Genomic DNA, 144,179 nt, shown 5'->3' with positions numbered 1-144,179 from the left:
AGAACAAGGATCAGGAAGAAACGTTGAAGGCAAAGAGAGTTGCAGTGCCACAGAATCCAGAGATGTATTATGGCACCTCCACTACTTCATCTGCAAAAGCTGGATCACATGCTCCACTTCAAACGGCGTTTGTCACAAGCACGGATATGTATGGCAATCCAGTGCAAGTTCCTGTAAAGCCGCCTCCAACCACAGATCTGTATGGAAATCCAATACAACCACCTCATCCTCCTCCTGCTCAACAACCTCAATATGCATGTTATGGAGGAACATCATCTGCTGCAGGTCAACAATCAAAGTCAAGTACAGTACAGCTCGACACGTCAAGCTTCTCTAAAATCAGTGTAGAAGTAGCTAAGGAACACATGGAGCTGCTTAACACTGTAGTGAGCGCGTACTGTGGGTTGATAGAAGGTCAGATTGGAAACATTAATCTGACACAAGAAGATTACAGGCAGATTGATAAGGAGGAGATGGACTTGATGGACATCAAGTGGGCCTTTGCGAGTGCTGTGAGAAGAGCAAAGGATTGGATGGAAAGTACTGGAAGAACCAGCTTGGAAAGTAAGCGAGACACCAAGTATGGGTTCGATAAGCAAGCTGTTAAGTGCTTCAACTGTGGTGAACGGGGCCACTTTAAACGGGAATGTACAAAGCCAGCCCAGCACGGGAATCAAAACCCCTTCAGGAACCAAGGCAACCAGCAGAACAGAAACAATGATCGTACATTGGTGCCTGTCAACAACCAAACCAACCGAGCACTTGCAGTTCAGGTGGATGAAGGTTGTGACTGGTCAATCCAGTTGGGTGGTGATGCTCCTGATGGAACAGCATGTTTTGCTCAGATTGTGAAGGAGCTAGTTCACACCAGTGGTGGAGAATCTTCTGCCAGTGGTGATGAATCGTCTGAAGATGAAGACTCCTCTGGATACAGCAGGAGTGTTGATGAAGAATCATCCAACTCTGGTGATGATCATGTGGGTGAGACATCTAATGTTTCGGATGATATTGACATTGATGAACTCTTGGGGGAAGCTGTAGCAGAAACTCAAAGAAGATCTATTCTGGTGGATCAAGCTGCTTACTCTTCGTCTTCTCTCCATTCAGCCTTTATGGCTAATGTCGACGGTTCATCAAGTCAGGTATGTGTCGATGAACCCACTGCTGTTAATTGTGATGAATGTGCTAGGTTGCATGCTAGATGTGCTGATCTTGAGAAAAGTATGTCTGAGTTGCAAGGCAAACATGATGCTTTACAAGCTAGCTTGTTTGACTTGCAAGACAAACATACTACTGTGAATGAGAATTGGAGTGACTTGCAAAGCAAGCATGAGGCTTTGCAAGAGAAATATGATGTGACATTCATCCACAATCAGAAATTGACTGTGGATCTCTCAAAATGCACAGAAGCCAACATGTTTTATGAAAACCATGAAAAAGAATTTAAGTCAGTAATTGAAACATTAAAGAAGGATAAAACAGAACTGACTAAAATGGTTTCAAGAAAACAAACTGATATTAATTTGTATATATCTCGCCTTGAGAGTATGCAAAAAGAGATGGCTTGTGTGAAAACCGAAAGTGATGCGATCCAACTCAAGCTAGACAGTTATTTGAGTTCTAGCTATGTGTTAGATCACATCATTGACGTTCAGAAGGAAAAGAGAGATGTCACATGCATTGGCTACAAGAAGTGTCCACCACCAGTGAGACATAATTATGATGCCATGCCTGATGAAGAGGACAGGGTTTTCTTTGAACCTTCTGTGCCTCTAGATGTTAAGGAGTTTGCTGCAGGACTCGGATACCAAAAGGAAGTATCCTCAGATTCAGATGTGTCAGCAGATACATTTGTGAGTGCTGAACAGAATCAAGATCCTCCAGTTGTGATTGAGGATGCTGATTCGTCTGATGATGAATCTGACGATACTGTCCCAGCAAAGTCTGATGCGGTAGTCAAAAATGAGGACATACCTCTTGAGAATCACATTCTATGTGATCCCCTGTTCAACCCGCTAAGACTGTTGCAACTGAGTCCTCATCTGCAGGAGAGCCGGAGAGTGTGAATTTGCTGTACACTCTAGTTGGTGATGATAAAATTTACTCAGACAAAGATTTTCCCATTAAGAATGTTAATCAATCCTTAATCTGCAAAGTCTTTGAGAATTCGACGAGTAAGTTCTTGGGAAAGGCAGGACCTAAAGTTACAGTCACACAGTGTCCTCCAATCCCAAAGGCTGAAGTTCGAAAGCAATTTGGCAACAAGAAATTGCCAACAGTGCCAACACAGCAAAATCACACCAAACCCAAAGGTAAAGCACCGGCTCCAGTGCAGAAGAAGCCGAATCAAAAGAAGAAGAAAAATGTTAACTTTGTGAAATCGACGGGAACAGACAAAATTGAGAAGTTTGAAAATCAATCTAACTTAGATTTTGTCAAGAAAGCTATTGTCGAGAAAAGAAATGAACCAAGCAGTTCAAAACCTAGTACCTCGGGTTCACAAAGTTCAACATCATCGGCTAGACGATCACATGATTCTTCGGGGTTTGTAGAACGAAGATCATGTTTTGAGTGTGGAACCATTGGGCACATTATTAGAAACTGCCCATATCTTCATAAACAAAAAGAAAAGGTTGATGATCCCCGTGGCAAAGCTGACCGTAAGCCAACTGTTTCCACAAAACAAGATCCCCGCCTTGTAAAAGAAAGGGAAAAGAAACAGAAACGCCAACAGGTCAAAAAGATTGAAAAGGCGATTAAAACCGATGTGGTTCAAAAACAATCTGTTGTTGTAAAACCAGAAAATTCTAAAACTTCAAATCATCAAGAAGTTAAAATTTTAAAGAAAAATACTGGTGAAACCAAACAGACTTGGAAACCTAAATCGGTTACTGAATCAGGGGGACCATCACAATTCACCAACCATCAAAGACAAGAAGTGATTGTCATTGATGAAAATGGAAGACCCAAGACCACAATGGCTTGGGTCCCCATCTCCAACTAATTCATTTGAGTTCATGTGCAGGGTGCTTCAGGAGGAACTATCAGTAGTCATTGGATTGTTGATAGTGGGGCATCCAGGCACATGACAGGCGACATGAAGCTTCTCTACGACGTTAAATCTATTAGAGGAGGTTATGTTGCTTTTGCTGGAGATAAAGGTGGATATATAACGGGTGAAGGAATGATATCTAACGGGATTGTCAGCTTTGACAAGATCAATTTTGTGCAACAACTTGATCACAATCTTCTCAGTGTTTCTCAAATTTGTGACAAGAAATTCTCAGTACACTTTGATGCTAATGGATGTTATGTGCTGAAACCCGGCTTCAAAATTCCAAAAGAATGGATTCTCTTGTCGGCTCCAAGGATAAATGATTTGTACGTCCTTGACATGAGCCAGGCTATTACTACGTCTGCACAAGCAACTTGTTTCGTTTCTAAAGCCACAGAAAAAGACACTATCTCTTGGCACAGACGAATGGGTCACATTCACTTACGCAAAATGAATCATTTGGTTTCAAATGAATTGGTGAATGGTGTTCCTCTCAAAAATTTCCATCTTCAAGACATCTGTGTTTCGTGCCAGAAAGGAAAGCAAACAAAGAAGAAGCACCCTACAAAGAAGATCAACACAGTGGCAGTTCCTCTTGAACGTTTGCACATGGATTTGTTCGGTCCTATCAAGCACAAGAGTATTCGGGGTGATCAATACTGCCTCGTGGTTACTGATGATTATTCAAGATTTTCTTGGGTTGCGTTCATGGCACACAAGAGTGAAACCTTTGGCATCATCAAAAACTTGATCATTCAGATTGAGAATTTGTATAAGTTGAAGGTTAGGCGGATACGTAGCGACAATGGTACTGAATTTAAAAATCATTCCATGACGGAGTTCTGCACTTCAAAGGGTATTCTTCATGAGTTTAGTGCAGCTTATACTCCTCAACAGAATGGTGTCGCTGAACGTAAGAACCGCACATTGATCGAGACTGCTAGGACAATGTTGGTAGAGTCGCAGCTACCCATTCCATTCTGGACTGAAGCTGTGGCCTCTGCATGTTACACATTGAACAGAGTCCTTACAGTCAAAAGACACAACAAGACCTGCTTTGAGCTTCTTCAGAAACGGAAACCAGATTTGTCTTATCTAGAACCGTTTGGAGCTCCATGCACAATCATCGATCCTAATGGAAAGTTTGGGGCAAGAGCAATTGATGGATACTTTCTTGGGTATGCCACCCCTAACCTACGAGTCTGGAATCTAGAGACTAAAAGGGTCGAGGAATGGTCTGAGGTCAGAGTACAAAGGCACACTTTGCCAGTCAAATGTCCTGGTCAACCTTGGATGTTTGAGTACGATGACTTTTTCAATTCGATCAATGTTGAAGCCGTTGAAGACAATGCTGCGGCTAGGATGTTTTTCGAGAGTGACAATGCAACAGTTTCACCGGTGGTTCGTCCAATTCTTGTTAATCAAGAACCATCTTCTTCGGTGAACAACAATACTCTCAACAATGAGGATTTTCATGATGCAAACGAATTGAACGAATCTTCAGAGGATGATGAATTTCTAGATGCAGATCAAGAAGCTCCTACAACAGCAGTTCATGGTACTTCAGAGGGTACTCCTCCAGTAGATGCTCATCGAACAGCTGAGGCTACTGCATCATCCTCTTCGTCAATTCCGGGTCTTGAATTGGTTGTTGATCTTAATCTTAACAACCTGGGTATAAATGTTCCAGTTCCAGACAATCCAGAAACAAGGATTCATAATACCCATCCTCAACAAAACATCATTGGAAATGTGCAAAGTGGCGTACAAACAAGAAACATGTTGCGAAACAACAACAATGCAGGCTTGTATGCAGCTATTCGAGAATCCGGGCAACAAAACGACTGGTCCTTCGCGTGTTATGTCTCACAAGAAGAACCAAGAACGTGGAAAGAAGCCTTGAAAGATAATGCTTGGGTTGAAGCAATGCAGGAAGAACTGCAACAATTCCAGAAGCTGGGTGTCTGGAAACTAGTAGAGAAACCTGCTGGATACAAGAAGATTGGTACCCGTTGGGTTTTCAAATGCAAAAAGGATGACCGCGGAGTTGTTATCCGAAACAAAGCTCGTTTAGTCGTTCAGGGTTTTCGTCAGATTGAAGGGATCGACTACAACGAAGTCTATGCACCAGTGGCACGTCTCGAAGCAATTCGAATCTTTCTAGCCTATGCGTCCTTCAAAGGATTCAAGGTTTATCAGATGGACGTGAAAAGTGCATTTTTACATGGTGTGGTTGAAGAAGAGGTGTACGTCGAACAGCCTCCAGGTTTTGAAGATCCTATCCATCCCGATCGGGTTTGGTTGCTCAACAAAGCTCTCTATGGTCTTCATCAAGCACCACGAGCTTGGTATGCAACCTTATCTCACTATCTGCTGGAGAACGGTTTTCGTAGAGGTCTTATCGACTGTACTCTCTTCATCAAAGAACAAGATGGAGATCTTCTTCTGGTACAGGTATACGTTGATGACATTATTTTTGGTTCTACTAATGATGTCTTGTGTAGGGAATTCGAGCGCATTATGCAGGATAAATTCGAGATGAGTGCTATGGGGGAAATGACCTTCTTCTTGGGCCTACAAGTACAACAAACGGAGTCTGGGATATTCATCCATCAGACTAAATATGTTGGTGACATCTTGAGCCGGTTCCAGATGTCTGATGCAACGCCCATTGGTACCCCATTGCCAACTAATCACGGAATTACTCCAGACTTGAAGGGAGAAGCTGTTAGCCCTTCTATCTATCGCGCCATGATCGGATCTCTCATGTACCTCACAGCATCAAGGCCAGACATAATGTACCCGACGTGCCTGCTTGCCAGATATCAAGTTAACCCGAAGGCCTCACATCTTGCTGCTGTCAAAAGGATTTTTCGTTATTTGAAGACGTACCCCGACACCGGTCTGTGGTACCCTAGGGATAATAACTTTGAATTGGTAGCTTTCAGTGATTCTGATTTTGGCGGATGCAAAATCGACGGTAAATCCACAACGGCTGGATGTCAGTTTTTAGGAAATCGCCTAGTCACATGGCAGTGCAAGAAGCAGACGTGTGTAGCTACATCAACATGCGAAGCTGAATACATTGCTGCCTCAAGTTGTTGCTCCCAAGTACTTTGGATTCAACAACAAATGCGGGACTACGGTTTTGAATTCCTAACTACTCCTATTTACGTTGATAATTCTGCTGCTTTAGATATCACTAGAAATCCTGTGCAGCATTCAAAGACCAAACACATCGAAATCAAATATCACTTCATACGTGATTGCTTTGAGAAAAGGCTAATCGATGTTGTTAAGGTCCACACCGATGACCAACGTGCCGACTTATTTACCAAAGCTTTTGACAAATCAAGATTTGACTTTTTATTATTGGTAAACGGCATTAAGGTCAAGCAAGAGTAAAACCAACATCGGAAAATCATTTTTGTAAATACCTTTGTGTTTTTAAATTTATCTTAGTTTGTTGATTTTAGGGGGAGTAAATCCAAAAATCGGAAAATCCAAAAACATCGAAAAATTCAAAAACACAAAAACAATAGAAAAACAAAAATGAGTTTCCTGGCGAGCAAAAGAGAAAATGATAGTACATCAGTGGTCTATCCAAACCTCTTTAAACCTTAAATGCAAAACGATAAGCAGCTCTATATAAGATGTATCGGTAGGCTCACAATCATTTTAAAGTGTGCAGGGTGATATAAATCTTAATCGACTGAAGATCAGGTGGGAACCATTCATTGGCATATGGTCTTAGTACCGAAATTTCGTTTGATAGATTGCCGAGGTTCTGAGATATTCGGTCTTTATGCTGCTTATCATCTGGGTATCATGGTTGTATCTTTTACCGAAAAATAACGGGGACGCAAGTCTAGATCTTCCATGATACTATACATACGTGTACATATTGCATACTGCATTCGACCTCAATAAGTGATAAACAATCACATGTCCATTTCAAATAAGTGATAAAATATCACATTTATCCGGGTGTCAAGTTCGTCTCTCTGCTGTACGGAAGTACTGACCTGTTCACGGACTTGCACCTGTGCCCTCATGCATACGAAAATCAAGTTCCTCATCAATAAGTGATTATATCACATAGGACTTGTTTTCAAATCAAAATAAGTGAGTATCTCACAATTTATACGGTCAAACAGATGATAATCGGTATACTCACTGGTAAGATGAACTCTCGTGCATACCTTGATACGGGAATGTGTCGTGATGTGGATGAACACCGGTCGGTAAGTATAAATCATACATTAACGTATCCTCTAAACATGATTACATCTGATAAGTTGAGCTTAAGTGGACAACAATACCGATAATTGTTATAGGATGCTTATCTTAATGTTAACTAACTGAACAACAAGAGTGTTTTGGCATGACCGTACACTGATATGATTCTCTTACCCTCGAAACTCGCAAAAAGAATGTTTGTATATATTTATTTACTGCTTAACCTTTATTAGTTCTTTTAAACAGTTTCATCGTTTGGTGCATATCAGCACGACATTAGCGGTGATGTCGTTTGATAACACTCAAAGGATTTTAAATTGTTGTCTTTTAATTTCAAAAATACCAAAAAGATTTTAGGCTTGTTTTAATATAAACTTTATAAAAGCCAAAAAGATTTTATTTCTGCTTTATTTTCGATCGTACGATGTTGGAGCTCAAGTCTTCGTTACCTGAAACCTGACTGAAAACCGAACTGACTAAATCTTCATAAACGGTCGAAATTTGCATGTTTTGAAAGTTAAAAACTAAAATTGACAAATTTTATTAAACTTTCAAACTGTCGGACGGTGTTTGATTATGACATGGTCATTCGTGTGTCATTTGTTTATACTATATTCCAAGCAATTGTTCTCATTACGCGTTTAGATTTCTTGCATGTGCAGATTCTAAAGGCTAGGAGAACATGGTCGTTGACGAGCTTTGGAATGAAGACACGAAGGCACTCAATGAATGAAGATGATCGAGTTGCCGCTGGCCATCATCATCACCTCGAAGGATCTTACTTCATAAAGTTAAAGTATTTCACGAGCATAACTCAAGGGGGAGCTTATGTTAAGGGGGAGTTTGTCAACACACTTCCTACATGATACGGGTAGTTTGTTGATACACTTTCTACTTTCAAGACGTGAAGACTTTGAAGACCCTCCGACATTGAAGACATGATAGGACATCAGAGTCTTGAAGACTTGAAGACCAAAGACCGTCGAAGTTCAAGACGAGTCTACACTTTTAGAAGAACAAGACAAAGCTTAGAGATCAAAGACAAAGCTACAGCCAAGGGGGAGTTTGTTGGTGCACTTGTGTCTGTACTTTGTCTGTATTCGGTCTGATATAAACGATGTCCTGATTTGTGTTGTAAGTTGACCAAGTCAACCATCCTCCGGTTTGACTTGGACAACAGTTGAAAGATGTTCTGATCGAAGGATAGCCTCGAAGGATACACCTGATCCTTCGAGGTGATCGAAAGATATGGTTCGACCATGGTTCGACCATTAGACCTCGAAGGATGATCCTTCGAGGTCCACGCTGATCTTTCGTGTAACATGTGGTCGACAGGTGATCCTTCGGACCATCTGTCGAATCCTTCGAGCAGACCTGCTGAGCTGGGTATATATACCCATGCATGTGTTGAGTGTTAGTGAGTTCTGCCATTTTCACACACCCGAGAGATAGAAGCTTAGAGAGCATTCTGCCCAGAACTCACACACACACTTAGAGAGTTTATAGAACACTTCTGTAAACATTGAGCTTGTAACCGAACCTTCATTTGCATTAATACGACTAGTGTTAATCGGTGAATCTTTGTGTGTTTGTTTCTCTACTTGCTACTAACTCGGTTTGCTTGCTAGCTTGGATTCCGCACTCGCTAGTAGGTTTGTATAACAAGGTTTAGGTTCGTAATCCTCCGCGAAACAGGGACCTACACCGGACTTGCCTAATCGGCGCGGCTAGCGTAAGTGGCGGATCATGGTGTTCTGTGGTTCAAAACAGAAGGTGGTTGACGTAGATGGTGGCAACAAGTGGATGACAATGGTTGTTCACAGAATGTAGGGTGGCGGCTGAGATAAGCATGCATGGGCCAGGGTTTGCTAGTTGCTTAACGATGGGCCTAATAATTGGGTTATCTTTGCTGAGCTGCACACATTGTTATTCCTTGGGCCCCATTTGTTTTATTTATCTTCAGGTATTACCACGTATGATGTCGAATGTGTATGGGACATTGGGTCAGTATGAGGAAGTGTCAGATGTGAGACTTAATATGAGACAACAAAATGTGAAGAAAACACCGGGGTGCAGTTGGATCGAGTTTGGAGACGGGGTGCATGTTTTCAGGACGGGTGACCGGGCCCATCCTGATGAACAAGTAAGGTTTTCAGTAAAATTTCTAGCAAACAACTATCCTCAAACAGTTTTCAAGAGCCTTTTTCCAGAAAAATACCATGTTTTAAGGACACTTTTCTGAGAAAAACACACAAACACTAGTTAAAACAACCGAACTATGTTTGATTTTAAACAACTCTGATACCACTTGTAGGTCCCGAAATCGGAGGATCGATTTTCACTACCAAAGCCTTGTTTATAACAAACAAAGTTAAGTGTGCGGAATCCACTTAACTATGCAAATCAAACATATAACACAATAACACACAATGGTTAACCAAAGAAACACACTCGTTTGATTAACTGGATGAGAATGACAAACTGATACAAACACAGCTTACAAACTTGAAGGGTATTCTCTCATCTCTAACCTTGAAACTGTGACAGTCTGTGCCTTATATAGCAGCTGGGCCTAAAACATTGACGAAACAACAGTTGGGCCGACGAAACAGAAGTTAGCCCAAAACCAAGCCCAACAGTCAACGAATCACATGTGATTCGTTGACCACTTTGACGAAACAGAAACAAATATGACCATGTCTGTTTCATCGACATGTATTCGACGAAACAGACTGTTTCGCCAAAGGCTGCAAAATGTTAACTGTTTCTGCATAACAGACAGCAGAAATAGAAGGCACAAACAACACAAACAAATGGACAGATATACCCTTAACATGCAACATGCATAGTTTTACGACCAATACATAAACAAGGAGACAAACAAGTCAGACACAAGCGGATAGGAGGATATCCGACTTGGTCGACTGTGAATACAGACTCGATAACTGATAAAGACCGTACAAAATACAACATAACATACAAGACTAGTGACAGACACAAAAAAAATGCATCAACAACAACCGTTCATAAAATAAAGAACATAAAATGAATAACTTGATTAAAAAAAAAACATATTACAAACGGTGAAATAGAAACAGAATCTGATTACAATATACAAAGACAGCATGCAAGAACAATTACACTAAACAAAAAACAAACTGAATTAAAACAGAGATGGTTGAGCATTTTTGTTTAACAGAAGTCCCTTAAAACTGATTTTGGGCCACCCAGGTGATTTCGTCTGTCTCTCACCGTAAAACAACCTAAGAAGATTGTATGCTGGGATTAGCCTAACAAGCGAAACAATACCTTAAACAAGAGCGCGCATGGCGGAGAAGTTATGGAAATCGTCTCAGTATGTGTGTGGTTTGCCAAACATGTAAATCAAAATTCAAATCGTAATTATTCTCAAATGAATTCGTGATTACTTGCTGAAGTATTCAAAAGAAATGAATTTATAATAATTGATGGAATTTGAATAGTCTTTTGTTGACCACACAAGTTATTGGAGCCACACCACAGACTCGAACAATACCAGTCCACACTAGATCAAAAATAGTAAAGGCGATTCTCAAGCGGTTCGCGGAAATGCAAAGTACAAAGTGCGCTATCAAAACGTCACATTACGCCCATTACTCTCATCCCGGGGCCGGACGCGAACGCGATGGGTGCTTCACACCCTCTTGACTGCCATTGGGTGTTCCAGCCACACAACTTAGAGCTTTGATGTCTCATTCATCTTGGTTCCATTTTGGACACGGTTTGGTTCGTTGTGATCTTCTCACATAGTAGAACACAAATGCCCTAGATAATAAGTATATTAATCTCAAATATAAATGATTATTTGTGTCCAAAGTTAAGTGGAAAGCATATTTTTCACCAAACTTCCAACAATCCCCCACATGAATGGAGATCGACCCATACACTCTAGTGTTAAGATACAATTTCAGTGGTCAAGTAATGCAGGAGAAGTAGGTGTTCTACGTAGACGTTATTACACATTTACACTTCACACACTTGTCTTCTTGGTCTGGTTAACCCTCATTTACGTGTCTGTTATGGTCGTGGAACACTATCCTGGTTCTGTGAGAGCGTTAGGAATTGTGCACCCCACAATTCCATTTAAAACGACCTCGCTTCTCTCCCACATATGATTTTACGTACGTAACGATCACATGGGTCTCGGTGGGGTTATGTTCTCCCAACTGTGCATGGGGTTTCCTCATATAATACTACCCATACGATCCGCCGGCTCCTCTTAAGTTAATGTTTGTGCCTAAAAACCAAATACCAACAACAACAAAAACAACAATAACAATAACAGTAACAGTAATAATGATATAAAAATGTATTAGCATAAAATATTTCATCATATCTTGTTTATTAGGGGGGAGGGGGTGGTGTTCACTCATCACTCACAACATCCAATCAAGCTCCGCCATGTCATCAACCATTATTCCATCACTCACAACCTTTTTTTAGTGGCAATGCCCATCACTCACAACACCCAACAGTAAACCCTCACGTTCCCTCACAATATTCCATTTTTCACGCGTGATATTCTCCACGAGTGATGAAGTGCACGAGTGATGAAAAAACAGTGGGGGTGGTGTTTGGCATTATCCACGCGTTATGAAATGTCCATCACGGAGAAAAAGTATCCCACCCCGCCTCCCCTTACTACATCATAAAGTTCAGTAAAAATCGCTATGGAGCATGTTTTTCCCCTAGAAAGGTTAAACAATACAATTGAATCCAAGTTACTGACACTCGTAAAAATAAAATAAAAATCTAGGGTTGTTGAATGGGTTGTGTTCGTTTGTTGAACCAAACATTGTAACATCCGTGATTTTCGAGTATGTAGTTGTTTCTGTTTGTTATTTGGTGAAATTCTTTCAAGTTCCATATCAAACGACTGAAGAAGATAAGAGACGCAAGTTGTATGTGTTTCAAAAAGTTTTTATAAACATGTCTTCCAAAAGGTAGGTATTGAGGCTTGTTATTGTTCAAAAAGCTTGTGCAGACCTGTTTTGCAGCATGTCCTACTATTTAAGCCATAACAACTAATTTTGGTTTTAGAGAAATGTTTATGATGACCAGGCCAATGTTGAGCCTTAATGGGCACTGTCATTTGTTAGTGGGTTAGTTTAATTCACACTATTTGGTCATAATAAGTCATTTTGATATTAAATACATGTGTATGATTGATAATACGCTTTTGCGACTTAACATGACCTGTAATGTTTTAGTGGGTTAATTTAGGTTACGCAAGACGACATTACACATAACACATCACTTGGTTATTAAAGACATAATGAGTCGTTTTGGTATTAGAGACATGCTAATGACGAGTAACGTGTTATTGAGTTAATTTAAGTTACACAAAGCCACATTAGATTATAACAAGTCATTTTAACATTAAAATACATACGTATGACTAATGACATGCTTTTGATCCTAAATGGGCCTTGTAATGTGTTAGCGGATTATTTATAGTTGCACGGAGAAAGGAAAATCCAAGTCGTTTTAGTTTAAAAAATACATGTGATGATTGATAACGTATTTTTGAGTCTTAATGGGCCTTGTAATGTGTTAGCGATTTTTTTTTAGTTGCATGGAGAAAGGAAAATCCCATTTCAAAATCTAATACCTTCTTTTTTTTCTTGGCCAAGCATTAATCTAGAGGGCATACTAGAACACTTTAGAATTCCTCTAGTACATTTAGAACACTTTAGACTACAATTATTTAACCAAACATCTTGTAGATAAAAGTTTCAACTTCTAACTTTCCATATCATTATGCTAATATGGATTGGTTTAGTAACTATTTTATTTAGAGCAATAACAATGCACTTGCTCTTTGTAAAATCTAATAGCTGTATCTTTGCATATTTTGATAATTGAACTCATGCTCGGGTTTAGGAAAACTACTTATAAAAGTCAACCTCATGTCATTTCGGAGACTCGGTGACCATATGGGAAGAACCATCAATGACTCCATCCACCAAGTAACGCGCACCACAACTTGATCCATGACCCATTTTAGCACAAACACGCCTGTGGGTCCCATCCTCCGGCTCTTTCCTCTTCTTTTTTGGGTCCATAAATCCGCTTTCAATAGCTTCCAATGCTTTTGTGGTCAACAAACGGTTTCTTCTACTCTGTCGTTGACCATGGGCAAGAGGAGTCAACGAGTCATTCTGGTTGGTGGTTGTTTCAGATAAAACCGATTGCTTAGCAGAAGATTCTTTTTCATCATCATCTGAACCTGGACCTGCTCGTGGGTTGTTCAAGTCGATCACTATTTTCATACGCTTCTTCTGAGAACATGCAGCATCTTCCATGTCTTCATGTGCACCACAGCTGTCTTCATTAACCAATTTAATTTAGATGATTAGCTCCTATAGAAAATCAAACTCAGATCTATAATGAACCCGAGAATCGAAACAATTTGGTAACTACTTGAACACATACAACAATACCAAATTGAACAGAAATTAACATAAAAAACAGTGAATGCCATGAACATATATGAAAGTATAAGCATCGATAACTAAAAGCATTCGCGATGAAAACATAAACAATTAGATCAAACCTATATAAGTTTAATGCTACAGCAACGAAAAAATATATCAAAAAAGCTTACTAAACTTGAATGTAACGAATCCCACGTGACGACGCAAAGATTAACAGATGGGTATTCATGTTTTGCATCAAATAGATACATTTTAATTATTGTCTTGAAGATTAATTTCTTTGATGAACACACAGCATGATGATGAAGAATGCAAGAAACAAAGACATAAAACAGTAGTTGATGATCATGAAACAAAGAATTCTACCTTTGAGAAATATTGCAAGTGAACAAGTTGTTGTTGTTGTTGCAGCCTGAGAGCGTTCCTGAGGAAACTGGGATTGCAGAAAGAGAAGAGTATGTGTTCGGGTATTTATAGAATAAAAAGAGACGACTAATCTGCTTTTCTTGGGGTGGATTTTACAAGTCACAAGACCAAACACGTCTGACCAACACCTTATAAACATTTTTATTTGTCTTATTTAAAGTTGGATTAATATATGTTGTTTGAAAATTTTATAATTATTGTAATCTCTCTATAAGCCCACAAGCTATTTACTTATATTTGAATGCATGTATTATCCATCCTGAATGGTTCATCCATGTCTATGGTCTCTCCATTTTTTATACTAATAAAATCACATATTGATAAATTTTATAGGGAAGTATCATGAGAAACTCCTTTTAACATCATCATCATACTCGGTGAATCCCACCAATAGCAAAGCTAACGTAAAGTCTGAGAAGGGTAAGATGTAGTTAGCCTTACCTCTACCCCATAAAAATAGAGATCTTGCTTCCAGTGAGAAACTCCTTTTAACGAGAAAACTAAAATTCTTCATCAGAAGTTGTACTACACGCATGTAATACATATATCCGGAACTAAAAAAACACGTTGTGGACCACAAGAAAAAGTCTTTGCGGTCCACAAGGCAAAAAACGATATGTAATAAATGTTATATTACACATGTGTAATAAATCGTTTTTTTTTTCCCAAAATTTTTGTTTTTCGTATAATGCATATATGCAGTATATCCATTTTTTTTAAAAGGCACTTTATCACATGTATAATATAAAAAACGCCCTTGCGGTCCTCATCATGTTTTTTCAGTTAGTTTTTTCATTCTCATTAAATTAAGTTTTCTCAAAATGCTTTTCCTTAACATGTATGGTTTTAAACTGTCCTATTTATAACAATCGGTTTAATTATTTGTGAATTAAAAATAAAAAAGAGATTAATAACTTTTACATTATATACTGATTCATCGGTACAGAATCGAACCATTCAGCCTGGGTTTGCGAACCAGATCGGGAAAAAAGTCGTACCCAATTATCAAAATACTCGTTCCGAATCACTGAAAAACGTATTTCCGATTGAAAAATTCGCCGTTTCGGAACGATTCGATTCGATTCGCGTACCGGTCAATAGATGCACGAATTGCAAACGTGTTTAGACACTTTTCCCGCCTTTTTAATGGATTATGCTATGAATTATGCTTATGAACTGCTTTTGTTTTATGAGTTTTCTGTTATGAACTTATGAATTATGATTATGGTTATGAAATGCTTTTGAATTTTGGATATGATTATCAAATTTTTTTTTTCAGATTGGATTTTTTTATAAGCTATATTGTAATAATTGTTTTATATATGATAGACGTACCAAACTATATGGTACGCCGTACCGCGTACCGAATTGGCGTTCCGAATGAACCTACCCCCCTCGTATCGAATTTTAAAATTTCACGAACTACGTACCCGTTTTGGTTCCGCGAACCGCGATCCATGTGACTATGTTACAATATACAAAGACGGCATGCAAGAACAATTACACTAAACAAAAAATAAACTGAATTAAAACGGAGATGGTTGAGCATTTTTGTTTAACAGATGTCCCTTAAAACTGATTTTGGGCCACCCAGGTGATTTCGTCTGTCTCTCACCGTACAACAACCTAAGAAGATTGTATGCTGGGATTAGCCTAACAACCGAAACAATACCTTAAAAAAGAGCGCGCATGGCGGAGAAGTTATGGAAATCGTCTCAGTATGTGTGTGGTTTGCCAAACATGTAAATCAAAATTCAAATCGTAATTATTCTCAAATGAATTCGTGATTACTTGCTGAATTCAAAGGATGAATTCAGTATTCAAAAGAAATGAATTTATAATAATTGATGGAATTTGAATAGTCTTATGTTGACCACACAAGTTATTGGAGCGCCACCACAGACTCGAACAACACCAGTCCACACTAGGTCAAAGATAGTAAAGGCGACTCTCAAACGGCTCGCGGCAATGCAAAGTACAAAGTGCGCTATCAAAACGTCACATTACGCCCATTACTCTCATCCCGGGGCCGGATGCGAACGCGATGGGTGCTTCACACCCTCTTGACTGCCACTGGGTGTGCCTTGCTATATAGGAATATTCCTATGAAAAAGCTTACTTATAAACCTGCTCAAAGTTTAATGTTCCAGCCACACAACTTAGAGCTTCGATGTCTTCATCTTGGTTCCATTTTGGACACGATTTGGTTCGTTGTGATCTTCTCACATAGTAGAACAAAAATGCCCTAAATAATAAGTATATTAGTCTCAAATATAAATGATTATTTGTGTCCAAAGTTAAGTGGAAAACATATTTTTCACCAAACTTCCAACAATCACCCGCATGAATAGAGATGGACCCATACACTCTAGTGTTAAGATACAATTTCAGTGGTCAAGTAATGCAGGAGAAGTAGGTGTTCTACGCAGATGTTATTACACATTTACACTTCACACACTACTCTTCTTGGTCTGGTTAACTCCTCATTTATGTGACAACTCGAGTTTCTGACTTTCGCTTTCGCATTAAATGCGCGTTGACTTTGACTGCTTAGTTGCTTGGGTTGTGAACTTGAATTGTACGCGTGGTGTTTTAATGAAACGTATTGTTGTTTTGCCTATATGTGATTACTTGTTGTGGTAGAAAATAATATTAGAATTAATATTAGAATTATCATTAAAACACTTAGTCTAGATCACGAAACCTGACATACAGTTCGAAGGATTCGAAGGACCACGAAAGATAACTTCCGATCCGAAGGATCAACCTTCGAATTAAAGATTCTCGAAACATATCATTCGACCAAGGACTTCATCCTTCGAGCACGAAACATATCCTTCGACATCTTTCGGCCCAGCCTTTTCTGATGGGCTTGGCCCATTTCTGTGATACGTTAAATATGGGAATGCATGTAAACTGATAAGGATTTCCTAAGAAAAACCCTAGCTCCTTTGTGTGTGTGTGCGTCGGCAAACCCTCAACATCCGAAGCCAAATCTCTTGTGCTGTTCATTCTTAACTTCGGTTAGTGATTTACGTGTTTTGTTCTTGATTTCATCATACATGATTAATTTATTATGTAACTGCATACGAAATACATGTTGATCTAGATTGATAGGATCGAATGCATAGTATTGAATGGGTTGAATGATATTGATTTGATTAGATTTCGAAAACAGATTAGCATGTCAATAGTGTTCGATTATGTAATACGTTATGCTAAGCAACTGGATGATATGCGTATAGATGTATGTTAGATTGTTGAACCAAATGATAATTATGTTTACATGACACATAGATGATGATTTGGATTGGTTGATGATTTGATCCTATGATTGCTGCATGATTGTTGTTTGATCGACAATGTTGTTGACGGCTGTTAGCATGTTTAGGGTTTCTGAAATTGTAACTGTTGTTGACGTAACTGATATGTGTCGAAAGATGCCATTTGGTCGAAAGATGACTGGTGGTTCGAAACATAACAACCAGTCCGAAAGGTAACTGTGATATTTAGTATGTGTCGAAGGATCACTAATGTGTCGAAAGATAAGGTTGGATTCGAAGGATGGTAGGTTATAAACATCTTTCGAAAGATAGTGGAATGTATGTTTGATTTACTTGACATGCCATGCTTGATGATGAATGTTTACATTTGCAATTGTGTGACACTCGATTTGCATACGTATCATTGCGAACATGAACTGATTTGTTATACATGCATACAATAGGACGTGATTAATTACTTGTGAGTACATAACCTAGCATACCGAGCAAACCAAGGTGAGTTCACACTCTTACTAAGGCATGGGATTCCCGGGTTGTGGGAATGGGTTAAAGGCTTGATGATAAACTAATAACGTACATACACTACGCTTTTCCTAGACTATCACCTATCATAGTCCTCGGATGTCAGGACGGTTCCGTAGGTTGGAAAACACCTACGTGGTTCCGTAGGTTGGGATAACACCTACGTGGTCAGATGCCAATTACTATCCTCGATACAAAGGATACGCACGTAAGACATACGTGTACGCATTACTTACTTCTTCCGTAGGTTGGGATAACACCTACGTGGTCATATGCAAATTACTATCCTCGATACAAAGGATACGCACGTAAGACATACGTGTACGCATTACTTACTTCTTCCGTAGGTTGGGATAACACCTACGTGGTCATAATACGAATAGTCTAGTGGTCACTTAACATGGGAAGCCCCCACCCGTATAACTTACTATTGGCCCGGTAGAGCCACCCGTTACTTACTATTACGCATTTACGTACTGTGAACTCGCTCAACTATTTTGTTGATCCTTTCCTTTACATGCCTCGCAGATCGTTAGGTACTGGGAGCTTGCACTGGAGGCGCGGTCGTTGTGGACTTGGATCGTGAACATCATATGGAACCCATATGATACTTGATACACTTTTACATTGGATATTTTTATATATACGCTTCCGCTAAACATTGATAACTGGCTTATGTTTTGGAAACACCTTTCATATGGATTTGTTCTGAATTATACTGCAATTACTTTTACTTTATACAATGTTCTATATGATTGGTGGCTTGGTCCTGGTCAGTCACGCTCCCAAGCGGTGATACTCCGCGTGTGGATTTTGGGGGTGTGACAGATTGGTATCAGAGCCATTGGTTATAGAGAACTTGGTTTTAATATGGAAAAACGTTTTTATTAAAACCAGACTATAACCAGAACAGTGCTCTCAACGGTCCACAACGACGCTTCGCTCCACGTGCAAGACTCAACTTCCTAGGTAATAAGGTTTATGTTTATTGCCTACATGCTAGAATTTGCATAGAACTTTGCTCGTAGTATGCTTACATTACCTTGCTCACAACTTGTTATTGCTTGAGAACACTTACGTGCCTACACTCTTCTGTCATCGCACTACTCGCGAACCCTTTTTCTTACTTACGTTGCCTTTGATTTGAAGATCAATGGCCGCACGAATTACCATGACTCAAGCCCAGCTAGAGGCTCTCGTTGCTGCGGCAGTTGCAGCCGCCCAAGCAGGTAGTATACCCTGCAGTATAGGCACTAGGATCTTTAGATCCTACATTAATTCTCGTATTTAACTTTGCCCTATTCGTACACAATAGGTCAACCCGCTCAGCAACAACCTGCCTGCACATTCAAGAACTTTATGGAATGCCGTCCCAGCACGTTTAGCGGCACAGAAGGAGCAGTTGGACTCCTTCACTGGTTCGAGAAGCTAGAATCAGTATTCGAAATGTGTGAATGCCCTGAGGAACGCAGGGTGAAATACGCTACCGGTACCCTAGAGGGAATCGCGTTAACTTGGTGGAACGCGCAAGTGCAGATATTCGGGTTGGCAGCTGCTAACGCCACACCCTGGAACGAATTCAAAGAACTTATTAAGAGAGAGTATTGTACACGTGAAGATATTCACAAGTTGGAAGACGAGCTGTATAATCTGAAAATGGTTGGATCAGAGATTGAAGCGTATACTAAACGGTCAAATGAGCTGGCCGTGCTGTGTCCAACTATGGTGGACCCTCCATACAAGCGTATCGAGTTGTATCTCAAAGGTTTGGCTCCAGAAATTCAGAGCCATGTTACCTCAGCTAACCTCGACAACATCCAGGAGATCCAGCGTCTCGCTCATCGCATCACAGATCAGGCCGTGGATCAGAATCGCCTGCCTAAGCGCATCAGCGCTACTGCTACTGCTACTACGTCTGCTACTACTGCTACTCCCAGTGACAATAAGCGAAAATGGGAGGGGGATTCAAGTAAAGCATCAGCGTCAGTCCAGTCCCAGGCTCAGCAACGAAAGACTGAAGGTTATCAAAGCCCCAGTCAGCACTCTTCGGGTAGTCACAAACAGGGAGGATATCGGGGAAATCTTCCGAAATGTAACAACTGCAACAGGCACCACAGCGGCCAGTGTAACAGAGGTCGTTGTCAAAGATGCCTCAAGATGGGTCATGAGGCCAAAGACTGCAGGAGCCCTCGTCCTGCGAACCAGAACCAGGGTCAGCAGCAGCCACACGCTCAGCAGAATCAGCAACAGGGCAACAAGGGGTGCTATAATTGTGGTGCTGAAGGTCACATCAAGAGACACTGCCCGCAGCTAAACAGGAACCAGAACAACAACAACAACAATCAGGGCAACGGGAACAATAACAACAACAACGGGGGAAACAACAATAACAATGGCAACGAGGCAAGAGGTCGAGTTTTCATGTTAGGAGGAGGAGACGCAATGAACGCTAATTGAACTCATAACTTGTCTTGGATTTTTATTATTATGTTTACGCTACTCAAACAAAGTTTGGTTTGAACATTAATCATGTTGGGTTTTATGAATTATTTTAACTGCTATACTTCATGTTTGATATGATGAATGGTTTGATATTATTGAGCGCACCTGCCGTATTTATGGACCTTATGAACAGGGTGTGCAAACCCTACCTGGACAAATTGTCCTTGTCTCCATCAACGACATTCTGATCTACTCCAAGAGTCAGGAAGAACATGAGCAACACTTACGTCTTATCTTGGAACTTTTCGGAAGGAGCAAACGTACGCCAAGTTTTCTAAATGCGACTTCTGGATACGTGAAGTCCACTCCTTAGGCCATGTAGTGAACAGGGATGCGATCCATGTCGATCCATCCAAGATAGATTCGATCAGGAACAGACCAGCACCGCGTACACCAACAGAGATACGCCAATTCTTGGGTTTGGCGGGTTACTACAGGTGATTTATCAAAGACTTCTTCAAGATCGCGCAGCCGCTTACAATGCTGACACAGGAAGGTGTCACCTACCGTTGGGGAGATTCTCAGGAAACCGCTTTTCAGTACTTAAAGGATAGGCTCTGCAGCGCACCTATTCTCTCATTGCCAGAGGGCACAGATGACTTCGTGGTATACTGTGATGCATCCATCCAGGGTCTTGGATGTGTGTTGATGCAACGTGATAAAGTGATAGCCTACGCTCCTCGGCAACTCAAGGTTCATGAACGGAACTATACGACGCACGATTTAGAGCTGGGAGCTGTTGTTTTCGCGTTTAAGATATGGCGACACTACCTGTACGGTACCAAGTGCACGATTTACACCGATCACAGGAGTCTCGAGCATATCCTTAAGCAGAAGGATTTGAACATGCGTCAACGAAGATGGGTTGAACTACTTAGCGACTACGAATACGCCATCATGTACCATCCAGACAAAGTCAATGTTGTGGCAGACGCCCTCAGTCGGAAGGACACTCTACCTAAGCGCGTGCGAGCGCTACAGCTTACGATTCAGTCTAGTCCTCCAGCACAGATACGAGCCGCTCAGATAGAAGCACTGAAGCCTGAAAACGTCAAGGCTGAAGCCTTACGCGACTCACGACAACAGATGGAACAGAAGGCAGACGGCGCCTACCATCTAACGGGGCGTATTTGGGTCCCACTTTACGACGGTCTACGCGAACTTGTAACGGATGAAGCTCACAAGTCTCGCTACTCGGTACATCTAGGGTCGGACAAGATGTATCACTACATCAGAACTACTTATTGCTGGCCTAGCATGAAGGCCCACATCGCTACGTACGTGGAAAATGCTTGACCGGTGCGAGAGTCAAGGTTGAATATCAGAAACCAGCTGGCTTACTTCAGCAGCCTAAGATACCTCAATGGAAATGGGAAGAAATTTCCATGGATTTCGTCACGGGTTTACCCAGATCTCAGCATGGAAACGATACAATATGGGTCATAGTTGATCGACTCACAAAGTCTGCTCACTTCTTGGCAATCAAAGAAACGGATAAGTTTTCTACCCTAGCAGACATCTACATGAAAGAAGTGTCAAATTCTATCATTTCGGATCGCGATGCACGATTCACGTCGGAACTATGGCAAGCAATGCATAAATCTTTTGGCTCACGGCTAGACATGAGCACAACCTATCACCCTCAGACGGATGGACAGTCTGAGCGTACGATCCAAACACTTGAAGACATGCTTCGGGCATGTGTCATTGATTTCGGCAACGGCTGGGAAAAACATCTCCCTTTGGTGGAGTTCTCGTACAATAACAGTTACCATACCAGCATTCAAGCCGCTCCATTTGAGGCATTGTACGGACGTAAATGCCGGTCACCTCTCTGTTGGGCAGAGGTGGGGGATAGTCAAATTACGGGTCCAGAGATTGTAGTGGACGCCACAGAAAAGATTGCACAGATACGACAACGCATGGCGGCAGCACGCGACCGTCAGAAAGCCTACGCGGACAAGCGTAGAAAGCCATTGGAATTTGAGGTCGGGGACCGGGTTTTATTGAAAGTTTCACCCTGGAAGGGTGTGGTACGTTTTGGCAAACGGGGCAAACTAAATCCGCGGTACGTCGGACCATTCGAAATTACAGAAAAGATTGGCAAGGTAGCCTACAAGTTGAACCTACCAGCTGAACTCGGTGCAGTTCACAACGTATTCCACGTGTCGAATCTGAAGAAGTGTCTGTCAGATGAGACCCTCATAGTTCCTTTTAAGGAACTCACTATCGACGAGCGGTTGCAGTTCGTCGAGGAACCACTTGAAATCACGGACCGGGATGTGAAGGTCCTCAAACACAAGAGAATCCCTCTTGTTCGAGTTCGTTGGAACTCCCGACGTGGCCCAGAGTACACCTGGGAACGCGAGGATTAGATGACAGAAAAGTACCCCAGTTATTCGAAACCAATACAACCACTACTGAGGCTGAAGCTACTACTACTGAATTTCGGGACGAAATTCCAAATCAACGGGGGGATGATGTGACACCCCAGGAAAACCAGTAAACGATACAGCTTACCTAGCTTCCTCAGTGAGTGCATACCAAATTTCGGGACGAAATTTCCAATTAGTTGGGGATAATGTGACAACTCGAGTTTCTGACTTTCGCTTTCGCATTAAATGCGCGTTGACTTTGACTGCTTAGTTGCTTGGGTTGTGAACTTGAATTGTACGCGTGGTGTTTTAATGAAACGTATTGTTGTTTTGCCTATATGTGATTACTTGTTGTGGTAGAAAATAATATTAGAATTAATATTAGAATTATCATTAAAACACTTAGTCTAGATCACGAAACCTGACATACAGTTCGAAGGATTCGAAGGACCACGAAAGATAACTTCCGATCCGAAGGATCAACCTTCGAATTAAAGATTCTCGAAACATATCATTCGACCAAGGACTTCATCCTTCGAGCACGAAACATATCCTTCGACATCTTTCGGCCCAGCCTTTTCTGATGGGCTTGGCCCATTTCTGTGATACGTTAAATATGGGAATGCATGTAAACTGATAAGGATTTCCTAAGAAAAACCCTAGCTCCTTTGTGTGTGTGTGCGTCGGCAAACCCTCAACATCCGAAGCCAAATCTCTTGTGCTGTTCATTCTTAACTTCGGTTAGTGATTTACGTGTTTTGTTCTTGATTTCATCATACATGATTAATTTATTATGTAACTGCATACGAAATACATGTTGATCTAGATTGATAGGATCGAATGCATAGTATTGAATGGGTTGAATGATATTGATTTGATTAGATTTCGAAAACAGATTAGCATGTCAATAGTGTTCGATTATGTAATACGTTATGCTAAGCAACTGGATGATATGCGTATAGATGTATGTTAGATTGTTGAACCAAATGATAATTATGTTTACATGACACATAGATGATGATTTGGATTGGTTGATGATTTGATCCTATGATTGCTGCATGATTGTTGTTTGATCGACAATGTTGTTGACGGCTGTTAGCATGTTTAGGGTTTCTGAAATTGTAACTGTTGTTGACGTAACTGATATGTGTCGAAAGATGCCATTTGGTCGAAAGATGACTGGTGGTTCGAAACATAACAACCAGTCCGAAAGGTAACTGTGATATTTAGTATGTGTCGAAGGATCACTAATGTGTCGAAAGATAAGGTTGGATTCGAAGGATGGTAGGTTATAAACATCTTTCGAAAGATAGTGGAATGTATGTTTGATTTACTTGACATGCCATGCTTGATGATGAATGTTTACATTTGCAATTGTGTGACACTCGATTTGCATACGTATCATTGCGAACATGAACTGATTTGTTATACATGCATACAATAGGACGTGATTAATTACTTGTGAGTACATAACCTAGCATACCGAGCAAACCAAGGTGAGTTCACACTCTTACTAAGGCATGGGATTCCCGGGTTGTGGGAATGGGTTAAAGGCTTGATGATAAACTAATAACGTACATACACTACGCTTTTCCTAGACTATCACCTATCATAGTCCTCGGATGTCAGGACGGTTCCGTAGGTTGGAAAACACCTACGTGGTTCCGTAGGTTGGGATAACACCTACGTGGTCAGATGCCAATTACTATCCTCGATACAAAGGATACGCACGTAAGACATACGTGTACGCATTACTTACTTCTTCCGTAGGTTGGGATAACACCTACGTGGTCATATGCAAATTACTATCCTCGATACAAAGGATACGCACGTAAGACATACGTGTACGCATTACTTACTTCTTCCGTAGGTTGGGATAACACCTACGTGGTCATAATACGAATAGTCTAGTGGTCACTTAACATGGGAAGCCCCCACCCGTATAACTTACTATTGGCCCGGTAGAGCCACCCGTTACTTACTATTACGCATTTACGTACTGTGAACTCGCTCAACTATTTTGTTGATCCTTTCCTTTACATGCCTCGCAGATCGTTAGGTACTGGGAGCTTGCACTGGAGGCGCGGTCGTTGTGGACTTGGATCGTGAACATCATATGGAACCCATATGATACTTGATACACTTTTACATTGGATATTTTTATATATACGCTTCCGCTAAACATTGATAACTGGCTTATGTTTTGGAAACACCTTTCATATGGATTTGTTCTGAATTATACTGCAATTACTTTTACTTTATACAATGTTCTATATGATTGGTGGCTTGGTCCTGGTCAGTCACGCTCCCAAGCGGTGATACTCCGCGTGTGGATTTTGGGGGTGTGACAATTTACGTGTCTGTTATGGTCGTGGAACACTATCCTGGTTCTGCGAGAGCGCTAGGAATTGTGCACCCCACAAATCCATTTAAAACGACCTCACTTCTCTCCCACATAGGTGATTTTACGTACGTAACGATCACATGGGTCTCGGTGGGGTTATGTTCTCCCAACTGTGCATGGGGGTTTTCTCATATAGTACTACCCATACGATTTCCCGGCTCCTCTTAAGTTAACGTTTGTGCCTAAAAACAAATACCAACAACAACAAGAACAATAACAATAATAATGATAGGGGTAAAAATGTATTAGCATAAAATATTTCATCATAGCTTGTTTATTACCACATCATAAAGTTCAGTAAAAATCGCTATGGAGCATGTTTTTCCCCTAGAAAGGTTAAAGTATACAATTCAATCCAAGTTATTAACACTCGTAAAAATAAAATAAAAATCTAGGGTTGTTGAATGGGTTGTGTTCGTTTGTTGAACCAAACATTGTAACATCCGTGATTTTCGAGTATGTAGTTGTTTTTATTTGTTATTTGTTCAAATTCTTTCAAGTTCCATATCAAACGGCTGGAGAAGATATTTCAAAAAGTTTTTATAAACATGTCTTCCAAAAGGTAGGTATTGAGGCTTGTTATTGTTCAAAAAGCTTGTGCAGACCTGTTTTGCAGCATGTCCTACTATTTAAGTCATAACAACTAATTTAGGTCATAACAACTAATTTTGGGTTTAGAGAAATGTTTATGATGACCAGGCCAATGTTGAGCCTTAATGGGCACTGTCATTTGTTAGTGGGTTAGTTTAATTCACACTATTTGGCCATAATAAGTCATTTTGATATTAAATACTATTGTATGTTAATGGTAAATCAGGGTTTGCGAATGAAAGTGATAAAGTTCGTATTATCGAATGGGTGAATTGCAGAAACAATATCATGAAGTATATATACATGACGGCAGGTTTTGATAACCGCCCATATCTATATTATCTATCTATAATGCTAATACTAATATTAACGTTACATATTAACTTAATGAAAAACAATATTAAATCTAGCTTATATTATAATCCTTCTAATTCCCTCCCGTAAGCTAGATATCAGCAACATGCAGAAGTTCCTTGAGGCGAAGAAAGTCTTTGGGCTGCAGTGCCTTGGTAAATATATCAGCAACTTGCTCCTTCGTAGTGCAGAACTTTACTTCCACTTCATCTTTCTTAATTAGATCACGTATGAAATGGTACTTCACTCTAATGTGTTTACTTTTCCCGTGATATACCGGATCTTTGGCTAAACAAATGGTAGACTTGTTGTCACAGAGGATACTGGAGGACTATCCATGTTTATTTTAAGTTCATTTAGAATTCCTTTCATCCACATTCCTTGACATCCAGCAAGCGATAGAGCTATGTATTCCGCTTCAGTTGAAGATAGTGCAACAACCTTTTGTTTCTTGGATTGCCAAGCTATTGCTCCCGAACCCAAATAGGTAACCTGATGTACTTTTACTATCATCTACATTCCCGACATAATCACTGTCGCTGAATCCGGTCAACTTCCCTTTACTTCCTTTTGAATATACAATCCCATGGTTTATCGTTCCTTTTATGTATCTTAAAATCCGTTTACCTGCTTCCCAGTGACTTCTTTTTGGTTTCTCCATGAACCTGCTTATTTTGCTAACCGCAAACATAATATCCGGTCGAGTATTTGTTAAATACATAAGACCTCCCACTAAACTTCTATATAAGTTTTCATTCACCTCGTCTTCAACGTCATTCTTCGAGAGTCGTTCACCATATTCCATAGGGGTGGATATTGTATTGCATTTTTCCATATTGAACTTCTTGAGTAAACCTTTGGCATATTTTTGTTGAGATAACATCACATTTCCTTCTTCATATTTAACTTCCATGCCCAAGAAATAATGAAGTACTCCCAAGTCTGTCATTTCAAACACTTTCTTCATCGAATCTTTGAAATGTTCTATCATATGCAGAGAATCACTAGCTATTATAAGATCGTCAACATATAAGCAAATCACCATTGTAGAATTTTCTGTGTTCTTAATAAATAGTGTATGTTCATACACACATTTCCTGAAACCGTGTGTTTCAAAGAAATTCTCTATCTTGCTGTACCATGCCCTTGGGGCTTGTTTAAGTCCATATAACGCTTTCTTGAGTTGACATACTTTCTGTTCTTCTCCCAATTTGACGTATCCTTCCGGTTGTTCGATATACACTCGTTCTTTTAAATCTCCATTTAAAAATGCCGTTTTGACATCCATTTGATGTAGGTACCACTTGTTTCGGGCCGCCAGTGCTAGTATTAGCCTCACCGTGTCAAAGCGTATAACCGGTGCAAACACGTCTTGATAATCCACTCCATATTTCTGATTGTAGCCTTTAACTACTAATCTCGCTTTGTATTTGTCTACCTTTCCATGTTCATCGTATTTGGTTTTGTAGATCCACTTAACTCCAATGGGTTTTTGATCCTTTGGAGGATCTACTAATTCCCATGTATCATTTTTCTTTATTGATTCAATTTCCCTATCCATTGCATCTCTCCATCTCATTTCCTTGTTGGCTTCTCTGTATGTGATTGGATCTGCATCAGCATACAATACAAAGTTTGTCATGTCTTCGGTAGTTTGTTGAGAATTATACAAATCTTCTACTTGTTCTGGTGTGAACTGTTCTGAATTTGCATATATGTCGGCTAGATTTTTTGTTCTAAGTTCTGCATTCTCCGAGGAAGTTGACGATGATGAATCAGCACCCTCATCATCCTGACTTTCTTCGTCATTGATCTCACCGCCGTGATGACCATTTTCGGGTATGTTTGGCTCATTCACCTGAACTTCCGGTTCTTCGTCATTTTCTATAATACTTGTGTCCGGAAAGTTCAGTTGGACACTTGTATCATCTTGTTGATCATTTGATCCTTTCCAGTCTTGGTTTTCATCAAATATCACATCTCGGCTTATAATAGTTTTATTTTTTATTGGATCATATAACTTGTAGGCTTTGCTTGTTTCACTATAACCTATCATAATTGCCTTCTCCGTTTTGTCATCAAGTTTCCCTCGGTGTTATTTTGGAATATGAGAGTAAGCTACACAGCCAAAAATTCTTAAGTGTGAAACGTTGGGTTTTCTTCCACTCCAAGCTTCTTGAGGAGTTATATTTTGCACTCCTTTGGTAGTCGCTCGATTAATGAGGTAAGTAGCACATGACACTGCCTCAGCCCAAAACACGTGTGATAATCTTTTCATTTTCATCATACTTGGACTAAGTTCCATGAGCGTTCTATTTTTTCGTTCCGCCACACCATTCTGTTGGGGTGTGTAACTAGTAGTGAGTTGATGATGTATACCACTGTCTTTAAGAAAATTTTGGAATTCATGTCCACAATATTCTCCTCCCCTATCAGTCCGTATAGTTTTTATCTTTGTATCCGCTTGATTCTCCACCATCTTCTTAAAAACCTTGAATTTTGACAAGGCATCCGATTTTAATTTAAGAAAATACACCCAGGTTTTTCTTGAGAAATCATCTATGAATGTGATGAAGTATCTACAGCCACTTATTGATGCAGTTCTCATCGGACCACATATGTCGGAATGAACCAATTGTAAGGGTTTTGTGGCATGCCATGTAGCTTGTTTAGGGAATGCTTTTCGTGCATGTTTACCAAACAAACAACCCTCACATATATTCTGCGATAGTTTGGCAGCCGTCTTAGGTAATCCCTTCACTACTTCCTTTGCTCCCATATTGTGTATTGTTTCAAAATTTATATGTCCATATCGGCGATGCCACAAGACTGAAGTATCTTGTGTCATTACATTACATACTCTTGGTGTAATATCATAGGTTAAGTTCAATGGAAACATTTTATTTCCTGTCATTCGAACCGAGCCTACATGTTTTCCAGCAGAATCCTTGATAATACATTCATTATTGAGAAAATTTATCTCATAACCCTTCTGCACTAGTTGTCCCACGCTCAGTAAGTTGTGCTTTAAACCTTCGACATAAAATACGTTGGGAACTCTCTTCTCTATTCCTCTTACTTTAATGGTTACATCACCACTTCCTAATACATTAAGCTTCTTGTCATCTCCTGTTCTTACTTCTTTCTTCTCGGATTCGTTTAGTGTAATAAACAGATCTTTTTTACCTGTCATGTGATTGCTTCAACCGCTGTCTAGATACCAGCAATCCTCTCTAGTTATCTCTTCTACATTGAATATCATAAATAGAGTCTCATCATTAACATCTTCGGACTCCTCTTCATGTAACAGAGCATTGTTGCTCTTATCATTCTCTTCATTCCTTTGACAAAAACGTGCCGTGTGACCCAGTTTTTGACAATTGTAACATCGAATTTGGCCGCTAAATCTTCCTCGTCCTCTACCTCTTCCTCTTCCATTGAAATCTGACCTAAATGATCTCGATCTAATTTGATTTGTGCCTTGCATTTGAAATGCTTGTTCTACAGGAGATTCATCATATTGTTTCAATCTAAGTTCATGCGATTGCAGGATCCCTAATACTTCTTCAGTGGTCATGGTTGTTATGTCTTTCGATTCCTCTACGGCTACTACTACAGATTCGTACTTTCTTGTTAAACTACGAAGAATTTTCTCAACAATACGTTGTTCCGTAATGTTTTCTTCATTTAATCTTAATTGGTTTACTATGACAGTGGTTCTGTTTATATATTCTTCTATAGATTCACTATCTTTCATTCGTAATGCATCAAATTCACACCGCAGAGTTTGCAATTTTACCGTTTTGACTCTTTGCTCTCCCTTGTACGCCTTGTGAAGGATATTCCACGCTTCTTTTGACGTTTTGCTTGTTGCAATTCGTTCAAATACTGTCTCACTTACCGCCTGAAATATAATATGAAGGGCCTTCTTGTCTTTCTTAACTTTTTCCCTGTGAGTATTTTGATCATTTTCGGATGCTCCTGCCGCTAATTGGGTATATCCTTCTTCTACACTGGTCCACAAATCTTGAGATTCTAATAAAACCTTCATTTGTATGTGCCAATGATAGTAATTTTGTCCCAACAGTTTAGGGATCTGGGTTTGAATTCCGCCGTTTGTGGTTGTCATTTGTAACGAAGAGAGATTGGTACGTATTGCAGTGATTTGAAATATTGGTGGTTATGGATTGTTGTCTTGGCTCTGATACCACTTTATTGTATGTTAATGGTAAATCAGGGTTTGCGAATGAAAGTGATAAAGTTCGTATTATCGAATTGGTGAATTGCAGAAACGATATCATGAAGTATATATACATGACGGCAGGTTTTGATAACCGCCCATATCTATATTATCTATCTATAATGCTAATACTAATATTAACGTTACATATTAACTTAATGAAAAACAATATTAAATCTAGCTTATATTATAATCCTTCTAATTAATACATGTGTATGATTGATAATACGCTTTTGCGACTTAACATGCCCTGTAATGTTTTAGTGGGTTAGTTTAGGTTACGCAAGACGACATTACGTCATAACACATCACTTGGTTATTAAAGACATAATGAGTTGTTGTGGTATTAGAGACATGCTAATGGCGAGTCATGTGTTATTGAGTTAATTTAAGTTACACAAAGCCACACTAGATTATAACAAGTCATTTTAACATTAAAATACATATGTATGATTAATGACACGCTTTTGAGCCTAAATGGGCCTTGTAATGTGTTAGCGGATTATTTATAGTTGCACGGAGAAAGGAAAATCCAAGTCGTTTTAGTTTAAAAAATACATGTGTATGATTGATGATGTATTTTTTAGTCTTAATGGGCCTTGTAATGTGTTAGCGATTTTTTAGTTGCATGGAGAAAGGAAAATCCCATTTCAAAATCTAATACCTTCTTCTTTTTCTTGGCCAAGCATTAATCTAGAGGGCATATTAGAACACTTTAGAATTCCTCTAGTACACTTTAGAACACTTTAGACTACAATTATTTAACCAAATATCTTGTAGATAAAAGTTTCAACTTCTAACATTCCATGTCATTATGCTAATATGGATTGGTTTAGTGAACTATTTTATTTAGAGCAATAACATTGCATTTGCTCTTTGTAAAATCTAATTGCTGTATCTTTGCATATTTTGATAATTGAACTCATGGTCGGGTTTAGGAAAACTACTTATAAATGTCAACCTCATGTCATTTCGGAGACTCGGTGACCATATGTGAAGAACCATCAATGACTCCATCCACCAAGTAACGCGCACCACAACTTGATCCATGACCTATTTTAGCACGCCAACTAATGAATAAAACGCCATTACAGACCAAAACACATCCTTATATAAACAAAAACATCCAAGACATAAAAAAACACACCCCCCAGAACTGAAACGCATTTCTACTATATACCATTCATCTTACAAACGCCAAAATCCCCAAAACATCAAACACACCTACTCAAAAAACGCCATATTTTACTATATACCAATCATCTTAAAAAACACCAAAACACTCAAACATCAAAGATTCCAAAAAATCGACGTTTCTTTTGGATACACTATTTCCTCAGTAAAACGCCAAAAATGGCAAATATCGATTATTGTATATTTAATATTGTTCTACGCCAAGTTACGGAGAATGCATTCTTCCCTAAGGTGCTGTTATTGATGGATAAATGACATTTTGCAGCATGAGATGGACAAATCATAAGCAAAAAGTTGTTGGGGTCAGACTTATGTCATTTTTTGTGTTTTGTTATTGATGAATATTATAATGGCATGAAAAGACGAATGGCACTGATGAGTTGTTTGAAGATACATATTCAAACAAAAAACTTATGTCATTTTGTCTTTCCAAATGGCCACAAAAACACAAGCATGACAAAGCCAAACCACCAGTGAACATGTTTCAAAGAAGAAAGAGACTGATGACAGTGGAGATTTGGAAGATGAATTGTTTCTATTTTTATTTTTTTAATTTTTCTTTTTCTGTTGTTTGTTATGTATTTTTCAACTTAGAATAAAAAAAATACATTATATTAATAAAACGCCAAACAGTCATAATGCTTGTGAAATGCCATAAATGTAGTAAAAAGCCAAAAACTACCAAACTATAATAAAAGTAATTTACAAACGTATTATTAAAAGCTAAAAAGTGAAAAACACGCCAAAAACTACTTAAAGCCATTAAAAAACGCCAAGCTTGGGAGATGGAAAATCAATGACCCTAAAAACTCATAGAAAAGCTAAATAAAAACAGTAAAAATACATAGTAACTGAAAAGACGTTTATTAATATCATTTATTATAAATAAAATCCCGCCTAAACTACACGCCAAAAACATCCTATAAGAGAGACATCTCTGCACAATCAATCAACTGATCACAAACCAAAAACAACGCCATATTTCCTAGAAACCATTCAATTTAAAAACGCCAAAAAAATAGTTAAAAAAGCCATAGATGCGGAACCTCGTTTTTTCTATATTGAGTATTGTTCTGAATGAAGTTTCACTGAATGGATTCTTCTCTGTGGTGGGTATCTCTATAAGTTTGTGCTGAATGAGATGGACAAATATTCAAGAAAAAGAGACTAATGACACTGATACGTCATCATGTCACTTTGTTCTTGATGGATATATTGATGGCATGAAGGGATCAATACATTAGAGCAGGCGTTGGTCTTCAACATATCATCAAACAAGTATATATTAACCCACAATAAAAGATGCCACAAAAAATTAGCATCTTCTAAAGACGGCCGTTATGTAGGAAAATAAGGATCTACATAAGGTATTCAAAAACATGTTCAAAACGCCAAAAAGGTTAAAGTAGAAGAGGCTGATGACAGTGAAGATTTGGATGAGAAATTAGATTATAATTTATAATTTTTTTTTCATTTTCCATTGTTTGTTATCTAATTCTCTATTGTTTATTATCTAATTCTCTACTAATAAAAAGAAATTGAGTATAAAACGCCAAAAACTACAAACACTAAAACGACTGATAGTGTGAAAACTGAGAGAACAGATGCTAGCAAAGCATGATGTTGCTATAAAAAATGCCAAAACGCCAAACAAAGTATTACTGGAAAAATCAACACTACTTGACAGATGAAATTGAACGAAACAGTAATTGCTAAACAGAAAAATGAAGAGACGGTAACATTATTGCCAAACATTTATTATATTAAAAACCACTACATGGAAAATTGAATTTATTTATCTTTTCAAAACGCCATAATTGTCTGTCACATTATAGACCTGTATCCTACCTGATATAATAAACATCAAGAAAAGAAAATTACTGATGTTTTTTACATTATAGGCATGCATCCTGATCTAAAAACAATAAGGGAAATTGGCCTGTAATAATCCCACCTAGACCTTATTGGCCATTAATAATCCCATCTCAAAATATTCCCCCCACCAGTCCCACCTTTCATCTATTTTTCCTACAATGGTCCCCCGTTAAAAAAACTTAACGGAGTTAAGCTTTTTTCCAAATTACAAACAGAGTTTTTAGGGCTTTTGATTAGAACGACGATACGAGTCCATTGATGTAAAACTTGCCTCGAAACGGTGCTCCAAACGATGAAAACGGCGCTTCAATTCGGGTGTTTAAATTTCCAATTAACCAAAATCAAGTCACTTGGAGCACCATTTCGAAGTAAGTTTTATATCAATGGACTCGTATTATCGTTCTGATCAAAAGCCCTAAAAAATCTGTTTGAAATTTGGAAAAATGGTTAACTCCGTTAAGTTTTTTTAACGGGGGACCATTGTAGGAAAAATAGGTGAATGGTGGGACTGGTGAGGGGAATATTCTGAGGTGGGATTATTAATGGCCAATAAGGTCTAGGTGGGATTATTACAGGCCAATTCCCCAAACAATAAAAACGCCAAAACATACTTAAAACGCCAAAAAATTACTATGATCCTGGTCTAAAAACAATAAAAACGCCGCGTATTTATTAAACGCCAAAAAATGGAAACAGGATGTGACACGCGTTTAAAAAAAGAAATATGAAAGGACAAAAAAGCCCCTCTGCCCTTCTCTATGTCGCGTGACACGTGTTGGGCCAGTATGCGTTCTCACCGTTCTCACACTTTTGAGCGTTTTCTCCTGATCCCGTTTCTATATATATATATATATATATATATATATATATATATATATATATATATATATATATATATATATATATATATATATATATATATATATATATATATATATATATATATATATATATATATATATATATATATATATATATATATATATATATATATATATATATAACCTTCCCCAAACCCCGTAATTTTCGGCTATAGGGCCACACCCACCAAGAAATATCTCTAAATCTCCAAAAATGATTAAATCTCTTACACCACCATACATCTAATTACATAAACTCACACACCTCTTCCTCATCATTATCATTTATCATTTCCAAGACCCACTCTCTCTTTCACTCCCTCCTATAACCGTCCCCACCCCCTAGCCATTCCTTCACACTTTTCATTTTCATCTTCTCAAAATCTCTCTACATTTCACCTTTAATTTCACACACATAAGAGTTTTGGGAAATTTATTGAAGATTGAAGCATCCATTGGAGTATTTCTTAGGAGTATTCATCTTCAAATCCCATCATCATCTTTGTAAAACCTTACTTGCATCCAAGGTAAACCCATTCTTGAATCTTGAAATTGTGAGATTTTAAGCTTGTTTAAAGTGAAGTTTTTCACCAAACAATGGGATTTTCTTTTTGAACAAATGAAATCAGTAAACATTGGGTTTAAACAAGAGTTTTTAAAGGTTAAAGTGTGTGTGTGGGTCATGGGTAATAAGGGAGGGTGTGGGTGTTTATGCTGTTGGAGATGGTGCTTAAAATGTGTTAAATGTCACATGAAACATGATATATTTTAGGTTTATGTATAATATGAGTTTTAGGTAGTATTTATTGTATTAAAATATTAAATGATGATTGTGGGTGGAAAACCCTAATTTAGGAGGGTGTAGGATACTTGGTGATTGTTGAAAATGCAAGATAAAAGCTAGATTGTGTCATGCATGTGAAAGTTATTGGTGATCTGAATATGTGGTGATATTATGGTAGCATTTTGGTCATAATAATCAGGTCTTATTTTATCTAAATGATACTTATGATTTGAAAAGCTTGTAGTTAGTTATGTAAAACATGCTTAAAATGGGGTAAATGTGACATTTACCATGATAAATGTGTGATTTATGTGGAACTGAAATTATGGTGATAAAAATATGTTATTTTGTGCATAAAAGTCATATGATAAGTATTGGATGTGATCAATATGGGTAGGGTTGTTTATGTGGTTGTTTTAGACTTAAAAAGACGGAAAACGTAATTTTCAGTATGAATGAGGCATGCATGATGAATCTAATTAAGAACAGAAAATTTAGGTGTATGATATGATGATAAAACAGGTCTTAAGGTGTATAAAATGATGTTGCCATGCTTGGTGTGTTCTATGTGGTGTTGGGATTCAAAAACATTAATTCTATGCTTAGAAATTGCTATAACTATGCATTGTTTGATTAAATAACATGAACTTGATTTGAATGATAAAATGTGCTAAAACATGAATTATATGATGATATTAGATGTATTTTGGTCTTACATGATGAAATTAGGGTAATCGATACAAGAAAAATTAGATAACAAGACGTATAATTCATGTTGTGTTACTATGGAAATCTATGTGTTTTTGTGTTATGACTATGTGGTATTACTAATTAAAATGGTTATTTTGATATATTAAAATTCCTAGACTTCCTATTTACATAAAAATTATAGACTTCTCCAAATTACATTTTACCTACGCTAAGTAGTGATTCGCGGAAAATTATAATGATCTAATATACTTATAGAAAAGCAAGTCTTAAACGTTTTATGTAATATAAGTATACATATTGGTTGGTTGTAAATTTGTAGGACTTGTATGATTTGGTATGTTTGGTAAAAAAGGTGAAGTATTATGTGATATATGATATATTATAAATAACAAAACATGAACTTAGTATTGATTATGTAAAATCTGAACCGCTAGGTGTTTGTTAAAACGCCTAAATGAGGATTAAAATGTTAAAGATTGGACAAAAATGCAGATTCGAATATCATAATGAATTGTGCGTTATTAATTATAAAAGAGTTCTAAATTGGTTGTGAATGGAACTCTGTAGGTAAAGAATCCGGATCGTCAAGCGGACAAGTCGGAGGTGATACGCGTTTGAAGGGTGTGCTTTAAAGGTACGTGACCTATGGTTTCGTTACATTATGTTATTTATTTGTTCTAGTTTTTTGTATTAGAATTTAGCCAAAGAGTAAAACCCGTTAAGTCACGGAAGTGACGAAGTGCCTTAGACAAATAAAACGGGTCAAAACATGTGTTAGATGTAGAGTTTGGTATGTCTTTGAAATGGTGGCCTCCATTCGACATCCAAACGGGTGAAAACAATGTCGAGTTGTAATTGTTGAAGCGATTGACCTATCACTCGATGAATGGTCATAATTAAAGCGTAATCCGTGAAGCGGACACGCTAAACTTGTTGCAAATAAACCCTTTGTATGGGGATTTAAATTTTAGAAGTTATGCTTGTCAAATTGTTAAAAGGAGCATGTTAAAATCCTCGTAGACAATGCATGTTGTTAAGGCGTAAGCAACTCTTGGTAGGGGAGCAAAACGCTATTGTTTGAAAACTCGGGAATGGGTAAAATCCTTGAAACAAGAGATGATAACAAAAACAAGTTGTAGGACTTGTAAACGAATGGGTCGAATAAACAAAGAGCCGAATCATAGGCCAGTTGTTCGTAAACTGAATTTTTATGTGATTTGTGTTGATAAACGGGTCCGTAATTTAATTACGGGTGCGTAAGAAAAAAAATCGGCTAAAACGGATGCTCGAGTCAAAAGTTATGATAGTTTAAAGTTTGTAAATGGGAAATAGTGATGCTGGGCTGATATAAAGCACCCAGCAACGAACTTACTGCCCAAAACGTGGCTTCGCGCCACGCCACGGCGAAACACCATCACCGTCGCGTGACGCGACGGCCATGGCGGGCCGCGACGGATGATGCCAACTCGGTCGCGGGGCGCGACCGCCCCAATCCGCTGAAATCTTTGTTTGTTTCTCATTTTTAACCATGGAACTTGTTTATAATTGATTCTAAGGTGTCAAAACTAATCGTTTATGTGGTTTTGACCGTAGGTGATGATGGACTTAATCCGGATGGCGATCAAGCACAATTCCAAGAACCGAACACGATATTTTGAAGCTTCCGCGATTACTTAATTATGTCTAAAACAATGTCTATGTAGTTAACACTTAAATACTTGTTTTGGGGTTGTTAAACTAGTAGTACTTATCTAAATTGTTAACTCGATGAAAATTTATTTATGTTTGATATGTAAATCAAAGTTTTGGTTTATAAATGCTTAGTTTACGATAAATTATTATAAAAACAAACGGAGTGTTACAAGTTGGTAATCAGAGCTCAAGGTTGTCAACAAAGTGTTCGGTTCAAGCTTGATCGATCATCCGGTAAGAATTAGTTATTTTAGTAGATTTAATTATATGTTACAAAAGAGATGTGAATTGACGTGCACGGGAAGAGCGTGTTAACACACTCAAACCCGGAAAGTGCACTAAATGAGAACGGTTAAAGCAAGTTATGAACTTGGCTAAACCGAAGCGAATAAAATATATTATAAATGAAGTGATTAACAATTGGTATAAACATTTCAGTTTCGAGATGACGGAAAAGGGTAATAATGATGCGGTGCTGATAGTCACCGAGCGCAAATGAAAGAGGTGATTGCCGAAGAGGTAGGAAAGGCAATCGAGAATAGTCTATCCGGTTTTATAGACAAAATCCAGAATACAATGCTTTTGTTAGTTGAGGAACGGGTCAAAAGGTTGGAAGACAATGTCAACCTTGTGAAAGAAAAATCCGGAGAACGTAAGGGTGGTTCATATAAGGAGTTTATAGCGTGTAAACCGCCAAGTTACAACGGGGAAGTTGACCCGATAATATGCCAAAGATGGCTAAGTGATATTGAAGGAGTGTTTGAAAGGACCCACTGTGACGTAAGCGATTTTGTAGCTTACAGTACGGGTCAGTTAAGAGATCAAGCCAAAGACTGGTGGGATAACAAAAAGAAAGAGATTGGAGCCGATGCGGCAAGGTCCATGACATGGGATGAGTTTAAGGTAACATTCCTTAAACATCACAGTCCCAAGGCGGTCATCAACAGAATCAAGGAAGAATTCATCTAGTTGAGACAAAAGGGTGAATCAATAGACAAGATTACGGGCATCTTTCTCGATAAATTAAGGTTTTGTGACGAACTTGTGACGAATGAGGAGCAGAAAATATATTATTAGTATAATATGTTAAGTGCCGAATATCGGGAGTTTATGACTCCTTCGAAGTACGAGACCCTCACTGAAATCATTAACACCGCCCGGGAGCCGGAGATTGAATTGAAGAAACAAGTAGAGAGGGGCGAACGAAGGGCGCAGGATGTGAACCCAAGCCCTACAAAGCAGGCACGAACAACTGAATCGGCAAAGGAGCCGGATGTGAAGGGCGGATCGTCGAGCTGTAAGGTACGTGGAAAGGGGCATAAAGGCGAGTGTCGCTTTAAGGATAAACTGTGTCCCATATGCGGAAAGGCGAGTGTCGCTTTAAGGATAAACTGTGTCCCATAAACTGTGTCCCATATGCGGAAATTTGAGTGCCCGGAGTTGAATTAGAAGGATGTGCAGATGGAAGCACAAAAGGCAAGGGCCAGATCTTTCCAATTAACTGCAACCGAAGTCAAGATAGAACCTGATGCCGTTTCGGGTATGTCTCTTGTAAATTCATTTTTAACACGAATTTTTATTAATATGAGTGCGAATGATAGTTGCATATGGGCATATATGAGTAGTGAGATGAGGAAAATTATATAAAGGCAATATATATATATATATATGTGTGTGTGTGTGTGTGTGTGTGTGTATAAGAAAATAAACAACAGTGAGTATGCGGAACCTAGGGAAAAATAGTCATGATAAATATTGCCATGGGAAGGGGTGCGCGTACACCCGAACCCGGAAACTTAATAAAGTATCAATAAATGTGGATTAGAAACTTGGATACGGGTAACTATCCAAGTAACATGTAATTAATAAAAATCCTTATGAGGAAGAACAACGATCACATTGATAGGTGTGATTGTATAAAGAATTCAGTTTCGGTGAAAAACAGCGTTTAACAAATATGCACATTATGAGACAAAATAGAAAATGGTTAATAATAAAGGATGTAGGTCTTAACACCGATAGGTGCAAAACGATACATTAGAAAGAAGGTTTTGATGACGAAAAGTTTATAAGAACTTAAACACGACGTGATGCGATGCAATCATGGTCATGAAAAGTGATATAGAATATAATTAGGCTGTAGCGCGAGATACGGGATAGAAAATCGTAAACTCACATAACTCCGAATATGGTGAAGGGATAAACCCAAATTAACGGGACAAGAGGTGACGGTGACTGATCACTCTAGCCGACAAGATCACCCGGGGTCAAAATAGTGTTGTGACTCACATAAAACACTTGACAATATGGGGTAATATAGAATAAACATGTTAAAGAACTCGTATTATTGAGTGGTCAAGTGGCAAATTGAGGCCGAGTAGGCGGCAAGATAAGAAATACAGGACACAAGTTAAAGTCCATGGGAACTTACACATGGAAGACGCATGCGTCGAGGCAAATGATAACTCTTGACAAAAAGAAATGAGGTTTGAAAAACGAAACTAAGGTAGTTGGGTCCAAACCAAAGAACTACTTAATAAAGGTTTCGGGGACGAAACCTCTTTAAGGGGGGTGGACTTGTAACACCCCGAAAATATAAAATCTTATATTAGAATTATAAAGTATTAATCAAACAAGAACCAACTAACTTTGCATATTTTGATAATTGAACTCATGGTCAGGTTTAGGAAAACTACTTATAAAAGTCAACCTCATGTCATTTCGGAGACTCGGTGACCATATGGGAAGAACCATCAATGACTCCATCCACCAAGTAACGCGCACCACAACTTGATCCATGACCCATTTTAGCACGAACACGCCTGTGGGTCCCATCCTCCGGCTCTTTCCTCTTCTTTTTTGGGTCCATAAATCCGTTCTGAATAGCTTCCAATGCTTTTGTGGTCAACAAACGGTTTCTTCTACTCTGTCGTTGACCATTGGCAAGAGGAGTCAACGAGTCATTCTGGTTGGTGGTTGTTTCAGATAAAACCGATTGCTTAGCAGGAGATTGTTTTTCATCATCATCTGAACCTGGACCTGCTCGTGGGTTGTTCAAGTCAATCACTATTTTCGTACGCTTCTTCTGAGAACATGCAGCATCTTCCATGTCTTCATGTGCACCACAACTGTTTTCATTTTTAATATTATCAACAATTTGACGTTTTGTTTTTCGCTTGAGTACCAACTTCTGATTTTTTGCTGCTTGCTCGTCTGTAGAGGGATCCATTTTGGTATTTTCCGCTGTGTTAAGATTCACATCGTCATTCTGAGATTCTTCTATTGTGTCATGTGTAGTTTCTCCAGATACATTAGCTGATGCATGCATATCAGCAGGTTTAGAAACAGTCAAATTTATGAGTTCTCTGACTTTAACAATCCCAACCAAACAGGTATCCACAACTGTGCATTTCATCAAATCTTGTTCATCATTGTCAGGTTCGTGTTCAAGAAGGTGCGGTTCAGATGCAACTTTATTCAGCACTTCAGTCAACGAGTCAAAATATTGACTTCCTTTGACCAGATCCCTCCTTGAAAACTTTGTCACACCAGGTGCAAGAAACACTAGATTCTTCGAGTTTTGGAACGCATAGTTTGTAGCCTGTTCATAGTGCCATCCTCTAGCTAAAAGATGAGGCCACACAGCAGCCCAGAAGAACTCACTTAACCGCGCTTTACTTAATCCAATGCGATCCTTCAAAATATCAACAATTTCTTCCGTTTTAAGAGAAGAGCAAGTAGATTCTACTTTTTTGCTGCTTAATCGCATTTGGGTCTTGATTGTAAGGTCTTCTTTTCCTTTGCCTATGGCTACGGCTTCTACAAGAAGATCAAGGCCCATTGTATCTCTTAAACTGAACACATACTTCTCAAATGAAAGTTTACCCTCCTCAAACGTTCTAATGACCTGCAAGAAACCATACATTAATAACCGATGTTTCTAAGTGTAGAAAAATCAGCAATAAACAAAGTACCTGTGTCAACTTAGTTTTACACTCATCGGTTACATTAGAAAGCGAGCGAGACAAAAGCTCGTGCAGCCTCCACCCTCTGAAAATCTTTTTTCCAGGAAGGGACTTGCTAATTTTTTTCTTCCGATACACTGACCATGTTTGGTGTTCACTGCTTCTGTAGAACTTCCCATAGTAATAAGATATAACATTTTGCGTACCTTTATTCCCCATGAACTTGTTCACAACACGAAGATTCTTACCAAATATATATAAACCAAGAACAAAACTATCATGTTCAATCGCGCTCCAAGATTCTTCAGTTTGTGAACAAGGAACTGGAACCAAATCGTTGTCTGTTTTACAGCCCTTAGCATTTGCTTCAATATCCATGGTTTCTTCCTTGTTCTTATGTTGACTGTGAACCCATGTGACAGGAATTGACAGACCACATTCACAGATGGGTACCTTCTTGAGTTGGGATCGCTCGCTTTCTGTCATCAAAGATGGGATTTGTGCCTGATATTCATCTCCAACCCGCGCGATCTTTTGTGGCTCTCCAAAGATGTTGCCAGTAGCAGAATATTGTTCAGAATGGAGCCATTCGACACGTTGATCAACATCTCTATCCATCTATCCACAACTAAACATGAAAACAGACAACGTTACTTGTTAGCCTCATGTTTCAATCAAAACACAAGTTCTTGATTGTATGACTAAACACATTTTTGTCCCCAAATATCTTTTATACTATTGGGAACCTAATTTTCCCCTCGAATTTAACGCGATTTACGACTATTCCAAATCTTTGCATCTAAACAGAAACTTTGTCGCATTTATGTTGGCAAATTTCAATCAATTCAATAAATCAAGTTAAGTTATTCCATAATTAACCAATTTAATTGAGAAAATTTGCTCCTATAGAAAATCAAACTCAGATCTATAATGCACCCAAGAATCGGAACAATTTGGTAACTACTTGAACACATACAACAATACCAAATTGAACAGAAATTAACATAAAAAAACAGTGAATGCCATGAACATATATTAAAGTATACGCATCGATAACTAAAAGCATTCGCGATGAAAACATAAACAATTAGATCAAACCTATATAAGTTTAATGCTACAGCAACGAAAAAATATATCAAAAAAGCTTACTAAACTTGAACGTAACGAATCCCACATGACGACGCACAGATTAACAGATGGGTATTCATGTTTTGCATCAAATAGATACATTTTTAATTATTGTTTTGAAGATTAATTTCTTTGATGAACACACAACATGATGATGAAGAATGCAAGAAACAAAGACATAAAACAGTAGTTGATGATCATGAAATAAAGAATTCTACCTTTGAGAAATATTGCAAGTGAACAAGTTGTTGTTGTTGCAGCCTGAGAGCGTTCCTGAGGAAACTGTGATTGCAGAAAGAGAAGAGTATGTGTTCGGGTATTTATAGAATAAAAAGAGACGAATAATCTGCTTTTCTTGGGGTGGATTTTACAAGTCACTAGACCAAACACGTCTGACCAACACCTTATAAACATTTTTATTTGTCTTATTTAAAGTTGGATTAATATATGTAGTTTGAAAATTTTATTATTATTCTAATCTGTCTATAAGCCCACAAGGTATTTACTTATATTTGAATGCATGTATTATCCATGTCTATGGTCTCTCCATTTTTTATACTAATAAAACCACATATTGATAAATTATCATATAGGGAAGGGAAGGATCATGAGAAACTCCTTTTAACGAGAAAACTAAAAAACTTCATCCGAAGCTGTATTACACGTACGTAATACATATACCCGGAACTAAAAAAACACGTTGTGGGCCACAAGAAAAAGTCTTTGCGGTCCGCAAGGCAAAAACGGTATGTAATACATGTTATATTACACATGTGTAATAAAACGTTTTTTTCCCAAAATTTTTGTTTTTTCGTATAATGCATATATGCAGTATATATATATATATATATATATATATATATATATATATATATATATATATATATATATATATATATAGAAAAAGTATATCGTACATAACGGCTTAACGTACTTCACGTACAACAACGTGCGTAATTTGTTATATAACATGCGTGATAATGTTTTCAATATGCGTGATTATTGTGTTTCAACATGCATGATTTTGGATTTTTGAGTTATAACGTGCGTGATTTTAAAATGAACGTGCGTAATTACCTGCTGTACGCGATGTACGTTAAGCCGTAATTTACGTTAACTTTCCTATATATATATATATATATATATATATATTAAAGGCACTATATCACATGTATAATATAAAAAACGCCCTTGCGGTCCTCAGCGTGTTTTTTAGTTAGTTTTTTCATTTTCTCATTTAAATTAAGTTGTCTCAAGACGCTCTTCCTTAACATGTATGGTTTTAAACTGTCCTATTTATAACAATTGGTTTAATTATTTGTGAATTGAAAATAAAAAGAGATTAATAACTTTTACATTATATACTGATTCATCCCTTTACTTAGATAATCACCAATAATAAACTTGTGGGTGTTCATGGATAGTCAGGGCGATTTTACGAATTGTATGCTTTGTGGCAGTCACAAGACCAAACCAGCTAACACGTTAACCACCATTTTATAACATTCTTATTTTTCTTGAGTTTGAACTACTGGTTGAGTTTGAGGAACTTGTCTCTTTTTAGCTTCAAATTTTGCAAGAGTTTTGGATTTTTGGATAACTATTGGAGACCTCATATCAACTTTATCAATTTTATTTATTTTTATATCTTGCCTCACATTTCTCTTTCCTCGCTCTTTAACTTTCTATCTGATCTTTCACCAAGGCAACACTTAGACCTCTTTGATCTCTTTTGAATTTTGATCTTCTTTCTCCATGGTCTATGTCACCAACAAAGGGCTCTTTTTGTTTTTCAACCATAGCAATGGCCCTTCTATCCGGTGGCGGAACTAGAAGAAAAATTTAGGGGTATCCCAAATTTTTTTTACCTAGACCCGTCCCTGAGAATTAAAGGGCCCTGTGCAGCTAGTAAAAATAGGCCCTTAAATTCTTCTTTTTACAATTTAAAGCATATGTTGATTATCATTTTTTTTATTAATGCGTGTACCACACACACGAGAACATTATCAAATATTTTTTTTATAAAACTTTAAATGTTATTTACAGGTTTTATAAATAATATTTAGTTTATAATAAATAATATTACGAATCGTATCTAAGATCTTTATTTTTAATATTATGACTGGAGTTTAAAATTTTTCTTATTCGTGTATCCATGGAATAGATAAAACATTTATATATTCTTCATGTTTATATAATATTTCTTTACATTTAAACAAAAAAGATAATTTATTAAATCACGTATTTAAAAAGAACCACTTTAATCTTTTCAAGTATTATTATGTATTTAAAAAGAACTATTTTAATCTTTTTTCTAGCATTATTTTCACTTTTAACCTTTTTGTTAGTTTAAAAAATAATCACCGTACAGTTTATAAAAAATGTTGATGCATATCATTTTCAGGGAATCTTTTATGCAGGTAAAACTATAAAATAATAAATAAACAAAGTAAAAAAAAAATTAAGTAACGTTTACAAAAATTACTTTTCAAAAAAAAAAGTTTATAGTAAATTGAATAAAAGGTTGAACATTAATTGGATATTTTGAAAAGTGACTTTTGACTTTTCCAGATTTAGTAGTGTTCATTTTCATTTAGTATCCCAATACTTATAATATTATATTAAATATTAATTATTATGAGTTCATCTTCTTCCTTCTTCAAGAAAGTATGCTCTGTAACCTGCAACTTTATGTAACCGAAAATTTTCATTTTCTCTGAAACTTCATTTCAACTTATCCTCTTCTATTACATTCAGGGGTATCCTAACATTTGATTAGGGGTATCGCCACAAAAAAAAAAAAAAAAAACAGAAATGAAATAAAAGATGCAGTACGCCAAGAAAGTTGAGGGGTATCTGTTGATGCAGATTTTGTGTCCGATGCTTGTCGAATAGATTAGTTATTATTTTACGCTGAATTTGTAATAGTTAGTGAAACGGTCTATCGAACATGTATAGACCCGCTCGTTTGAAGTGGTCAAACGAGAGGGTTATTCGGTTGACCGTGTGTGTGTTTGCTAGACAAGTTATGGTTGCTTGTGTTGGTGTCGAAGGATAGGGCATCGAAGGATTGTTGATATCCTTCGATGAGCTCGAAAGATATCCATCGAAGGTTGAAGATGGACCTCGAAGGATATGGTATCCTTCGAGGCATGTGTGTATCTTTCGAAAGCTGGATGGTCGACAGATGATCTATCGACCAGTCAGTGTTATCCTTCGACTGTGCAACCTGTGTTTGGTATAAATACCAACACCTTGTCTTGTAAAACACAAGAGTGAGAGCACAAGTGTGTGCTAGAGAGTGATAGGAGGTTTGAGTCCTCACCGGGAGAAATCACCACTTGATTTCTCCCTGGATGTATACTTCTTTGGTATTAGTTCGGTTTCCATGTAATCGGGCCGACTTGTAATGTTTACTACCGGATTAATACAAAAGTTGTTTGTTTATCATCTCTTATCTCTTCCATCTTTGAACATGAACATGAAAATCACGGATTGGATCCCGAAACACGGACCTACAATTGGTATCAGAGCCATGGTGCCCGATTTAGTAAAACTAACCGTTTACTAAGTCACATGTGCTCTAGATCTGTGATTTTTGTGGGTTTTTGTTCAAGATGTAAAAAGGTGAAAATGAGAAAAACCCAGATCTGGACCCGGATATCCAGATCTGTGCTAAACCGGGTGTTGGGTTTTATGTTTTTCTCCTAAATCTTCAAGTTTCCATCATCAAAAACTGTATACAAAGTGTTTTCGTCAGATCTGCAGATGAACAGTCCTCCGTGTTCTTGATGTTCTTGACAGCTTCAAATTTCGAAAGATGCTGTTTGTCCATCGAAAGATTGAACAGTTTTCGAAGGATCAAACAAAATTCAAATTTCAAATTTTCATGCTTCGAAATTTGTGAAAGTTGGTCACCTACCACATCAACTTTTCACCAACCTGTCGTACTTTCTGTCCTTGTGTCAGAACCATCGAAAGATAACTTTCGATCTCGAAAGATCATCCTTCGATCAAGGAGATTCGAAAGATGAACAGGAGTGCTCGAAAGATCATTAGTTCTTCGAAGGATCAAAAAGACTTCGTAGGATCAACTCTGAAGTGTACGAAGGATCAGCCATGTCCAACTTCGAAAGGTGTTCGAAAGATCTGTGACATGTGCTCGAAAGATGCTCGAAAGATATGTGACATGCGCTCGAAAGACTTACGAAAGATCATCTTTCGAAGCTGTCTTGGTGTTTATCTTTCGTTTGATGCAGATGTTTCGAAGGATCCAGATGTTGTGGAATTTTATGAACTCAGACAGTTTGTTGGGGTTAATCATTTAATTCACTTGGAGTCGGGTCAGGTGTTCGCAAGGATTATTCAAACCGGGCTTCAAAGTTTCAACATCAAAATTCGTACGGGCTTTGGGAACACGCGGGGTGATGCAGCATGATGAACACAAGAGATGATGAAGACTTGATGTTTGAAAATGTGGGGTAGTCACGGTTACCGATGCAATGACAAAAATGGTAACGCGACTATTATGGGCCAAACACAACAGTTCCGCTTGGTGGAGGGAATTGGTGAATATTTGACGACAGTTTCTTTGAAGTGGAAAGAATCTGTTAAGGTTTAGAGATTTTGCCAAAGAAATGGGGGGATAAAAATTTTTCATTTGTTGAATTTCTTCGGTAAAATTCTAAACGCAATCACAGGTGGTAGAGTTTGTGATTTTCTGGTGTTACAAACGGTTCTGCGTGGAATGTTTTGCACAGACGCTTGAAGATCAAGACTTGATGCAGTTGTTTAAGAATGGAACCTTTATCATATGCCGGTTGGAGTATTGGAAGATCAGCGGAAGATCGGTCAATTGATCCTTTTGAGGAAATTGCACAACACTCAACACGGATACGCGTACTTTGAGGGGGAAATCTTATACAATGAGCATCAGGATACTACTTACCTGGATCATCGGTCAAGGGGGAATTTGTCTACACAGAGAAGATGAATACTTGGCTGAAGATCGATTGCAGTTGCATTTTCAGCATTCGACAGCAACGGACAAGGGGGAATTTGTTGATGCAGATTTTGTGTCCGATGCTTGTCGAATAGATTAGTTATTATTTTACGCTGAATTTGTAATAGTTAGTGAAACGGTCTATCGAACATGTATAGACCCGCTCGTTTGAAGTGGTCAAACGAGAGGGTTATTCGGTTGACCGTGTGTGTGTTTGCTAGACAAGTTATGGTTGCTTGTGTTGGTGTCGAAGGATAGGGCATCGAAGGATTGTTGATATCCTTCGATGAGCTCGAAAGATATCCATCGAAGGTTGAAGATGGACCTCGAAGGATATGGTATCCTTCGAGGCATGTGTGTATCTTTCGAAAGCTGGATGGTCGACAGATGATCTATCGACCAGTCAGTGTTATCCTTCGACTGTGCAACCTGTGTTTGGTATAAATACCAACACCTTGTCTTGTAAAACACAAGAGTGAGAGCACAAGTGTGTGCTAGAGAGTGATAGGAGGTTTGAGTCCTCACCGGGAGAAATCACCACTTGATTTCTCCCTGGATGTATACTTCTTTGGTATTAGTTCGGTTTCCATGTAATCGGGCCGACTTGTAATGTTTACTACCGGATTAATACAAAAGTTGTTTGTTTATCATCTCTTATCTCTTCCATCTTTGAACATGAACATGAAAATCACGGATTGGATCCCGAAACACGGACCTACAGTATCCCGTGCTACGGCTCCCATAACACTAGTTCCGCCTTTTCCTGGCAGTTGCAGCTCCTATGGCTATCATATCTGGGTTTTCAAGCTTCTCCCCATTTTTGGCATCAACAGTTTCTTGCCTGATAAGATAATTATGCAACCAGGGCCTAGGGCCGAGGAGCCAAATATTTGCCAAATATTTTAGAATCAAAATTTGGGAGGGAGGACTGGAATGTGACATCCCGTATTTTTCCCGATCATTATCCGCACTGTAATTAAAATGCGTTATTTCGTGATGGTACAATTAGACTTAATATATATGTGATTAAAGTCAATTTGAAGTTAATAAAGCCCTAGAGTGCAATGGATTTTGAAAAATTATTGTATTGTGTAACAATATTATACCCAAAACGAACGTTGGCGACGACTCGGTTAGTGTTTAGAAGTCCATGAATTGTCCAATATGTTTGGTTTGATATGGAATAATAGGTCATAAGTGGAACTTAGGTGAAAGCACAAAAAGACCCTACTTTATTGTTTTTGTTTGGAACTGCCCGGTATTCGCATGCGTTTTAGATCTTTAACGATTTTTAAAGATCCTAGGTACTACTAAGCACCAAATATTATTCTAGTTAGTAAAATTTGATAAACTTAGTGGGAAAATAATAATTCTAATTTTTTTGGGGTATAAACAAGTATTAGAAGGTGTTAAACTTGTATAAAAACAACTAGACTTTTATAAATTGTGCAAGTATTGATTAATATATAGGCCGGTTAACATACGGTGCGTACGCAACAACCACAACCACAGGATCTGATACAATCTTCACTTGATTATACGTGGCACGATCGTAATAAGCAAGCATTCTAATAGAAATTTAGGAGAAAATGACATAATTGTCAATTTCACTCTCTCATTTATCATACGAGATTCAGAAACTGCATACCAAATTGGAGCGAAATTCTAGCCCTAAAATATCTCATTTATTGCTTTCGATTCAACACACATTCTTCTCGCTTCCGATTCTACACACAACAATTAAGCCATACTTTCCATTGCCATAGAACCTCATATACTACTTCAGCACTGCATGTAGACATTGTAATCACGCATGTTATAATTATGTAATTAAGCATGTTATATAAATATAGTGATAATATATTTAGCTAATCACGCATGTTATAATTATGTAATGAAGCATGTTATATAAATCTAGTAATAATGTGTTTTTCTAATCACGCATGTATAAATCAGTAATAATGTGTTTTGCTTATCACGCATGCTATAATTATGTAATGAAGCATGTTATATAATAATGTAATGAAGCATGTTATATAATTATGTAATGAAGCATGTTATATAGTTATGTAATGAAGCATATTCTATAATTATGTAATGAAGCATGTTATATAGTTATGTAATGAAGCATGTTAATAATTATGTAATGAAGCAAGTTATATGAATCTAGTAATAATGTGTTTTACTAATCACGCATGTTATAGTCATGTAATAAAACATGTTATAATTATGTAATGAAACATGTTATATAAATCTAGTAATAGTGTGTTTTGCTAATCACGCATGCTATAATTATGTAACGAAGCATGTTATAATTATGTAATGAAGCATGTTATATAAATCTAGTATAAGTGTGTTTTGCTAATCACGCATGTTATAATTATGTAATGAAGCATGTTATATAAATCTAGTAATAATGTGTTTTGCTAATCACGCATATTATAGAAAAAATAATCACGCATGTTGGAAAACATAAAACATGTAAAAGACGCATGCTGGACGGATCCCCTGTTTCGACATTGTTTGAATTTAGATTTCGAACTTCTTTAATCGAATCATGATCATCTCCCATTTCAACATCTTCTGTATTTCGTCTTGAACTGGTCTGCGGATCCACTAAAATCGAAATTAATTGAAACCCTACTTGCAGAGCTTTAACCGCAATGGATAATTTTAAAATTTCTGAATATTTGAAACTGATACAATTGAAAATTACCGAGATAGTGGTGTAATGAACTCGTAATCCTCTGGTGTTGAAGGTAATTGTCTGATTTTCCCTTGGGTATGAAAATAAAAGAATGACATGCGTCGTCATCTAGTTGTCGCGTACATAACTTACGATTAGGGGTGTTGTATTCTACACTTTCTCTCTCTCTCTCTATATATATATATATATAGGGTCGGGATTTAGAGAAAACAGTAAAAAGTGTGAGAACGGTGAGAACGCTTATGGATCGTCAGATCAAAACAATTTATGGACTAGAGTGTTTTCGTAAATAACACGAATTCTATTAAGTGGACGCACTTCATTAAGGGTAAAAAGGTCTTTACACTTCTATACCAAAACGCCAACTAATGAACAAAACGCCATTACAGACCAAAACACATCCTTTATAAACAAAAATATCCCAGACATAAAAAACACACCCCCAAGAACCCGAAACACATTTCTACTATATACCATTCATCTTACAAACGCCAAAATCCCCAAAACATCAAACACACCTACTCAAAAAACGCCATATTTTACTATATACCAATCATCTTAAAAAACACCAAAACACTCAAACATCAAAGATTCCAAAAAATCGACGTTTCTTTCGGATACACTATTTCCTCAGTAAAACGCCAAAAATGGCAAATATCGATTATTGTATATTTAATATTGTTCTACGCCAAGTTACGGAGAATGCATTCTTCCCTGAGGTGCTGTTATTGATGGATAAATGACATTTTGCAGCATGAGATGGACAAATCATAAACAAAAAGTTGTTGGGGTCAGACTTATGTCATTTTTTGTGTTTTGTTATTGATGAATATTATAATGGCATGAAAAGACGAATGACACTGATGAGTTGTTTGAAGATACATATTCAAACAAAAAGCTTATGTCATTTTGTCTTTCCAAACGGCCACAAAAACACAAGCATGACAAAGCCAAACCACCAGTGAACATGTTTCAAAGAAGAAAGAGACTGATGACAGTGAAGATTTGGAAGATGAATTGTTTCTATTTTTATTTTTTTAATTTTCTTTTTCTGTTGTTTGTTATGTATTTTTCAACTTAGAATAAAAAATACATTATATTAATAAAACGCCAAACAGTCATAATGCTTGTGAAATGCCATAAATGTAGTAAAAAGCCAAAAACTCCCAAAACTATAATAAAGACGGCTACTTTATTAATATCATTTATTATAAATAAAATCCCGCCTAAACTACGTGCCAAAAACATCCTATAAGAGAGACATCTCTGCACAATCAACTGATCACAAACCAAAAACAACGCCATATTTCCTAGAAACCATTCAATTTAAAAACGCCAAAAAAATAGTTAAAAAAGCCATAGATGCGGAACCTCGTTTTTTCTATATTGAGTATTGTTCTGAGTGAAGTTTCACTGAATGGATTCTTCTCTATGGTGAGTATCTCTATAAGTTTTTGCTGAATGAGATGGACAAATATTCAAGAAAAAGAGACTAATGACACTGATATGTCATCATGTCACTTTGTTCTTGATGGATATATTGATGGCATGAAGGGATCAATACATTAGAGTAGGCGTTGGTCTTCAACATGTCATCAAACAAGTATATATCAACCCACAATAAAGGATGCCACAAAAAATTAGCATCTTCTAAAGACGAGCGTTATGTAGGAAAATAAGGATCTACATAAGGTATTCAAAAACAGGTTCAAAACGCCAAAAAGGTTAAAGTAGAAGAGGCTGATGACAGTGAAGATTTGGATGAGAAATTAGATTATAATTTTTAATTTTTTTTTTCATTTTCCATTGTTTGTTATCTAATTCTCTATTGTTTATTATCTAATTCTCTACTAATAAAAAGAAATTGAGTATAAAACGCCAAAAACTACAAACACTAAAACGACTGATAGTGTGAAAACTGAGAGAACGGATGCTAGCAAAGCATGATGTTGCTATAAAAAATGCCAAAACGCCAAAGAAAGTATTACTGGAAAAATCAACACTACTTGACAGATGAAATTAAACGAAACAGTAATTGCTAAACAGAAAAATGAAAAGACGGTAACATTATTGCCAAACATTTATTATATTAAAAACCATTACATGGAAAATTGAATTTATTTATCTTTTCAAAACGCCATAATTGTCTGTCACATTATAGACCTGTATCCTACTTGATATAATAAACATCAAGAAAATTACTGATGTTTTTTACATTATAGGCATGCATCCTGATCTAAAAACAATAAAAACGCCAAAACATACTTAAAACGCCAAAAAAATTACTATGATCCTGATCTAAAAACAATAAAAACGCCGCGTATTTATTAAGCGCCAAAAAATGGAAAGGGATGTGACACGCGTTTAAAAAAAGAAATATGAAAGGACAAAAAAGCCCCTTTGCCCTTCTCTATGTCGCGTGACACGTGTTGGGCCAGTATGCGTTCTCACCGTTCTCACACTTTTGAGCGTTTTCTCCTAATCCCGTTTCTATATATATATATATATATATATATATATAACCTTCCCCAAACCCCTTAATTTTCGGCTATAGGGCCACACCCACCAAGAAATATCTCTAAATCTCCAAAAATGATTAAATCTCTTACACCACCATACATCTAATTACATAAACTCACACACCTCTTCCTCATCATTACCATTTATCATTTCCAAGACCCACTCTCTCTTTCACTCCCTCCTATAACCGTCCCCACCCCCTAGCCATTCCTTCACACTTTTCATTTTCATCTTCTCAAAATCTCTCTACATTTCACCTTTCATTTCACAAACATAAGAGTTTTGGGAAATTTATTGAAGATTGAAGCATCCATTGGAGTATTTCTTAGGAGTATTCATCTTCAAGATCCCATCATCATCTTTGTAAAACCCTACTTGCATCCAAGGTAAACCCATTCTTGAATCTTGAAATTGTGAGATTTTAAGCTTGTTTAAAGTGAAGTTTTTCACCAAACAATGGGATTTTCTTTTTGAACAAATGAAATCAGTAAACATAGGGTTTAAACAAGAGTTTTTAAAGGTTAAAGTGTGTGTGTGGGTCATGGGTAATAAGGGTGGGTGTGGGTGTTTATGCTGTTGGAAATGGTGCTTAAAATGTGTTAAATGTCACATGAAACATGATATATTTTAGGTTTATGTATAATATGAGTTTTAGGTAGTATTTATTGTATTAAAATACTAAATGATGATTGTGGGTGGAAAACCCTAATTAGGAGGGTGTAGGATACTTGGTGATTGTTGAAAATGCAAGATAAAAGCTAGATTGTGCCATGCATGTGAAAGTTATTGGTGATCTGAATATGTGGTGATATTATGGTAGCATTTTGGTCATAATAATCAGGTCTTAGTTTATCTAAATGATACTCATGATTTGGAAGCTTGTAGTTAGTTGTGTAAAACATGCTTAAAATGGGGTAAATGTGATATTTACCATGATAAATGTGTGATTTATGTGGAACTGAAATTATGGTGATAAAAATATGTTATTTTGTGCATAAAAGTCACATGATAAGTATTGGATGTGATCAATATGGGTAGGGTTGTTTATGTGGTTGTTTTAGACTTAAAAAGACTGGAAAACGTAATTTTCAGTATGAATGAGGCATGCATGATGAATCTAATTAAGAACAGAAAATTTAGGTGTATGATATGATGATAAAACAGGTCTTAAGGTGTATAAAATGATGTTGCCATGCTTGGTGTGTTCTATGTGGTGTTGGGATTCAAAAACATTAATTCTATGCTTAGAAATTGCTATAACTATGCATTGTTTGATTAAATAACATGAACTTGATTTGAATGATAAAATGTGCTAAAACATGAATTATGATGATATTAGATGTATTTTGGTCTTACATGATGAAATTAGGGTAATTGATACAAGAAAAATTAGATAACAAGACGTATAATTCATGTTGTGTTACTATGGAAATCTATGTGTTTTTGTGTTATGACTATGTGGTATTAGTAATTAAAATGGTTATTTTGATATATTAAAATTCCTAGACTTCCTATTTACATAAAAATTATAGACTTTTCCAAATTACATTTTACCTACGCTAAGTAGTGATTCGCCGAAAATTATAATGATCTAATATACTTATAGAAAAGCAAGTCTTAAACGTTTTATGTAATATAAGTATACATATTGGTTGGTTGTAAATTTGTAGGACTTGTATGATTTGGTATGTTTGGTGAAAAAGGTGAAGTATTATGTGATATATGATATGAAGATTCTTAAGTACTTTGTGAATTATAAATAATTTATTATGATAGCCTTGTGTGTAAATATATGTGTGTTTGTGTGATTGTTATTAAGAATCACAGGATAATTTGTATGAAAGATGTGTTGTTTAACACTAATAGGATAGGAAACATAACCACGTGTCTAGTCACCAACGGGTCATCCAAATAAAGGGTTAACATATAAAACGTTTTCATGAGTCTAAAGTTGAGTGAACATCTTTGTTAGTAGACTTGGAATTGATTTGAAAGTGTCCCTCATATATAGGGAACTATTAGGTGAATACCTACTTGATTGGGCTTTTGTTTCAAACTTTCAATCGCACCCGAATGTGATTGGGCGTTTGAAAGTGTCCCTCGTCGGTGGAGAAACACGTTTTAGTTTGAGTTGACATGATTAATAGACGGCAATGAATGTAGCCAATGGTGGCCTTGAGTAAAGGCCAATATTTACCCTTTCGAGGGATTATCCATGGATTTTTCCCTGCTGCTATAATCATTAACCTCTTGGAGGGAGGACATAAGATATATTGAAAGATCTATCGGGTTTTGACAAAGCCCAAGGTCGTAACCGGTCGCTCCAGTTTTTGGACGGGGAATATATGTTGAAAGGATTTTATAAGGGAAACAATGAATGTTTCGTTTTGATTATGGGCTCTTGGTTGTGAACATTATTTTAGTATTCCTAGCTAATTACGATGTTACATGTTGGTCTAGGGTTGTCATGTTTTTCAAAATGAAAAAAAAAATTAGGTTGATACAAGTAAATTAAACCTATGACTCACCAGCCTTGTGTTGACACTTTAAACGTATTTTTCAGGTACTTAGGTGGCAACTTTTGAAAATGGACAATAATAACGCAAAAGTCATTTTGGATGATTGTAAAAACTTTTAAAACTATCTGTCCAATTTATAATTATCTATCTTTGCCAAATAATTATTGGTTGTCAACCTCTGTCACCACCATGCGCGCCTTCCGCTGTGACATTTCGGGGTGTGACAGAAGTTGGTATCAAAGCGAATGGTTATAGTGAACTATAAGTTTTTCAAAAAAAATGAGAGAAAAGACTAGACTATAACCCAAAAGGAGTTTACGTGAAAGCGCTTCCGAACACAGGAAGCCCTTAGTGAACGAATAAGTATGCCATGTTTAATTTATGAGATGTCTATTTGTTATATGCATGCGTGTTTACTTTTATGCGAGGTTGTTTATTTAGTTTGGATAATGTTATGTTAAAGATGTCATCCGAGTCACACGCTATAACGATTTCTTCCGACAGCGACATGGAGTTCGCCTCCGCTTCACCCACGTCTCCACTTCCACCTTCATTCTCCGGTTTTGCGAGAGTGCTCACCCCTTTGGAAGGTAGTGATGGTAAAAATACCCGACCCGACGGGTATACCCGATACCCAATGGGTAACGGGCCGGGTATGGGTATGGAAAAAAAACATATTTCGCGAGCATGAGACGGGTATGGGATTAGATAATACCCAACCCGATTACCTGAAATTGTATACCTGTTTACCCAAAAATTTTTAAGTTTTGTACTTATTTTCCATTAACTATAGTGTAGTATTCTTTGATTATTGTAGTTTTATATTTTGATGACACAATTCATATTTATATGCTATGAAACACAAAATATTTTTTTGAGACTAATATTATAATTTTTTACATTTTTAAATATATCAAATATTATTATGGTGATGATGATGATATGTATGTTATTTGTCATAATTTAATTTAATATATTATATAGATTTTTAAAACATAAAATTATAAAGGAAAGTAAGAAAACAATATACATGAAAATTCCAACAGGTATACCCAATACCCGACATGTAATACCCGCCAAATACCTGACGGGTAATGGGTCGGGTATGGGACAACGTTTTACGATATGTAGGTATGGGATTAGCCATACCCAACCCATACCCGACCGATTTCCATCCCTAGTGGAAGGGAATGGATGGTTGTAGGAGTCTGACGATGATGGCCCTAGCGAGACAGAGCCTGTCACCGAGACTCTTGCTGTAAGGACTCCCGCTGTAGAGACCCGTGTTGTTGAGATTCGTGCTGGTAAAGAGCCGATGGTTGAGACTGCTAGTGATGTAGAGCCGAAGGAGACCGAGCCACTTTCGTCTTTCCATCCCACCTACTTACGCCCTAGAGGTGCCCGTGTGGTTTTTACCAGTCGCAAGTCAGTTAGGCCTCTGAAGAAGAGGAAGTTGGCCGAGGGAGATTCGAGTCCTCCATCAGAGCCCATTGGGAAACTTGTTGAGCGTCCAGCCAAAGGTACGGGGAGCTACGTCGTGAGATGATGGGGTTGGTTAGCAGACCTAGTTTAGGAGTGGACCGACGAGGAGGGAGTGCCTCCGGCTTTTGAGGTTGGCGAGTTATCCACCACATCACGAGTGTTTCCCCTCACAGGAAAGACTGTTGGGTGAACAATACCATTGCTTGCGGCATGGTGTGCGCGTAACGAGACCCGTTTTGATACTTTACAGGGTAGAGTTGGATTGATTGATGACCAGTACGATCAATTGGATGGTCGTGTTCGTTCGATTGAAGAGGAGCAAGTGATAGATGAGGATGCTAGGAATGGTGTCATAACCCCCGACCCCACCCTGGGCGGGAGCTGTGAGCAGATACGGCAGTGTTGGTCCTCGTGTTTATTAAAATTATCACAGCGGAAAACTTATCAGGACCGGGTGTCAAGAAAAATATCAGAGTTTTCAACACACCAAATTTTCATTTCATAAGTTATGGGATAAAACCCATATTTACGTAAACAATTTTACATGGGATAAACTTTTGATTACAAAACACGTTTTATTCAGCTTTACGTAGCTACTTATTTAAGCTTGAGTGCTTCATGGAACTTTTTCTTCTCTTCATGGTAAATCACCTGAAACGTGTTTTAAAAACAATTAATCAGTGAAAAATAAATACTGGTGAGTTCATTCAATTGTACAAAAACAATTGTTATGATTACCGTATTAAGAGTTTTTACATTTGTTTATATCTTACAATTACCCAAAAGTATTTGTCACTCGGCAACTCCTGTGACTGTGGTCATATCACTGTTGATCATTCTCTCAACTAGTGAAGCTTATCAAGTAGTGTATACAAAACCCCAGATACTGGCGGTAATATCTCAGTAAGAATACAAAGACTTAATCACTGTAAATACACTTAGAAAACATTTAGGGTTTTGAAAGCATTTTGATAAAAGAGAATGACTCACATTGCAAATTTAGGGTTTCAGTAATGGCTTTATGGTTTAAGTTAAGGTTTCCTAATTAAACACACAATGCACACGCATTAGTGTATTAAATCAATTCAACTTTAACGATAATCACGAGATCCAACCCACAATGTGATGACAAAGTATAGATTTATTCATGCAGCACTTAAACATCTGTTGGTTTGGTTTTAGATCGATCAGGCAGGGTACCGTACTAGTGATTCGAGTTAGCACGCTGATTACGGGTAGAGGTTTAGAACTTCGGGTATAATAGCAGTATTACACCAGTATATCGAGAGAGAAAGAAAAGAAATTGAGTAATGTTGAATGCTTAGTGAACGTCCTATTTATAGCTGATACTAGGGTTTCTCGCGCCCCGCGACAGGTCGAGGCTATACGCTCGCGGCCCGCGAGAGGGTCTAGCTAGGGCATAGGTGGCATGACTCATGGGGTAGGCTTGACATGTGGGTGACACATGGCCTACACGTGTCTATAGCAAATTTCATACCTCTAACGCCCCGCGGAGGACTCTTATGAGTCTGTCGTGGCCCGTGAGAAACATAAAAATCTTTTCTTTTTGATTTTTCATGCTGGTTCTCGTCGTGCGCTTTTGGGGTCTCGATACGAATTGTTGTGGGGCCTTTTTGAGGGTTGTTACATCTTCCCCCTGTTTTAAATCTCGTCCTCGATATTCACTAGAGTAAGTAAGGATACTTTCGTTTCATTTCTGACTCTAGCTCCCATGTGTATTCCGGTCCTCTTTTTGAATCCCACTTCACTTTAACCAGAACTAACCTCTTGTGCTTGAGATTCTTAATCTTTCTATCTTCAATTTGTAGAGGTTTCTCAACAAACTTCAGTTTCTCATTTACCTCTATGTATTGAAGAGGTACTATTAACGATTCATCAGCTAAACATTTATTTAGGTTACATACATGAAATATGTCATGTACACCCGCCATTTATTCGGGTAATTGTAGCTGATAAGCTACTGGTCCAATTCGCTTGATAACTTTAAATGGTCCGACATACCTCGGACTTAACTTTCCTTTCTTACCTAATCGGACTACTCCTTTCCAAGGAGAAAATTTTAATAGCAGTTTGTCTCTAAATTGAAATTCCAATGGTTTGCGTCAAGTATTTGCGTAACTCTTTTGACGATCTCGTGCTGTTTTCAATCATTCTTTGATTTGAATTATCTTGTCGGTTGTTTCTTGCACAATCTCGGGCAGTGGCGGAACTAGAATAAATATTCAGGGGTATCCCAATTTTTTTAGCGTGTGTTTATATAATTTATAGACTGAAGAATTTTTTTTACCTATATTACAGGGCAGGGCCAATCTTAAAAATCAAGTGCCCTGGTCGAGCCAAAAAAAGACACTTAGGGCTTAAAGAATTAAATTTTATAAACTAGTTTTTTTAATGTTATTAGTATTTAGGTTAATGAATCCATATTGAGCATTTCACATTTGGGCTATGTTTTATGAATCAATATTGACAATAAGTTTTTAGGTTTTAGACCGGGCTAGATTTATTTTTAATTTTTACGTAAGGGGCCGGTCGATTACGCAAAGAATGAAGACTGTGCGTTAGAGCAAGAAGATTGTAAACCGAATTTCGCTACAAGGTAGACTAATTGTTTAAAATATAACTGAAATTATGTATTAATTTTTTAAAAGAAAAATTATGTATTAATTAGGTATAGATAGCAAAATTGTTAATCAACCTTCTTAATCCATACTTTATAATAAAGTGTCACTCTTTAATAAAGTGAGAGAATAAAAACAATTTAATTATAGGATTATATAATTTTGATTTTACATTCTAAAGTGTACGTTGATTATCATTATTTTTTATTAATGGGTGTATCACACACCACAATCTTATTAGATATTCTTTTATAAAACTGTTATTTAGGAGTTAAAAAAAAGAAAAAACAAAGGTTATTAATAAAGGTTTTTTTATTTTTTGAAAGATGAACAAAACCTTTACTTAGAAACCAGAAATCAGCTAGGAGCTGCTGACAAAAAATATGAATATAAACAAAGTAAAAAAGAAAATAAAACAATTATGTAATGTTTCCAATAATAAATGAAATAAATTATTAATTGAAGTTTTGACTGTGTTCTGACATAGTAGACTTTTTCTCGTTCATTCTTTCCCAATGCTCAAAATAATACGACTTTATCTTCTTCGTTTTTTAAGACATTCCCGCTGCAAGTTTTTGTCTTCCGGAAGTCTACCGGAAATTTTCGTTTCCGTCTACCAGATATTTTTCTTTTCATTTTATCCTCATATACACCGTTTCCGTCAGGGCGATTTTACGAATTGTATGCTTTGTGGCAGTCACAAGACCAAACCAGCTAACACGTTAACCACCATTTTATAACATTCTTATTTTTCTTGAGTTTGAACTGCTGGTTGAGTTTGAAGAACTTGTCTCTTTTTAGCTTCAAATTTTGCAAGAGCTTTGGATTTTTGGATAACTATTGGAGGCCTCATATCGACTTTATCAATTTTATTTATTTTTATATCTTTCCTCACATCTCTCTTTCCTCGCTCTTTAACTTTCTATCTGATCTTTCACCAAGGCAACACTTAGACCTCTTTGATCTCTTTTGAATTTTGATCTTCTTTCTTCATGGTCTATGTCACCAACAAAGGGCTCTTTTTGTTTTTCAACCATATCAATGGCCCTTCTATCCGGTGGCAGAACTAGAAGAAAAATTTAGGGGTATCTCAAATCTTTTTTACGTAGACCCGTCCCTGAGAATTCAAGTGCCCTGTGCAGCTAGTAAAAATAGGCCCTTAAATTCTTCTTTTTACAATTTAAAGCATATGTTGATTATCATTTTTTTATTAATGCGTGTACTACACACACGAGAACATTATCAAATATTTTTTTTTAAAACTTTAAATGGTATTTACAGGTTTTATAAATAATATTTAGTTTATAATAAATCACATTACGAATCGTGTCTAAGATCTTTATCTTTAATTTTATGACTGAAGTTTAAATTTTTTCTTATATCCATAGAATAGATAAAACATTTATATATTCTTCATGTTTGTATAATATTTCTTTACATTTAAACAAAAAAGATAATTTATTAAATCACGTATTTAAAAAGAACCACTTTAATCTTTTCAAGTATTATTATGTATTTAAAAAGAACTATTTTAATCTTTTTACAAGTATTATTTTCACTTTTAACCTTTTTATTAGTTTAAAAAATAACTACCGTACAGTTTTTAAAAAATGTTGATGCATATCATTTTCAGGGAATCTTTTATGCAGGTAAAACTATAAAATAATAAATAAACAAAGTAAAAAAACAATTAAGTAATGTTTACAATAAATTACTTATAAAAAAAAATGTTTATAGTAAATTGAATAAAAGGTTGAACATTAATTGGATATTTTGAAAAGTAATTTTTGACTTTTCCATTTAGTAGTGTTCATTTTCATTTAATATCCCAATACTCATAATATTATATTAAATATTAATTATTATGAGTTCATCTTCTTCCTTCTTCAAGAAAGTATGCTCCGTAACCTGCAACTTTATGTAACCGAAAATTTTCATTTTCTCTGAAACTTTATTTCATCTTATCCTCTTCTATTACATTCAGGGGTATCCTAACATTTGACTAAGGGTATCACCACAAAAAAAAAACGGAAATGAAATAAAAGATTGCAGTACGCCAAGAAAGTTGTGGGGTATCCCGTGCTACGGCTCACATAACACTATGGCTATCATATCTGGGTTTTCAGGCTTCTCCCCATTTTTCGCATCAACAGTTTCTTGCCTGATAAGATAAATATGCAACCAGGGCCTAGGGCTGAAGAGCCAAATATTTGTCAAAGATTTTAGCATCAAAATTTGGGAGGGAGGATTGGAATGTGACATCCCGTATTTTTCCCGATCATTATCCGCACTGTAATTAAAATGCGTTATTTCGTGATGGTACAATTAGACTTAATATATATTGATTAAAGTCAATTTGAAGTTAATAGAGCCCTAGAGTGCAATGGATTTGCAAATGGTGGATTTAGAAAAATTATTGTATTGTGTAACAATATTATACCCAAAACGAACGTTGGCGACGACTCGGTTAGTGTTTAGAAGTCCATGAATTGTCCACTATGTTTGGTTTGATATGGAATAATAGGTTATAAGCGGAACTTAGGTGAAAGCACAAAAAGACCCTACTTTATTGTTTTTGTTTGGAATTGTTCGGTACTCGCATGCGTTTTAGATCTTTAACGATTTTTAAAGATCCTAGATACTACTAAGCACCAAATATTATTCTAGTTAGTAAAAATTTTGATGAACTTAGTGGGAAAATAATAATTCTAAATTTTTTTTGGTTTTAAACAAGTATTAGAAGGTGTTAAACTTGTATAAAAACAACTAGACTTTTATAAATTGTGCAAGTATTGTTTAATATATAGGCCGGTTAACGTACGGTGCGTACGCAGCAACCACAACCACAGGCTCTGATAATATCTTCACTTGATTATACGTGGTGGCACGATCGTAATAAGCAAGCATTCTGATATAAATTTAGGAGAAAATGACATAATTGTCAATTTCACTCTCTCATTTATCATACGAGATTCAGAAACTGCATACCAAATTGGAGCGAAATTCTAGCCCTAAAATATCTCATTTATTGCTTTCGATTCAACACACATTCTTCTCACTTCCGATTCTACACACAATTAAGCCATACCTTCCATTGCCATAGAACCTCATATACTACTTCAGCACTGCATGTAGACATTGTAATCACGCATGTTATAATTATGTAATTAAGCATGTTATATAAATATAGTGATAATATGTTTTGCTAATCATGCATGTTATAATTATGTAATGAAGCATGTTATATAAATCTAGTAATAATGTGTTTTTCTAATCACGCATGTTGTATAAATCAGTAATAATGTGTTTTGCTTATCACGCATGTTATAATTATGTAATGAAGCATGTTATATAATAATGTAATGAAGCATGTTATATAATAATGTAATGAAACATGTTATATAATTATGTAATGAAGCATGTTATATAGTTATGTAATGAAGCATGTTCTATAATTATGTAATGAAGCATGTTATATAGTTATGTAATGAAGCATGTTAATAATTATGTAATGAAGCAAGTTATATGAATCTTGTAATAATGTGTTTTACTAATCACGCATGTTATAGTCATGTAATGAAACATGTTATATAAATCTAGTAATAGTGTGTTTTGCTAATCACGCATGCTATAATTATGTAACGAAGCATGTTACAATTATGTAATGAAGCATGTTATATAAATCTACTATAAGTGTGTTTTGCTAATCACGCATGTTATAATTATGTAATGAAGCATGTTATATAAATATAGTAATAATGTGTTTTGCTAATCACGCATATTATAGAAAAAATAATCACGCATGTTGGAAAACATAAAACATGTAAAAGATGCATGCTGGACGGATCCCCTGTTTCGAAATTGTTTGAATTTAGATTTCGAACTTCTTTAATCGAATCATGATCATCTCCCATTTCAACATCTTCTGTATTTCGTCTGGAACTGGTCTGTGGATCCACTAAAATCGAAATTAATTGAAACCCTAATTGCAGAGCTTTAACCGCAATGGATAATTTTAAAATTTCTGAATATTTGAAACTGATACAATTGAAAATTACCGAGATAGTGGTGTAACGAACTCGTAATCCTCTGGTGTTGAAGGTAATTGTCTGATTTTCCCTTGGTATGAAAATAAAAGAATGACATGTGTCGTCATCTAGTTGTCGCGTATGTAACTTACGATTAGGGGTGTTGTATTCTACACTTTCTTTCTCTCTCTCTCTCTCTCTCTCTCTCTCTATATATATATATATATATATATAGGGTCTGGATTTAGAGGAAACGGTAGAAAGTGTGAGAACGGTGAGAACGCTTACGGATCGTCAAATCAAAACAATCTGTGGACTAGATTGGCGCGGTGGCGTTTTCGTAAGTAACATGAATTCTATTAAGTGGATGTAACACCCCGAAAATATAAAACCTTATATTTGAATTATAAAGTATTAATCAAACAAGAAGCAACTAACTAGGAATTTATAACCCACGAGTCTTGAAGTAACTTAAAATAAGGTTAAACACCTAAACTATAACAAAGTAAAAGTTAGGGGACCAAACTTGTAAAAATTGAAACTTAAATGTTTAAAGTAACAATTAACACACCAAACACACACACATGTGTGTCTGGTCGAACAAGAACACAGGGGCGATCAGGGGGTTTCTTTTTAAACCCTAAGTTTCACGAAATCTCACAAATTGGAAGCCTAAATCAAGTCTAAATCAAAAACTGAATACGTATTAGCGATCACCTCGACGAAGGGATTGTAAAGTATGTGAAAATTTGATATTTGGTTCTACTTAAAATTTTAGATGAACTCTTGAGTTTTGAATTTGAGCCTACATGATTGTTGTATAGATGAAATTAGAAGTGATATGATGTCTAGGGATAAACCCTAGATGATTTCTTGTAAAAACCTTACATCATACTTGTAGGGTTTATAATCACCATTGTAGGTGATCAATGGGTTTGTAGAAATTAGGTGAACACTAGGATCATAATGCCTGTTCTAGTGAAATATGAATTTATGAAGAAATTTCTGGAATATTGAGGTTAAAATTATGTGTTGATGTGCTTAATTGAAGTTGACAGCAATGGAAATAACAAGACATGAACTTAGTATTGATTATGTAAAATCTGAACCGCTAGGTGTTTGTTAAAACGCCTAAATGAGGATTAAAATGTTAAAGATTGGACAAAAATGCAGATTCGAATATCATAATGAATTGTGCGTTATTAATTATAAAAGAGTTCTAAATTGGTTGTGAATGGAAATCTTTAGGTAAAGAATCCGGATCGTCAAGCGGACAAGTCGGAGGTGATACGCGTTTGAAGGGTGTGCTTTAAAGGTACGCGACCTATGGTTTCGTTACATTATGTTATTTATTTGTTCTAGTTTTTTGTATTAGAATTTAGCCTAAGAGTAAAACCCGTTAAGTCACGGAAGTGACGAAGTGCCTTAGACAAATAAAACGGGTCAAAACATGTGTTAGATGTAGAGTTTGGTATGTCTTTGAAATGGTGGCCTCCATTCGACATCCAAACGGGTCAAAACAATGTCGAGTTGTAATTGTTGAAGAGATTGACCTATCACTCGATGAATGGTCATAATTAAAGCGTAATCCGGGAAGCGGACATACTAAACTTGTTGCAAATAAACCCTTTGTATGGGGATTTAAAATTTAGAAGTTATGCTTGTCAAATTGTTAAAAGGAGCATGTTAAAATCCTCGTAGACAATGCATGTTGTTAAGGCGTAAGCAACTCTTGGTAGGGGAGCGAAACGCTATTGTTTGAAAACTCGGGAATGGGTAAAATCCTTGAAACAAGAGATGATAACAAAAACAAGTTGTAGGACTTGTAAACGAATGGGTCGAATAAACAAAGAGCCGAATCATAGGCCAGTTGTTCGTAAACTGAATTTTTATGTGATTTGTGTTGATAAACGGGTCCGTAAAGGAAAAAGAATCGGCTAAAACGGACGCTTAAGTCAAAAGTTATGATAGTTTAAAGTTTGTAAATGGGAAATAGTGATGCTGGGCTGATATACAGCACCCAGCAACGAACTTAGTGCCCGAAACGTGGCTTCGCGCCACACCACGGCGAAACACCATCACCGTCGCGTGACGCGACGGCCATGGCGGGCCGCGACGGATTATGCCAACTCGGTCGCGGGGCGCGACCGCCTCAATCCGCTGAAATCTTTGTTTGTTTCTCATTTTTAACCATGGAACTTGTTTATAATTGATTCTAAGGTGTCAAAACTAATCGTTTATGTGGTTTTGACCGTAGGTGATGATGGACTTAATCCGGATGGCGATCAAGCACAATTCCAAGAACCGAAAACGATATTTTGAAGCTTCCGCGATTACTTAATTATGTCTAAAACAATGTCTATGTAGTTAACACTTAAATACTTGTTTTGGGGTTGTTAAACTAGTAGTACTTATCTAAATTGTTAACTCGATGAAAATTTCTTTATGTTTGATATGTAAATCAAAGTTTTGGTTTATAAATGCTTAGTTTATGATAAATTATTATAAAAAAAACGGAGTGTTACAAGTTGGTAATCAGAGCTCAAGGTTGTCAACAAAGTGTTCGGTTCAAGCTTGATCGATCATCCGGTAAGAATTAGTTATTTTAGTAGATTTAATTATATGTTACAAAAGAGATGTGAATTGACGTGCACAGGAAGAGCGTGTTAACACACTCAAACCCGGAAAGTGCACTAAATGAGAACGGGTAAAGCAAGTTATGAACTTGGCTAAACCGAAGCGAATAAAATATATTATAAATGAAGTGATTAACAATTGGTATAAATATTCCAGATTCGAGACGACAGAAAAGGGTAATAATGATGCGGTGCCGATAGTCACCGAGCAAATGAAAGAGGTGATTGCCGAAGAGGTAGGAAAGGCAATCGAGAATAGTCTATCCGGTTTTATAGACAAAATCCAGAATACAGTGCTTTCGTTAGTTGAGGAACGGGTTAAAAGGTTGGAAGACAATGTCAACCTTGTGAAAGAAAAATCTGGAGAACGTAAGGGTTGTTCATATAAGGAGTTTATGGCGTGTAAACCGCCAAGTTACAACGGGGAAGTTGACCCGATAATATGCTAAAGATGGCTAAGTGATATTGAAGGAGTGTTTGAAAGGACCCACTGTGACGTAAGCGATTTTGTAGCTTATGGTACGGGTCAGTTGAGAGGTCAAGCCAAAGACTGGTGGGATAACAAAAAGAAAGAGATTGGAGCCGATGCGGCAAGGTCCATGACATGGGATGAGTTTACGGTACCATTCCTTAAACATCACAGTCCCAAGGCGGTCATCAACAGAATCAAGGAAGAATTCATCCAGTTGAGACAAAAGGGTGAATCAATAGACAAGATTACGGGCATCTTTCTCGATAAATTAAGGTTTTGTGACGAACTTGTGACGAATGAGGAGCAGAAAATATATTATTATTATAATATGTTAAGTGCCGAATATCGGGAGTTTATGACTCCTTCGAAGTACGAGACCCTCACTGAAATCATTAACACCGCCCGGGAGCGGGAGATTGAATTGAAGAAACAAGTAGAGAGGGGCGAACGAAGGGCGCAGGATGTGAACCCAAGCCCTACAAAGCAGGCACGAACAACTGAATCGGCAAAGGAGCCGGATATGAAGGGCGGATCGCCGAGCTGTAAGGTATGTGGAAAGGGGCATAAAGGCGAGTGTCGCTTTAAGGATAAACCGTGTCCCATATGCGGAAAGACAGGGCATACGGCTTCGCTCTGCCCAGGGAAGGTTTCGGTTTGTTACAATTGCTACCAACCGGGTCACAGGAAATTTGAGTGCCCGGAGTTGAATGAGAAGGATGTGCAGATGGAAGCACAAAAGGCATGGGCCAGATCTTTCCAATTAACTGCAACCGAAGTCAAGATAGAACCTGATGCCGTGGGCAATATATATATATATATATGTGTGTGTGTGTGTGTGTGTGTGTGTGTGTGTGTGTGTGTGTGTGTGTGTGTGTGTGTATAAGAAAATATACAATAGTGAGTATGCGGAACCTAGGCAAAAATAGTGATGATAAATATTGCCATGGGAAGGGGTGCGCGTCACTCGAACCCGGAAACTTAATAAAGTATCAATAAATATGGATTAGAAACTTGGATACGGGTAACTATCCAAGTAACATCTAATTAATAAAAATCCTTATGAGGAAGAACAACGATCACATTGATAGGTGTGATTGTATAAAGAATTCAGTTTCGGTGAAAAACAGCGTTTAACAAATATGCACATTATGAGACAAAATAGAAAATGGTTAATAATAAAGGATGTAGGTCTTAACACCGATAGGTGCAAAACGATACATTAGAAAGAAGGTTTTGATGATGAAAAGTTTATAAGAACTTAAACACGACGTGATGCGATGCAATCATGGTCATGAAAAGTGATATAGAATATAATTAGGTTGTAGCGCGAGATACGGGATAGAAAATCGTAAACTCACATAACTCCGAATATGGTGAAGGGATAAACCCAAATTAACGGGACAAGAGGTGATGGTGACTGATCAGTCTAGCCGACAAGATTACCCGGGGTCAAAATAGTGTTGTGACTCACATAAAACACTTGATAATATGGGGTAATATAGAATAAACATGTTAAAGAACTCGTATTATTGAGTGGTCAAGTGGCAAATTGAAGCCGAGTAGGCGGCAAGATAAGAAATACAGGACACAAGTTAAAGTCCATGGGAACTTACACATGGAAGACGCATGCGTCGAGGCAAATGATAACTCTTGACAAAAAGAAATGAGGTCTGAAAAACGAAACTAAGGTAGTTGGGTCCAAACCAAAGAACTACTTAATAAAGGTTTCAGGGACGAAACCTCTTTAAGGGGGGTGGACTTGTAACAACCCGAAAATATAAAACCTTATATTAGAATTATAAAGTATTAATCAAACAAGAACCAACTAACTTTGCATATTTTGATAATTGAACGCATGATCAGGTTTAGGAAAACTACTTATAAAAGTCAACCTCATGTCATTTCGGAGACTCGGTGACCATATGGGAAGAACCATCAATGACTCCATCCACCAAGTAACGCGCACCACAACTTGATCCATGACCCATTTTAGCACGAACACGTCTGTGGGTCCCATCCTCCAGCTCTTTCCTCTTCTTTTTTGGGTCCATAAATCCGTTCTGAATAGCTTCCAATGCTTTTGTGGTCAACAAACGGTTTCTTCTACTCTGTCGTTGACCATTGGCAAGAGGAGTCAACGAGTCATTCTGGTTGGTGGTTGTTTCAGATAAAACTGATTGCTTAGCAGAAGATTGTTTTTCATCATCATCTGAACCTGGACCTGCTCGTGGGTTGTTCAAGTCGATCACTATTTTCATACGCTTCTTCTGAGAACATGCAGCATCTTCCATGTCTTCATGTGGACCACAGCTGTTTTCATTTTTAATATTATCAACAGTTTGACGTTTTGTTTTTCGTTTGAATACCAACTTCTGATTTTTTTCTGGTTGCTCGTCTGTAGAGGGATCCATTTTGGTATTTTCCACTGTGTTAAGATTCACATCGTCATTCTGAGATTCTTCTATTGTGTCATGTGTAGTTTCTCCAGAAACATTAGCTGATGCTTGCATATCAGCAGGTTTAGAAACAGTCAAATTTGTGAGTTCTCTGACTTTAACAATCCCAACCAAACAGGTATCCACAACTGTGCATTTCATCAAATCTTGTTCATCATTGTCAGGTTCGCGTTCAAGAAGGTGCGGTTCAGATGCAACTTTATTCAGCACTTCAGTCAACGAGTCAAAATATTGACTTCCTTTGACCAGATCCCTCCTTGACAACTTTGTCACCCCAGGTGCAAGAAACACTAGATTCTTCGAGTTTTGGAACGCATAGTTTGTAGCCTGTTCACAGTGCCATCCTCTAGCTAAAAGACGAGGCCACACAGCAGCCCAGAAGAACTCACTTAACCGCGCTTTACTTAATCCAATGCGATCCTTCAAAATGTCAACAATTTCTTCCGTTTTAAGAGATGAGCAAGTAGATTGTACTTTTTTGCTGCTTAATCGCGTTTGGGTCTTGATTGTAAGGTCTTCTTTTCCTTTGCCTATGGCTACGGCTTCTACAAGAAGATCAAGGCCCATTGTATCTCTTAAACTGAACACATACTTCTCAAATGAAAGTTTACCCTCCTCAAACGTTCTAATGACCTGCAAGAAACCATACATTAATAACCGATGTTTCAAAGTGTAGAAAAATCAGCAATAAACAAAGTACCTGTGTCAACTTAGCTTTACACTCATCGGTTACATTAGAAAGCGAGCGAGACAAAAGCTCGTGCAGCCTCCACCCTCTGAAAATCTTTTTTCCAGGAAGGGACTTGCTAATTTTTTTCTTCCGATACATTGACCATGTTTGGTGTTCACTGCTTCTGTAGAACTTCCCATAGTAATAAGATATAACATTTGGCATACCTTTATTCCCCATGAACTTGTTCACAACGCGAAGATTCTTACCAAATATATATAAACCAAGAACAAAACTATCATGTTCAATCGCGCTCCAAGATTCTTCAGTTTGTGAACAAGGGACTGGAATCAAATCGTTGTCTGTTTTACAGCCCTTAGCATTTGCTTCAATATCCATGGTTTCTTCCTTGTTCTTATGTTGACTGTGAACCCATGTGACAGGAATTGACAGACCACATTCACAGATGGGTACCTTCTTGAGTTGGGATCGCTCGCTTTCTGTCATCAAACATGGGATTTGTGCCTGATATTCATCTCCAACCCGCGCGATCTTTTGTGGCTCTCCAAAGATATTATCAGCAGCAGAATATTGTTCAGAATGGAGCCATTCGACACGTTGATCAACATCTCTATCCATCTATCCACAACTAAACATGAAAACAGACAACGCTACTTGTTAGCGTCATGTTTCAATCAAAACACAAGTTCTTGATTGTATGACTAAACACATTTTTGTCCCCAAATACCTTTTATACTATTGGGAACCTAATTTTCCCCTCGAATTTAACGTGATTTACGACTATTCCAAATCTTTGCCTCTAAACAGAAACTTTGTATCAATTCAATAAATCAAGTTAAGTTATTCCATAATTAACGAAATTAATTTAGATGATTAGCTCCTATAGAAAATCACACTCAGATCTATAATGAACCCAAGAATCAAAACAATTTAGTAATATTTGAACACATACAACAATACCAAATTGAACAGAAATTAACATAAAAAAACAGTGAATGCCATGAACATATATTAAAGTATAAGCATCGATAACTAAAAGCATTCGCGATGAAAACATAAACAGTTAGATCAAACCTATATAAGTTTAATGCTACAGCAATGAAAAAAATATATCAAAAAAGCTTACTAAACTTGAATGTAACGAATCCCACGTGACGCCGCAAAGATTGACGGATGGGTATACATGTTTTGCATCAAATTGATACATTTTTAATTATTGTTTTGAAGATTAATTTCTTTGATGAACACACAACATGATGATGAAGAATGCAAGAAACAAAGACATAAAACAGTAGTTGATGATCATGAAACAAAGAATTCTACCTTTGAGAAATATTGCAAGTGAACAAGTTGTTGTTGCAGCCTGAGAGCGTTCCTGAGGAAACTGTGATTGCAGAATGAGAAGAGTATGTGTTCGGGTATTTATAAATAAAAAGAGACGACTAATCTGCTTTTTTTTTGGGTGGATTTTACAAGTCACAAGACCAAACACGTCTGACCAACACCTTATAAACATTTTTATTTGTCTTCTTTAAAGTTGGATTAATATAAGTAGTTTGAAAATTTTATAATTATTCTAATCTGTCTATAAGCCCACAATAACTGATTTACTTATATTTGAATGCATGTATTATCCATTCTGAATGGTTCATCCATGTCTATGCTCTCTCCATTTTTTATACTAATAAAACCACATATTGATAAATTATCATATATGGAAGGGAAGGATCATGAGAAACTCCTTTTAACAAGAAAACTAAAAAACTTCATCCGAAGCTGTATTACACATACGTAATACATATACCCGGAACTAAAAAAACACATTGTGGACCACAAGAAAAAGTCTTTGCGGTCCGCAAGGCAAAAACGATATGTAATACATGTTATATTACACATGTGTAATAAAACGTTTTTTTTTTTTCCAAAATTTTTGTTTTTTCGTATAATGCATATATGCAGTATATATATATATATATATATATATATATATATATATATATATATATATATATATATAGGGTAATGCTCTACAAGAAACCCCAAATTTTTAGAAAACTTAGCAAACTCAACTTGTGGCCTACATTTATCCACGTTGCCCATAGTCACCTTCTCTTCCTTTTTGCTTACAAGGTTATATCAGTAATTTACCCTACCCAAGATATTTTACCAATTTGATTTGACATGAACATTTAATGCCCATCAACTCATTTGTACAAATCACCCACCCCCATATTTCTTTTACAATATTTCATTTTAAATCTTCTTTAACAGAAAAACCATTATCATCTTCTCCAAAGAATTATCATTTCTCCATTAATGTCCATGGAGACAAATCCACCAACCTCCGAGTTAATGTCGACGGTCCATAGTTTCCCCAACAGGTTCATTGACAACGATGAAGAACGAAGTGAAGAACGAAGTGAAGAACGAAAATCAGATCGATCAATCCCTGATGAAGAACGTGGTTTTGTGATGAAGATGTTAATATATGAAGTCAGATCCACGTGGAAACCCCTTCCAGATCTTGTTCCATTCCTTTTAGATCTCCTTTGTCCACATGTTTCATAATGTTGTTACAGATTTGGATATTTGTGAGTTTTTTACACTTTTTTTGTTTATATAAAATATGATTTGTATATGTTGTTTCAGATCTTGATATTTGTGAGTTTTTTACACTCTTTTAGTTTTATGCAACATATGTTTTCATATATGTTTGATTCCGGGTATTTCGTATTGATTTTTCTGATTTTGTGGAGTTTATGTTAGTTGATAACTTGAGCATGTAGGTATGAACTTTTGAAAGATGATTATAATTTACGGTTCTACTATTTTACACTTAAATATTGAACCAATAAAATATTGAATTTAAAATTGATATAGGTATGGACTTTATAAGATGATATTCAACGTCTGGCTCCATTTTTTACACTTAAAATATCAAAAATTATTCATAAAACCTGGTTGTTAATAGGTTTTTGTGTAATGGCTGTTTTAGAGATGAAACATGATTTTTTTTGTTAAAATGGTTCTTAAAAGGGGCAAATGTTTATGTAATTTGCAGGTTTTTATTTTTGTGTTACAGCACAACACAAATAACACGTGTTATAGCAAACGTTGGTTTCGTCAAACGTGGATCAGATGCTCAAGGATCATGACCATGTTTATGTTACAGCACAACACAACTAACACGTGTTATAGTTTGAACTTCTCGGACATGCATGTGTTACATGTGACATGAAACCCATGTACAACGTAACACGTGTTACGTGAGACATGAAAACACATTTTTATAACTTCCATGGCATACGCACACCCACATGTTTACAAACCGTTTCAAGACCGACCCAAACAATAAAGCAAGGGTAGCCGTTGAAAAGCTAACGCAGCAAAGGTAGCCGCTGAAAAGCTAAGGCAGAGTGTCAAAGGAAGCTCCACCATTTTTCTTAGTGCTATGTATTTTCGTTTACTAGTAATATGTATTTTGAGACTCTTATTGTTTTGTCTAGTACATGATGTTAAAACGGTATGGACTTAACACATTATGGAAGTCTTAACACACGTTATAAAAGAGACTTAACACACGTTATATCAGGTATACTATGTTGTTATTAAGTTACTATTGGAGTTTATGCATCCATTCTAGAAGTTTTAACACATATTACTATTGGAGTTTACTATTGGACTTAACACATTCTGGAAGTCTTAACACACTATTGGAGTTTATGCATCCATTCTGGAAGTCTTAACACATGTTATAATAGAGGCTTAACACACGTTATATCAGGTTTACTCTGTTGTTATTAAGTTACTATTGGAGTTTATGCATCTATTATGGAAGTCTTAACACATGTTATAATAGATGCTTAACACATGTTATATTTTTCAGTCGCTTAATACATGTTACAGTATGTATATACACATCATGGTGTTTGGAAACCACTAGCTTATACATGACACCATGTTAGGTTAAACCAAGATTATAACAGAGGCTTAACACATTTTATCCCAGGTATACATGACACCATGTTAGGTTAAACCAAGATTATAACAGAGGCTTAACACATTGTAAACCACTAGCTTATACATGAATACATGTCAGGTTACAAAAAGATTATAACAGTGGCTTAACACATGTTATACATTCCAAAATGTGCAAAACAAATGACCCGTTTCATATTATATATTCAAAAATTACCGGTACATGTGTTACCATAAATGGCTCGTTTCATATTACACGTTACATACTAACTTGTACATTTATTACTTGTACAAGTTTTACGCTCAGTATCCACATTATCGGATATTTTAAACATCAACAAAAATAAAATAGATATTACTTGTTTTTTTAATTAACAAAAGGTTAATACATGTTATATATCATTCTAATAGGGGCTTAACACATGTTATACATGAACACATGTCAGGTTTACATCATGGTGTTCTGTTACAGCATGAACCACTAACACATGTTATAAATGAACGAAGACTTCTTTCCCAAAGGATGTGACTTATTCAATGTCCCTGCATTAACGTCGCCTACATCCATCCAGCTTGTCAATTGAATATCTTTTATGGATCTGTTTCTGTAAATCAACACACGTTATATATCATTCTAACAGGTGCTTAACACATGTTACGGGTTTGTCTCTGTAAATCAAGCAACCCAACAAAAAAAATATTGTTAAGATCAAAAGCCCCAAACAAGCAACCAAACCAACAAAAAAAAACTCGTTCAAAATCTCATCCTAAAGTTTTGGATTTATTTAAAATACATTAACATTAACCATTACTAGAACACACATTAACTTCGCCTACATCTATCCAGCTTCTCAATTGAATATCTTTATGGGTTTGTTTCTGTAAATCAACACACGTTATATAACATTATAACAGGGGGGCTTAACACATGTTATGGGCCTGAGTCTGTGAATCAAGCAACCAAACAAAAAAACACTTATTGTTCAGATCAAAAACCCAAACAAGCAACTCAAACCAACAAAAAAACAGCTACTGTTAAGATCAAAAGCCCCTAACAAGCAACCAAACCAACAAAAAAACCCGTTCAAAATCTCATCCTAAAGTTTTTGATTTATTTAAAATACATTAACATTATGGATACCCCGTTAACCAATACTAAAACACTTTCAGCACACAAAAACATATTAACAACCATTTCAACAAAAAATCAAGTGTGAAATGATATTTCAAGAACACTTACCGGATCTATACCTGTCCGATGAACACGAAGAAGATCTTCAAACCTTCTTCACACACACACACTCGTGCTTTGTCTTTGTGATAAAGATTGTTGTTTCTCTATCTAAAACATCAACTTTCCTTCTCTAAAAACAATCATCTTGTCATCGCTCTTCTCACACACACACTCGTGCGTGTGTCTTTGTGATTTTTTCAGACCACATGACGCTGAAATTATCTTCAAATGAAGATCACCATTGAAGACCATGAAGCTTTCTTCTTTTCAATGATGAAGAAAGAGGAGAGAGATAATAGTTAATTGAAAGATTTGACTAGATGAAAGAGGAGAGAGATGATGACACAAGTGGGTTTTGTCATTTTCAATGCCAAAAAGTGGGTTTTGTTCTACCGAAAATGCCCTCCCAGACTTTCAAATGTGCATTATACTATTTCTTTTAATTATAATTGTTACTAAAATGATGAGAGCCATTGATCAAGTTGGATGAAAGACAATCAATGGATGAGGTTGGGTTTCCAAGGTTTTTTAAAAAAAGATGGAGTTTCTTATAGAGCCCAGCCCTATATATATATATATATATATATATATATATATTAAAAGGCACTTTATCACATGTATAATATAAAAAACGTCCTTGCGGTCGTCAGCGTGTTTTTTAGTTAGTTTTTTCATTTTCTCATTTAAATTAAGTTGTCTCAAGATGCTTTTCCTTAACATGTATGGTTTTAAACTGTCCTATTTATAACAATTGGTTTAATTATTTGTGAATTAAAAATAAAAATAGATTAATAACTTTTACATTATATACTGATTCATCCCTTTACTTAGATAATCACCAATAATAAACTTTTGGGTGTTCATGGATAGTTAGGGCGATTTCGAATTGTATGTTTTGTGGCAGTCACAAGACCAAACCAGCTAACACGTTAACCACCATTTTATAACATTCTTATTTTTCTTGAGTTTGAACTGCTGGTTGAGTTTGAGGAACTTGTCTCTTTTTAGCTTCAAATTTTGCAAGAGTTTTGGATTTTTGGATAACTATTGGAGGCCTCATATCGACTTTATCAATTTTATTTATTTTTATATCTTGCCTCACATCTCTCTTTCCTCGCTCTTTAACTTTCTATCTGATCTTTCACCAAGGCAACACCTAGACCTCTTTGATCTCTTTTGAATTTTGATCTTCTTTCTTCATGGTCTATGTCACCAACAAAGGGCTCTTTTTGTTTTTCAACCATATCAATGGCCCTTCTATCCGGTGGCAGAACTAGAAGAAAAATTTAGGGGTATCTCAAATCTTTTTTACCTAGACCCGTCCCTGAGAATTCAAGGGCCCTCTGCAGCTAGTAAAAATAGGCCCTTAAATTCTTCTTTTTACAATTTAAAGCATATGTTGATTATCATTTTTTATTAATGCGTGTATTACACACACGAGAACATTATCAAATATTTTTTTTATAAAACTTTAAATGGTATTTACAGCTTTTATAAATAATATTTAGTTTATAATAAATAATATTACGAATCGTGTCTAAGATCTTTATCTTTAATTTTATGACTGGAGTTTAAATTTTTTCTTATTTGTATATCCATAGAATAGATAAAACATTTATATATTCTTCATGTTTATATAATATTTCTTTACATTTAAACAAAAAAGATAATTTATTAAATCACGTATTTAAAAAGAACCACTTTAATCTTTTCAAGTATTATTATGTATTTAAAAAGAAATATTTTAATCTTTTTACAAGTATTATTTTCACTTTTAACCTTTTTATTAGTTTAAAAAATAACCACCGTACCGTTTATAAAAAATGTTGATGCATATCATTTTTAGGGAATCTTTTATGCAGGTAAAACTATAAAATAATAAATAAACAAAGTAAAAAAAAAACAATTAAGTAATGTTTACAATAAATTACTTTTCAAAAAAAATGTTTATAGTAAATTGAATAAAAGGTTGAACATTAATTGGATATTTTGAAAAGTGACTTTTGACTTTTCCAGATTTAGTAGTGTTCATTTTCATTTATTATCCCAATACTCATAATATTATATTAAATATTAATTATTATGAGTTCATCTTCTTCCTTCTTCAAGAAAGTATGCTCCGTAACCTGCAACTTTATGTAACCGAAAATTTTCATTTTCTCTGAAACTTTATTTCATCTTATCCTCTTCTATTACATTCAGGGGTATCCTAACATTTAACTAAGGGTATCACCACAAAAAAAAAAAAAACCGGAAATGAAATAAAAGATTGCAGTACGCCAAGAAAGTTGTGGGGTATCCCGTGCTACGGCTCACATAACACTATGGCTATCATATCTGGGTTTTCAGGCTTCTCCCCATTTTTGGCATCAACAGTTTCTTGCCTGATAAGATAAATATGCAACCAGGGCCTAGGGCTGAAGAGCCAAATATTTGCCAAATATTTTAGCATCAAAAAATTTGGGAGGGAGGATTGGAATGTGACATCCCGTATTTTTCCCGATCATTATCCTCACTGTAATTAAAATGCGTTATTTCGTGATGGTACAATTAGACTTAATATATATGTGATTAAAGTCAATTTGAAGTTAATAGAGCCCTAGAGTGCAATGGATTTGCAAATGATGGATTTAGAAAAATTATTGTATTGTGTAACAATATTATACCGAAAACGAACGTTGGCGACGACTCGGTTAGTGTTTAGAAGTCCATGAATTGTCCACTATGTTTGGTTTGATATGGAATAATAGGTTATAAGTGGAACTTAGGTGAAAGCACAAAAAGACCCTACTTTATTGTTTTTGTTTGGAATTGCCCGGTACTCGCATGCGTTTTAGATCTTTAACGATTTTTAAAGATCCTAGATACTACTAAGCACCAATATTATTTTAGTTAGTAAAAATTTTGATGAACTTAGTGGGAAAATAATAATTCTAAATTTTTTTGGTTTTAAACAAGTATTAGAAGGTGTTAAACTTGTATAAAAACAACTAGGCTTTTATAAATTGTGCAAGTATTGTTTAATATATAGGCCGGTTAACGTACGGTGCGTACGCAGCAACCACAACCACAGGCTCTGATACAATCTTCACTTGATTATACGTGGTGGCACGATCGTAATAAGCAAGCATTCTGATAGAAATTTAGGAGAAAATGACATAATTGTCAAATTCACTCTCTCATTTATCATACGAGATTCAGAAACTGCATACCAAATTGGAGCGAAATCTAGCCCTAAAATATCTCATTTATTGCTTTCGATTCAACACACATTCTTCTCACTTCCGATTCTACACACAATTAAGCCATACCTTCCATTGCCATAGAACCTCATATACTACTTCAGCACTGCATGTAGACATTGTAATCACACATGTTATAATTATGTAATTAAGCATGTTATATAAATATAGTGATAATATGTTTTGCTAATCACGCATGTTATAATTATGTAATGAAGCATGTTATATAAATCTAGTAATAATGTGTTTTTCTAATCACGCATGTTGTATAAATCAGTAATAATGTGTTTTGCTTATCACGCATGTTATAATTATGCAATGAAACATGTTATATAATAATGTAATGAAGCATGTTATATAATAATGTAATGAAGCATGTTATATAATTATGTAATGAAGCATGTTATATAGTTATGTAATGAAGCATGTTCTATAATTATGTAATGAAGCATGTTATATAGTTATGTAATGAAGCATGTTAATAATTATGTAATGAAGCAAGTTATATGAATCTAGTAATAATGTGTTTTACTAATCACGCATGTTATAGTCATGTAATGAAACATGTTATATAAATCTAGTAATAGTGCGTTTTGCTAATCACGCATGCTATAATTATGTAACGAAGCATGTTACAATTATGTAATGAAGCATGTTATATAAATCTAGTATAAGTGTGTTTTGCTAATCACACATGTTAAAATTATGTAATGAAGCATGTTATATAAATCTAGTAATAATGTGTTTTGCTAATCACGCATATTATAGAAAAAATAATCACGCATGTTGGAAAACATAAAACATGTAAAAGATGCATGCTGGACGGATCCCCTGTTTTGAAATTGTTTGAATTTAGATTTCGAACTTCTTTAATCGAATCATGATCATCTCCCATTTCAACATCTTCTATATTTCGTCTGGAACTAGTCTGTGGATCCACTAAAATCGAAATTAATTGAAACCCTAATTGCAGAGCTTTAACCGCAATGGATAATTTTAAAATTCCTGAATATTTGAAACTGATACAATTGAAAATTACCGAGATAGTGGTGTAACGAACTCGTAATCCTCTGGTGTTGAAGGTAATTGTCTGATTTTCCCTTGTTATGAAAATAAAAGAATGACATGTGTCGTCATCTAGTTGTCGCATACGTAACTTACGATTAGGGGTGTTGTATTCTACACTTTCTCTCTCTCTCTCTCTTTATATATATATATATATATATATATATATATATATATATATAAGGTCTGGATTTAAAGGAAATGGTAGAAAGTGTGAGAACGGTGAGAACGCTTATGGATTGTCAAATCAAAACAATCTATGGACTAGATTGGCGCGGTGGCATTTTCGTAAGTAACACGAATTCTATTAAGTGGATGTAACACCCCGAAAATATAAAACCTTATATTAGAATTATAAAGTATTAATCAAACAAGAACCAACTAACTAGGAATTTATAACCCAGTTAGTTACGAGTCTTGAAGTAACTTAAAATAAGGTTAAACACCTAAACTATAGCAAAATAAAAGTTAGGGGACCAAACTTGTAAAAATTGAAACTTAAATGTTTAAAGTAACAATTAACACACCAAACACACATATGCGTGTGTGTCTGGTCGAACAAGAACACAGGGGCGACCAGGGGGTTTCTTTTCAAACCCTAAGTTTCACAAAATCTCACAAATTGGAAGCCTAAATCAAGTCTAAATCAAAAACTGAATACGTATTAGCGATCACCTTGGCGAAGGGATCGTAAGGTATGTAAAAATTTGATATTTGGTTCTACTTCAAATTTTAGATGAACTCTTGAGTTTTAAATTTAAGCCTGCATGATTGTTGTATAGATGAAATTAGAAGTGATATGATGTCTAGGGATAAACCCTAGATGATTTCTTGTAAAAACCTTACATCATACTTGTAGGGTTTATAATCACCATTGTAGGTGATCAATGGGTTTGTAGAAATTAGGTGAACACTAGGATCATAATGCTTGTTCTAGTGAAATATGAATTTATGAAGAAATTTCTGGAATATTGAGGTTAAAATTATGTGTTGATGTACTTAATTGAAGTTGATAGCAATGGAAATAACAAGACATGAACTTAGTATTGATTATGTAAAATCTGAACCGCTAGGTGTTTGTTAAAACGCCTAAATGAGGATTAAAATGTTAAAGATCGGACAAAAATGCAGATTCGAATATCATAATGAATTGTGCGTTATTAATTATAAAAGAGTTCTAAATTGATTGTGAATGGAAATCTTTAGGTAAAGAATCCGGATCGTCAAGCGGACAAGTCGGACGCGTTTGAAGGGTGTGCTTTAAAGGTACGTGACCTATGGTTTCGTTACATTATGTTATTTATTTGTTCTAGTTTTTTGTATTAGAATTTAGCCAAAGAGTAAAACTCGTTAAGTCACGGAAGTGACGAAGTGCCTTAGACAAATAAAACGGGTCAAAACATGTGTTAGATGTAGAGTTTGGTATGTCTTTGAAATGGTGGCCTCCATTCGACATCCAAACGGGTCAAAACAATGTCGAGTTGTAATTGTTGAAGAGATTGACCTATCACTCGATGAATGGTCATAATTAAAGCGTAATCCGGGAAGCGGACACGCTAAACTTGTTGCAAATAAACCCTTTGTATGAGGATTTAAAATTTAGAAGGTATGCTTGTCAAATTGTTAAAAGGAGCATGTTAAAATCCTCGTAGACAATGCATGTTGTTAAGGCGTAAGCAACTCTTGGTAGGGGAGCGAAACGCTATTGTTTGAAAACTCGGGAATGGGTAAAATCCTTGAAACAAGAGATGATAACAAAAACAAGTTGTAGGACTTGTAAACGAATGGGTCGAATAAACAAAGAGCCGAATCATAGGCCAGTTGTTTGTAAACTGAATTTTTATGTGATTTGTGTTGATAAACGGGTCCGTAATTTAATTACGGACGCATAGGAAAAAGAATCGGCTAAAACGGACGCTCGAGTCAAAAGTTAAGTTATGATAGTTTAAAGTTTGTAAATGGGAAATAGTGATGCTGGGCTGATATACAGCACCCAGCAACGAACTTACTGCCCAAAACGTGGCTTCGCGCCACGCCACGGTGAAACACTATCACAGTCGCATGACGCGACGGCCATGGCGGGCCGCGACGGATTATGCCAACTCGGTCGCGGGGCGCGACCGCCTGAATCCGCTGAAATCTTTGTTTGTTTCTCATTTTTAACCATGGAACTTGTTTATAATTGATTCTAAGGTGTCAAAACTAATCGTTTATGTGGTTTTGACCGTAGGTGATGATGGACTTAATCCGGTTGGCGATCAAGCACAATTCCAAGAACCGAAAACGATAGTTTGAAGCTTCCGCGATTACTTAATTATGTCTAAAACAATGTTCTATGTAGTTAACACTTAAATACTTGTTTTAGGGTTGTTAAACTAGTAGAACTTATCTAAATTGTTAACTCGATGAAAATTTCTTTATGTTTGATATGTAAATCAAAGTTTTGGTTTATAAATGCTTAGTTTATGATAAATTATTATAAAAACAAACGGAGTGTTACAGGTTGGTAATTAGAGCTCAAGGTTGTCAACAAAGTGTTCGGTTCAAGCTTGATCGATCATCCGGTAAGAATTAGTTATTTTAGTAGATTTAATTATATGTTACAAAAGAGCTGTGAATTGACGTGCACGGGAAGAGCGTGTTAACACACTCAAACCCGGAAAGTGCACTAAATGAGAACGGTTAAAGAAAGTTATGAACTTGGCTAAACCGAAGCGAATAAAATATATTATAAATGAAGTGATTAAAAATTGGTATAAACATTTCAGTTTCGAGATGACGGAAAAGGGTAATAATGATGCGGTGCCGATAGTCACCGAGCAAATGAAAGAGGTGATTGCCGAAGAGGTAGGAAAGGCAATCGAGAATAGTCTATCCGGTTTTATAGACAAAATCCAGAATACAGTACTTTCGTTAGTTGAGGAACGGGTTAAAAGGTTGGAAGACAATGTCAACCTTGTGAAAGAAAAAATCTGGAGAACGTAAGGGTTGTTCATATAAGGAGTTTATGGCGTGTAAACCGCCAAGTTACAACGGGGAAGTTGACCCGATAATATGCCAAAGATGGCTAAGTGATATTGAAGGAGTGTTTGAAAGGACACACTGTGATGTAAGCGATTTGGTAGCTTACGGTACGGGTCAGTTGAGAGATCAAGCCAAAGACTGGTGGGATAACAAAAAGAAAGAGATTGGAGCCGATGCGGCAAGGTCCATGACATGGGATGAGTTTAAGGTACCATTCCTTAAACATCACAGTCCCAAGGTGGTCATCAACAGAATCAAGGAAGAATTCATCCAGTTGAGACAAAAGGGTGAATCAATAGACAAGATTACGGGCATCTTTCTCGATAAATTAAGGTTTTGTAACGAACTTGTGACGAATGAGGAGCAGAAAATATATTATTATTATAATATGTTAAGTGCCGAATATCGGGAGTTTATGACTCCTTCGAAGTACGAGACCCTCACTGAAATCATTAACACCGCCCGGGAGCGGGAGATTGAATTGAAGAAACAAGTAGAGAGGGGCGAACGAAGGGCGCAGGATGTGAACCCAAGCCCTACAAAGCAGGCACGAACAACTGAATCGGCAAAGGAGCCGGAAATGAAGGGCGGATCGCCGAGCTGTAAGGTATGTGGAAAGGGGCATAAAGGCGAGTGTCGCTTTAAGGATAAACCGTGTCCCATATGCGGAAAGACAAGGCATACGGCTTCGCTCTGCCCAGGGAAGGTTTCGGTTTGTTACAATTGCTACCAACCGGGTCACGGGAAATTTGAGTGCCCGGAGTTGAATGAGAAGGATGTGCAGATGGAAGCACAAAAGGCATGGGCCAGATCATTCCAATTAACTACAACTGAAGTCAAGATAGAACCTGATGTCGTGGGCAATATATATATATATATATATATATATATATATATATATATATATGTGTGTGTGTGTGTGTGTGTGTGTGTGTGTGTGTGTGTGTATAAGAAAATAAACAATAGTGAGTATGCAGAACCTAGGCAAAAATAGTCATGATAAATATTCCCATGGGAAGGGGTGCGCGTACACTCGAACCCGGAAACTTAATAAAGTATCAATAAATATGGATTAGAAACTTGGATACGGGTAACTATCCAAGTAACATGTAATTAATAAAAATCCTTATGAGGAAGAACAACGATCACATTGATAGGTGTGATTGTATAAAGAATTCAGTTTCGGTGAAAAACAGCGTTTAACAAATATGCACATTATGAGACAAAATAGAAAATGGTTAATAATAAAGGATGTAGGTCTTAACACCGATAGGTGCAAAACGATACATTAGAAAGAAGGTTTTGATGATGAAAAGTTTATAAGAACTTAAACACGACGTGATGCGATGCAATCATCGTCATGAAAAGTGATATAGAATATAATTAGGCTGTAGCGCGAGATACGGGATAGAAAATCGTAAACTCACATAACTCCGAATATGGTGAAGGGATAAACCCAAATTAACGAGACAAGATGTGACGGTGACTGATCAGTCTAGCCGACAAGATCACCCGGGGTCAAAATAGTGTTGTGACTCACATAAAACACTTGACAATATGGGGTAATATAGAATAAACATGTTAAAGAACTCGTATTATTGAGTGGTCAAGTGGTAAATTGAGGCCGAGTAGGCGGAAAGATAAGAAATACAGGACACAAGTTAAAGTCCATGGGAACTTACACATGGAAGACGCATGCGTCGAGGCAAATGATAACTCTTGACAAAAAGAAATGAGGTCTGAAAAACGAAACTAAGGTAGTTGGGTCCAAACCAAAGAACTACTTAATAAAGGTTTCGGAGACGAAACCTCTTTAAGGGGGGTGGACTTGTAACACCCCGAAAATATAAAATCTTATTATTAGAATTATAAAGTATTAATCAAACAAGAACCAACTAACTTTGCATATTTTGATAATTGAACTCATGATCAGGTTTAGGAAAACTACTTATAAAAGTCAACCTGATGTCATTTCGGAGACTCGGTGACCATATGGGAAGAACCATCAATGACTCCATCCACCAAGTAACGCGCACCACAACTTGATCCATGACCCATTTTAGCACGAACACGCCTGTGGGTCCCATCCTCCGGCTCTTTCCTCTTCTTTTTTGGGTCCATAAATCCGTTCTGAATAGCTTCCAATGCTTTTGTGGTCAACAAACGGTTTCTTCTACTCTGTCGTTGACCACTAGCAAGAGGAGTCAACGAGTAATTCTGGTTGGTGGTTGTTTCAGATAAAACCGATTGCTTAGCAGGAGATTGTTTTTCATCATCATCTGAACCTGGACCTGCTCGTGGGTTGTTCAAGTCGATTACTATTTTCATACGCCTCTTCTGAGAACATGCAGCATCTTCCATGTCTTCATGTGCACCACAGCTGTTTTCATTTTTAATATTATCAACAATTTGACGTTTTGTTTTTCGCTTGAGTACCAATTTCTGATTTTTTACTGCTTGCTCGTCTGTAGAGGGATCCATTTTGGTATTTTCCGCTGTGTTAAGATTCACATCATCATTCTGAGATTCTTCTATTGTGTCATGTGTAGTTTCTCCAGATACATTAGCTGATGCTTGCATATCAGCAGGTTTAGAAACAGTCAAATTTGTAAGCTCTCTGACTTTAACAATCCCAACCAAACAGGTATCCACAACTGTGCATTTCATCAAATCTTGTTCATCATTGTCAGGTTCGTGTTCAAGAAGGTGCGGTTCAGATGCAACTTTATTCAGCACTTCAGTCAACGAGTCAAAATATTGACTTCCTTTGACCAGATCCCTCCTTGAAAACTTTGTCACACCAGGTGCAAGAAACACTAGATTCTTCGAGTTTTGGAACGCATAGTTTGTAGCCTGTTCATAGTGCCATCCTCTAGCTAAAAGACGAGGCCACACAGCAGCCCAGAAGAACTCATTTAACCGCGCTTTACATAATCCAATGCGATCCTTCAAAATATCAACAATTTCTTCCGTTTTAAGAGACGAGCAAGTAGATTCTACTTTTTTGCTGCTTAATCGCGTTTGGGTCTTGATAGTAAGGTCTTCTTTTCCTTTGCCAATGGCTATGGCTTCTACAAGAAGATCGAGGCCCATTGTATCTCTTAAACTGAACACATACTTCTCAAATGAAAGTTTACCCTCCTCAAACGTTCTAATGACCTGCAGGAAACCATACATTAATAACCGATGTTTCGAAGTGTAGGAAAATCAGCAATAAACAAAGTACCTGTGTCAACTTAGCTTTACACTCATCGGTTACATTAGAAAGCGAGCGAGACAAAAGCTCGTGCAGCCTCCACCCTCTGAAAATCTTTTTTCCAGGAAGGGACTTGCTAATTTTTTTCTTCCGGTACATTGACCATGTTTGGTGTTCACTGCTTCTGTAGAACTTCCCATAGTAATAAGATATAACATTTGGTGTAGGTCCCTCTCGGAGGATGACGAACCTAAACCTTGTTATACTAACCCACTAGCGAGTGCGGAATCCAAGCTAGCAAGCAAACCGGGATGAAACAAGCACAAACACAAACACACAAGATTCACCGATTAACACCACTTGTATTAATGCGAATGAAAGGTTCCGGTTACAAGCACAATGTTTACAAATCAGTTTTGCAAACCCTCTAGTGTGTGTGTGTGTTTCGGACAGAATGCTCTCAATCTCTCGAGTGTATCTTTCTGTCACTTGTGTATCTTACTAATGAACACACATTGCATGGGTATATATACACCCAGCATAGGTTGTCTTGACTGAAGGATCCGATAGATGGTCGAAGAATCATCTATCGATGTCAAAGCCATCGAAGAATTCACAAGCACCTCGAAGGATGGTGTATCCTTCGAGGTCTATTAGTTTCCATCGAAGCATATCTTTCGTGGTCATCGAAGGATTTACACTATCCTTCGATGCCTTATCCTTCGACATAGACAACCATATACAAACTGTTTTGCCAAGTCAAACTAGGAGGACGGTTGACTTGGTCAAACTTACAAGACTACTAAGGACATCGTTTACATCGTGACTGAATACAGACAAAGTACAGACACAAGTGCACCAACAAACTCCCCCTTGGCTGTAGCTTTGTCTCGATCTTCGATGTTTGCAGATTTGTCTCGATCTTGATCATCTTTGATCTTCATGTCTTCAAGACTCTGATGTCCTTTCAAGTCTTCAATGTCGGAGGATCTTTAAAGTCTTCACGTCTTGAAAGCAGAGAGTGTATCAACAAACTACCCGTATCATGTAGGAAGTGTGTTGACAAACTCCCCCTTAACATAAGCTCCCCCCTGAGTTATGCTCGTGAATGACTTGATCTTTATGAAGTGAGATCCTTGTGGTGTTGATGATGGTTAGCGGCAACTCGATCATCTTCATCTTTTGAGTGCCTTCGCGTCGTGTCTTCATTCCGAAGCTTGTCATCGACCATGTTCTCCTAGCCTTTAGGATCTGCACATGCAAGAAATCTAAACGCGTAATGAGAAAAACTGCTTGGAATATAGTTAGCATAAACAAATGACACACGAATGACCATGTCACAATCAAACACCGTCCGACACTTTGAAAGTTTTTCAAATTTATCAATTTTAGTTTCAAACTTTCAAAATTTGCAAATTTCGACCGTTTATGAAGATTTAGTCAATTCGGTTTTCGTTCAGGTTTCAGGTAACGAAGACTAGAGTTCCAACATCGTACGATCGAAAATAAAGTAGAAATAAAATCTTTTTGGTATTTTTGAATTTTTCAAATGTAAAGACTGAAAGCAGTAAATAAATATATACAGACATTCTTTTTGCGAGTTTCGAGGGTAAGAGAATCATATCAGTGTACGGTCATGCCAAAACACTCTTGTTGTTCAATTAATTAACATTAAGATAAACATCCTATAACGATTATCGGTATTGTTGTCCACTTAAGCTCAACTTATCAGATGTAATCATGGCGAGGGGATACGTTAAGGTATGATTTATACTTACCGACCGGTGTTCATCCACATCATGACACACTCCCGTATCAAGGTATGCACGAGAATTCATCTTACCGGTGAGTATACCGATTATCATCTGTTTGACCGTATATGATGTGAGATTCTCACTTATTTTGATTTGAAAACAAGCCCTATGTGATATAATCACTTATTGATGAGGAACTTGATTTTCATATGCATGAGGGCACAGGAGCAAGTCCGTGAACAGGTCAGTACTTCCGTACAGCAGAGAGACGAACTTGACTCCCAGATAAATGTGATATTTTATCACTTATTTGTTTGGACATGTGATTGTTTATCACTTATTGAGGTCGAATGCAGTATGTAATATGTACACGTATGTATAGTATCATGGAAGATCTAGACTTGCGTCCCCGTTATTTTTCGGTAAAAGATACAACCATGATACCCAGATGATAAGCAGCATAAAGACCGAATATCTCAGAACCTCGGCAATCTATCAAACGAAATTTCGGTACTAAGACCATATGCCAATGAATGGTTCCCACCTGGTCTTCAGTCGATTTAGGATTTATATCACCCTGCACACTTTAAAATGATTGTGAGCCTACCGATACATCTTATATAGAGCTGCTTATCGTTTTTCATTTAAGGTTTAAAGAGGTTTGGATAGACCACTGATGTACTATCATTTTCTCTTTTGCTCGCCAGGAAACTCATTTTTGTTTTTCTATTGTTTTTGTGTTTTTGAAATTTTTCGATGTTTTTGGATTTTCAGATTTTTGGATTTACTCCCCCTAAAATCAATAAACTAAGATAAATTTAAAACACAAAGTTATTTACAAAAATGATTTTCCAATGTTGGTTTTACTCTTGCTTGACCTTAATGCCGTTTACCAATAATAAAAAGTCAAATCTTGATTTGTCAAATGCTTTGGTAAATAAGTCGGCACGTTGGTCATCGGTGTGGACCTTAACAACATCGATTAGCCTTTTCTCAAAGCAATCACGTATGAAGTGATATTTGATTTCGATGTGTTTGGTCTTTGAGTGCTGCACAGGATTTCTAGTGATATCTAAAGCAGCAGAATTATCAACGTAAATAGGAGTAGTTAGGAATTCAAAACCGTAGTCCCGCAATTGTTGTTGGATCCAAAGAACTTGGGAGCAACAACTTGAGGCAGCAATGTATTCAGCTTCGCATGTTGATGTAGCGACGCATGTCTGCTTCTTGCACTGCCATGTGACTAGGCGATTTCCTAAAAACTGACATCCAGCCGTTGTGGATTTGCCGTCGATTTTGCATCCGCCAAAATCAGAATCACTGAATGCAACCAGTTCAAAGTTATTATCCCTAGGGTACCACAGACCGGTGTCAGGGTAAGCCTTCAAATAACGAAAAATCCTTTTTACAGCTGCAAGATGTGAGGCCTTCGGATTAACTTGATATCTGGCAAGCAGGCACGTTGGGTACATTATGTCTGGCCTTGATGCTGTAAGGTACATAAGAGATCCGATCATTGCGCGATAGTTTGAGGGGCTAACAGCTTCACCCTTCAAGTCTAGAGTAATTCCGTGATTAGTTGGCAATGGGGTACCAATGGGCGTTGCATCAGACATCTGGAACCGGCTCAAGATGTCGCCAACATATTTAGTCTGATGGATGAATATCCCAGACTCAGTTTGTTGCACTTGTAGGCCCAAAAAGAAAGTCATTTCCCCCATAGCGCTCATCTCGAATTTATCCTGCATAATGCGCTCGAAATTCCTACACAAGACATCATTAGTAGAACCAAAAATAATATCATCAACATATACCTGTACCAGAAGAAGATCTCCATCTTGTTCTTTGATGAAAAAAGTACAGTCGATAAGACCTCTTCGAAAACCGTTCTCCAGCAGATAGTGAGATAAGGTTGCATACCAAGCTCGCGGTGCTTGATGAAGACCATAGAGAGCTTTGTTGAGCAACCAAACCCGATCGGGATGGATAGGATCTTCAAAACCTGGAGGCTGTTCGACGTATACCTCTTCTTCAACTACACCATGTAAGAATGCACTTTTCACGTCCATCTGATAAACCTTGAATCCTTTGAAGGACGCATAGGCTAGAAAGATTCGAATTGCTTCAAGACGTGCAACAGGTGCATAGACTTCGTTGTAGTCGATCCCTTCAATCTGACGAAAACCTTGAACGACTAAACGAGCTTTGTTCCGGATAACAACTCCGCGGTCATCCTTTTTGCATTTGAAAACCCAACGGGTACCAATCTTCTTATATCCAGCAGGTTTCTCTACGAGTTTCCAGACACCCAGCTTCTGGAATTGTTGCAGCTCTTCCTGCATTGCTTCAACCCAAGAGTTATCTTTCAGGGCTTCTTTCCAAGTTCTTGGTTCTTCCTGTGAGACATAACACGCGAAAGACCAATCGTTTTGTTGCCCGGATTCTCGAATAGCTGCATACAGGCCTGCATTGTTGTTGCTTCGTAACATGTTTCTTGTTTGAATGCCACTTTGCACATTTCCAATGATGTTTTGTTGAGGATGGGTATTATGAATCCTTGTTTCTGGATTATCTGGAACTGGAATATTTATACCCAGGTTGTTGAGATTGAGATCAACAACTAAATCAATGCCCGGAATTGACGAAGAGGACGATACAGTAGCCTCAGCTGTTCTATGGGTATCCACTGGAGGAGTACCCTCTGAAGTACCATGAACTGCTGTTGTTGGAGCTTCTTGATCTGCATCTAGAAATTCATCATCCTCTGAAGATTCGTTCAACTCAACAGCATCGTGAAAATCCTCATTGTCGAGAGTATTATTGTTCACCGAAGATGGTTCTTGATTGACAAGAATTGGACGGACCACCGGTGAAACTGTTGCATTGTCACTCTCGAAAAACATCCTTGCCGCAGCACTTTCTTCAACGGCTTCAACATTAATCGAATTGAAAAAGTCATCGTACTCAAACATCCAAGGCTGACCAGGACATTTGACTGGCAAAGTGTGCCTTTGTACTCTGACCTCAGACCATTCCTCGACCCTTTTAGTCTCTAGATTCCAGACTCGTAAGTTAGGGGTGGCATACCCAAGAAAGTATCCATCAATTGCTTTTGCCCCAAACTTTCCATTAGGATCGATGATTGTGCATGGAGCTCCAAACGGTTCAAGATAAGACAAATCTGGTTTCCGTTTTTGAAGAAGCTCAAAGCAGGTCTTATTGTGCCTTTTGACTGTAAGGACTCTGTTCAATGTGTAACATGCAGAGGCCACAGCTTCAGTCCAGAATGGAATGGGCAACTGCGACTCTACCAACATAGTCCTAGCAGTCTCGATCAATGTGCGGTTCTTACGTTCAGCGACGCCATTCTGTTGAGGAGTATAAGCTGCACTAAACTCATGAAGAATACCCTTTGAAGTGCAAAACTCCACCATGGCATGATTTTTAAATTCAGTACCATTGTCGCTACGTATCCGCCTAACCTTCAACTTATACAAATTCTCAATCTGAATGATCAAGTTTTTGATAATGCCAAAGGTTTCACTCTTGTGTGCCATGAACGCCACCCAAGAAAATCTTGAATAATCATCAGTTATCACGAGGCAGTATTATCACCCCGAATACTCTTGTGCTTGACAGGACCGAACAAATCCATGTGCAAACGTTCAAGAGGAACTGCCACCGTGTTGATCTTCTTAGTAGGGTGCTTCTTCTTAGTTTGCTTTCCTTTCTGGCACGAAACACAGACGTCTTGAAGATGAAAATTTTTGAGAGGAACACCATTCACCAATTCATTTGAAACCAAATGATTCATTTTGCATAAGTGAATGTGACCCATTCGTCTGTGCCAAGAGATAGTGTCTTTTTCTGTGGCTTTGGAAACGAAACAAGTTGCTTGTGCAGACGTAGTAATAGCTTGGCTCATATCAAGGACGTACAAATCATTTATCCTTGGAGCTGACAAGAGAATCCATTCTTTTGGAATTTTGAAGCCGGGCTTCAGCACATAACATCCATTAGCATCAAAGTGTACTGAGAACTGCTTGTCACAAATTTGAGAAACTCTAAGAAGATTGTGATCAAGTTGTTGCACAAAGTTGATCTTGTTAAAGCTGACAATCCCGTTGGATATCATTCCTTCACCCGTAATATATTCACCTTTATCTCCAGCAAAAGCAACATAACCTCCTCTAATAGATTTGACGTCGTAGAGAAGCTTCATGTCGCCTGTCATGTGCCTGGATGCCCCACTATCAACAATCCAATGACTACTGATAGTTCCTCCTGGAACACCCTGCACATGAACTCAAATGAATTAGTTGGAGATGGGGACCCAAGCCATTGTGGTCTTGGGTCTTCCATTTTCATCAATGACAATAACTTCTTGTCTTTGATGGTTGGTGAATTGTGATGTTCCCCATGATTCAGTAACCGATTTAGGTTTCCATGTCTGTTTTGTTTTACCAGTGTCTTTCCTTAAAATTTTAACTTCATGGTTGTCTGAAGTTTTTGAATTGTCTGGTTTTACAGAAACAGATGTTTTGTTAACCACATCGGTTTTAATTGCCTTTTCGATTTTCTTGACCTGTTGGCGTTTCTGTTTCTTTTCCCTTTCTTTTACAAGTCGGGGATCTTGTTTTACCGAAACATTTTGCTTACGGTCAGTTTGGTCACGGGGAACATCAACCTTTTCTTTTTGCTTATGAAGATATGGACAATTTCTAATTATATGTCCAATTGTTCCACACTCGAAACATGATCTTCGTTCAACAAACCCCGAAGTATCATGTGATCGTTTAGCCGATGATGTTGAACTTTGTGATCCCGAGGTACTAGGTTTTGAACTGTTTTGTTCATTTCTTTTCAGAACGGTAGCTTTCTTGACAAAATCTAAGTTAGATTTATTTTCAAACGTTTCAATTTTGTCCGTTCCCGTCGATTTCACAAAGTTTACATTCTTGTTTTTCTTCTGATTCGGCTTCTTTTGAGTTTGAGCCGGTGATTTTGCTTTTGGCTTGGTGTGATTTTGCTGTTTCTGCACTGCTGGTAATTTCTTGTTGCCAAATTGTTTTCGAATTTCAGCCTTTGGAATAGGAGAACACTGTGTAACTGTAACACGTGGTCCTGACTTTCCCAAAAACTTACTAGTCGAATTCTCAAAGACTTTACTGATTAAGGATTGATTAACATTCTTAATAGGAAAATCTTTGTCTGAATAAATCTTATCATCACCAACAAGGGTGTACAGCAAGTTCACACTCTCCGACTCGTTTTCAGACGAGGACTCGATTGCAACAGTCTTAGCGGGTTTTGCAGGAGGATCACATAGAATATGATTCTCGAGAGGTATGTCCTCATTTTTGGCTACCGCATCAGACTTTGCTGGGACAGCATCATCAGATTCATCATCAGAAGAATCAGCATCCTCAATCACAACTGGAGGATCCTGATTATGTTCAGCAGTTACAAATGTATCTGCTGACACATCTGAATCTGAGGATACTTCTTTCTGGTATCCGAGTCCTGCTGCAAACTCTTTCACATCTAGAGGCACAGATGGTTCAAAGAACACCCTGTCCTCCTCATCCGGCATGGCATCATAATTATGTCTCACTGGTGGTGGACAGTTCTTATAGCCTATGCACGTGACGTCCCTTTTCTCCTTTTGGACATCAATGATGTGATCCAACACATAGCTAGAACTCAAATAACTATCTAACTTGAGTTGGATTGCCTCACTTTCCGTTTTTACACACGCCATTTCTTTTTGCATTGTCTCAAGACGAGATATATACAAATTAATGTCAGTTTGTTTTCTGGAAACCATTTTAGTTAATTCGGTTTTATCTTTCTTTAACTTTTCAATTACCGATTTAAACTCCTTTTCATGGTTTTCATAAAACATATTGGCTTCAGTGCATTTGGAAAGGTCCACAGTCAATTTCTGATTGTGGATAAAAGTCACATCATACTTTTCTTGCAAAGCTTTGTGCTTACTTTGCAAGTCACACAGATTCTCATTAACGGTAGTATGTTTGTCTTGCAAGTCAAACAAACTAGCCTGTAAGGCATCATGTTTGCCTTGCAACTCAGACATACTTTTCTCTACATCAGCACATCTAGCACGCAAACTATCACATTCATCACAATTATCAACAGTGGGTTCATCGACACATACCTGACTTGATGAACCGTCGACATTAGCCATAAAGGCTGAATGGAGAGAAGACGAAGCATAAGCAGCTTGATCCACCAGAATAGATCTTCTTTGAGTTTCCGCTGCAGCTTCTCCCAAAAGTTCATCAATATCTGCATCGATTGCTGCATTTGATGTCTCACCCACATGATCATCGCCCGAGCTTGAGGATTCTTCATCTGAACTCCTGCTGTAACCCGAAGAGTCTTCATCCTCAGAAGATTCACCACCATTGGCGGAAGATTCTCCACCATTGGTGTGAATTACATCCTTCACATCCTTCACAACTTGAGCAAAACATGCTGTTCCATCGGGAGCATCACCACCCAACTGGATTGACCAGTCACAACCTTCATCCACCTGAACCGCAAGTGCCCGGTTTGTTTGATTGTTGACGGGCACCAATGTACGCTCATTGTTTATGTTCTGGTTCTGCTGGTTGCCTTGGTTTCTGAAGGGGTTTTGGTTCCCGTGCTGTGCAGGCTTTGTGCATTCCCTTTTAAAGTGACCCCGTTCACCACAGTTGAAGCACTTCAATGCCTGTTTATCGAACCCATACTTGGTGTCTCTCTTACTCTCCAAGCTGGTTCTGCGAGTACTTTCCATCCAATCCTTTGCCCTTCTCACAGCACTAGCAAAGGCCCACTTGATATCCATCAAGTCCATCTCTTCTTTATCAATCTGCCGATAGTCTTCTTGTGTCAGATTAATGTTGCCAATCTGACCTTCTATTAGCCCACAGTACGCGCTCACTACAGTGTTAAGTAGCTCCATGTGTTCCTTAGCTACTTCTACACTGACTTTAGAGAAGCTTGAAGTGTCAAGCTGTACTGTACTTGGCTTTGATTGCTGACCAGCAGATGATGTTCCTCCATAACACGCACGTTGTTGTTGAGCAGGAGGAGGAGGAGGTGGTTGTATTGGATTTCCATACATGTCTGTGGTGGGAGGTGGCTTAACAGGAACTTGCACCGGATTGCCATACATATCCGTGCTTGTGACAAACGCCGTTTGTAGTGGAGCATGTGAACCGGTTCTTGCAGACGAAGAACTGGAAGTTCCATAATACATTTCTGGATTTTGTGGCAATGGAACTCTCTTCGCCTTTAATGTTTCCTCCTGATCCTTGTTTTCCAAAAGCTGCACGAAGTCGTTGATATTTGTAGTTCTCAACACTCCGTTATACTTCAGGATTTCCAAGAAACTACTCCATTGGGGAGGCAAAGCATCAGCAAACTTCTTCACCACTTCTGCTTGAGTTGTTGCTACACCAAAATTATTCAACTCAGTAAGCAAATGATAAAACCGGCTTGTCATGTCTCCCAAAGACTCCTTATCCATGCACGTGAAACAGTCAAATTCTTTCTTGAGCAGATCATGACGCAATTGACGTGTTGCTTCATTCCCTACTCCTCTGGTTTTTAACCCGTCCCACAACTTCTTAGTTGTCTTGAAACTGACAAACTGGTGGTAGATATCCTTGCTCAACGCCTGAGTAAGAATGGCGTATGCTTTCTTTTCCAGATCATACGTTTTCTTTTGATCTTCAGGAAGATCGGCAAACGTAGCAGTATCTGAAGCAGCAACTTCTATAGCTTGATCGAAATCTGTGGTGAAACGTATCCACAGTTCGGTGTTTTGACCAAGAACGTATGTACGGAATCTATCAACCCAGCCCGGATATTCATTTAAATACATCAACTTCGGAGGTCGATTCAAACTTCCAGTTTCACTTTCGCTCAATAAGATACTTTGGATGCTCGGAGTTTGATTCGATACTAATGCCCATTGACTTGATGATATGGCATTTGCTTGTGAAGATGTTGATACCGGAGACTCGGCCCATGAAGGTGATAGACTTGTGCACGTGTACTTTCCACTATCGGGAGCCGGTGTACCCCACCATGAGGGAGTGGAACCTGAACTTGTATATTTTCCACTGTCTGGAGCCGGATTCCACCAATTCGGATTCATGATTGATAAGAAAAATAAATTCTAAATGAATATTCCGAAAGATCACACACAGTCGAAAGATCCTGGTACGAAAGATCTGAAACACAGAAACTTGTTAACTATAAACAAACCACAAACGAAAGATCAACACTTGTTCGAATGATCAACAGTGTTCGAAAGATCATTGTTGACTTTCGAGCAATGGTTTCGAAAGATTCAAAATTTCGAAAGATTCACACTTGAAAGATCCTTATCTTTCGAGATAAATCCTTATCTTTCGAACAACTATCCTTCGAATAGATTCCTGGAACGAAAGATAATGCTTAGACTTCGAAAGACTACTCGAAAGATGCTTATCTATCGAGCTGTCTTTGATCGAAAGATGGTCTTTCGATGTCGAAGGATATCTTTCGAATGCTTCTGACTCACTGACACTGATGTGACAGGTTGGTGAAAAGGTGATGGGTAGGTAAGGTCAACTTTCGGCAAAAGGGATGGTCAGACTGTACTTTCTCTACCAACTCAGATTTTCAAATAAGATATGCCCAAAAAGGAAAACCTTATCCAGAAACCGGTCACCGGAATTATGACCGGAATTTGACCGGAAATCACCAAGTTCCTTAAACACAAGTTTTAAGTTACCCAACCCGCTTTTTAACACACCCGAAAGGTTTAGAACACGTTTTTATGCCAAGAAATCCAAGAAAATCACTAAAAACGGGAGCTAAACCAAGTGTCCAAACACACCAAGAACTTGAACAAACCCGATTTTAAACAAGGTAAAGAGCCTTAGCTCTGATACCACTTGTAGGTCCCTCTCGGAGGATGACGAACTAAACCTTGTTATACTAACCCACTAGCGAGTGCGGAATCCAAGCTAGCAAGCAAACCGGGATGAAACAAGCACAAACACAAACACACAAGATTCAACGATTAACACCACTTGTATTAATGCGAATGAAAGGTTCCGGTTACAAGCACAATGTTTACAAATCAGTTTTGCAAACCCTCTAGTGTGTGTGTGTGTTTCGGACAGAATGATCTCAATCTCTCGAGTGTATCTTTCTGTCACTTGTGTATCTTACTAATGAACACACATTGCATGGGTATATATACACCCAGCATAGGTTGTCTTGACCGAAGGATCCGATAGATGGTCGAAGAATCATCTATCGATGTCAAAGCCATCGAAGAATTCACAAGCACCTCGAAGGATGGTGTATCCTTCGAGGTCTATTAGTTTCCATCAAAGCATATCTTTCGTGGTCATCAAAGGATTTACACTATCCTTCGATGCCTTATCCTTCGACATAGACAACCATATACAAACTGTTTGGCCAAGTCAAACCAGGAGGACGGTTGACTTGGTCAAACTTACATGACTACTAAGGACATCGTTTACATCATGACTGAATACAGACAAAGTACAGACACAAGTGCACCAACATTTGGCATACCTTTATTCCCCATGAACTTGTTCACAACATGAAGATTCTTACCAAATATATATAAACCAAGAACAAAACTATCATGTTCAATCTCGCTCCAAGATTCTTCAGTTTGTGAACAAGGAACTGGAACCAAATCGTTGTATGTTTTACAGCCCTTAGCATTTGCTTCAATATCCATGGTTTCTTCCTTGTTCTTATGTTGACTGTGAAGCCATGTGACAGGAATTGACAGACCAAATTCACATATGGGTACCTTCTTGAGTTGGGATCGCTCGCTTTCTGTCATCAAACATGGGATTTGTGCCTGATATTCATCTCCAACCCGCGCGATCTTTTGTGGCTCTCCAAAGATGTTATCAGCAGCAGAATATTCTTCAGAATGGAGCCATTCGAAACGTTTATCAACATCTTTATCCATCTATCCACAACTAAACATGAAAACAAACAACGCTACTTGTTAGCGTCATGTTTCAATCAAAACACAAGTTCTTGATTGTATGACTAAACACATTTTTGTCCCCAAATACCTTTTATACTATTGGGAACCTAATTTTCCCCTCGAATTTAACGTGATTTACGACTATTCCAAATCTTTGCCTCTAAACAGAAACTTTGTATCAATTCAATAAATCAAGTTAAGTTATTCCATAATTAACGAAATTAATTTAGATGATTAGCTCCTATAGAAAATCACACTCAGATCTATAATGAACCCCAATTTGGTAACTATTTGAACACATACAACAATACCAAATTGAACAGAAATTAACATAAAAAAACAGTGAATGCCATGAACATATATTAAAGTATAAGCATCGATAACTAAAAGCATTCGCGATGAAAACATAAACAATTAGATCAAACCTACATAAGTTTAATGCTACAGCAATGAAAAAAATATATCAAAAAAGCTTACTAAACTTTAATGTCACGAATCCCACGTGACGACGCAAAGATTGACGGATGGGTATCCATGTTTTGCATCAAATAGATACATTTTTAATTATTGTTTTGAAGATTAATTTATTTGATTAACACACAACATGATGATGAAGAATGCAAGAAACAAAGACATAAAACAGTAGTTGATGATCATGAAACAAAGAATTCTACCTTTGAGAAATATTGCAAGTAAACAAGTTGTTGTTGTTGCAGCCTGAGAGCGTTCCTGAGGAAACTGTGATTGCAGAATGAGAAGAGTATGTGTTCGGGTATTTATAAATAAAAAGAGACGACTAATCTGCTTTTTTTTGGGTGGATTTTACAAGTCACAAGACCAAACACGTCTGACCAAAACCTAATAAACATTTTTATTTGTCTTCTTTAAAGTAGGATTAATATAAGTAGTTTGAAAATTTTATAATTATTCTAATCTGTCTAAAAGCCCACAATAACTGATTTACTTATATTTGAATGCATGTATTATCCATTCTGAATGCTGGTTCATCCATGTCTATGGTCTCTCCATTTTTTATACTAATAAAACCACATATTGATAAATTATCATATATGGAAGGGAAGGATCATGAGAAACTCCTTTTAACAAGAAAACTAAAAAACCTCATCCGAAGCTGTATTACACGTACGTAATACATATACCCGGAACTAAAAAAACACATTGTGGACCACAAGAAAAAGTCTTTGCGGTCCGCAAGGCAAAAACGATATGTAATACATGTTATATTACACATGTGTAATAAAACGTTTTTTTTTTTTCAAAATGTTTGTTTTTCGTATAATGCATATATGCAGTATATATATATATAGTGGAGGGTTCAAATGAGAAGAAATTCTTTGTAAGAAGAAAAAAAAAGAAATTTCAACCAATAGAAATGCTTCATTAGACTTCATTTAATATTTGTACTTAATGTAACTATAAGGGTATATTAGTAAATTTACATATATCATTAATTGGTAGTTTCATCCTTAATAACTAACTATATTAAATTTGTTACTTATTTTTAAGATATATATTTTTCACAAAAAATAAAAATAAAAATTCATTTATAGTGTAGGATAAATCCGAAGCGTGTAGGATAAATTACGAGTTGTGTAGGATAAATTTCAATATGTGTAGGATAAATGTCAAAAATGTGTAGGATAACTTTTGATGTGTGTAGGCAAAAATATTTAGTGTGGATGATTATAGTCTTAATAACTAATTAATTAGTCGAACATAATAATAAATGAGATGAGAAAAAAACTATTTAATGTTTTACAATTATACCCTTTTATTCTTTTTCTTCTCAATAAAATTTTCTTCTCAAATGAACCTTCCCCTATATATATATCTATACTATATATAATATACATATCTAAAGGACTTCTTAAGGTCATTGAAATTTCCTTAAAACACTCGTAAAGCATGATGTACAAGTCTTTTAAGCACAACAAAACCTCACCTTCCAATAATACCCTTTTGTCAAACAAAAAACACGCACACGAATTAGGGTTTTACATATTCATCTCATTCCTATCCGTCTCCATCTCTCTCTCTCTCTTTCTCTCTCTAGCGGCGATTCAGAAACACAGCGTTTGATGAAGATATCACCAGATTGGTTCAGATTTTGCTATCTTCGGCTGCTATTGATGGTGGTTGTCTGGTTAAGTTGGCCATTCCGACCACTCGACAACCCTAAGGTTAGATTTGTTGTTGAAACTTTTAGATCTGCGGTCCCCAAACCCTAATACGGTGAAACTTTTAGATCTGGTATGTTTATTACATAAGGTTAGATTTGTTGTTGATTGTTGTTATTTCCTTTGAAGTTTTGATGATTAAACATGTGTTCACCAGATCTCTGTTCGTCGCTCTTCTTCATTTGGGTGTAACGAAGCTTCCATAAGAAGAACCTATGGAGAAATCTGATGAAATTCTGGTGCAAGTTTGAAAGCAGCTGCCACTTGGTTTCTTTTCAAGTAATAAAATCAAATCTGAACTTTTTGAGATGCTCATTAACTTGTTCAGTCTTTTTCTTTTTAATGTTTGTACTTTGACCTAATTTTTATTCGTTGGATGTATTTTTGTTAGTTTTACTCTGATTGTGCTCCAGATTTGACTTGGATCAAAGTGTTGATTAATGGTTTGAGACTAAAAGGTACGTACTTTGTCAAGTCATTAATGTTTTTGTGAGTAAAGACCTGGATCTGGATTTTCTTGTCAAGAATTGTTTATCAGTTTTGTTTCTTTTCTTTCCTTCTTTAATCTTTCAAATAATCTTTGTTGCTTGCAGGCTTGCAATGAATTATGAAGTTAAGAAACAAATGGTTGATGGACAAAGAAAGCAATTAAGGTCAACTGAAAAAGCTTGCCCTGAAGAGGTAATATGACATTCTTTGGGGCTATTTTCGGTCATTAATGAAATTGGTAATATATGACATTCTTTGGGGTTATTTTTGGTCATTAATCAAAGAAAGCAATCAAGGTCAACTGAAAAAGCTTGCCCTGGAGAGGTAATATGACATTCTTTGGGGCTATTTTCGGTCATTAATCAAATTGGTAAAATAAAAAATTGTGTAAAATTGTTACACCTCAAATGAGTTGAAGCAGGTTAATCAGTTGAAAAGCTAATTAAAGTGTATTGATTATTTGCAACAGTACGTGGTTTGACTAGATGTTTGTATTATTCTGGTTAGGTTTTGTTTTCCGTGTCAACACGGTCAACGAATATGCATCTTTTGATCTGAAGGAAATGCTGAAGGATGTGGTGAGAACCAAGACTTATCTAAACGTCATCTACAAGAACAAATTTTTATTCAAAGAAAAGATTGTTCTTGACGTTGGTGCCAGGACCGGAATATTATCCCTCTTCTGTGCAAAAGCTGGGGCAAAACATGTTTATGCTGTATGTATCTTTTTCTCGCTGTCATATGATTCAGATAACACTTAAATGTTTTTTTTTTTTTTTGTTGTTAATTTGACCTATATAGTAAACACTAATATGTTACGCTACGTGTTTGTAGATTGAGTGCTCACAGATGGCTGACATGGCACCAGAGATTGTTAAGGCGAACCGTTTTTCAAATGGTAATTAGCATCTTTAAAATTGAAGGTCTTACATTTTTTAAAATCTTGGTTTGACAAGTCAACTGATTTCTCATTTTTGCGCTTTAATGTCGCGGTTATAACTGTTTCGAAGGGAAAGGTTGAAGAAATCGACCTTCCAGTTCCACAAGTGGATGTTATTATTTTGGAATGGATGGGTTATTTTCTGTTATATGAGAATATGTTGAATACAGTTTTATATGCTCGTGATAAGTGGCTGGTAAGTTTCATTTATTCTTTTGGTTTTTTAATTTGGTAATTTTTTTAGGAATAAAATGTCATTTTCGTCCATGAGGTTTGGCCAGTTTTGCGACTTTCGTCCAAAGGCATTTTCATCCGGCTCGTTATCTCCATCCATTTTTCTAAGTTAAGTCAGGGGTGTTTTTGTCTTTTTGTTAACTTAAAGAGCAATTCGGTCTTTTGAATACTTGTACATTATGCTAAATGCTTGTACATAAAGTGAAAATGACCTAATTGCCCTTTAAGTTAACCAAAAATATGGAAATACCCTTGACATAACGAGTTAACGGAGAAAATGGATAAGATTTAACGAGTCAGATGAAAATGGCAAGATTTCAAACCCTTTGGATCCAGATGTGAAAAAACAAACCTTTAGATGAAGGTTGCAAAACTGGCCAAACCCCAGGGATCAAAATGGCATTTTACTCTTTTTTTAGTTTTTAATTCTTTTGCTTTTTTTTCACAATCTTTGTTTCCCATAGGTTAGCGATGGAATCGTGCTACCTGATAATGCAACACTTCATCTGACAGCAATAGAGGACGCCGAATACAAAGAGGACAAGATTAAATGTACGCAACTACTGACGTAATCTTATGTTGTTTGAACATATATACAAATGTTTTTCAACTTAACTGAATTTTGTTAGCTACTGTCACAGTTTGGAAAAATGTGTATGGCTTTGACATGTGCTGCATCAGGAAGCAATCGATGATGGAACCTCTTGTTGACACAGTTGACCAGAATCAGATCGTTACAAATTCTTAGTTACTTAAGGTGAGTCTCGGATATATATATATATATATATATATATATATATATATATATATATATATATATATATATATATATATCATGTATATACACAAGTACATAAGTCAAATCGAGCTGTTTATACGTGAATGGATCTAATTTATGACGTTTGAAATCCTACAGAGCATGAATATATCCGAGATGACGTCTGGGGATGCATCGTTTACAGCGCCTTTCAAGCTTGTGGCCGAGCGTGATGATTACATTCATGCTCTTGTAGCTTACTTTGATGTCGCTTTTACCATTTGTAACAAAATGACAGGATTCTCTACAGGTTAGTTATATTTTTTTTCGTATTTTTCTAAAGGGCGCGTTGGATTACAGGTCCAAACGGGTACCCTTTCTCTATGCTCATTCAACTCTCATCGTAACCATAACCTAGAGTACTATTTTAATATATGCGCGTTGTATGAATATATTTGCAGGAGAGATAATTGGCAGCTGCTGCAGAGAAGTTAGCAGAGTGTCAAGAAACGATATATCTTCTCGGAAAGCAGTTAAAGGGCCTGCGTCCTCAAACGGAGTCGATGGAGTCATCGTTAAGTCAAAAAGTTTAAACGTTAGCCGAACACGCTTTATGATGCTGTTAACGTTTCTGGTGTCACTGCCAGTATCAGCCACATGGACACTAGGTTTGTGGTAACTTTCTTTCAATAACAAACTTTTCGGCTATATGGATGCCTTTTTTCATTATGGTTTGTTGAATTAAACTATCATTTTAGCTCATTACATTAACGTTTCTGTATTTGTCTGGTTCATTAGATTGTCTAGAGGTGGCAAAATGGGTTGGTTGGTCAGGCTGGCTAACTTTTCTGTTATTGGGAACATGTGGAATGAGCAAATTAAAGGTACGAGCTTTGTTAGAAAAGACACCAAGCACTGAAAAGACACCAAGCACCGTGATTATTATTAATATTACCATTGTTTTTTGTTATGAATCAAATCTATTTCAGCCAGAAAAGACACCAAGCACTGAGCTTTGTCATGAGGAACATGGTGCAATTTTCACCGATTAATGAACCTCAAGTAGAGTCAAATGGAAAACCATACAGATCTATGATTATAAACGTTAATTTTCATTTGTTTTATCTTTTTTCAAGGAATTAATTTCAATATATTTTCCCTCTGGCTGGGATTCTTTTTGTTTTATTGCCGCACTCATTTGGTTATGCTTCTGGTTCTTCATTTTAAGCTACCTCCTGTTGCAGGTATGCTGATTTCTGTAAGTACTCTAATGAAGCATTCGGTACTGCATACTTGAATTTGAAAAGAGGGGTGATATGACATCAACACTAGCTGTGTTTGAAGCATCTAAACATTTACCGGATGTGCAATTACGTATGCTTGCCATATAATCATTGATGTTTGTGGTCTTTGTCATGATCATTTGCAAAAATGAGTTTCTGAGCATAATCCTTGTTTGGTTAGGATCTGGAAACAAATATATAATAATGCCACTCACAAACATCTTGATGATTACAAATGGATAGAGATCAATGAAATCACCAATTGCTATGATTTTGAAGAGAAGACCAAATAGTTGACTTTCAAATATTAAAACGTCTCAAAATAACATAAATAGACGACACATACAGTCACAATAGTTGAACCAAAACCAATAATTGACCAACAAAAATCTCTCGATCTACATATAATAAGTAACCAAGTTTTGTACATACTTCCTTGAACTAACTGTGCAAAAAATAGTATAGTTTATCGCATTTACTTTTATTTGATGTTCAAATCCGATTCTTCATAACAAGGATTTAATGCACATGAAAAAAAAACAGGTATGCAGCTTCCGCCGTAACACAAACCGAATGGTTAATTATAATCGCCGCTGCATCGCGCGGGTTTGAATAAAAGCTTTCTGCATAAAAACTAGGGGGTGTTAAATGAGTTCAACCTGAATCTGACCCGAACCCATTTAGACTAAACCTAAACCCATGAATTTCGTGTTAAGTTCATGTCGTATTTTCGAGTCGTGTCAGAAATTCACACCCATAATAAAAATAAATGACATGTAGCCTATCCGACCCATTCTTTAAGGCAACAAAATTTAGATTTTAGTTATGACCCAACTGAACTGAACATTCTCATGCACACTAGAATTACTAACAAATGTTGTGTTTTCCGTTGCATCGCAAATTTGGATTTGGTTATGGCTCAAAACCGAACCGCCCCGTACATAGTCCTAAACTCACCAACTTAAGTGATATGTTTCCCGCCGCATCGCGCGGGTAAACGACTAGTATATATATATATATATATATATATATATATATATATATATATATATATATATATATATATATATATATATATTAAAAGGCACTTTATCACATGTATAATATAAAAAACGCCCTTGCGGTCGTCAGCGTGTTTTTTAGTTAGTTTTTTCATTTTCTCATTTAAATTAAGTTGTCTCAAGATGCTTTTCCTTAACATGTATGGTTTTAAACTGTCCTATTTATAACAATTGGTTTAATTATTTGTGAATTAAAAATAAAAAGAGATTAATAACTTTTACATTATATACTGATTCATCCCTTTACTTAGATAATCACCAATAATAAACTTTTGGGTGTTCATGGATAGTCAGGGCAATTTCGAATTGTATGTTTTGTGGCAGTCACAAGACCAAACCAGCTAACACGTTAACCACCATTTTATAACATTCTTATTTTTCTTGAGTTTGAACTGCTGGTTGAGTTTGAGGAACTTGTCTCTTTTTAGCTTCAAATTTTGCAAGAGTTTTGGATTTTTGGATAACTATTGGAGGCCTCATATCGACTTTATCAATTTTATTTATTTTTATATCTTGCCTCACATCTCTCTTTCCTCGCTCTTTAACTTTCTATCTGATCTTTCACCAAGGCAACACTTAGACCTCTTTGATCTCTTTTGAATTTTGATCTTCTTTCTTCATGGTCTATGTCACCAACAAAGGGCTCTTTTTGTTTTTCAACCATAATCAATGGCCCTTCTATCCGGTGGCAGAACTAAATATTATTTAGGGGTATCTCAAATCTTTTTTACCTAGACCCGTCCCTGAGAATTCAAGGGCCCTGTGCAGCTAGTAAAAATAGGCCCTTAAATTCTTCTTTTTACAATTTAAAGCATATGTTGATTATCATTTTTTTTATTAATGCGTGTACTACACACACGAGAACATTATCAAATATTTTTTTTATAAAACTTTAAATGGTATTTACAGGTTTTATAAATAATATTTAGTTTATAATAAATAATATTACGAATCGTGTCTAAGATCTTTATCTTTAATTTTATGACTGGAGTTTAAATTTTTTCTTATTTGTATATCCATAGAATAGATAAAACATTTATATATTCTTCATGTTTATATAATATTTCTTTACATTTAAACAAAAAAGATAATTTATTAAATCACGTATTTAAAAAAACCACTTTAATCTTTTCAAGTATTATTATGTATTTAAAAAGAACTATTTTAATCTTTTTACAAGTATTATTTTCACTTTTAACCTTTTTATTAGTTTAAAAAATAACCACCGTACAGTTTATAAAAAATGTTGATGCATATCATTATCAGGGAATCTTTTATGCAGGTAAAACTATAAAATAATAAATAAACAAAGTAAAAAAACAATTAAGTAATGTTTACAATAAATTACTTTTCAAAAAAAATGTTTATAGTAAATTGAATAAAAGGTTGAACATTAATTGGATATTTTGAAAAGTGACTTTTGACTTTTCCAGATTTAGTAGTGTTCATTTTCATTTAATATCCCAATACTCATAATATTATATTAAATATTAATTATTATGAGTTCATCTTCTTCCATTTTCAAGAAAGTATGCTCCGTAACCTGCAACTTTATGTAACCGAAAATTTTCATTTTCTCTGAAACTTTATTTCATCTTATCCTCTTCTATTACATTCAAGGATATCCTAACATTTGATTAAGGGTATCACCACAAAAAAAAAAAAAAAAAAAACCGGAAATGAAATAAAAGATTGCAGTACGCCAAGAAAGTTGTGGGGTATCCTGTGCTACGGCTCACATAACACTATGGCTATCATATCTGGGTTTTCAGGCTTCTCCCCATTTTTGGCATCAACAGTTTCTTGCCTGATAAGATAAATATGCAACCAGGGCCTAGGGCTGAAGAGCCAAATATTTGCCAAATATTTTAGCATCAAAAAATTTGGGAGGGAGGATTGGAATGTGACATCCCGTATTTTTCCCGATCATTATCCGCACGGTAATTAAAATGCGTTATTTTGTGATGGTACAATTAGACTTAATATATATGTGATTAAAGTCAATTTGAAGTTAATAGAGCCCTAGAGTGCAATGGATTTGCAAATGGTGGATTTAGAAAAATTATTGTATTGTGTAACAATATTATACCCAAAACGAACATTGGCGACGACTCGGTTAGTGTTTAGAAGTCCATGAATTGTCCACTATGTTTGGTTTGATATGGAATAATAGGTTATAAGTGGAACTTAGGTGAAAGCACAAAAAGACCCTACTTTATTGTTTTTGTTTGGAATTGCCCGGTACTCGCATGCGTTTTAGATCTTTAACGATTTTGAAAGATCCTAGATACTACTAAGCACCAAATATTATTCTAGTTAGTAAAAATTTTGATGAACTTAGTGGGAAAATAATAATTCTAAATTTTTTTGGTTTTAAACAAGTATTAGAAGGTGTTAAACTTGTATAAAAACAACTAGACTTTTATAAATTGTGCAAGTATTGTTTAATATATAGGCCGGTTAACGTACGGTGCGTATGCAGCAACCACAACCTACAATCTTCACTTGATTATACGTGGTGGCACGATCGTAATAAGAAAGCATTCTGATAGAAATTTAGGAGAAAATGACATAATTGTCAAATTCACTCTCTCATTTATCACACGAGATTCAGAAACTGCATACCAAATTGGAGCGAAATTCTAGCCCTAAAATATCTCATTTATTGCTTTCGATTCAACACACATTCTTCTCACTTCCGATTCTACACACAATTAAGCCATACCTTCCATTGCCATAGAACCTCATATACTACTTCAGCACTGCATGTAGACATTGTAATCACACATGTTATAATTATGTAATGAAGCATGTTATATAAATCTAGTAATAATGTGTTTTTCTAATCACGCATGTTGTATAAATCAGTAATAATGTGTTTTGCTTATCACGCATGTTATAATTATGTAATGAAGCATGTTATATAATAATGTAATGAAGCATGTTATATAATAATGTAATGAAGCATGTTATATAATTATGCAATAAAGCATGTTATATAGTTATTAATGAAGCGTGTTCTATAATTATGTAATGAAGCATGTTATATAGTTATGTAATGAAGCATGTTAATAATTATGTAATGAAGCAAGTTATATGAATCTAGTAATAATGTGTTTTACTATTCACGCATGTTATAGTCATGTAAGGAAACATGTTATATAAATCTAGTAATAGTGTGTTTTGCTAATCACGCATGCTATAATTATGTAACGAAGCATGTTACAATTATGTAATGAAGCATGTTATATAAATCTAGTATAAGTGTGTTTTGCTAATCACGCATGTTAAAATTACGTAATGAAGCATGTTATATAAATCTAGTAATAATGTGTTTTGCTAATCACGCATATTATAGAAAAAATAATCACGCATGTTGGAAAACATAAAACATGTAAAAGATGCTTGCTGGACGGATCCCCTGTTTCGAAATTGTTTGAGTTTAGATTTCGAACTTCTTTAATCGAATCATGATCATCTCCCATTTCAACATCTTCTGTATTTCGTCTGGAACTGGTCTGTGGATTCACTAAAATCAAAATTAATTGAAACCTAATTGCAGAGCTTTAACCGCAATGGATAATTTTAAAATTTCTGAATATTTGAAACTGATACAATTGAAAATTACTGAGATAGTGGTGTAACGAACTCGTAATCCTCTGGTGTTGAAGGTAATTGTCTGATTTTCCCTTGGTATGATAATAAAAGAATGACATGTGTCGTCATCTAGTTGTTGCGTACGTAACTTACGATTAGGGGTGTTGTATTCTACACTCTCTCTCTCTCTCTCTCTCTATGTATATATATATATATATATATATATATATATATATATATATATATATAGGGTCTAGATTTAGAGGAAACGGTAGAAAGTGTGAGAACGGTGAGAACGCTTATGGATCGTCAAATCAAAACAATCTATGGACTAGATTGGCGCGGTGGCGATTTGTAAGTAACACGGATTCTATTAAGTGGATGTAACACCCCGAAAATATAAAACCTTATATTAGAATTATAAAGTATTAATCAAACAAGAACCAACTAACTAGGAATTTATAACCCAGTTAGTTACGAGTCTTGAAGTAACTTAAAATAAGGTTAAACACCTAAACTATAGCAAAATAAAAGTTAGGGGACCAAACTTGTAAAAATTGAAACTTAAATGCTTAAAGTAACAATTAACACACTAAACACACACATGCGTGTGTGTCTGGTCGAACAAGAACACAGGGGCGATCAGGGGGTTTCTTTTTAAACCCTAAGTTTCACAAAATCTCACAAATTGGAAGCCTAAATCAAGTCTAAATCAAAAACTGAATACGTATTAGCGATCACCTCGGCGAAGGGATCGTAAGGTATGTAAAAATTTGATATTTGGTTCTACTTCAAATTTTAGATGAACTCTTGAGTTTTGAATTTGAGCCTGCATGATTGTTGTATAGATGAAATTAGAAGTGATATGATGTCTAGGGATAAACCCTAGATGATTTCTTGTAAAAACCTTACATCATACTTGTAGGGTTTATAATCACCATTGTAGGTGATCAATGGGTTTGTAGAAATTAGGTGAACACTAGGATCATAATGCTTGTTCTAGTGAAATATGAATTTATGAAGAAATTTCTGGAATATTGAGGTTAAAATTATGTGTTGATGTGCTTAATTGAAGTTGATAGCAATGGAAATAACAAGACATGAACTTAGTATTGATTATGTAAAATCTGAACCACTAGGTGTTTGTTAAAACACCTAAATGAGGATTAAAATGTTAAAGATCCGACAAAAATGCAGATTCGAATATCATAATGAATTGTGCGTTATTAATTATAAAAGAGTTCTAAATTGGTTGTGAATAGAAATCTTTAGGTAAAGAATCCGGATCGTCAAGCGGACAAGTCGGAGGTGATACGCGTTTGAAGGGTGTGCTTTAAAGGTACGTGACCTATGGTTTCGTTACATTATGTTATTTATTTGTTCTAGTTTTTTGTATTAGAATTTAGCCAAAGAGTAAAACTCGTTAAGTCACGGAAGTGACGAAGTGCCTTAGACAAATAAAACGGGTCAAAACATGTGTTTGATGTAGGGTTTGGTATGTCTTTGAAATGGTGGCCTCCATTCGACATCCAAACGGGTCAAAACAATGTCGAGTTGTAATTGTTGAAGCGATTGACCTATCACTCGATGAATGGTCATAATTAAAGCGTAATCCGGGAAGCGGACACGCTAAACTTGTTGCAAATAAACCCTTTGTACGAGGATTAAAAATTTAGAAGTTATGCTTGTCAAATAGTTAAAAGGAGCATGTTAAAATCCTCGTAGACAATGCATGTTGTTAAGGTGTAAGCAACTCTTGGTAGGGGAGCGAAACGCTATTGTTTGAAAACTCGGGAATGGGTAAAATCCTTGAAACAAGAGATGATAACAAAAACAAGTTGTAGGACTTGTAAACGAATGGGTCAAATAAACAAAGAGCCGAATCATAGGCCAGTTGTTTGTAAACTGAATTTTTATGTGATTTGTGTTGATAAACGGGTCCGTAATTTATTTACGGGCGCGTAGGAAAAGAATCGGCTAAAACGGACGCTCGAGTCAAAAGGTTATGATAGTTTAAAGTTTGTAAATGGGAAATAGTGATGCTGGGCTGATATACAGCACCCAGCAACGAACTTACTGCCCAAAATGTGGCTTCGCGCCACGCCACGGCGAAACACCATCACCGTCGCGTGACGCGACGGCCATGGCGGGTCGCGACGGATTATGCCAACTCGGTCGCTGGGCGCGACCGCCTCAATCCGCTGAAATCTTTGTTTGTTTCTCATTTTTAACCATGGAACTTGTTTATAATTGATTCTAAGGTGTCAAAACTAATCGTTTATGTGGTTTTGACCGTAGGTGATGATGGACTTAATCCGGATGGCGATCAAGCACAATTCCAAGAACCGAAAACGATATTTTGAAGCTTCCGCGATTACTTAATTATGTCTAAAACAATGTCTATGTAGTTAACACTTAAATACTTGTTTTGGGGTTGTTAAACTAGTAGTACTTATCTAAATTGTTAACTCGATGAAAATTTCTTTATGTTTGATATGTAAATCAAAGTTTTGGTTTATAAATGCTTAGTTTATGATAAACTATTATAAAAACAAACGGAGTGTTACAAGTTGGTAATCAGAGCTGAAGGTTGTCAACAAAGTGTTCGGTTCAAGCTTGATCGATCATCCGGTAAGAATTAGTTATTTTAGTAGATTTAATTATATGTTACAAAAGAGATGTGAATTGACGTGCACGGGAAGAGCGTGTTAACACACTCAAACCCGGAAAGTGCACTAAATGAGAACGGTTAAAGCAAGTTATGAACTTGGCTAAACCGAAGCGAATAAAATATATTATAAATGAAGTGATTAACAATTGGTATAAACATTTCAGTTTCGAGATGACGGAAAAGGGTAATAATGATGCGGTGCCGATAGTCACCGAGCAAATGACAGAGGTGATTGTCGAAGAGGTAGGAAAGGCAATCGAGAATAGTCTATCCGGTTTTATAGACAAAATCCAGAATACAGTGCTTTTGTTAGTTGAGGAACGGGTTAAAAGGTTGGAAGACAATGTCAACCTTGTGAAAGAAAAATCTAGAGAACGTAAGGGTTGTTCATATAAGGAGTTTATGGCGTGTAAACCGCCAAGTTACAACGGGGAAGTTGACCCGATAATATGCCAAAGATGGCTAAGTGATATTGAAGGAGTGTTTGAAAGGACCCACTGTGACGTAAGTGATTTTGTAGCTTACGGTACGGGTCAGTTGAGAGGTCAAGCCAAAGACTGGTGGGATAACAAAAAGAAAGAGATTGGAGCCGACGCGGCAAGGTCCATGACATGGGATGAGTTTAAGGTACCATTCCTTAAACATCACAGTCCCAAGGCGGTCATCAACAAAATCAAGGAAGAATTCATCCAGTTGAGACAAAAGGGTGAATCAATAGACAAGATTACGGGCATCTTTCTCGATAAATTAAGGTTTTGTGATGAACTTGTGACGAATGAGGAGCAGAAAATATATTATTATTATAATACGTTAAGTGCCGAATATTGGGAGTTTATGACTCCTTCGAAGTACGAGACCCTCACTGAAATCATTAACACCGCCCGGGAGCGGGAGATTGAATTGAAGAAACAAGTAGAGAGGGGCGAACGAAGGGCGCAGGATGTGAACCCAAGCCCTACAAAGCAGGCACGAACAACTGAATCGGCAAAGGAGCCGGATATGAAGGGCGGATCGCCGAGCTGTAAGGTATGTGGAAAGGGGCATAAAGGCGAGTGTCGCTTTAAGGATAAACCGTGTCCCATATGCGGAAAGACAAGGCATACGGCTTCGCTCTGCCCAGGGAAGGTTTCGGTTTGTTACAATTGCTACCAACCGGGTCACAGGAAATTTGAGTGCCCGGAGTTGAATGAGAAGGATGTGCAGATGGAAGCACAAAAGGCATGGGCCAGATCTTTCCAATTAACTGCAACCGAAGTCAAGATAGAACCTGATGCCGTTTCGGGTATGTCTCTTGTAAATTCAATTTTTAACACGAATTTTAATTAATATGAATGCGAATGATAGTTGCATATGGGCATATATGAGTAGTGAAATGAGGAAAATTATATAAAGGCAATATATATATATATATGTGTGTGTGTGTGTGTGTATAAGAAAATAAACAATAGTGAGTATGCGGAACCAAGGGAAAAATAGTCATGATAAATATTGCCATGGGAAGGGGTGCGCGTACACTCGAACCCGGAAACTTAATAAAGTATCAATAAATGTGGATTAGAAACTTGGATACGGGATCCAAGTAACATGTAATTAATAAAAATCCTTATGAGGAAGAACAACGATCACATTGATAGGTGTGATTGTATAAAGAATTCAATTTCAGTGAAAAACAGCGTTTAACAAATATGCACATTATGAGACAAAATAGAAAATGGTTAATAATAAAGGATGTAGGTCTTAACACCGATAGGTGCAAAACGATACATTAGAAAGAAGGTTTTGATGATGAAAAGTTTATAAGAACTTAAACACGACGTGATGCGATGCAATCATGGTCATGAAAAGTGATATAGAATATAATTAGGTTGTAGCGTGAGATACGGGATAGAAAATCATAAACTCACATAACTCCGAATATAGTGAAGGGATAAACCCAAATTAACGGGACAAGAGGTGACGGTGACTGATCAGTCTAGCCGACAAGATCACCCGGGGTCAAAATAGTGTTGTGACTCACATAAAACACATGACAATATGGGGTAATATAGAATAAACATGTGACAACTCGTAATTCGAACCTACTTTGTGTAACGATACGTACTTATGTGAACTATTATGATAATGAATGTTAGGTTGTTATACGCTATGTGACTGTATATTTGTTACACAAACCGAATCGCACAACCATCCCCGATCACACAAGCCATTTGGGCCGTATACTTCGTAACCGAAACCCATAAGGGCGGCCCATTGAGGGGTTCGGCCCACTCACTTTATGCGCATAACACATGAGGTGTTGTAACCACCTCACACTTCACCAAAACTCACACAAGTCACAAACCCTAGCTTTCTTTCATTCTCTCTTGAAGCCGACGGCAAGCATTCCCCTTTCGTTTTTGATCAAGGATCCTTGTGTTTCGGATCACTCTCTTAACCGGTTAGTATTCTAAGATGTTGTGATTAAATGATGTTATGTTTGCCATGATACGGTGGGTATGAATGATATAGTTGTGAATCGGATATGTATAATGGCTATGATGTATTGTTTCGGATTGATTGCATGATAAGCTAATGATGTGATGATTGGTTAATCGACCACATTTGTAAGATGATATAAAGTCCATGTGAATCGGTTTTGATATAGATGTTAACCCGTTATCTGTTCATTACCGGATGATGTTGTTGTTGTTAGGATGCATGCTAGAAAATCAGGATCATGAGCCGAGTGTTAATCGTGATTGTGTTTGTTCATGTTGATCGGATTAGGGTTGCATGATAGTTCTTGAATCCGTTAATCACATGATCTGGTTACATGTTCATAGGTTATTGATTAGTGATTTTGGAATTGATATGAATGTTTGAATATTGAAATAATTGTGTTTGATCTGATTTGTGAAACTGCCAAAGATGTTAGCTGATATCACGGAAATCATAAACCGCAACTAAGGCAATCAGTTACAGCATGGATTGCGAGTCGAGAACTCACTGTCTCAACTCGAGACCAACACACCGACACAAAACAGCACAAACCGAGACCACGGTTGCGGGTCCGGTTGCGACTCGAGACCGTGTGATCTCGACTAGAACATGATGACTCGAGACCTCCTTGTTGCGACTCGAGACCCCGAAACCAGTACAACCCGAGACCGTCTAGTCTCGACTCGAGATCTCTGGTCTCGACTCGAGACCATATACACATATACACTGTTGGACTTGCACACTGTTACGAGCCCAGCTGATTGGGCCGCATATTTGGACTTTGTTTATGTGAGGTTACTGTTGAACTGCTATGCTTATACGTGAATACAATGGTCAATACTTGTACACAACTTGTTACAATATGTGTAGAACATACGTGCAATACTTGTATACAAACCTGACTCGTATGATAACCATGCTAGGACGTGGTTGATCACATTGTAGCTTAACTGAACCTTTCGTGTATCATACCGAGCAATCCCAGGTGAGTTCATTGCATTTCTCAAGCATGCGTCCCAGTGGTTTGGGACAACTGGTAAACATTTGGAAGGGAAACTTTGGGTAAACAATTAAACCGGTTTTGGTTATTAACATGGAATCTATCATCATCAGGTTGCCTGTAGGGCAATGGGGTAATTAGTTGATAGCGCTATTAGGTGGGAAACCTCACACCGGGCCGTAGGGACGGGCGTGAACTAATTATCTGGGCATCATTACCAATGCTTGGTTAGGAGCATTGGGGTTGTTAAGGGGCACACTCCCCGGATACATATGGGCACACTCCCTAGGGTATCTAGCATGAGCATCATCGTATCGCAACGTTGAGTCGCATTAACATACATCTGGTAACAAAACACGTTAACAAAACTTTGAACTCACCAGCGTCGTCTGACACACTTGTCTGCATGCTTGTAGGTCATTAACATTTGGAACATGGACTTGCTATCTGGGAGTGCTGGAGTGGTCATGGATCGAGGCTCTTGGATTAACTTACATTTGATACATTGGTTTTAAGTATTATTATGAAACAATTGCTAAACGATTTATTACATGCTTCCGCTACACAACATCTTGAGAATTGATATCATGGTTGACATTTTCTATTGGTAATTAATGGCATGTTTTATTAAGTATTTACCATTGGTTCAATGTGATTGGTGGCTCGAACTCTGATGCGTAACACGCCTCGCGGGGTTTCCGTAGGTGGAATTTTGGGGGTGTTACAGTTTGGTATCAGAGCCACTGGTTATAGTGAACTAGGTTTTAAAACGTTTTTGTAAAACCAGACTATAACCGAACACCTTCGAAAATCGATCATGACACTCAGCTCCAGATTGCAAGGTTCGTCTCTCTTACTTTGTGCATCACTTGTTTAGCAATCACACACTCACAACTAGAATGGAATGAAACGTTAGATACTATGGTAACTTGATAGTGTGACACTACTCTTTGAATCATATGAATCGTAGCCTTGTAATACCACTTGTGTGTAGATTGAACGGGGAAAACTTCGAGCGCAAGCTAAGAGGCTCTGAGATGAACATGCAAATCGCCTTATTATTATGGGTGCACACTTAATAATAACGTGGGGTGCATGCAAGTCCCAGTGAGGCTTATCGAGCGTGAGAAGGGTTCTGCCTTATTATGTGTGAACTTGGTAGTACATAGATATCGACACGATACTTGATTTCCATCTCGTTTCGATTTCCTGAATCGGTTCATCTCTATATATAGAATCATGAGTGGACGAGGACACGGACGTGGCAACATCAACATGACTCAGGCTGAGTTGACTGACTTAATCAATACCCGTGTGGCTGAGGCCTTAGCAGCCTATCAAGCTGGTATGGAATGTACCAAGTACTCTTTACTCTTATACCGCTTACACGTCCTTTCACCCCTATAATGTGTTTCCTTTCGTCATTTAGGTCAGCACGCGCAACCCCAACCCAACCAACCTGCTTGTACATTCAAAATGTTCATGGACTGTAAGCCACAGACCTTCACCGGAACTGAAGGGGCTGTGGGACTCCTGAGATGGTTCGAGAAAGCAGAGTCAGTATTTGCTATATGCAACTGTCCCGCTGGGGACAGGGTGAAATATGCTGCGGGCACCTTGGCGGATGGTGCCCTAACGTGGTGGAATGCCCAAGTTCAACTGTTGGGCATCGAGGCAGCGAATGCTACAACTTGGGATGACTTTAAAGAACTGATCAGGGAGGAGTATTGTCCTCGGGACGAGGTCCAGAAGTTGGAAAACGAGTATTATGACTTGAAATCGTTGGATCTGAAGTAGAAGCGTATGTGAAACGATCGTATGAATTGGCCGACATGTGCCCGAACTTGTCCCGGCCTATGTCCCGGAGGATTGAGTTATTCATCAAGGGGCTGCCTCCGCGTGTGAAGAGTTTGGTCACTGCAGCCCATCTCAATGATTTGACACAGATTGTTCGTTTGACCCACAAGATTATGGATCAAGAGGTAGAGAGTAACTCGTTACCACCGCGTGTTTCAACCACTACAGCTGCTGCACCCACTGCCACTGCGTCCGCTATTGATAACAAAAGGAAGTGGAGTGACTATGATAAAGCCTCTAGCGCGAGTCAGACACAGAAAAGACCAGATAATAACAACAACCGCAGCATCAGCCAGTCGTCTTCTGTCAATCAAGGCCAAGGGGGTAGCCAAAGTCAGGGTCAGTATGCGGGGAGGAAGTCGCGGTGTAACAAGTGTGGCTATCATCATTTCGGGCCGTGTGGTCGGATGTGTAACAGGTGTGGTAAGGCGGGCCATGAGTCCAGGGATTGTAGGGCCCCACAGCCCAAACACCAGCAGCAACAGAACCAGCAGAACCAGAGACAATAGGGACAACCACCCCAGCAGAACCAGGGTTTCAGGAAGGGGTGCTATCAGTGTGGTGACGAGGGTCACTTTAAGCGGGATTGCCCTCAGCTAAACCAGAACGCTAATGACAACAACCGCCCGAATAATAACAATGCTGGGAACAACAACAACAACAACGGCAACAATGGGGGAAATGGTGCTCGAGGCAGAGTGTTCCAGCTTGGAGCAGGGGATACCAGGAATGACGGAAACGTTGTAACTGGTACGTTTCCTGTAAACAATCGTATTGCTTCTGTACTATTTGATTCCGGTGCCGATTGGAGTTATGTGTCCCTAGAATTTAGTCAACGACTAGGGATAACCCCAACACCCTTAGAAGTTAAGCAAGTAGTAGAACTAGCAGATGGTAAGACAATAGAAGCTTCGAATGTTCTTTTCGGGTGTAAACTAGATCTCGTGGGTCAGGTATTTGACATCGATCTTCTCCCCGTTACACTCGGTAGTTTTGACATAGTGGTAGGCATGGATTGGTTGTCTAAGCACCAAGCGGAGATTTTGTGTAAGGAAAAAGTTGTGCGTATTCCTATCCCCGATGGAGAGTCATTAACAGTTCAAGGACATCGTAGTGGGACGATGGTTGGTATTATCTCGGCCATGCATGCGCAGAAGTATCTACAAAAGGGGTATCCTGCAATGTTAGCGTTAGTTACTAACGCTCAGTCTGAGGAGAGAAAGATCGAAGACCTACCAGTGGTGCGAGACTTCGCTGATGTGTTCCCAGAGGAGCTACCAGGGTTACCTCCTCACCGTCAAGTAGAATTTCAGATTGATCTTGCGCCGGGAGCGGCTCCAATTGCTCGAGCTCCTTATCGGCTAGCACCGGGAGAGTTACAGGAGCTGTCTAATCAGCTACAGGAGTTGTTGGATAGGGGTTTCATTCGACCCAGTTCTTCGCCTTGGGGAGCCCCAGTTCTGTTTGTAAAGAAGAAAGACGGGTCATTCCGTATGTGCATCGATTATCGAGAGCTCAACAAGGTAACCATTAAGAACCGCTATCCGTTACCACGAATGGACGACTTGTTTGACCAGTTGCAAGGGTCAAGTTTCTATTCGAAGATCGACTTGAGATCGGGTTATCACCAGGTAAGGGTTAGAGAGGAGGATGTTCCCAAGACGACTTTTCGAACGCGCTACGGACACTACGAGTTTTTGGTTATGCCGTTTGGGTTGACAAATGCACCAGCGGTCTTCATGGATCTCATGAACCGCGTATGTAAGCCATATCTCGACGAGTTTGTTATAGTGTTTATAGACGACATCTTAGTCTATTCCAAGAACAAGGAAGATCACGAGCGCCACCTACGTCTCATCTTGGAACTTTTGAGAAGGGAACAGCTGTATGCGAAATTTTCTAAGTGCGATTTTTGGATACGAGAAGTACATTTCCTTGGCCACGTTGTTAATGAAAAAGGGATACATGTGGATCCTGCAAAAGTAGATGCGGTTAAGAATTGGGCGGCGCCAAAGACTCCCTCTGAGGTGCGACAATTTCTTGGTCTCGCAGGATATTATCGAAGGTTCATTAAAGATTTCTCGAAGATCGCGCAACCCCTCACCTCGCTGACACAGAAGAACACGGCGTACTCTTGGAGAACGAAGCAGGAAGAGGCCTTCCAGTTGTTAAAACAGAAACTTTGCAGTGCACCGATCTTGTCGTTACCAGAGGGTACCGAAGATTTTGTGGTTTATTGTGATGCTTCGATTCAGGGTCTCGGTTGCGTGTTGATGCAACGCGAGAAGGTGATAGCTTATGTTTCTCGTCAGTTGAAACTGCACGAGAAAAACTACACGACACACGACTTGGAGTTAGGAGCGGTGATATTTGCGTTGAAGATCTGGAGGCACTATCTGTACGGTACCAAATGCACCATCTACACCGACCATAGGAGTCTTCAGCATATCTTCGACCAGAAAGAATTGAATATGCGGCAACGACGATGGGTTGAACTGTTAAACGATTCTGAATGTGCCATCAAGTATCATCCGGGCAAGGCGAACGTCGTAGCTGACGCCCTCAGCAGAAAGGATAATGCACCTAGGCGTGTGCGAGCATTGCAACTCACGATCCAGTCCAATCTTCCTTCCCAGATACGAGACGCTCAGTTAGAAGCGTTGAAGCCAGAGAACGTCCGAGCTGAAGCTTTACGCGGCTCAAGGCAACGATTAGAACGAAAGGGAGACGGTGCTTACTACGTAGCCGGACGCATCTGGGTCCCACTCTATGGCAACTTGCGAGAACTTGTAATGGAGGAGGCACATAAGTCACGTTACTCCGTACATCCTGGAACAGATAAGATGTACCACGACTTGAAAACTACATACTGGTGGCCTAACTAGCAACCTACGTCAGCAAATGTACCACGACTTGAAAACTACTGGTGGCCCAGATAAGAGTGCGAGAACTTGTAATGAAAGCCCACATAGCAACCTACGTCAGCAAATGTTTGACTTGTGCTAAAGTTAAAGCGGAACATCAAAAGCCCTCAGGTCTACTGCAGCAACCAGAGATACCCACATGGAAGTGGGAACAGATCGCCATGGATTTCGTGACAGGGTTACCTCGAACTCAGGCTGGGAACGATACCATTTGGGTGATTGTCGACCGTCTCACGAAATCAGCGCATTTTCTGGCAATCAAAGAAACCGACAAGTTTTCGCAACTGGCAGCGATCTACCTTAAGGAAGTAGTTTCTAGACACGGGGTACCAACTTCTATCATCTCAGATCGAGATCCACGTTTCACTTATGATCTTTGGCAATCAATGCATAAGTCGTTCGGTTCACGACTCGACATGAGTACCGCTTATCACCCGCAGACTGATGGTCAAAGCAAGCGCACCATCCAGACACTTGAAGATATGCTTCGGGCATGCGTACTCGATTTTGGGAAAGGGTGGGAGAAACACTTGCCGTTGATAGAATTCTCCTACAACAACAGCTACCACACTAGTATAAAGGCAGCTCCGTTTGAAGCACTGTATGGACGGAAATGCCGTTCACCCCTCTGTTGGCTTGAGGTGGGTGATAGTCAGATCACAGGTCCTGAGCTTGTGCTTGAAACATCGGAAAACATTGTGCAGATTCGAAACCGTATGGCAGCAGCTCGCGATCGCCAGAAAAGCTACGCTGACAAGCGTAGTAAACCATTGGAATTCGAAGTTGATGACCGCGTAATGTTAAAGGTCTCACCCTGGAAGGGTGTGGTGCTTGTTTTGGGAAACGTGGCAAACTCAACCCTCGCATGTTATAGTCATGTAATAAAACATGTTATATAAATCTAGTAATAGTGTGTTTTGCTAATCACGCATGCTATAATTATGTAACGAAGCATGTTACAATTATGTAATGAAGCATGTTATATAAATCTAGTATAAGTGTGTTTTGCTAATCACGCATGTTATAATTATGTAATGAAGCATGTTATATAAATCTAGTAATAATGTGTTTTGCTAATCACGCATATTATAGAAAAAATAATCACGCATGTTGGAAAACATAAAACATGTAAAAGATGCATGCTGGACGGATCCTCTGTTTCGAAATTGTTTGAATTTAGATTTCGAACTTCTTTAATCGAATCATGATCATCTCCCATTTCAACATCTTCTGTATTTCGTCTGAAACTGGTCTGTGGATCCACTAAAATCGAAATTAATTGAAACCCTAATTGCAGAGCTTTAACCGCAATGGATAATTTTAAAATTTCTGAATATTTGAAACTGATACAATTGAAAATTACCGAGATAGTGGTGTAACGAACTCGTAATCCTCTGGTGTTGAAGGTAATTGTCTGATTTTCCCTTGGTATGAAAATAAAAGAATGACATGTGTCGTCGTCTAGTTGTCGCGTACGTAACTTACGATTAGGGGTGTTGTATTCTACACTTTCTTTCTCTCTCTCTCCCTCTCTCTCTCTCTATATATATATATATATATATATATATATATATATATAGGGTCTGGATTTAGAGGAAACGATAGAAAGTGTGAGAACGGTAAGAACGCTTTTGGATCGTCAAATCAAAACAATCTATGGACTAGATTGGCGCGGTGGCGTTTTCGTAAGTAACACAAATTCTATTAAGTGGATGTAACACCCCGAAAATATAAAACCTTATATTAGAATTATAAAGTATTAATCAAACAAGAACCAACTAACTAGGAATTTATAACCCAGTTAGTTACGAGTCTTGAAGTAACTTAAAATAAGGTTAAACACCTAAACTATAGCAAAATAAAAGTTAGGGGACCAAACTTGTAAAAATTGAAACTTAAATGTTTAAAGTAACAACTAACACACCAAACACACACATGCGTGTGTGTCTGGTCGAACAAGAACACAGGGGCGATCAGGGGGTTTCTTTTCAAACCCTAAGTTTCACAAAATCTCACAAATTGGAAGCCTAAATCAAGTCTAAATCAAAAACTGAATACGTATTAGCGATCACCTCGGCAAAGGGATCGCAAGGTATGTAAAAATTTGATATTTGGTTCTACTTCAAATTTTAGATGAACTCTTGAGTTTTGAATTTGAGCCTGCATGATTGTTGTATAGATGAAATTAGAAGTGATATGATGTCTAGGGATAAACCCTAGATGATTTCTTGTAAAAACCTTACATCATACTTGTAGGGTTTATAATCACCATTGTAGGTGATCAATGGGTTTGTAGAAATTAGGTGAACACTAGGATCATAATGCTTGTTCTAGTGAAATATGAATTTATGAAGAAATTTCTGGAATATTGAGGTTAAAATTATGTGTTGATGTGCTTAATTGAAGTTGATAGCAATGGAAATAACAAGACATGAACTTAGTATTGATTATGTAAAATCTGAACCGCTAGGTGTTTGTTAAAACGCCTAAATGAGGATTAAAATGTTAAAGATTGGACAAAAATGCAGATTCGAATATCATAATGAATTGTGCGTTATTAATTATAAAAGAGTTCTAAATTGGTTGTGAATGGAAATCTTTAGGTAAAGAATCCGGATCGTCAAGCGGACAAGTCGGAGGTGATACGTGTTTGAAGGGTGTGCTTTAAAGGTACGTGACCTATGGTTTCGTTACATTATGTTATTTATTTGTTCTAGTTTTTTGTATTAGAATTTAGCCAAAGAGTAAAACCCGTTAAGTCACGGAAGTGACGAAGTGCCTTAGACAAATAAAACGGGTCAAAACATGTGTTAGATGTAGAGTTTGGTATGTCTTTGAAATGGTGGCCTCCATTCGACATCCAAACGGGTCAAAACAATGTCGAGTTGTAATTGTTGAAGCGATTGACCTATCACTCGATGAATGAATGGTCATAATTAAAGCGTAATCCGGGAAGCGGACACGCTAAACTTGTTGCAAATAAACCCTTTGTATGGGGATTTAAAATTTAGAAGTTATGCTTGTCAAATTGTTAAAAGGAGCATGTTAAAATCCTCGTAGACAATGCATGTTGTTAAAGCGTAAGCAACTCTTGGTAGGGGAGCGAAACGCTATTGTTTGAAAACTCGGGAATGGGTAAAATCCTTGAAACAAGAGATGATAACAAAAACAAGTTGTAGGACTTGTAAACGAATGGGTCGAATAAACAAAGAGCCGAATCATAGGCCAGTTGTTCGTAAACTGAATTTTTATGTGATTTGTGTTGATAAAAGGGTCCGGAATTTAATTACGGGCGCGTTGGAAAAAGAATCGGCTAAAACGGACGCTCGAGTCAAAAGTTATGATAGTTTAAAGTTTGTAAATGGGAAATAGTGATGCTGGGCTGATATACAGCACCCAGCAACGAACTTACTGCCCAAAACGTGGCTTCGCGCCACGCCATGGAGAAACACCATCACCGTCGCGTGACGCGACGGCCATGGCGGGCCGCGACGGATTATGCCAACTCGGTCGCGGGGCGCGACCGCCTCAATCCGCTGAAATCTTTGTTTGTTTCTCATTTTTAACCATGGAACTTGTTTATAATTGATTCTAAGGTGTCAAAACTAATCGTTTATGTGGTTTTGACCGTAGGTGATGATGGACTTAATCCGGATGGCGATCAAGCACAATTCGAAGAACCGAAAACGATATTTTGAAGCTTCCGCGATTACTTAATTATGTCTAAAACAATGTCTATGTAGTTAACACTTAAATACTTGTTTTGGGATTGCTAAACTAGTAGTACTTATCTAAATTGTTAACTCGATGAAACTTTCTTTATGTTTGATATGTAAATCAAAGTTTTGGTTTATAAATGCTTAGTTTATGATAAATTATTATAAAAACAAACGGAGTGTTACAAGTTGGTAATCAGAGCTCAAGGTTGTCAACAAAGTGTTCGGTTCAAGCTTGATCGATCATCCGGTAAGAATTAGTTATTTTAGTAGATTTAATTATATGTTACAAAAGAGATGTGAATTGACGTGCACGGGAAGAGCGTGTTAACACACTCAAACCCGGAAAGTGCACTAAATGAGAACGGTTAAAGCAAGTTATGAACTTGGCTAAACAGAAGCGAATAAAATATATTATAAATGAAGTGATTAACAATTGGTATAAACATTTCAGTTTCGAGATGACGGAAAAGGGTAATAATGATGCGGTGCCGATAGTCACCGAGCAAATGAAAGAGGTGATTGCCGAAGAGGTAGGAAAGGCAATCGAGAATAGTCTATCCGGTTTTATAGAAAAATCCAGAATACAGTGCTTTCGTTAGTTGAGGAACGGGTTAAAGGTTGGAAGACAATGTCAACCTTGTGAAAGAAAAATCTGGAGAACGTAAGGGTTGTTCATATAAGGAGTTTATGGCGTGTAAACCGCCAAGTTACAACGGGGAAGTTGACCCGATAATATGCCAAAGATGGCTAAGTGATATTGAAGGAGTGTTTGAAAGGACCCACTGTGACGTAAGCGATTTTGTAGCTTACGGTACGGGTCAGTTGAGAGGTCAAGCCAAAGACTGGTGGGATAACAAAAAGAAAGAGATTGGAGCCGATGCGGCAAGGTCCATGACATGGGATGAGTTTAAGGTACCATTCCTTAAACATCACAGTCCCAAGGCGGTCATCAACAGAATCAAGGAAGAATTCATCCAGTTGAGACAAAAGGGTGAATCAATAGACAAGATTACGGGCATCTTTCTCGATAAATTAAGGTTTTGTGACGAACTTGTGACGAATGAGGAGCAGAAAATATGTTATTATTATAATATGTTAAGTGCCTAATATCGGGAGTTTATGACTCCTTCAATGTACGAGACCCTCACTGAAATCATTAACACCGCCCGGGAGCGGGAGATTGAATTGAAGAAACAAGTAGAGAGGGGCGAACGAAGGGCGCATGATGTGAACCCAAGCCCTACAAAGCAGGCACGAACAACTGAATCGGCAAAGGAGCCGGATATGAAGGGCGGATCGCCGAGCTGTAAGGTATGTGGAAAGGGGCATAAAGGCGAGTGTCGCTTTAAGGATAAACCGTGTCCCATATGCGGAAAGACAGGGCATACGGCTTCGCTCTGCCCAGGGAAGGTTTCGGTTTGTTACAATTGCTACCAACCGGGTCACAGGAAATTTGAGTGCCCGGAGTTGAATGAGAAGGATGTGCAGATGGAAGCACAAAAGGCATGGGCCAGATCTTTCCAATTAACTGCAACCGAAGTCAAGATAGAACCTGATGCCGTGGGCAATATATATATATATATGTGTGTGTGTGTGTGTGTATAAGAAAATAAACAATAGTGAGTATGCGGAACCTAGGCAAAAATAGTCATGATAAATATTGCCATGGGAAGGGGTGCCCGTACACTCGAACCCGGAAACTTAATAAAGTATCAATAAATATGGATTAGAAACTTGGATACGGGTAACTATCCAAGTAACATGTAATTAATAAAAATCCTTATGAGGAAGAACAACGATCACATTGATAGGTGTGATTGTATAAAGAATTCAGTTTCGGTGAAAAACAGCGTTTAACAAATATGCACAATATGAGACAAAATAGAAAATGGTTAATAATAAAGGATGTAGGTCTTAACACCGATAGGTGCAAAACGATACATTAGAAAGAAGGTTTTGATGATGAAAAATTTATAAGAACTTAAACACGACGTGATGCGATGCAATCATGGTCATGAAAAGTGATGTAGAATATAATTAGGCTGTAGCGCGAGATACGGGATAGAAAATCGTAAACTCACATAACTCCGAATATGGTGAAGGGATAAACCCAAATTAACGGGACAAGAGGTGACGGTGACTGATCAGTCTAGCCGACAAGATCACCCGGGGTCAAAATAGTGTTGTGACTCACATAAAACACTTGACAATATGGGGTAATATAGAATAAACATTTTAAAGAACTCGTAGTATTATTGAGTGGTCAAGTGGCAAATTGAGGCCGAGTAGGCGGCAAGATAAGAAATACAAGACACAAGTTAAAGTCCATGGGAACTTACACATGGAAGACGCATGCGTCGAGGCAAATGATAACTCTTGACAAAAAGAAATGAGGTCTGAAAAACGAAACTAAGGTAGTTGGTCCAAACCAAAGAACTACTTAATAAAGGTTTCGGGGACGAAACCTCTTTAAGGGGGGTGGACTTGTAACACCCCGAAAATATAAAACCTTATATTAGAATTATAAAGTATTAATCAAACAAGAACCAACTAACTTTGCATATTTTGATAATTGAACTCATGATCAGGTTTAGGAAAACTACTTATAAAAGTCAACCTCATGTCATTTCGGAGACTCGGTGACCATATGGGAAGAACCATCAATGACTCCATCCACCAAGTAACGCGCACCACAACTTGATCCATGACCCATTTTAGCACGAACACGCCTGTGGGTCCCATCCTCCGGCTCTTTCCTCTTCTTTTTTGGGTCCATAAATCCGTTCTGAATAGCTTCCAATGCTTTTGTGGTCAACAAACGGTTTCTTCTACTCTGTCATTGACCACTAGCAAGAGGAGTCAACGAGTAATTCTGGTTGGTGGTTGTTTCAGATAAAACCGATTGCTTAGCAGGAGATTGTTTTTCATCATCATCTGAACCTGGACCTGCTCGTGGGTTGTTCAAGTCGATCACTATTTTCATACGCTTCTTCTGAGAACATGCAGCATCTTCCATGTCTTCATGTGCACCACAGCTGTTTTCATTTTTAATATTATCAACAATTTGACGTTTTGTTTTACGCTTGAGTACCAACTTCTGATTTTTTGCTGCTTGCTCGTCTGTAGAGGGATCCATTTTGGTATTTTCCGCTGTGTTAAGATTCACATCGTCATTCTGAGATTCTTCTATTGTGTCATGTGTAGTTTCTCCAGATACATTAGCTGATGCTTGCATATCAGCAGGTTTAGAAACAGTCAAATTTGTAAGCTCTCTGACTTTAACAATCCCAACCAAACAGGTATCCACAACTGTGCATTTCATCAAATCTTGTTCATCATTGTCAGGTTCGTGTTCAAGAAGGAGCGGTTCAGATGCAACTTTATTCAGCACTTCAGTCAACGAGTCAAAATATTGACTTCCTTTGACCAGATCCCTCCTTGAAAACTTTGTCACACCAGGTGCAAGAAACACTAGATTCTTCGAGTTTTGGAACGCATAGTTTGTAGCCTGTTCATAGTGCCATCCTCTAGCTAAAAGACGAGGCCACACAGCAGCCCAGAAGAACTCATTTAACCGCGCTTTACATAATCCAATGCGATCCTTCAAAATATCAACAATTTCTTCCGTTTTAAGAGACGAGCAAGTAGATTCTACTTTTTTGCTGCTTAATCGCGTTTGGGTCTTGATAGTAAGGTCTTCTTTTCCTTTGCCAATGGCTATGGCTTCTACAAGAAGATCGAGGCCCATTGTATCGCACTGTAATTAAAATGCGTTATTTCGTGATGGTACAATTAGACTTAATATATATGTGATTAAAGTCAATTTGAAGTTAATAGAGCCCTAGAGTGCAATGGATTTGCAAATGGTGGATTTAGAAAAATTATTGTATTGTGTAACAATATTATACCCAAAACGAACGTTGGCGACGACTCGGTTAGTGTTTAGAAGTCCATGAATTGTCCAATATGTTTGGTTTGATATGGAATAATAGGTCATAAGTGGAACTTAGGTGAAAGCACAAAAAGACCCTACTTTATTGTTTTTGTTTGGAATTGCCCGGTATTCGCATGCGTTTTAGATCTTTAGCGATTTTTAAAGATCCTAGGTACTACTAAGCACCAAATATTATTCTAGTTAGTAAAATTTTGATAAACTTAGTGGGAAAATAATAATTCTAAATTTTTTTTGGGTTTAAACAAGTATTAGAAGGTGTTAAACTTGTATAAAAACAACTAGACTTTTATAAATTGTGCAAGTATTGATTAATATATAGGCCGGTTAACATACTGTGCGTACGCAGCAACCACAACCACAGGATCTGATACAATCTTCACTTGATTATACGTGGTGGCACGATCGTAATAAGCAAGCATTCTGATAGAAATTTAGGAGAAAATGACATAATTGTCAATTTCACTCTCTCATTTATCATACGATATTCAGAAACTGCATACCAAATTGGAGCGAAATTCTAGCCCTAAAATATCTCATTTATTGCTTTCGATTCAACACACATTCTTCTTGCTTCCGATTCTACACACAATTAAGCCATACTTTCCATTGCCATAGAACCTCATATACTACTTCAGCACTGCATGTAGACATTGTAATCACGCATGTTATAAATATGCAATTAAGCATGTTATATAAATATAGTGATAATATGTTTAGCTAATCATGCATGTTATAATTATGTAATGAAGCATGTTATATAAATCTAGTAATAATGTGTTTTTTCTAATCACGATCAGTAATAATGTGTTTTGCTTATCACGCATGCTATAATTATGTAATGAAGCATGTTATATAATAATGTAATCAAGCATGTTATATAATTATGTAATGAAGCATGTTATATAGTTATGTAACGAAGCATGTTCTATAATTATGTAATGAAGCATGTTATATAGTTATGTAATGAAGCATGTTAATAATTATGTAATGAAGCAAGTTATATGAATCTAGTATTAATGTGTTTTACTAATCACGCATGTTATAGACATGTAATAAAACATGTTATAATTATGTAATGAAACATGTTATATAAATCTAGTAATAATGTGTTTTGCTAATCACGCATGCTATAATTATGTAACGAAGCATGTTACAATTATGTAATGAAGCATGTTATATAAATCTAGTATAAGTGTGTTTTGCTAATCACGCATGTTATAATTATGTAATGAAGCATGTTATATAAATCTAGTAATGATGTGTTATGCTAATCACACATATTATAGAAAAAATAATCACGCATGTTGGAAAACATAAAACATGTAAAAGATGCATGCCGGACGGATCCCCTGTTTCGACATTGTTTGAATTCAGATTTCGAATTTCTTTAATCGAATCATGATCATCTCCCATTTCAACATCTTCTGTATTTCGTCTGGAACTGGTCTGTGGATCCACTGAAATCGAAATTAATTGAAACCCTAATTGCAGAGCTTTAACCGCAATGGATAATTTTAAAATTTCTGAATATTTGAAACTGATAATATTGAAAATTACCGAGATAGTGGTGTAACGAACTCGTAATCCTCTGGTGTTGAAGGTAATTGTCTGATTTTCCCTTGGGTATGAAAATAAAAGAATGACATGCGTCGTTATCTAGTTGTCGCGTACATAACTTACGATTAGGGGTGTTGTATTCTACACTTTCTCTCTCTCTCTCTCTATATATATATATATATATATATAGGGTCGGGATTTAGAGAAAACAGTAGAAAGCGTGAGAACGGTGAGAACGCTTATGGATCGTCAGATCAAAACGAATTCTATTAAGTGGACGCACTTCATTAAGGGTAAAAAAGTCTTTACACTTCTATACCAAAACGCCAACTAGTGAATAAAACGCCATTACAGATCAAAACACATCCTTATATAAACAAAAACATCCCAGACATAAAAAACACACCCCCAGAACCTGAAACGCCATATTTTTTACTATATACCATTCATCTTACAAACGCCAAAATCCCCAAAACATCAAACACACCTACTCAAAAAACGCCATATTTTACTATATACCAATCATCTTAAAAAACACCAAAACACTCAAACATCAAAGATTCCAAAAAATCGACGTTTCTTTCTGATACACTATTTCCTCAGTAAAACACCAAAAATGGCAAATATCGATTATTGTATATTTAATATTGTTCTACGCCAGGTTACGGAGAATGCATTCTTCCCTGAGGGTGCTGTTATTGATGGACAAATAACATTTTGCAGCATGAGATGGACAAATCATAAACAAAAAGTTGCTGGGGTCAGACTTATGTCATTTTTTGTGTTTTGTTATTGATGAATATTATAATGGCATGAAAAGACGAATGACACTGATGAGTTGTTTGAAGATACATATTCAAACAAAAAACTTATGTCATTTTGTCTTTCCAAACGGCCAACAAAAACACAAGCATGACAAAGCCAAACCACCAGTGAACATATTTCAAAGAAGAAAGAGACTGATGACAGTGGAGATTTGGAAGATGAATTGTTTCTATTTTTATTTTTTTAATTTTCTTTTTCTGTTGTTTGTTATGTCTTTTTCAACTTAGAATTAAAAAAATACATTATATTAATAAAACGCCAAACAGTCATAATGCTTGTGAAATGATATAAATGTAGTAAAAAGCCAAAAACTCCCAAACTATAATAAAAGTAATTTAGAAAAGTATTATTAAAAGCTAAAAAATGAAAAAAAAAAAAACGCCAAAAACTACTTAAAGCCATTAAAAAACGCCAAGCTTGGGAGATGGAAAGTCTATGACCCTAAAAACTCATAAAAAGCTGAACAAAAACAGTAAAAATACATAGTAACTGAAAAGACGGCTACTTTATTAATATCATTTATTATAAATAAAATCCCGCCTAAACTACGCGCCAAAAAACATCCTATAAGAGAGACGTCTCTGCACAATCAACTGATCACAAACCAAAAACAACGCCATATTTCCTATAAACCATTCAATTTAAAAACGCCAAAAAATAGTTAAAAAATCCATAGATGCGGAACCTCGTTTTTTCTATATTGAGTATCGTTCCTGAATGAAGTTTCACTGAATGGATTCTTCTCTGTGGTGGGTATCTCTATAAGTTTTTTCTGAATGAGATGGACAAATATTCAAGAAAAAGAGACTAATGACACTGATATGTCATCATGTCACTTTGTTCTTGATGGATATATTGATGGCATGAAGGGATCAATACATTAGAGCAGGCGTTGGTCTTCAACATGTCATCAAACAAGTATATATCAACCCACAATAAAGGATGCCACAAAAAAATAAGCATCTTCTAAGGACGGGCGTTATGTAGGAAAATAATCTACATAAGGTATTCAAAAACAGGTTCAAAACGCCAAAAAGGTTAAAGTAGAAGAGGCTGATGACAGTGAAGATTTGGATGAGAAATTAGATTATAATTTTTAATTTTTTTTCATTTTCCATTGTTTGTTATCTAATTCTCTATTGTTTATTATCTAATTCTCTACTAATAAAAAGAAATTGAGTATAAAACGCCAAAAACTACAAACACTAAAACGCCTGATAGTGTGAAAACTGAGAGAACGGATGCTAGCAAAGCATGATGTTGCTATAAAAAACGCCAAAAAAAATAGTTAAAAAAGCCATAGATGCAGAACCTCGTTTCTTCTATATTGAGTATTGTTCTGAATGAAGTTTCACTAAATGGATTCTTCTCTGTGGTGGGTATCTCTATAAGTTTTTGCTGAATGAGATGGACAAATATTCAATAAAAAGAGACTAATGACACTGATATGTCATCATGTCACTTTGTTCTTGATGGATATATTGATGGCATGATCATGAAGGGATCAATACATTAGAGCAGGCGTTGGTCTTCAACATGTCATCAAACAAGTATATATCAACCCACAATAAAGGATGCCACAAAAAATTAGCATCTTCTAAAGACGGGCGTTATGTAGAAAAATAAGGATCTACATAAGGTATTCAAAAACAGGTTCAAAACGCCAAAAAGGTTAAAGTAGAAGAGGGTGATGACAGTGAAGATTTGGATGAGAAATTAGATTATAATTTTTAATTTTTTTTCATTTTCCATTGTTTGTTATCTAATTCTCTATTGTTTATTATCTAATTCTCTACTAATAAAAAGAAATTGAGTATAAAACGCCAAAAACTACACTAAAACGACTGATAGTGTGAAAACTGAGAGAATGGCCAGGGATCAATACATTAGAGCAGGCGTTGGTCTTCAACATGTCATCAAACAAGTATATATCAACCCACAATAAAGGATGCCACAAAAAATTAGCATCTTCTAAAGACGGGCGTTATGTAGAAAAATAAGGATCTACATAAGGTATTCAAAAACAGGTTCAAAACGCCAAAAAGGTTAAAGTAGAAGAGGGTGATGACAGTGAAGATTTGGATGAGAAATTAGATTATAATTTTTAATTTTTTTTCATTTTCCATTGTTTGTTATCTAATTCTCTATTGTTTATTATCTAATTCTCTACTAATAAAAAGAAATTGAGTATAAAACGCCAAAAACTACACTAAAACGACTGATAGTGTGAAAACTGAGAGAATGGATGCTAGCAAAGCATGATGTTGCTATAAAAAACGCCAAAACGCCAAACAAAGTATTACTGAAAAATTCAACACTACTTGACAGATGAAATTCAGTAATTTCTAAACAGAAAAATGAAGAGACGGTAACATTATTGCCAAACATTTATTATATTAAAAACCACTACATGGAAAATTGAATTTATTTATCTTTTCAAAACGCCATAATTGTCTGTCACATTATAGACCTGTATCCTACTTGATATAATAAACATCAAGAAAATTAAGAAAATTACTGATGTTTTTTACATTATAGGCATGCATCATGATCTAAAAACAATAAAAACGCCAAAACATACTTAAAACGCCAAAAAAATTACTATGATCCTGATCTAAAAACAATAAAAACGCCGCGTATTTATTAAACGCCAAAAAATGGAAACGGGATGTGACACGCGTTTAAAAAAAGAAATATGAAAGGACAAAAAAGCCCCTCTGCCCTTCTATATGCCGCGTGACACGTGTTGGCCAGGATGCGTTCTCACCGTTCTCACACTTTTGAGCGTTTTCTCCTGATCCCGTTTCTATATATATATATCTATACTACTTTAATAAACATATGTGAAGGACAAGATGGTAATTGAACAAGGTGTTGAAAAAACACTTAATGCACAATGTACAACTGTTAAGGCACAAGAAAACACAAACTTTTTACCCTTCAACTGATTCATCATCAACCGTCCATTTCTTGCAATTTTTCACATGGATCACAATCTGAACCGCTGATATTCACTTCACACGGATTGCCCTTTCCATTCCCTCCTCTCTCTCACAACTCACATCAACTTTATCAGATCAACTTTCTCCTTCCTTTCTCTCTCTTTCTCTCAGATCTAGATCGGAAGTGTTTGAACCACCGGTGGAGGAAACTAGGGTTTCGTCGTCCGTGATGAAAGATGTCTGGAGTGCTGATGGTTTGAGATGAAATCAGATGATGAAAACACACAGGGTTGAACACCGATTTGAAGAAACCCTAACTGAAGGTTTCGTCAGGTCATATCTGCTGTGGTTTCTTTCGGCTTTTCTTCTACATCAACGATTAGCAAACAAAAAGGTAATCAAACCCTAAAATGTCTAAGGGTTTAGAGTATCACACTCCCCATCTCATTAAGGAAGCTTTAAGCCAGCACCTTTTTATCTCTCAAGAAACTTAAGCGTTAGTTTACTGGTCGTTTATTATTGTTGTTTTTACCAATTTTTATTTGGTGTTGTCAGCTGCAGTTCAACCAGGGGAAAATATATGTTGTATGGTGGGTTGGAGAGGTGGGGAGTCAACTGATGATGGTGAAACTACATAGGGTCAAGTACCCTGTGTTATTGGTAAGTAAAAGTTTAATGGGCTTATAAAAATAAGATTAATTCTTGTTTTTGTTTAAAAAATATAATGATGAACTCTTTTTGGTCAATATTATTGAATTTATATGTGGATTTTCTACATTGTAATAATATGTGGATTTTCTACATTGCAGGGATTCTAATGGGGCCTCTGGTGTGGAAGAAGAAGTTACAAAAGTAATAATAAGAGCATTCCTGGATGAGAAAGTGAGATTTTTTTACATGTTTGGTTTATTTTCTATCGATGAACACTATGACATGTGATGATTTTTTTGGTTCAGGCCTTGGCTAACACAATTAATCACACACAACTCTTGAATAAAAGAAAACAAACCAGAAGAGAATTTTGCTAATGAAATAAAATAGTATGCGAGATAGAAGACAAAATGCTTTCTGGTTACTTTATTGATTATCCAACAGATTATAGCCCATTTGCTTAGGAATGGGTCGATTTGGGTTGTGTTCTATCGATGAACGCACTTTCTGTTTGATTGATTCATTTATCTGTCTGCGTGATTTCTCGAATGTTCTCTTTTAGATGTTTGTAGAACCTTGTGATTTGTTTTAAGATGCAACTAAGCCTATGATTTGAAAATTTCAGTAGTCAGATGAACCTATTACCAGCTTATTCATGTGGATTCTGAAGTTAATGTATCTCTTTCGGCTGTTTGGATGAACCGTTTCATCTGTTTTAAGATGCAATTTTAGCTGATGATTTAAAATTTGATGCATTTCAAACTGTGAGATTTAGTTAACTCCGTGAATCATTTGGTAGTATGTTCATCTGACTACTGTTGTTTGCATCAATTAATTTTGATTTTGAAGTTTATATCTATCGTCATAGTTTTCAAATAGTTCTGGATTCCCTAAACGAAAAATGAATCTGATTTGAGAATGTGATATTATTTTTTGAATATGCAAATACCTGTTTGTCTAATATTTGCATTCAAAGTATCTACATAAAGGCTGCAATGGATGTGTAGTCAGTAGTAATTAGGTATGGTATAACACTAGAACCCAACAGGATGTGTAGTCAGTAGTCATTAAGCTCTCTTTTTCATTTGTATTTTATGTTTTTATCATTGTAAGATAAACATAATATGAATAAATTCATTTATAACAATTGTTGGCTCTATGTGTTCTTTACGGGTCTGACATGGCAGCCACATCAGCAAGTGCGTTCTCAATCAGATCAACCATATCCCATGGCTCGAAAGCTAGCCCGCTTTCACAGTCGAAGACATGTGGCATGAATATCAGTTTCAACTCTCAAAACAATATCAAGAGTTTCACAGGCCTCACGTCATCCTTCTTAGCCAAGGAAAGCACTCCAGCTCCTCGATGACATATCTATCCATTAAGCTCTCTTTTTTTTTGTTTTGTTTATTTGTTTTTATGACATATCTATCCATTTTGGTGCTAAATGGGTCAAAACGTATATATGTTTTTTAGTGCGGGTCGAAATGGGTCGGGCTGTATACACTTTTTGAATAAGTTTTAGTCGTTAAAATACAATTTTGACCCAAAACTCTGTTATTAAAAAAGTTTTAACTTTTTTTATAAAGAGTAAATTACGATTTTGGCCCCTGTTGTTATATTACTTTTACTCTTTTAGCCCAAAAAAGAAATTTTAACATCTAAGCCCCCAACGTCTTTTTTTCTAACCTTTTTCAAACTGTTTGAATATATATTTATGATGTAATAGAATTAGTTAAACTGGTTTTAAGCATGATGCAGGAGGTTGTTGATCTGGCAAACGTTGATCGTGCTACTCTTTGGCATCAGCTGTGTGCCAGTGAAGATGAAGTTATATGCCTTCGTGAAGAAACCAAAGCTGAAGTTTGTAGTATGGCTAAAGAGAAGGCTGTTCTGGTTCAAAAACTGAGCGATGCTGAGGCCACTAATAGTCGTCTTAAGGTAATTCCGTAATTGTGCTATTGATTATCTATGTTAATAACTAGAAAGTTTCTAGCGGTGGTTAGAGCCATAAATGTTTTGATGAAATGGCAGGTTGATATGAAGGCTGAAATGGATCGATTTGCTTTAGAGAGAAAGGAAGTGTCTGAACAAATGCAAGAACTTGAAAGTCAACTTGAATGGCTTCGCTCAGAACGAGATGATGAAATTGCTAAGCTTACCACTTGAAAAAAAATGGCTTTGCTCCGATAAAGCAAGGCGTTGCCTGCATTTTCTAAAGTTATTTAACTTTTTTTTGTGTTAATTTTAGGTGGATGGTGACATAACGACCACCATTAAGTTTGTCGATTCTCTAAAGATCCCATGTATGCTTCAACTTCTCATAAACTTAACAACTCATGGTCAAGGCAAAGAGATAACTGATGCTGATATTCTACAATGGGCCAACATGAAAGTCAAACTGACAGTCAAGGAAAAGACAAATGGATAGCTTCAAGGTAATAGTCAAAGGTTGACTTTTTCTGATTACCTCAAATCGTGTTTTCTGAAGTTATTACCTTAAATCTTGTATCTGAAGTGATTGCCTCAGATGGTGTTTTCTTCCTTGAGCTTCTTAGGGCGGTGAAAAAGAGGGTTGTGAACTGGGGTCTTGTTACCAAAGGCGAGAGTGGTAATATTCAAACTTGTATCATTTTAAGTTGTTAAGCATTCGAGTTTAAGAAAGTAACGGTTTTTTTCTTTTTCGTCGAAATTGTAGAGGAGTATAAGAAGTTAAATGCAACATATATAATTAGCGTTGCAAGAAAGCTTAGATGTTTCATCTTTTTATTGCCTGAGGACATTCTTGAGGTACTGTTATTGAAAAAATGAACTAACTTTTTGAAACCGGTTATAAAATGAATTTTAATTTGCTGACAGGTTAACCCGAAGATGATTCTGATCTTAACAGCAAGCATCATGTACTGCCACAGCAAGCATCATGTGTGTGACACGAATTTTCGAGTTCATGTCATGTAAAATATGTAGGTTTGTGCCAGGTTTGACTCGCGTACCCTCGAACGCGACCCAATTAGTCAGCTCTACTTCCTACTACCATCTACTACCATCAGTATGGTTGCACTTTATAGGCTATGTTTTATTGCCTGAATATAGTTAGACTGAATATATAATGGAAACCAAAGTGAGTCAACTAAACAAATCAGTAGTTTTCAAAAGTCTAAACGTGATGTCTATTTTGGAAAAAAGTTGGTCAAAGATGTATATTTAGTTATTTTACCTGTGTATTTGGTAATATCAGTAAATTACGGTTATACCCTTGTATTTTAGGTGGACATTGACTTTGAGAAGGAACCGATTGGGACTACAAAAGAAGGAAGCAGTGTGTACTTTAAGGATGTTTGGCCAAGTAACGAAGAAATTGCCGAGGTACTCATGTCTTAATATCATATTTCATTCCAACCTTGGCAAAAGTATAGGTCGGCACGACTAAAGTTATTGTAACTTTCACAGGTTGTTCAATCAAGTGTGTTGCCTGATATGTTCAATAGCAGTAGTGACATTGATCACAATCGGATAAATTTTTTTTGCTGCATTTGGGACTACAAAAGCATCCTAATTGCCAGTGATGATTTATCTCCCAGATTATGTTGAGAACAAAATTGTTCCTGGGCATTTTTATAAAAGCAAATTTATTTAGTTTTACCTATTTCATTTCCTATAGATGAAATATAACGCAGATCGACTCAGTCATAAAGTAAGTGGGTCAAAACCGATATTGGTTGGTTAAATTTTTGACAATTCTTTATAAACATCCAGGGCTTAAATTTGGTTGTCGTTAAAAAGAAGTCGAGTATTGTGTTGCACCAGGTCTTGCATGTAGAAAGAATCTGACCCTGGCCAGTTTACTAATTATTAGCCTTATGCGCGTGTGCGCTACATAGTAGAAGTTTAAGTAGCACCAATAGTTGAAGTTTAAGAAGCACTAATGCTGTAACGAGTAGGCAAACAAGCAATAGAAATATGTAGCCCTTTATAGCAATAATGTAAATCTCAACAATACTATGAGAAAGTATAGCCTAGGCAAACAAGCAATAGAAATATGTATCTCTTGTAGCAATAATGTAAATCTCAACAATACTACGAGAAAATATAGCCTACATACCAAATGCAAGTACATGACTCACAGATTTTTATATTAAATTATGACTGATTTTTTTCTTATTCGCATGTTTGTTTATTGGTGTGTACTTGCTAATTTTAATCTCAAATTATTATTTAACCAAGACATGTAAGCCTTATGTTATAAAGATAGATCATACCGATGCTACGAACATGAATACTAACAGATGTACGATACAATATATCATGAGAGATGGATTGATAAACTAACAAAAATAAGTATCGCATTTTAAATTGTCGCCACCACATCCATTGTTGAAAAATTTTAGTTGAGAATTCACGTCTAAAAAAGGGGCAACAGATATTTTGTCCCACATCACGTGAAAAAAAGAGAAGCCAATTTTTTATTTAATGACGAAAATAAAACACGCATTAGTAATAATAATGGACAAATTTTAACGAAAAAAAGTTTGGGCTTAAACCATTGACATAACCAATTGGTAGAGTTATCATTTTCCGTTTAACCGACATCTCCGTTATGTAGCAAACACCGACCCAAATCTTTAAGTTGCATTCTTTTATATTGTCAAACTGTTACATCAATTTAAATTTAAATTTGGGTATACTAATAATATTAAACTAATATATAGTATAAAGTTTTTTACTTAATCAAATACTCCCTCCGTCCCATTAAAAGTGTCCTATTTTGAATTTTCAAAGTTTTTATTTATAAACTTTGACCTTAAATAATTTTGTTTATGTTAGATAATACTTGATGAAAGTTATATGATTTGAGTGTGTTTTACAAGTGTTTTTATCGGGTTAATTTTGTTCAAGTTTTATATGACACAAAAAATATATAATTAAAGTCAAAGTTTATAAGACTTTGAAAATTCAAAATAAGACACATTTTGTAGGTCCCTTTTCTCGGAGGATCGAGAACAAACCTAAACCTTGTTATACTAACCCACTAGCAAGTGCGGAATCCAAGCTAGTAGGCAAACCGAGATGAAGCAAGTAGAGAAACAAACACACAAGATTTCACCGATTAACACCACTGTATTAATACGTATGAAGGTTCCGGTTACAAGCACAATGTTTACAATCAGTTTGCAAACTCTCACTATGTGTGTGTGTGTTTTCGGACAGAATGCTCTCTGGTCTCTAACTCTTGTCTGTGTGCATCTTATCTTTCACACAACACTGCATGGGTATATATATACCCAGCACAGGTTGTCTATCCCGAAGGATCCGATAGATGGTCCGAAGGATCATCTATCGAGGACAAGCCATTCGAAGGATGAGCAGGGACCTCGAAGGATGATCCTTCGAGGTCTAACAGTCGAACCATATCTATCGACCATCTCGAAGGATCAACAGTATCCTTCGAGTCTATCCTTCGAGCCTATCCTATCCTTCGAGACAGACTAACATATTACAGCTTATTGGCCAAGTCAAACTAGGAGGATAGTTGACTTGGTCAACTTACAGACTAACTTAGGACATCGTTTATATACAGACCGTATACAGACAAAGTACAGACACAAGTGCACCAACAAACTCCCCCTTGGCTGTAGCTTTGTCTTTATCTTCTATAGTTGTAGATTCGTCTTGAACTTCGACGGTCTTTGGTCTTCGAGTTACCAAAACTCTGATGTCCTTTCAAGTCTTCCATGTCGGCGGATCTTCAAAGTCTTCACGTCTTGAAAGCAGAGAGTGTATCAACAAACTACTCGTATTATGTAGGAAGTGTGTTGACAAACTCCCCCTTAACATAAGCTCCCCCTTGAGTTATGCTCGTGAATGACTTGATCTTTATGAAATGAGATCCTTGTGGTGTTGATGATGGTCAGCAGCTACTCGATCATCTTCATCTCTTGAGCGCCTTCTCGTTGTGTCTTTATTCCAAAGCTCGTCATCGACCATGTTCTCCTAGCCTTTAGAATCTGCACATGCAAGAAATCTAAACGCGTAATGAGAACAACTGCTTGGAACATAGTATAAGCAAGTGACACACGAATGACCATGTCACAATCAAACACCGTCCGACAGTTTGAAAGTTTAAAATTTTTTTTTTAATTTTAGTCTTTAACTTTCAAAACTTGCAAATTTCGACCGTTTATGAAGATTTAGTCAATTCGGTTTTCGTTCAGGTTTCAGGTAACGAAGACTCGAGCTCCAACATCGTACGATCGAAAATAAAGTAGAAAGAAAATCTTTTTGGCTTTTATAAAGTTTATATTAAAACACACCTAAAATCTTTTTGGTATTTTTGAAAGTAAAATACAACAATTTAAAATCCTTTGAGTGTTATCAAACGACATCACCGCTAATGTCGTGCTGATATGCACCAAACGACGAAACTGTTTAAAAGAAAAACAATAAAAGTTAAGCAGTAAATAAATATATACAGACATTCTTTTTGCGAGTTTCGAGGGTAAGAGAATCATATCAGTGTACGGTCATGCCAAAACACTCTTGTTGTTCAGTTATTTAACATTAAGATAAGCATCCTATAACAATTATCGGTATTGTTGTCCACTTAAGCTCAACTTATCAGATGTAATCATGGCGAGGGGATACGTTAAGGTATGATTTATACTTACCGACCGGTGTTCATCCACATCACGACACATTCCCGTATCAAGGTATGCACGAGAGTTCATCTTACCGGTGAGTATACCGATTATCATCTGTTTGACCGTATAAAATGTGAGATACTCACTTATTTTGAATTGAAAACAAGCCCTATGTGATATAATCACTTATTGATGAGGAACTTGATTTTCGTATGCATGAGGGCACAGGTGCAAGTCCGTGAACAGGTCAGTACTTCCGTACAGCAGAGAGACGAACTTGACACCCGGATAAATGTGATATTTTTATCACTTATTTGTTTTGGACATGTGATTGTTTATCACTTATTGAGGTCGAATGCAGTATGTAATATATACACGTATGTATAGTATCATGGAAGATCTAGACTTGCGTCCCCGTTATTTTTCGGTAAAGATACAACCATGATACCCAGATGATAAGAAGCATAAAGACCGAATATCTCAGAACCTCGGCAATCTATCAAACGAAATTTCGGTACTAAGACCATATGCCAATGAATGGTTCCCACCTGGTCTTCAGTCGATTAAGATTTATATCACCCTGCACACTTTAAAATGATTGTGAGCCTACCGATACATCTTATATAGAGCTGCTTATCGTTTTTCATTTAAGGTTTAAAGAGGTTTGGATAGACCACTGATGTACTATCATTTTCTCTTTTGCTCTCCAGGAAACTCATTTTTGTTTTTCTATTGTTTTTGTGTTTTTGAAATTTTTCGATGTTTTTGGATTTTCAGATTTTTGAATTTACTCCCCCTAAAATCAATAAACTAAGATAAATTTAAAAACACACAAAGATATTTACAAAAATGATCTTCCGATGTTGGTTTTACTCTTGCTTGACCTTAATGCCGTTTACCAATAATAAGAAGTCAAATCTAGATTTGTCAAAAGCTTTGGTAAATAAGTCGGCACGTTGGTCATCGGTGTGGACCTTAACAACATCGATTAGCCTTTTCTCAAAGCAATCACGTATGAAGTGATATTTGATTTCGATGTGTTTGGTCTTCGAATGCTGCACAGGATTTCTAGTGATATCTAAAGCAGCAGAATTATCAACGTAAATAGGAGTAGTTAGGAATTCAAAACCGTAGTCCCGCAATTGTTGTTGGATCCAAAGAACTTGTGAACAACAACTTGAGGCAGCAATGTATTCAGCTTCGCATGTTGATGTAGCTACACACGTCTGCTTCTTGCACTGCCTATGACTAGGCGATTTCCTAAAAACTGACATCCAGCCGTTGTGGATTTGCCGTCGATTTTACATCCGCCAAAATCAGAATCACTGAATGCGACCAAGTCAAAGTTATTATCCCTAGGATACCACAGACCGGTGTCGGGGTAAGCCTTCAAATAACGAAAAATCCTTTTGACAGCTGCAAGATGTGAGGCCTTCGGATTAACTTGATATCTGGCAAGTAGGCACGTTGGGTACATTATATCTGGCCTTGATGCTGTGAGGTACATAAGGGATCCGATCATTGCGCGATAGTATGAAGGGCTAACAGGTTCACCCTTCAAGTCAGGAGTTATTCCGTGATTAGTTGGCAATGGGGTACCAATGGGCGTTGCATCGGACATCTGGAACCGGCTCAAGATGTCTCCAACATATTTAGTCTGATGGATGAATATCCCAGACTCCGTTTGTTGCACTTGTAGGCCCAGAAAGAAATTCATTTCCCCCATAGCACTCATCTCGAACTTATCCTGCATGATGCGCTCGAAATTCCTACACAAAACATCATTAGTAGAACCAAAAATAATATCATCAACATATACCTGTACCAGAAGAAGATCTCCATCTTGTTCTTTGATGAAGAGAGTACAATCGATAAGACCTCTTCGAAAACCGTTCTCCAGCAGATATGTAGATAAGGTTGCATACCAAGCTCGTGGCGCTTGATGAAGACCATAGAGAGCTTTGTTGAGCAACCAAACCCGATCGGGATGAACAGGATCTTCAAAACCTGGAGGCTGTTCGACATATACCTCTTCTTCAACCACACCATGTAGAAATGCACTTTTGACGTCCATCTGGTAAACCTTGAATCCTTTGAATGAGGCATAAGCCAGAAAGATCCGAATAGCTTCCAGACGTGCAACTGGTGCATAGACTTCGTTGTAGTCGATCCCTTCAATCTGACGAAAACCTTGAACGACTAAACGAGCTTTGTTCCGAATAACCACTCCACGGTCATCTTTCTTGCATTTGAAGACCCATCGAGTGCCAATCTTCTTGTAGTTCTCAGGCTTTTCAACAAGCTTCCAAACACCAAGCTTGTGAAATTGCTGTAATTCTTCTTGCATGGCCTCAACCCAGGCACTATCTTTCAATGCTTCTTTCCACGACTTTGGTTCTTCTTGTGACACGTAACACGCGAAGGACCAGTCATTTTGTTGACCAGATTCTCTTATAGCAGAATACAAACCAGCATTCCGGTTGTTTCTCAGCTGATTACGCGTCTGCACACCGCGATGGACATCTCCTATTATGTTCTGCTGGGGATGGGTATCGTGAATCCTCATTTCAGGATTATCTGGCACACGTGCATTGATACCCAAATTATTCAGATTAAGATCAACAACCAACTCCACACCAGGAATGTGGTTAGAGGTGGATGCATTCCCTTCAGCAGTGTCTACATTCTGCGTATGAGGTGTATCTACAGAAGCACCTTGAACAGGAGCAGCTGGAGCTGAAGATCCTTCAGCTGCATTATGATATTCATCATCTTCAGAAGAGTCATTATAATCAGCAGCATCTTCATAAACCTCATTTTGAACCATATTGTTGACTGACGAAGAAGCTTGAGGGTCAACCACAATAGGTCTAACCAATGGCGAGACAGCAGCGTTGTCACTTTCCAACAACATTCGAGCCGCTGCTGATTCTTCGTCAAAGGTTGGCAGATTAAAGGAGTCAAATAGCCCATCATAATCGAACATCCACGGATCACCCGGAGCCCTAACAGGACTCGTGTATCTTTGAACCCTAACTTCGCTCCATAGCTCAATCTTTTTGGTAGTTAGATTCCAAACACGAAAATTCGGAGTAGCATATCCAAGGAAGAAACCCTCGATAGCTCGTGCACCAAACTTTCCATCCGGCTCAATCATAGTACAAGGAGCACCAAACGGTTCAAGGTAAGAAAGATCCGGTTTCCTTTTCTGAAGGAGTTCGAAGCAAGTCTTGCCATGTCTCTTAACTGTAAGAACTCTGTTCAACGTGTAGCAAGCAGCCGATACAGCCTCTCCCCAGAATTGAATAGGGAGTTCCGACTCTACTAACATTGTTCTTGCAGTTTCTATAATAGTTCGATTCTTCCTCTCAGCGACACCATTTTGTTGTGGAGTATAACGAGAACTGTACTCATGAAGAATGCCTTTAGAAGTACAAAACTCATCCATAACTTGATTCTTGAATTCAGTTCCATTGTCGCTTCGGATCCTTTTCACTTTCAACGTATAGAGATTTTCTAACATTGTAAGAAGATCCTTGAGGATGCCAGGAGTTTCACTTTTGTGTGCCATAAAAGATACCCAAGAAAATCTAGAGTAGTCATCAGTAACTACTAAACAATAGGCATCACCAAACGTTGTCTTGTGTTTCATAGGTCCAAAAAGGTCCATATGAAGACGTTCGAGAGGCATGCTAACAGTGTTGATTTTCTTCAAAGGGTGAGACTTCTTTGTTTGCTTCCCCTTTTGGCACGAGACACAGATATCTTGTAGATGAAAACTTCTCACAGGCACACCATTCACAAGATTATTTTTCACCAAATGGTTCATCTTTCTCAAGTGAATGTGTCCCATTCTTCTGTGCCAAGATATTGACTCCTTTTCCGTGGCTTTTGAGACAAAGCAAGTGACTTGTGCAGATGTAGTAATCGCTTGGCTCATGTCGAGAATATAAAGATCATTAACTCTCGGAGCCGATAAGAGAATCCATTCTTGTGGAATTTTGAATCCAGGCTTCAGCACATAACAGCCAGCATCATCAAAAATCACTGAGAACTTTTTATCGCAGATTTGCGACACACTCAGAAGATTGTGATCAATTTGCTTCACATAATTGATCTTATCAAAGCACACGATACCATTGGAGATACTTCCTTCTCCAGTGATGTAGCCTCCCTTATCACCCGCAAAAGCAACATACCCTCCTCTAATATTTCTCACGTCGTATAGGAGCCGTAAGTCGCCAGTCATGTGCCTGGATGCTCCACTATCAACAATCCAATGACTATTAATAGTTCCTCCTAGAACATCCTGCACATGTCAATTAAACACATCAGTTGAGAATGGGGACCCAAGCCTTAGTGGTCTTGGGTCGTCCCTTGGCATCACGATACGTAAGCTCTATCTCTTGATGGTTTTCAAGAACAACTGCTCCCCCTGAATTGTCACCCGACTTAGGTAACCAAGTTTGTCTGTGCCGACCAGTTTTTGAAGATTCTGGTTTTACAGGTTGTGACACACTTGGTTCCTTTAGTACTGTTTTAACTTCAGATTTTAAAGCTTTTTCAACAGTTTTTATGTTCTTACGTCGTTGTTTAGTTTCTTGTTCTTTTACAGTTCGTTTATCTTGTTTAGGTGAAACTGACCGACGTTGAGGGTGAACTGTTTCAGGTGGAGTTTTCTCAACAAATTTCTTCTTTGGAGCATTTGGGCAATTTCTGATGATGTGCCCGATTTCTCCACATTTGAAACAAGTTCTCCTTTCAACAGACTTAGGAGAACTTGATCGACTACCAGATGTTGAACCTGTAGAACCTGAGGTACTTGCTCTTTCATCACACCCGTTTGTGTGTTGGGTGTAATTGTTATCACTGTTACGTTTTAAAATCTTGACTTGTTGTACAAAATCAGTGTTTGATTTGTTTTCAAAAGTCTCAATTTTATCTGTACCTCTTGATGCTACAAATTTAACATCTTTTCCTTTCTTCATGTAACGAGCTCCTTTTGATTCAACCTTAGCCTTTGGCTTTGGAGCTCGTTGTTG

The 144,179-nt window shown here is 37.1% G+C and overlaps 5 protein-coding genes and 1 pseudogene across 16 annotated transcripts; 4 read left to right on the top strand and 2 right to left on the bottom strand.

Moving 5' to 3' along the window:
* Window positions 1-68,580: 68,580 nt before the first annotated feature.
* LOC110944495 lies at window positions 68,581-70,447 on the bottom strand. The gene is made up of 2 exons (XM_022186364.1): window positions 69,839-70,447; window positions 68,581-69,771 (listed from the first exon to the last, which is right to left on the bottom strand). The coding sequence occupies exons 1-2, from the start codon at window positions 70,445-70,447 to the stop codon at window positions 68,581-68,583; spliced, it is 1,800 nt and encodes a 599-aa protein (XP_022042056.1).
* An 11,908-nt stretch (window positions 70,448-82,355) lies between these two features.
* LOC110863687 lies at window positions 82,356-84,311 on the top strand. The gene is made up of 2 exons (XM_022113204.1): window positions 82,356-83,171; window positions 84,306-84,311. Exons 1-2 carry the CDS (start codon window positions 82,356-82,358, stop codon window positions 84,309-84,311), a joined length of 822 nt encoding a protein of 273 aa, XP_021968896.1.
* Window positions 84,312-84,340: 29 nt separating this feature from the next.
* Window positions 84,341-97,340, bottom strand: LOC110864660. Its single transcript, XM_035976596.1, has 3 exons — window positions 96,900-97,340; window positions 85,599-85,760; window positions 84,341-85,531 (listed from the first exon to the last, which is right to left on the bottom strand). Exons 1-3 carry the CDS (start codon window positions 97,338-97,340, stop codon window positions 84,341-84,343), a joined length of 1,794 nt encoding a protein of 597 aa, XP_035832489.1.
* Window positions 97,341-99,380: 2,040 nt separating this feature from the next.
* On the top strand, window positions 99,381-103,517 carry LOC110942753 (annotated as a pseudogene).
* Window positions 103,518-110,762: 7,245 nt separating this feature from the next.
* Window positions 110,763-111,917, top strand: LOC110865434. Its single transcript, XM_022114982.1, has one exon. It carries the CDS (start codon window positions 110,763-110,765, stop codon window positions 111,915-111,917), a length of 1,155 nt encoding a protein of 384 aa, XP_021970674.1.
* Window positions 111,918-131,932: 20,015 nt separating this feature from the next.
* LOC110942759 (fimbrin-5-like) lies at window positions 131,933-136,263 on the top strand. 12 transcript variants are annotated; one of them, XR_002594861.2, is made up of 10 exons: window positions 131,938-132,242; window positions 132,404-132,508; window positions 132,658-132,730; window positions 133,687-134,440; window positions 134,534-134,937; window positions 135,058-135,110; window positions 135,198-135,289; window positions 135,359-135,466; window positions 135,767-135,865; window positions 135,950-136,263. XR_002594861.2 is itself a non-coding variant. In XM_035977899.1 (10 exons), exons 5-10 carry the CDS (start codon window positions 134,879-134,881, stop codon window positions 136,088-136,090), a joined length of 507 nt encoding a protein of 168 aa, XP_035833792.1. In that variant the 5' UTR covers window positions 131,941-132,242; window positions 132,404-132,508; window positions 132,658-132,730; window positions 134,261-134,440; window positions 134,534-134,878; the 3' UTR covers window positions 136,091-136,263. The 12 variants fall into 12 exon arrangements, 3 of the variants coding, with proteins under 3 accessions (XP_035833792.1, XP_022040216.1, XP_035833791.1); XM_035977899.1 differs by having other exon boundaries at window positions 131,941-132,242; window positions 134,261-134,440; window positions 135,359-135,421; XM_022184524.2 differs by having other exon boundaries at window positions 131,941-132,242; window positions 135,359-135,421.
* Window positions 136,264-144,179: the final 7,916 nt, after the last annotated feature.

Source organism: Helianthus annuus, chromosome 1 (genome assembly GCF_002127325.2).
Source record: "Helianthus annuus cultivar XRQ/B chromosome 1, HanXRQr2.0-SUNRISE, whole genome shotgun sequence".
Classification (NCBI taxonomy): Eukaryota; Viridiplantae; Streptophyta; class Magnoliopsida; order Asterales; family Asteraceae; genus Helianthus; species Helianthus annuus.
This window is presented reverse-complemented; position numbering and strand designations above follow the sequence as displayed.

What these genes read in the sequence shown, in the direction of transcription:
- LOC110944495 (XM_022186364.1), bottom strand. Translation starts at nt 70,447, where the DNA reads ATGGATAGAGATGTTGATCAACGTGTCGAATGGCTCCATTCTGAACAA. An exon ending in GTAAAGCTAAGTTGACACAG is followed by an intron (nt 69,772 to 69,838) that starts GTACTTTGTTTA and finishes GGTTTCTTGCAG; the next exon opens with GTCATTAGAACGTTTGAGGA.
- LOC110863687 (XM_022113204.1), top strand. Translation starts at nt 82,356, where the DNA reads ATGGCGTGTAAACCGCCAAGTTACAACGGGGAAGTTGACCCGATAATA.
- LOC110864660 (XM_035976596.1), bottom strand. Translation starts at nt 97,340, where the DNA reads ATGGATAAAGATGTTGATAAACGTTTCGAATGGCTCCATTCTGAAGAA. An exon ending in ATGTTGGTGCACTTGTGTCT is followed by an intron (nt 85,761 to 96,899) that starts GTACTTTGTCTG and finishes TACTATGGGAAG; the next exon opens with TTCTACAGAAGCAGTGAACA. An exon ending in GTAAAGCTAAGTTGACACAG is followed by an intron (nt 85,532 to 85,598) that starts GTACTTTGTTTA and finishes GGTTTCCTGCAG; the next exon opens with GTCATTAGAACGTTTGAGGA.
- LOC110865434 (XM_022114982.1), top strand. Translation starts at nt 110,763, where the DNA reads ATGACGGAAAAGGGTAATAATGATGCGGTGCCGATAGTCACCGAGCAA.
- LOC110942759 (XM_035977898.1), top strand. Translation starts at nt 134,879, where the DNA reads ATGGGCCAACATGAAAGTCAAACTGACAGTCAAGGAAAAGACAAATGG. An exon ending in GACAAATGGATAGCTTCAAG is followed by an intron (nt 134,938 to 135,057) that starts GTAATAGTCAAA and finishes TGAGCTTCTTAG; the next exon opens with GGCGGTGAAAAAGAGGGTTG. An exon ending in TGTTACCAAAGGCGAGAGTG is followed by an intron (nt 135,111 to 135,197) that starts GTAATATTCAAA and finishes TCGAAATTGTAG; the next exon opens with AGGAGTATAAGAAGTTAAAT.